Source organism: Elephas maximus, chromosome 6, assembly GCF_024166365.1.
Source record: "Elephas maximus indicus isolate mEleMax1 chromosome 6, mEleMax1 primary haplotype, whole genome shotgun sequence".
Lineage (NCBI taxonomy): Eukaryota > Metazoa > Chordata > Mammalia > Proboscidea > Elephantidae > Elephas > Elephas maximus.
In genome coordinates this window covers 122,457,619-122,567,264 of record NC_064824.1, presented here as the reverse complement: position 1 = coordinate 122,567,264, position 109,646 = coordinate 122,457,619, and the positions used below count along the sequence as shown (strand labels likewise).

General features: G+C 41.4%; 1 protein-coding gene across 2 annotated transcripts; it reads left to right on the top strand.

Annotated features, from left to right (window-relative positions):
- Positions 1-33,287: 33,287 nt before the first annotated feature.
- Positions 33,288-103,806, top strand: AP1S3 (adaptor related protein complex 1 subunit sigma 3). 2 transcript variants are annotated; one of them, XM_049888314.1, is made up of 5 exons: positions 33,288-33,369; positions 84,492-84,670; positions 87,085-87,193; positions 96,780-96,917; positions 101,652-103,806. In XM_049888314.1, the coding sequence occupies exons 2-5, from the start codon at positions 84,492-84,494 to the stop codon at positions 101,685-101,687; spliced, it is 462 nt and encodes a 153-aa protein (XP_049744271.1). In that variant the 5' UTR covers positions 33,288-33,369; the 3' UTR covers positions 101,688-103,806. The 2 variants fall into 2 exon arrangements, with proteins under 2 accessions (XP_049744271.1, XP_049744270.1); XM_049888313.1 differs by lacking the exon at positions 33,288-33,369 and adding an exon at positions 33,817-33,939.
- Positions 103,807-109,646: the final 5,840 nt, after the last annotated feature.

Here is a 109,646-nt window from a genome sequence, read left to right as displayed (position 1 = left end):
CTGACAGGGAACACAGCAGAGAATCCCTGAAGGAGTAGGAGAGCAGTGGGATGCAGACCTCAAATTCCCATAAAAAGACCAGACTTAATGGTCTGACTGAGACTAGAAGGACCCTGGAGGTTATGGTCCCCAGACCTTCTGTTAGCCCAAGACAGGAACCATTCCCAAAGCCAACTCTTCAGACAAGGATTGAACAGGACTATAAGATAGGAAATGATACTGGTGAGGAGTGAACTTCTTGGCTCAAGTAGACACATGAGACTATGTGGGCAGCTCCTGTCTGGAGGGGAGATGAGAAGGCAGAGAGGGACAGAAGCTGGCCAAATGGAAACAGAAATAGAGGGTGGGGAGATGGAGCGTGCTGTCTCATTAGGGGGAGAGCGATTAGGAGTATATAGCAAGGTGTATATAAATTTTTATATGAGAGACTGACTGGATTTGTAAACTTTCACTGTAAGCACAATAAAATTTTTTTTAAAAAGACTAGTTAGATTGGTTGGCTCTAAGGGTTGTGTCAGTAGTTGCAAGAGTTATTTAAGAGAACCAGGCAGAATGGTGGAATTAGTTGTCAACTATTGACATAGGGTCTATATGGTACGTGGAAGGGGATAAAGGTTTGGAGAGGAGAGAAAAGGGTTTTCTCTGCTTCTTTCTCCATGTTCTTAATATAACTATATGGATAAATCAATAATGAGTATTTACGCTATTATGTTATTTTTACTTGATTATATTATCCTTCTTGTACTTTTGGTTTTCCCTGAGTTTATAATCACCTTGTTTTTTTTTTTTTTTCTCCATCTTCTTTCATCAATCAGGAAACCCTGGTGGCTTAGTGGTTAAGAGCTATGGCTGCTAACCAAAAGGTCAGCAGTTTGAATCCACCAGGCCCTCCTTGGAAACTCTATGGGGCAGTTCTACTCTGTCCTATAGGGTCGCTATGAGTCAGAATCGACTTGACGGCAGTGGGCTTGGGGCTTGGGGCTTGGGCTTCATCAATCACAGTATATATAGAAAATGGTAGTATTTGTAGGGAGCATTGTGGTAAATGAAAGAGGTTATTTATGCCAGAGGAAACTGGCTGTGTCACTTCAGTTAACCCGCAGGCCTTGACAAAGATGAGCGGATCAATATCTTGCCATAACTGTAACCCATTCATGGCACATCAGCATGCTGAGAATGTTAGTGTACCTATTGCTTATCCATCCCCAAACTCTTCACTGAATAATAATAATTCTATTATTCAGGTATGTAAGACTTCTCTCAGTACATTCAAACTTATCTTGTAATTGTGCAGTTTCATCTTTCTTAAGAAATGTCTTGCTGGGACTCTGTTCTCCTATACTAATCTGGATTATTTGTCTTCTGGGGCTACTGTACTTCTGTCTTCCTGGCTTCTCCCTTTACTGTCACCTAATGGATTCCTGTATCATATTTCTTTCCTATTCTTTGTTACGTCCTCATTTTGATAGAACACCTAGTTTAAGCTTCTTAAGGAAGAATGCATGGGAGGTGATTACTTTTTTAGTCTTTGTGTATCAGGAATATTTCCAGTTGTGTATAACAGAATACATGACTAATGGCAACTTAAATAGAGATGCATTTTTCTCACGTGACAGGAAGCCTTGAGGTAAGTAGTTCATCAGCTCAACAGTGGAATCAAGGACCCAGCTCTTTCTATCCTCATCCTCACCATCCTCAGCATGTGCACTTTTTTTTTTGTCTTGCTGCTTCTCAGGTCATGGTTGCCAGAGGGCTGCTGTAGTGCCAGGCATGACATTCTTACACTGGCATTATTTCGGTGTGGGAGAAAAGGGATGTGTACAACAAACTGCCCCTTCATATGCCTCTGATCTCTTTTTCCAGAAAGAAAATGCCTTCCCAGAAATGCCCAGGCAGATTTCCGCTCCTGGCTTATTGGCCGGAACTGGGTTACCTGCCTGTCCATCCCTACCTGTAAGAAGGCTGGGAGGGCCTCCTTTCCTTGAAATCAAGGCATCTTCACCCACTTCTGAACAGAAAACTGGAGGCATATTAACAGAAAGAAAGTAGTGAAATGGTTATTGAGGAGGCAAAGGATAGCATCCGTCCTACTTTGAACATCTCAGATGGTTTTATTTTATCCTAATACTTGAATGACAGTTGGGCTGAGTATATAATTTTAGGTTGGAATTTTTATTTTTCAGAATGCTGAAGGTATTGCTGCATTGTCTTCTAGGTTCTAGTGTTGTAATAATGCTATTGGGATTCCCAACTCTTTGTAGAGGGACTTTTTTTTTTTTTTCTCTGAAAGATTTCAGAATTTTTCTTTATCCTCGATACCCCGAATTTTCCAGGTGATGTGCCTTAATGTGAGTCTTCCTTTGTTCATTATGTGGGACACTCAGTGGAGCTCTAAAATCTGAAAACTTACATCAATTTTGGGAAATTTTCCTGAGTTATTTTCCTCATAATTTGCTCCCAGCCACTTGCTCTGTTTTTTTCTTTCTGGCAATTCTATTATTCTCTATTCTTTCTTTCTGGAAATTCTGGTATTCAGATGTACGATGTCTTGGACTGGTCCTTTAATTTTCTCTTCCCTTCTCTCCTGTTTTCCATTTGTTTGTCGTTTTCTACTTTCTGACTTTCTTAATTTTATCTCCCAAACTTTATATTGAATATTTCATTTTTGCTTTTAGATTTATAATTTTCAAGAGCTCTATTTTATTTTCTAAAACTTTGAAAAACTGAATGCCCATCTAAGATACATCTACTGGTCCCACCCCATCTTGAGCAGGGGAAAATGAAGAAACAAAGACACAAGAGAAAAATTAGTCCAAAAGACTAATGGACCACAACTACCACAGCCTCCACTAGACTGAGTCCAGCACAACTAGATGGTTCCCGGCTACTACCATCAACTGCTCTGGCAGGGATCACAATAGAGGGTACCAGATAGAGCTAGAGAAAAATGTAGAGCAAAACTCAAACCCACAAAAAAAAGACCACACTTACTGGCCTAACAGAGACTGAAGAAACCCTGAGATTATGGCCCCCAGACACCCTTTTAACTCAGTAATGAAGTCACTCTTGAGGTTCACGCATCAGCCCAAGATTAGACAGGGCTAGAAAACAAACAATAACACATGCAGTTCAACCATGTATATGAGACTAAATGAGCACACCAGCCCAGGGGCAAGGACGAGAAGGCAGGAGGAGACAGGAAAGCTGGACGGATGGAAATGGGGAACCCGAGGTTAAGAAGGGAAGAGTATTGACATGTTGTAGAGTTGGCAACCAATGTCACGAAACAATATGTGTATTACTTGCTTCATTAGAAACTAATTTGCTCTGTAAACTTTCACCTAAAGCACAATAAAAAAAAAAAAACTTAAAAAAGCATTTTCTTTCAATTTAATGAATGCAAAATCTTTTATCTTTCTACAGAAATTAACAGTTTTCTTGCTGCATTTTCTCTGCTTCTCTTCAGCCTCCTCTGTTCTCCATTTTTCCTGTATGTTTCAGTCTCTCTTTCATGTTAGAAGTTGTTTTGTGTGTGTGTGTGCGCGTGTATGCGTGGCGGCGGTTGGGGGTGGGTGTCCCTGGTTGTCTCCTCATATTTAAGAACAAAGCTGAAGAAGTTGACTTCCCTTCTCCAAGTGCATGGGTGGGTGCACCTCTCTGTGGAAAGATCTGGTTGGGTTGATTCCCTGGGAAACCTCCAGTATGATCTGTGGGTCTTTACTGTTGGGTTCACCAGTTTCCAGAGAGTAAAATTCTCTAGTTTCTGGGGTTATGAGACTCAGCTTGAATATAATGTGGACTGCCAGAAGAAGGAACAAATCAGTCTTGTAGGAAATACAGCCAAAATGCTCCTTGGAAGTGGGGCTGGTGAGACTTTGTCTCGTTTACTTTGGAAACGTCACCAGGAGAGGCCAGTCGCTGGAGAAGGACATCATGCTTGGTAAAGCAGAGGATCAGTGAAAATGAGGGAAACCCTCAATGAGACAGACTGACAAAATAGCCTCCCCAATGGGCTAAACCATACCAATGATCATGAAGATGACACAGAACCGGGCAACATTTAGTTCTGTTATACACAAAGTCACTATGAGTTGGAGCTGACTCCATGGCTCCTGACAACAGCAAAGTTGGTGAAGAGACTGGAGAAGTGGTCTCACATTCCAGGACCTTAGAATTTCAGTGAATCCCCCTGTGTCCAGTGTCCCCATGCTCCCACTCTCCCTTACCCCACCTAGACCTCCACCTGGCCCGCAGAGCAGTCTGGTGCTTCCGTGTCCAGAGTCCCTCTGGGGCAATCTCTCCTGAGAGAGAACCTCCTGCCTTCTTCTAGGGGAGGGGAGGGAGTTGGGCAGGGCCAACAGGTTCTCATCAGACTCTCAGTTAACCCAGTAGGGTTTTTGGTCTTGCCTGTCCTCCCACCTTCAGAGGTACCTGTGCCTTTAATTTGGGACCCTTTCTGGTTCTGTGGTGCAAATCAAGTTGGCTCTTGGCTTCCTCTCCTGCCTAAGAGCTTAGGTTGCAGCTTTCTCTGGTCTGCTAAGTCAGTTATCCTTCGCCATCTGTTTTTCAGCTTCCAAAATTTTGTTGCTGACATCAGCTCTCCTTTTCTTTTCATACTTGTGCACTTCAGGCTTAGTTTTACAAAATTGCCTTTCTGAAATTTTAGAAAAAAATTCCAGGAGGACTGAAGGGAAATGAACGATTACTTCGCCATATTCAACTCACCATTTATATGTATATGTACATATTATATATATGTACGTATTTTGGGGGGGTTTATAAAAAAAATTTTTTTATATATGTATATATATACACTTTGTTAAAGATATATAGGTAAAAGAGTGTGAATAGGATGTTATTGTGCACAAGACACTGCAAACTAAAGATGTCCAAAAATGTATTGGTAAATATAGTTTCATTCCTTTATCTTTTATAACTTTCCCCACGGTGCTTCCCTCTAACTGTAATCTTAAAAATCTTTAATAAGAATGTTCCTTTCCAGTTTACAATCTTTTTATAAAATAATTTGAGAATATATGCTGTCAAATAATTGCCTATTAAAAAAATAATAAATTTTTTTAATAGGCAATTACATACTGCAAAAAAAAACCCCACAGAATATGTATTTTATTGTCTTTTGTTTTCATCTCACGTATACATTTAAGCATGTACTCATTGCTCCGTGTATACTTATTTATTGATTTCTCTTTGCATTTGTGTAATTTCTCTATTTGATTTAAGAAGTTTATTTAAAAATCTGTATCAGGGCTTAACTAATCTCCCTATTCAATAAATACTTGCTGGCAGCATATGATTTTTCTTTTTTCTTGATTGTAATCTTAACGGAAGCAGATCACCAGGACTTTTTCGCATGGAACCACTGGGTGGATTCGAACCAACAACCTTTAGTAGTTGAGTGCATCACCTTAGGTGATTTTAATTGTATTCATTTGAGACCAAATCTGTCTGTATACAAAGCTAGACACCTTTAGGAACCATCGTGCTTCTTTGGCTTCATTTCCAAATGGTATGGCATTTCTGCTTCCTTTGTGTCACTCTGAGGCCCGGTGTGGGATCACCTGCAGCACAGAGGTGAAGGCTGAGGTGGAGAGGAAAGAGGAGGATGAAGATGAGGAGAAGGAGGAGGCGGAGGGGCAAGAGGAGGGAGCGGTGGAAAAAGAGGAAGAGAAGGAGATGGAGAAGAAAAAGGTGGTAAGGAGGAATTAGATTTGAGGTCCTTCTAGTTTGAAAGGCCTTCGTAGCTCCACTGAAAAAAAAATATATATATATATTTTTTTCCTTACTTATTAAATTTTTTTTGGAAAGGTGGCCACTAAATACACTCCTAGGATAAATAAAGTCCTCAAGAATGGCTCTGGTGCATAAAGAACATTTTCCCACTTAAGGCCCAGTTTTTTTTTAGATAGGAGAAAGAAAGGTCCTTTCTGGTCGCTTTACTCAAAATGAACACATGGGGTCTCCACTGTCATGTCTTGGCCTAAAATTATCTCGGTCTTCCTTGAAATCTGAGCTACAGGTAACTCACATAACACTGTAAGAATCTACAAAATCCGTGAGGGGGTTAGAAATGCTTAGTTACTGCTCTGGAAACTTTATTTTATCAGAAGTGACAGTCTGAGCTAATGATTCAGACTCTCAGTTTGCCTGGAATTAGAGGTTTGATACAAGAGAATTAACTAAGCAAATAAATATTCAATGATTTCTGAATGAGAGTAATGGAAACTGTGGGAGGACACTCCCAAGAACCACCTTCCAAGGTAGATGATGTCCTGTGCAGCAAACCGAGGCTCTGGTAAGTGAATATCTGGCAGCCAAGGCTTGAGATAGGTGGCGCCGTTTTAAAAAGGATCCAAAGGGAAGTGGAGGATGGCGGGACAGTGCAGAATAAGGGTTCTGTTCATGAATTCTTAAATCATGGAAACTAATGGGATTTAGAGTTCCTGGGTGGTGCAAACCGTTAATGCACTCAACTGCTGACCAACAGCTTGGAGGTTCGAGTCCACCTAGAGGTGCCTTGGAAGAAAGGCCTGGTGATCTACTTCCAAAAATTCAGACATTGAAAACCCTATGGAGTTTTAGTCTGCAATACTTGGGGTCACCATGAGTCTTAATCAACTTGACAGTTACCGGTTTTAATGAGATTTGGACACTGTTTTGCAAAGAAAACCGAAGAACAGGCTCTTTTCCTAATAAAATCTCGACTGTTTACCGCAGCGCACTAGGCCTGACTCACCTGGAAACTTTGTCTCTGAGATCCTCCTCCTTGCCCTCTGCTGTGCTCCAGCCACACCTGCCTTCCTCCAGTTTCCTGAAGCACTTCTCTGCCCTCCCTCCATCACAGAGCTCACAATTTCCAATGACAGGTAGTCCCCGACTTATGACGAGATTCCATTCCAGTGACGACTCTGTCGTTAGTCGGTTCTGACGTAAGTCAAATACCTTTTATTTATTTATTTTTTTCATTAATTGCTTTTATTATCTGATCTTTGTCTTTGGGGTTGGAAACATTACATATAAACTTACAGATATATTTCAATAACACATACATAAAAAATACACAAATTATAAAAATTACTCCAACAATGAAGAGTTGGATGACGCTGGCATTTTGTCAGTTGTGGTAATAACTCCACTTGTGGACGGTTCTGGATCTGGATTATCCCTGGGAATGGAGATGGCATTTCTAGACAGAAAATTAGTGACAGTTGTATGTATGGTTCTTTTCTTTTTTTCTTCATAGATTTTACAGTAACATCTCACTGCTTCCCAAATCTGCCTATCGACTTTAGCAAAGGGATCAGCGTTCGGTTCCGCGTTTTCAAGCAACCGGTGCCCCGATTTAGTTTAGAAAACTAAATCTGTATGGCCGTGTTTTGAACAGTAAACGATAAAATTGAATATCTGCAAGTGAGCATCTGAGAATGATAACATCAGTAAATTAAGGACTGCAACATTGTGTGTGGTACATATTACTAATGATAAGATGTACGAAAAAAAGAAAAAACCCCAGACATGGACGGGTCATAAGTGCGGTTCATTGTAGCTTGAATATGTCCTAAGTAGAGGACTAGTTACATTATTTTTGTTTGTATTCTGTTTTTTTTTATCCACCTACGCCATAGATTATAAACTCACCTAGAGCAGGGTACTGTCTTTTTCATTCACCCACACATATGAGCCTAGCACAGTGCCTGGCACGTTAAGTTAAAAAAAACAAATCCGTTGCCATGAAGCCGATTCTGACTCATGGCGACCCCATGTGTTACAGTTATAGAACTGCTCCATGGGGTTTTCTTGGTTGTGATCTTTACAGAAGCAGATCGTCAGGTCTTTCTTTCATGGGACCACTGGGTGCGTTAAGTCAGTAGTTGAGGGTAAATTATTTGCACCGCCTTCCCCATTGCTGTAGAGCCGATTCTGACTCACAGAGACCCTATAGGACAAGGTCAGAACTGCCCCATAAGGTTTCCAAGGCTGTAATCTTTTAATCTTTATGGAAGCTGATGGCCACATCTTTCTTCTACTGCATAGTGGCTGATGGGTTAAAACCACCGACCTTTCAGTTAGCAGCCAAGCGCTTAACCACTGTGCCACTAGGGCTCCTTTGCACCACCTTTCCTTTGTCATGGAGTCCATTCTGACTCATAGTGACCCTATAGGACAGAGTAGAACTGCCCCACAGGGTTTCTAAGGATCAGTTGATGGATTCAAACTGCCAACCTTTTGCTTAGCAGCTGAAGGCTTAACCACTGCGCCACCAGGGCTCTTGTACCACCTAGTAGGTACTTAACATAGAATTGTTGAATTGGACTTAATAAGGAAATAAATGATGATGAATAGATGTGACACTGTGAATAAGAAAAGCACCTCTAGAAGTCTTCATAATCTATGAGTTATCCAACAATTTTCTGTTAAAAAGTGAGGTCTATCTGCTGCCTTGAATCTGGGATTTTCTACCTTGGCAGCCCTTAGGGCTTCACTTTTTATCAGAGAACTGAATATGAAGCCAGGAAATTGAGTGTTTGGGACTGAACTGAAGTAAAGATAACTAGCTTCAGGCCCTGCAGAGTGGAGTTGCCAGGGGCAGAGATGAAGAACTGGGAACTCCAATTCCTCTGCTGGTCCTGGTGGAGACCAGTCAGTGAGATCTTTATTGCTACCTAAATAGTGGTTCATAAACTTTGGTATCAACAAGAAGACCAAGTAACTTTTATTAAGCAGATACCAGGCTCCATGCTAAATACTTTTCAGGTATTATTATCATAGTTAATTTTCATAACAAAGCTATGAGTTGGGTACTAACGTCATCTCTATTTGCCAATGAGAAAATGGAGGCACGGTGAGGTTAGATAATTACTCAAATGTTGCAGAGCTAATGAGTGGGAGACCAGGACTAAACCAAAGCCTTATCTTAGGGCCTGACCTCACAACCACCTCACCATACACCTTGAAAAAGTTCTCCTGAATTTCCCCCCAGTGACTCTGTGCACATCAAAGATTGAGTCCACTGGCTTTGGTGAGAGGTACCAGACTTCTCATGGTGCTTCAACGGTGTCAGCAGAAACTTCCCACTGGTGTTTGAGCTCTGTCTTCCACTCAGGGGACCCCGAATCATGTTCAAAATGGTAAACTACATGCTTCAGGCTGTGGACGCTGTGTGCAGGGCAGGGAACCCTCTTCAGAATCATGCCCGCAAATTTTGAAAAGTTTGACTAGAATGGACATGGGCAAATGAGTCTGGAATGAAAGGGACAAAAATAAGCACAAGTGGCTTGTATGTTGCTGTGATGCTAGAAGCTATGCTGCTAGTATTTCAGATACCAGCAGGGTCGCCCATGGTGGACAGCTTTTAGTGGAGCTCCCAGAATAAGGCAGACTAAGAAGAAAGGCCTGGCAACTTCTGAAAATTAGTCAGTGAAAACCCTATGGATCACAAAAAATATAATGTCCCATATAGTGCTGGAAGATGAGCCTTCTAATTTAGAAGGTACTCAAAATATACCGTGGCCTCAACAATGTACTCAAGCATATCAACAATCATGAACGTGGTGCAGGACCGGGTAGCATTTTGTTCTGTTGTACTCGCGGTCACCGTGAGTCGGCGCTGACTCCATGGCACCTAACAGCAGCAAAGAAGTCTGGATGAAACGCATGCTGAAGGTGGCAGATAACAGCAGTGGGAAGATAATGGGCGTTGCGGCTTGGGTGAGCCTAATTTAAATCCCAGCTCTGCATGTTACTAGTGAGATGGTTTTAACAAGTTGTTTAACCATTCTGAGTCTCAGTTTCCTCATCTATAAATTGGGATAGTAACTTATGCAGGACATCTAGAACAATCCCAGTACTTATTAAAATGTGTGACTAGAGAGGAAACGGTTTCAAAAGAAAAGAATGCAGCTTAACAAGTGTGAAGGAAATTAATGTGGTTTAAGAAAATGGAGACAGGGCAGGATGCGTCTACACAGAAATCCCTAACCTGCTCAGTAAATTCCTGACAACGTTCACCCAAGTCTTAGAATAATAAATTAATAGAGCAGAGTGTTTGTTTTAAAGACAAGATTAACAGCCGGTACTTATTACCTGTTAACAGTGTTTTCAGAATTCTGGCTCTTGCCAGAAAAAGCCAACATGTGTCTAGATATATATGATGGTGTCGTATATAAGAGCAGCAATTAGAAGACAAAGTACTGGATCTCTTTAAGCAGGAAAAAAAGTATTCTCTCACGTAAATTTCTGAGTGTGGAAGACACTGGAGTGGCTTTTTTTTAGGTAACAATCTTTGCTTTTGGAGATCCACCAAACACCAATATACACTCATATTACTTACCCTAAAGAACCTTGAGATTCCCTAAAAAATGAGATTCCCTAGATGGCACAAATGGTTAACCGCTTGACTGCTAGCCGAAAAGCTGGCGGTTTAAACCCACCTGGGAGCCTGGGAGGACAAGCCTGGTGATCTACTGCTGAAAGGTCACATTCATTGAAAACCCTACAGAGCAGTTCTACTCTGAAACACATGGGGTCAGCAGGAGCTGGAACTGATTCAAAGGCAACTAACAACAACAACAAAGAACCCTTGAGACTATCTGGTTGCCCAGTTTCTGCTTGTCTGTGCAGATTGTTATTCTGCTTATTTCTTTTCTCTTTTTCTTCTTCTTTTTTTTTTTAAGAAGAAAGGGATTTATTAAGGGTATTAGAAAGAGCACAGATTCATGGAGGCTGGAAGAAACAGACTCGAGAATGACCTAGGAATGATGACCTGCATCACACTGTAGAGCTGCCTCTTACCTTTGCCGTCATCTGCCGTGGAAGCTGGGCGCTTTGGCTCGTCGCCCACAGAATTCAGAATCTGGGTGTCGTGTGGGTGTATGTAATTAGTAGAACATAACTTCCATGTCCGCACTCTAACAACAAAGGAAACTTGGAAATATAGTCCCCTAAAACCAAAAACAAACAAAACAAAACAAACCCGTAGCCATCGAGTCGATTCTGACTCATAGTGACCCTATAGAACAGGGTAGAAGCCCCATAGGGTTTCCAAGAAGAGCCTGGTGGATTTGAACTGCCAACCTTTTGGTTAGCAGCTATAGCTTTTAACCACTGCACCACCAGGGTTTCCATAGGCCCCTAAACAAAAACCAAACCCAGTACTGTCAAGTCGATTCTGACTCATAGCGACCCTATAGGACAGAGTAGAACCGCCCCATAGAGTTTCCAAGGAGTGCCTGGTGGATTCGAACTGCCAACCCTTTGGTTAGCAGCTGTAGCACTGAACCACTACACCACCAGTGTTTCCACCATAGGCCCCTAGGAAGGTAATATTTACACTATGGAGAGGTGTTCAAAAACTTCCGGGCAGCCATGAGTTACAGATGCCCATTATAAATGCTTTTCTAAGATTTTCCCTTCTGATGGGATTAAAGTATTCTGTCACGGTAATTTTAACATATCTAATTATTAGCATGCTTGAGCAACTCTGCATATTCTGCTTATTTCTTGAGTTTCATGTGAAATTCAAGTATGGCTTGCACTGCTGGAAACCATCTTGGTGGAGCGACAAAGCCCCTATGTCATTCCACTGTGTTCTCCATTTCTTCTGCTTTTAAGAAGGCACATTACGATATGCTTTAGAAAAGGTATTTTGGTCAGTGAGTATGCAAGGCAACCTTGTCATAAGCTGATACTAATTAATATTTACCATTAATCGTTGTTGTTAGCTGCCATCGAGTTGATTCTGACTTGTAGCGACCCTAGGCACATAGAACACTGCCCGGTCCTGCACCATCCTCACAATTGTTGCTGTGCTTAATAGTAGTAGCTATAATTTATTGAATTCTGACTAATCCTTTTGGTGTCTTTATGAGGCCTGAGAATTATCTCCATTTTACAGATGAGAAAATTGAGGCACAATGAGGTTAAGCATCTTGCCCAAAGTCACATGGCTGGTAAGGGAAGAGGCTGGACCAGAACTCAGTGTCTACAGAGCCCACACGCTTCCACACAATACTCCTATCCTCCCAAGAGCATGACAATCCCAGTACTCAGCACAGGTCTATGAAACCACGTTACTCATGGCAGGCCTAGTTCTCAACCTTTTCCCTGCCCCAACTCACTTGAGGGCTAGGTGATTCTGATTGTTCTCTATCCCCTTCTCCATCCCCTACCTGAAGCTTTGAGTCACTGACCGTGAGGTTCAGTCTCAATATACACATTTATTTATTTAGTGAGTCTACACTTTGCTCAACCTACACAAGGCCACAGCATTACATGGGCAAGACCAAAAATCCAAACCTGTTGCTGTTGAATTGATTCTGACTCATGAGCAGTTCATCTAAAAACTACAAAACCAATGATCTTTGCTCATTGGAGCACCTGGGCTAATGATTCCCTGGTTGGAGTTGAAATTGGACATAAACTAAAGAGTGCAGTGTATTTGGTAGGGGGCTAGCAATGTATACCAGTGGGGTAGCAAGCTGCAGACCAAACAGAAGTCCTTTCAAGTCATGTAGCTCTCTCCTTTGTTGTTAACTGCTGTGAAGTTGTCCCAGACCGATGGCCACCCAATGTACAAGGGAACAAAACATTGCCTGGTCCTGCACCATGCCCATGATCAGTTGTGGATCAGACCATTGTGATCCATAGAATTTTCACTGACTGATTTTCAGAAGTAAACATCCAGGCCTTTCTTCCTAGTCTGTCTTACTCTCGAAGCTCTGCTGAAACCTGTTCAGCATCATAGCAACACTCAAGCCTCCACTGACAGACAGGAGGTGGCTGCTATAAGGTGCATTGACCAGGAATCAAACCTGGGTCTCCTGCATGAAATGAGAATTCTACCACTGAGCGACCGTCTCTCCTCCTACACAGCTATAAACTTGGCCCCAAACATGACATCCATGTCTTGGGCAATTCACCAGCCTCACCTACAATTCCTGCTGGAGTTGGAGGCCACTGAGAAGCATGGGTCTTCCTGGCCTGTGGCAATTATTGTGGCCACACCGAATTTCAAAGCAGGGTAGATGTGAGTAATGAGGAAATGGTAGCAAAAGTCTGACAAAAAGGGGTGCACCAGTCAGGAATGATGCTAAACCCAAACCCAGTGCCGTCGAGTCGATTCCGACTCATAGCGACCCTATATGCTAGTCTTTTTAAACCAAAGTCCTTTTAATGGGCTTCGGAGCCAGTGCGACCTTAATTTAAAGTAGAGAAGGCAAGTCTAGAAACACTACCTGTAGGAGTGAACGAAAGGTTGATCCTTACATGTGAACAGGATCTGAGTGCTTCCAACACCCTAAATCTCACTCAGCACCCATTATTCTGACATAAGCTACATTTTTAGCTGTGACTAGAACTGCCAGTGACTATCTAAGGTACATCTGCATTCCTCGTTCTTTCTTCTTCTTGCTGTAGCAGTGATAGCCATCAGCACGCTTTGTTGAGGTAGTTTACAGGCAACATTTGACAAGACTAACAAGACGAGAAACCCAGGAGCTCCTCCTGTTCCACTTATCAGTTTAGCCTTTAACCAGATTACCATTATGGCTGGGCTCTCTTCTGAAAGAATGACCTTGCTCACTTCCTGACACATCTTGTCATGTCTATTTACAGATGTCAAACATTATCACAAAGAATTCAGTAGTCGTCAGGAAGGGTTTTGGATATTCACGCACAAAAAATGGACTCTTTGTCTTTGAACGTACTTTTTCTTTTCCACATACAATCTAGCATTTAAAGTGAGATAAAATAACATTTGAATAGTATTACTTAGTAATGCTGGGTAAAGTAATACTGGATAAATGAGGATAAAAAGGCCATTAAACTTCTAAGGGAGAGATAAAGGGAATTGTAGGGAGATTTTTCTCATTTTTTAATAATTTCACATTCTCAGGAGTCTGCTATGTCCTTCAGTATGTCAGAAAGAAAAACAGAGACCTGACCACTCTTGTGATATGGTATGTAGCTATGTTTGTTAAGTCAATTTGTAGTCTGTAGAGAATGGACAAGTTGATTCCAACTCATGACAATCCCCGAGTGGTGCAAATAGTTAACATGCTTGGCTGCTAACAGAAAGGTTGGAGATTCCAGTCCACTCAGAGGTACCTAGGAAGAAAAGCCTGGTGATCTACTTCTGAAAAATCAGCCACTGAAAACCCGATAGAGCACAATTCTACTCTGGCACACATGGGGTCACCGTGATAGCAACTGGTTTTAGAGAATGGACATAATTAATCATGGATGGACCAATGGGGCATGGGGGTCCAAGACTTTCTCTGAAGAGGGAGGGACCTACTCAAGGAATCCACCACTAAGAACATGTAAACCTATTGTGCCTGACTTGCTGGCTTTCCCACTTTCTCAAGGATTCATTCAGCAACTACCATGGCTTGGCTCTGGGGCTCACACCCCTCTCTCCATAAATCCCTTTAAAAGAGAAACCAGTTGTTGTCAAGTAGACTCGAACTCATGGCAAACTTACGTGTGTCAGAGTAGAACTGTGCTCCATAGGGTTTTCAACAGCTGATTTTTCAGAAGTAGATCCTCAAGGCTTCATTCTGAGGTGTCTTCTGGTGGATTCAAACCTCCAACCTTTTATTAGCAGCCTAGAGTGTTAACCATTTGTACCACCCAGGGTCTTCATAAATGCCTACTGTGTGAAAAGCAAAGTTTAAACACATTTGTAAAGAAACAGAAATGACCTGAGAGTTTGCATACTGACCTCCCTGGTGATTAATTTCACCAAGGGATAAAAGCCAAAACCTAAAAGAACTGTATCTTTATTGAATCTTTGCTGCCTCTACTGAGAGTGTGTGTGTGTGTGCATATATGCATACGTGTACCTGTGTGAATTAAGTTATCCCAACACACTATGAATTTCTTGGCCAGATTACTAATTTCTTCTCAAATCTCAAAAACACATTTGAAGTCCCACCTGACTGGTATCCAGTAGTTTGAATAATTCCTTCCGGCGTTATGTCCTTGTGCCCTGCAGCCAGATGCCTTCTCAAGTAATTCTCCTTCAGGCCACACACTAACTCTTTGCCGTGCACCTCCTCCCCACACTTCCACCCTTGCTCAAAAGCCTTCGATAGATACTCACTGTCCACAAACTAAAACATGAATTATTTGACTGGCATTAGTGTTCTCCAAAATGTTGGCCCAAGCCACACCACTGTTGTTGTTGTGTGCCATCGACTCAATTCTGACTCACAATGACCCTATATGACAGAGTAGATCTGCCTCATAGAGTTTTCTAGTCTGTAATCTTTACAGAAGTAGATTCCCAGGTCTTTTTGCTGTGGAGCTGCTGGGTAAGTTTGAACAGGCAACCTTTTGGTTAGCAGCTGAGTGCTTAACCATTGTGCCAGCAGGGCTCCTTCAAACCACATTAAAAAACCAAAAACCAAACCCATTGCTATACAGTCAATTCTGACTCATAGTGACCCTATAGGACAGAGTAGAACTGCCCCATAGGATTTCCAACGAGCTACTCATGGATTTGAACTGCTGACCTTTTGGATAGCAACCGAACTCTTAACCACTACGCCACCAGGGTTTCCTCAAACCACACTAGCAGCCCGAAAACACCCACAGCTATCTTACTCCACATTCCAGCTAAACTAAGGAGCAAGTGTGAAGACAAGAAAGGTCCAAGGTACGAACCTAGATGTGAGCATGTTTGGAGGTTTAGAAAGTGAGGGGGATTCAGCAAAGAAAAAAAGGACACAGCCAATGAAGTAGGAGAACTGAGAGAGTTGTGACCTGAGGTCAAGAAAGCAAAGCGTTTCCTGGAGGAGGTGGTGAGCAGCTTGGTCAAACATGACGGGTGGAGTGAGATAAGGACTGAGTGTTACCCATTGGACTCGGTAATAGGAGCTCCTTGGTGATCTTGATAAAGGTGGCTGGGTGGAGTGGGTTCAAGAGAAAATGGGATGAGACAATAAAAAGATAGTGAGTATAGGTAACTGTTTGAGACATTACTATAAAGGGGAGCAGAGAAATAGGGTGGCGGCTAAAAGGGAATACGAAGCCAAATGAATTTTTTTTTTTTGAACTTTTTGTTGAGCTTTAGGTGAAAGTTTATGTCTTAGGCTGGACTCTCTAGAGAAGCAAAACCAGTGAAGCATAAAAATACATATACAAAATTTTTTTTTTTTTTTTTTTAGAGAGAGAGATTTGTATCAAGGAAAAGGCTCATGCAGTTGTAGAGGCTGGGAAGTCCAAAGCCTATGGGTCGGGCTGGAGGTTTCTCCTGACTCACATAGCTGGTGGGACTGGCAAACCCATAATTGGCAGTTCAGACAGCAGGCCTCTGGCTCACAGGCTGCAGAGGCTGATAAATCCCGAGATCGGCAGGTAAGGCGGCAGGTAAGCTGCTAGCTCAAGTCACAAGAATCAGGGGCCAGATGAACAGGAGCCAGCTGCAGGATCCAGAACCAGCAAAAGCCAGCGAGCTTTGCAGAAAGCCCACCTTTCAACTGACTGGCTACTCGTAACAAATCTCATCATGGAGGTGATTTCATTACATCAGATCTCATTAAGGAGATGATTATATCATTAGTTAGCTGCCAAACTACATCATAATTGCCAAACCACCAAGAATCACGGCCCAACCAAGTTGACACACAATCTTAACCATCACAGTTTACATATAAAATTAGTTTTCCAGTCAGTGATTATTCCACAAATTGTTCCATGACATTGGTTGCAATTCCCTCAACGTATCAACACTCTCCTCATTTCTTCCCTGGGTTCGTCGTTTCCATTAATCTGGTTTCCCTTTCCCTCCCTGCCTTCTCATCTTTGGTTTTGGGCAAATGTTACCCTTTTGGTCTCGTATAGTTGATTGTTCTAAGGAGCACATTCTTCACCGGTGTTACTGTTTATTTTATAGCCCTGTTTATTATTTGGGGATACTTTGTGGCTTAAAGTCGGGAAAGGTGTGCATCAAGAGTTGTATACTTTCACCATACTTATTCAATCTGTATGCTGAGCGAAGAATCTGAGAAGCTGGTCTATATGAAGAAGAACGTGGCATCAGGATTGGAGATATGAAGATGACACAACCTTGCTTGCTGAATATGAAGAGGACTTGAAACACTGATGAAGATCAAAGACTACAGCCTTCTTTAGGGTTTACGCCTCAGCATAAAGAAAACAAAAATCCTAACAACTGGGCCAATAAGCAACATTTTAATAAATGGAGAAAAGATTGAAGTTGTCAAGGATTTCATTTCACTGGGATCCACAATCAATGGCCATGGAAGGAGTAGTCAAGAAATTGAATCTGGTGCAAAAGACCTCTTTAAAGTGTTAGAAAGCAAAGATGTCACTTTGAGGACTTGGTGCACCTGACCCAACTTATGGTATGTTCAATTGCCTGATATGCATGTGAAAGCTGGACAATGAAAAAGGAAGATCAAAGAAGAATTGACACCTTTGAACTATGGTTTTGGCAAAGAATATTTACTAAACCATGAACTACAAGAAAAACAAACAAATCTGTCTTGGAAGAAGCATAGCCAGAATGCTCCTTAGAGGTTAGGATGGTAAGACTTTGTCTTATGTACTTTGGACATGTTTTTAGGAGGGACCAGTCCCGGAGAAGGAGATCATGCTTGGTGAAGTAGAGGGCCAGAGAAAAAGAGGAAGACCCTCAGGAGTTGGATTGCCATAGTGGCTGCAACAATGGGCTCCAGCATAACAACAGTTGTGAAGATATTGCAGGACTGGGCAGTATTTTGTTCAGTTGTAGATAGGGTCGCTATGAGTTGGAACTGACTCAATGGCACCTAACAACAGCAACAATTATTTGGTTGAAATGTGACCTCCAGGAGTGTCTTCAGTTTCAAGTTAGAAGGTTTTCTTAGGGCAATAGTCTCATGAATTCCTCCAGTCTCTTTCAGACCAGCAAGTCTAGTCTTTTTTTTTTTAATTAGAATTTTGTTCTGCATTTTTATCCATTCTAACCAGGAACTTCTATTGTGATCCTGGTCAGAGTGTTGGTGGTAACTGGACACTGTCTACTTCTTCTGGTCTCAGGTTAGAGGAGGCTGTGGTTCATGTGGGCCATTAGTCCTTTGGTCTAATTGCTTCCTTGAGTCTTCAGTTTTCTTTGTTCTCCTTTGCTCCAGGCAGGAAGAGACAAATTGTTGCTTCTTAGATGGCTGCTCACAAGCTTTTAATACCCCAGACACTACACACCAGACTATGACGTAGAACATTACGAACTGTGTTTTGCCAATTGACCTAGATGTTCCCCAAGACTTTGGTCCTTAACCTTCAAGTTCAGTAGTTCATTCCTAATGTCTAAGTAGTTTCTATAACTGTGCCCCCTAAATGGTGGCATAGTGGTTAAGAGTTATGGCTGCTAACCAAAAGGTAGGCAGTTTGAATCCACCAGGTGCTCCTTGGAGACCCTGTGGGGCAGCTCTACTCTGTCCTATAGGGTGGCTATGAGTCAAAATTGACTCAACGGCAATGGGTGGTGTGTTATATGCTCTATTCTATATTAAAAAAAAAAATTTTTTTTATAGATGGGTATGCAGCATTTACCAATATGCATGTAGAAATATCCATAACCATACCTATATATATATACGTACATGGGTGTGGTCCTATACAGCCTCCTTCGTGTCTTTAGCATACATATTAGCATCTACTCACAAATTATTGTTTGTTATTACTGTTATTGCAGGATTACATATGTTATAGCATTTACTGTAGTTGCCCTTTATTCTTGCCTACCTCTCAGCATCTTCCTTTGCCTTGGTCACATTGTGCTGACTTCCTCCATGTTGTATATTGCCTTTCCCTTCTCAAGAATTAACACTTGTCCACTGTCTATGAAGTGTTTCTCCCTGTCTCATCGATGGTAACCATCAAAGAATGTTTCTTTCTATGTGTAAACCTATTCTTGACTTTTGATAATGGTGGTCTTATACAATATTTGTCCTTTTGTGACTGACTTATTTCACTCAGCATAATGTCCTCCAGATTCATCCATGTTGTGAGATGTTTCAGGGATTCATCATTCTTTTTTTTTTCTTCTTTCTTTCACATTTTAGGGCACAAATTTATTCAAGCTCTTAAAGGAATTTTTTTTTTGTAATTTCATCGTGCTTTAGGTGAAAGTTTACAGCTCAAGTTAATTTCTCATTCAAAGATTTATACACATATTGTTTTGTGACATTGGTTGCAGTCCACTCAATGTGACAGCATGCTCCCCCATCCCTTCCCAGCTTTTCTGTGTCAATTCGTCCAGTTCTTGTCCCTTTCTGCCTTCTTGGTTTTGAGCAGGAGTTGCCCATTTGGTCTCATATATTTGACTGAACTAAGAAGCACGTTCCTTACATGTTTTATTGTTTGTTTTATAGGCCTGTCTAATATTTGTCTGAAAAGTGGGCTTCAGGAGTGGTTTCAGTTCCGAGTTACCAGAGTGTCCAGGGACCATCGTTTCAGGGGTTCCTCCATTCTCTGTTAGACCAGTTAGTCTGGTCTTTTTTTGTGAATTTGAATTCTGTTTTACATTTTTCTCCTATTCTGTCCAGGACTATCTGTTGTGATCCCTGTCAGAGCAGTTGGTGGTGGTAACCGGACACCATCTAGTTCTGGGCTCTGGATGTTGGAGTCTCTGGTTCATATAGTCCTTTAGTCCTTTGGGGTAATATTTTCCTTGTGTTTTTGGTTTTCCGTATTCTCCTTTACTCCAGATAGGATGAGACCAATAGATGTATCTTAGACAGCCACTCCCAAGTTATTAAGACCCCAGAAGCTACTCACCTAAGTGGGGTGTAGAACATATTCTTTATGAACTATGTTATGCCAATTGATCTAAATGGCCGCCAGACTATGGTCCCTAGCCCCTAGCCCCAGCAACTCAGTCCCTCAAGGTGTTTGAATGTGTCTAGGAAACTTCTGTGCTTTTGCTTTGATCTAAGTTGTGCTGACTTCCCCAGTACTGTGTGTTGTCTTTCCCTTCACCAAATTTGACACTTGTCTGCTATCTAGTTAATGGTTTCCCCTTCTGTCTCCTCCCCACCCTTGTAACCATCAAAGAATGCTTTTTTCTATGTGTAAACCTTTTCTTGAGTTTTATAATAGTGGTCTCATACAATATTTGCCCTTTTATGACTGACTTATTTTATTCAGCATAATGCCCTCCAGATTCATCCATGTTGTGAGATGCTTCACAGATTCATCGTTGTTCTTTATCTTTGTGTAGTATTCCATTGTGTGTTTGTACCATAATTCATTTATCCATTCATCTGCTGATGAAAATGTAGGTTGTTTCCATCGTTTTGCTATTGTGAATAGTGCTGTGATGAACATGGGTGTGCATATGTCTATTTGTGTAATGGCTCTTATTTTTCTAGGATATATTTTTAGGAGTGGGGTTGCTGGATTGTATGGTATTCCTATTTCTAGCTTTTTAAGGAAGCATCACATTGTTTTCCAAAGTGGTTGTACCATTTTTGCATTCCCACCAGCAATTCATAAGAGTTCCAATTTCCCCACAACCTCTCCAACATCTGTTATTTTGTGTTTTTTGGATTAATGCCAGTATTGTAAGGGTGAGATAGTATCTCATTGTAGTTTTCATTTGCATTTCTTTTTTTTTTTTTTAATGGCTAATTATCACAAGCATTTTCTCATGTGTCTGTTAGCCACCTGGCTGTCATCTTTGGTGAAGTGTCTGTTTATATCCTTTGCCCATTTTTTAATTGGATTGGCTTTTTGTTACTGAAGTGTTGAAAAGTATGTTGTAGATTTTAGAGATTAGACCCCTGTCAGATATGTTGTATTTTCCCAGTTCGTAGGTTCTCTTTTTACTCTTTTGGTGATGTCTTTTGATGAGGGTAAATGTTTAATTTTCAGGAGATCCCAGCTATCTAGTTTCTCTTCTGGTGTTTGTGCATTGTTAGTTATGGTTTGTATACTATTAATGCCATGCATTAGGGCCCCTAGTATTGCCCCTATTTTTCCTTCCATGATCTTTATCGTTTTAGATTTTATATTTAGGTCTCGATCGATTTTGAGTTAGTTTTTGTGTATGGTGTGAGGTATGATCTTGTTTCATTTTTTTACAGATGGACATCCAGTTATGCCAGCACCAGTTATTAAAGAGACTGTCTTCTCCTCATACCACAGACTTTGACCTTTTGTCAAATATCAACTGTTCATAGATGGATGGATTTACATCTGGGCTCTCAATTCTGTTCCATTGGTCTATGTGTCTATTGTTATACCAGTACCAGGCTCTTTTGACTATTGTGGCTGTATAACAGGTTCTAAAATCAGGTAGTGTGAAACCTCCCACTTTGTTCTTTTTCAGTAATGATTTATTTGGCTGGGGCTTCTTCCCTTTCCATATAAAGTTGGTGATTTGTTTCTCCATCTCATTAAAGAATGCTGTTGGAGTTTAGATTGGAATTGCATTGTATCTATAGATTGTTTTGGGTAGTATTAACATTTTCACAACGTTGAGTCTTCCTATCCATGAGCATGGTTGTTTTCCACTTATGTAGGTCTCTTGTGGTTTCTTGCAGTAGTGTTTTGTAGTTTTCTTTGTATAGCTCTTAGGTTTAGGTTTATTGCTAAGTACTTTATCTTCTTGGGGGCTATGGTAAATGGTATTGATTCGCTGTTTTCCTTTTCAAAGTTCTCTTTGTTGGTGTAGAAGAATCCTACTGATTTTTGTATGTTAATCTTGTATCCTGCTACTTTGCTGAAATCATCTATTAGTTCCAGTAGCTTTCTTGTGGATTTTTTTGGGTTTTCTGTGTATAAGATCATATCATCTTCAAATAGCGATAGTTTTATCTCATCCTTACCAATTTGGATGCACTAGGACTTCCAGCATTATGCTGAATAAGAGCGGTGATAAAGGGTATCCTTTTTTGGTTCTCATTCTCAAAGAGAATGCTTTCAATCTCTCTCAGTTTAGAAGGATACTGGCTGTTGGTTTTACATAAATATCCTTTATTATGTTGAGAAATTTCCTTTCCTGTATGCCTTTTCTGCATTGATTGATATGATTATGTGATTGCATTGATTTGATTTTCCTAATGTTGAACCATCCCTGCATAACTAGTATGAATCCCACTTGATCAAGTTATATTATTTTTTTGGTATATTGTTGAATTCTATTGACTAGAGTTTTGTTGAGAATTTTTGCATCTATGTTCATGAGGCATATTGATCTGTAGTTTTCTTTTTTTGTGGTGTTTTTGGTATCAGGGTTATACTGGCTTCATAGAATGAGTTCAGGAATATTCCTTCCTTTTCAATTTTTTTCTTTTTCAATGCCCTGAAATAGTTTTTTTTTTTTTTTTTTGCAGGGTATTGTAAATGGTATTGTTTTCCTGATTTCCTTTTTGGAGTTCTCTTTGTTAGGTAGAGGAATCCAACTGATTTTTGTATGTTGATTTCATACCCTGCCACTTTGATGAATCTCTCTGTTAGTTCCAGTAGATTTCTTGTGGAGAGTCTGTGATTTTCTGTGTATATGATAATGTCATCTGTGAACAGGGACAGTTTTACTTCTTACCAGTTTGTATGCCCTTTATTTCCCTATCTTGCCTTATTGCTGTAGCTAGAACTTCCAATACAATATTGAATAAGAGTGGTGATAAACAGCATCCTTGTCTGGTTCCCATTCTCAAGGGGAATGCCTTCAGTCTCTCTCCATTGAGATAATGTTGGCTGTTGATTACGTATATATACCCTTAGTTATGCTGAGGAATTTCCTTTCTATTCCTACTTTGCTGGGAGTTTTTATCCAGAATTGGTGTTGGGCTTTATCAAATGCCTTTTCTGCATTAATTGTGATAATCATGTGACTCTTGTCCTTTGTTTTATTTATGTGGTGGATTATGTTGATTGATTTTCTAATGTTGAACCATCCTTGCATACCTGATATGAAGCCCACTTGCCCATGATGTATTATTTTTTTGATATGATGTCAAATTCTGTTGGCCAGAATTCTGTTGAGAATTTTTGTATCTGTATTCATGAGGAATATTGGTCTGTAATTTTCTTTTTTAGTGGTGTCTTTGTCTGGCTTTGTATCAGGGTTATGCTGGCTTCTTAGAATGAATTTGGGAGTGTTCCTTCCTTTTCTATGTTCTGGAATAATTTGAGTAGTATTGGCATCAAATCTTTTCTGAATACTTGGTAGAATTCTCCAGTGAAGCATCTGGGCCAGGGCTATTTTTTTGACAGTTTTTTTTTCTTAATGACCTCTTCAATTTCTTCGTTATGGCTCTGTTCAGATTTTTTACTTCAGTTTGTCTTAGTTTGGGTAGGTAGTGTTTTTCTAGAACTTTGTCCATTTCTTCTATGTTTTCAAATTTGTTCATATATAATTTTTCATACTATTATGCTATGTTCCCTTTTATTTCAGTTGGTTCTGTTGTAATGTCATCCATCTCATTTCATATGTGGATTGTTTGCATCTTCTCCATTTCTTTTGTCGGTTTGGCCAGTGGTTTGTCGATTTTGTGAATCTTTTCAAAGAACCAACTTCTAGTCTTATTCTTTCAATTATTTTTTTTGACTTCTCATTCATTTATTTCTGCTCTGGTCTTTATTATTTCATTTCTTCCAGCAGCTGTGGGCCTTTTTTTTGCTGATCCCCCCCCCTTTTTTTTTTTGAGTTCTGGGATTAAGGTATTGATTTTGGCTCTTCTTTTTTGATGTGTGCATTTACTGCTATAAATTGACCTCTGAGTACTGTTTTTGCCTTGTCCCAAAGGTTTTGGTATGTTGTGTTTTCATTCTCATTTGATTCTAGGAATTTTTTATTTCATTTTTAATTTTATCTATTACCCAGTGGAATTTAAGCAGTGTTATTCAATTTACATGTATTTTTTTTCTTATTCTTCCTGTTATCGATTTCTAATTTTATAGCATTGTAACCAGAGAAGTTTTTTTTTTTTTAATTATTGAGTATTGCTTTGTTGCCTCAATGATGGTCTATTCTGGAGAACGATTCATGTATGTTGGAGAAGAATGTATCCTGTGCTGCTGCTGGGTGGAATGTTCTTCATATATGAGGTCAAGTTGATTGACCGTGTTTAGATCTTTTGTATCTTTGTTAAATTTCTTTCTAGTTGTTCTGTCCTTCATCGAAAGTGGTATGTTAAAGTCTCCTAGAATTATTGTGGAATTGTCTATTTCTCCTTTCAATGCTGTTAGAGTTTGTTTTACGTATTTTGGAGGTCCATCATTAGGTGCATGTTATTATGGTTATGCTGTCTTGGTGAATTAAGCTTTTAATCGTTATATAATGCCTTTCCTTGTCTTTTATGGTGGATTTCACCTTTAAGTGTATTTTATCAGAGATTAATATTGCCACTTCTGCTCTTTTTTGATGTTTTGTTTTTTAAAGATGGAGGATGTTTAAACATTGATATGAATGATCTCATAGAAATGGAGGGAATGAAGAAGAGAGCAGCAACCACAGGAACGAAACCCTTGCCTATATAAGAGAGGATGAGGGCTTGTGTCCAAGTGGTGGGGTTGGCACGGACAGTCCATCTATTCTAGCAATGGAATGGCTAAGCAGTGGAAGAGATGTACAGAGGCTGGAACACCTGGTGTTTCCAGGACGAAGTTGTTTTCTTCCGATTACTCCTATTTTCTCAGTGACAAAAGAAGGTGAGAGTGTGGAAAAGGGAGGATATGTTGAAATTTGAAGAAAGAAGAGGAAGTGGAAAACAGTTCTGTGGATAGGGAAGGTCCCTTGGTTTGCACTTCACTACTAACCACAAGATTGGCAGTTAAAACCCACCCAGCTGTGCCATGTAAGACAGACCTGGTGATCTGCTTCCATAAAGATTACAGCCAAGAAAACCCTATTGAGCAGTTCTACTTTATAACACATGGGTCGCCAAGAGTCAGAATTGACTTGCTGGCAAAGAGTTTTCTGCCAGTTAGTCCTAAGAGCCATTTAAATTTGTAGGCAGGAATTTAACAATGTCATGGATTGAATTATGTCTCCCCCCGCCCCCGCTCCCCCCCACCCCCGCCACCGAATGTGTGTATTAACTTGGTTAGGCCATGATTCCCAGAATTCTGTGGTTGTCCTCTATTTTGTGATTATAATTTTATGTTAAAGAGGATTCATTCGGGTGGCATTGTAACACACTTACCAGGTCACATCCCTGATCCAATGTAAAAGGAGTTTCCCTGAGGTGTGCTCTGCACCACCTTTTATCTCTCAAGAGATAAAAGGAAAAGGAAGCTAGCAGAAAGGGGGGACCTCATACCACCAGGAAAGCAGTGCCAGGAGCAGAATGTGTCCTTTGGACCTGGATTCCCTTAGTGAAGAAGTTTCTAGTCTAGGGAAGATTGATAAGAAGGCCAACAGAGAGAGAAAGCCTTCCTCCAGAGCTGATGCCCTGAATTTGGACTTAGCCTGCTTTACTGTGAAGAAAAGAATTTCTCTTTGTTAAAGCCATCCACTGTGGTATTTCTGTTATAGCAGCACTAGCTAAGACTGACTAAGACAGTTACCAAGAGTCGAAATTGACTTGTTGGCAAAGGGCTTTCTGCCAGTTAGCCTAAGAGCCATTTAAATTTGTAGGCAGGAATTTAAAGTGAGACCAGCCAGTACAATTCTAGCTTTTCTCCAGCCACCATCAGCTGCTCCCTTTTTATGCTGAAATTTATTCTTAACTCAAGAATTACATGGGTTGTTCATTACAGGTGAGAACGTGGTGAAACACAGACTCTCTTATACCAGTGTAACTTAATACTACGTTTCTTAATAGATATATGGATACCTTACAAAAATTTACTCTTTAAATTGGTTATTTGAATTTTATGAATTTATCCTGATGTAACCAGAAGCTTGGGCACGAATATTATGTACAGGATTTCTGTTGTAGTATTTGTAAAATAACTACTGGAAGCAACCTCAGTGCTTAGTTATAGGGACATAGGTCCAGGAATTTCATTCCTTATTCATTTATAGAGGAGCCATGGCAGTGCAGTGGTTAAGCACTCAGCTGCTAACCACAATGTTGGTTGTTCAAACCCAGAAAGATGGGACGATCTGCTTCTGTAAATATTACAGCCTTGGAAACCATGTGGGGCAGTTCTGCTCTGTCTTATAGAGTCGCTATGAGTCAGAATCGACTCAATGGCAAAGGATTTATCCCATATCACATGTCTTGTACCAGTTGCCTTAGAGTTGATACTGACTCATGGTGACCCTATGTATGTCACAGTGGAACTGTGTTCCATAGGGTTTTCAATGGTTGTGATCTTTCAGAAGTGGATTGCCAGGCCTTTCTCTTGAGGTGCCTCTCGGTGGACTTGAGCCAAATGTGTTAACCCTTTGCACCACCCAGGGACCCTAAACAACGTCCAGGACCTGCTTATCTCTCCATCTCTTGGCCCCATTTCCTTGGCATTGGCTCCATCCTCAGAGAAGCTCATCCTTCGTCATGGCAAGATGGCCGCAGTAGCTTCAGCTTCATCTTTCACATTCAAATCTAGTAGGAAGAGTGGATTTACGTCTCCAAGAGGATTCCAAACAGAGTCCCAGAATTTGGTCTTACTGGCTTGGATTACTTGACTCAAGGCATATGTCTATTTCAAGGCATATGTCTAGTTTAGAAACAATCACTGTGGCTCTGGGAAAGCAATATTCTGATTAGGCAGAACAGGGTAGTGTGCCACTCCTGAAGGTGAGAGTTTATGTGCAAGTTGTGTCTCCAAACCCAAATGAGGGATTAGAGGAAATAGGGAATTGGATCCTGGAGAGGCAAACAGTAAATGTCCACCAGAAATTTCTTTACTATGTTTGCCTAAGACGATATACTTTCCTTTTGTAGCATTTGTGATAATCATGCATTTATGTGTTATTATTTCTTCAAAGGAGCACTGGTGGTGTTGGTTAAGCCCTCAGCTGCTAACCAAAAGGTTGGGGGTTTGAACCAGTCAGCAGCTCCGTGGAAGAAAAACCTGGTCATCCGCTCCTATAGAGATTACTGCCTGGGAAACCCAACAGGGGCAGTTCTACTCTGACCTATAGGGTTGCTATGAGTTGGAATTGACTCAACAGCACACAACAACATTACTTGTTTAATACATGTCTGCCCCATATACTATACATTCATCTTGAGTGGGTCCACGTCTCCTTGTTTCACTGTTCTATGCCCAGGGCTTAGCAGAGATCTTGGCACAGAGTAGATGCTCAGTAAATATTTATTCAATAGCTATGTTAGTGAGCAAAAAAAGCAAGCTACAGGACACCATGCATAACGAGATTTTCTTGTACTTACTTAACCAAACAAAAACCTTAAAAAGCAGGATATAAAAGAGTACATATGAAGTTATTGTTAGTTGTCTCTGAGTCAGTTCTGACTCATGGTGACCCTATGTGTGCTGAGTAGAACTGCGTTGTATAGGGTTTTCACGGCTATGATCTTTTGGAAGAAGGTTGCCAGGCCTGTCTTCCAAAGCTGCTCTGAGTGGGTTTGAACTACCAACATTTTGGCTAGTAGTCGAGTGCATAACCATTTGCTCCACCCAGGGACTCCTATGTATCTATGACAGGATTCTAATTTTTGTTATAAAAAAGAAATCTTTCTCTCCCTTCTTCTATCTCTATACAATAAAATCTGAAAGGAAATATACCAAATATAACAGTGGTTATTTCTTGGTGATAAAATTATGAGTGGGTTTTTAATATAATACTTTTCTGTCTTTTCCATAACTGCAATGAACCTATTTAATAATCTAAAATCTGAGAATATTCTTTAAAAATATATTGGATAGGGTTTTTCCATGTGGAATTAAAAATGTCCTGTTTTGAAAAGAAAATGAGTTTTATAAAAATTATCAGGCCTCAATCTAAAAGTTGCACCATGACAAGAGAAATTCCTGAACTACAGAAGGGATTACTGGAGATGCGGATTACTTAGACATTAACAGACAGGCATTGAAAAGCAGCAAACCCAGGTTTCAATCAAATGTGTGTCTTGCTGGGAAGGCATCCCATAGCTGACATGTGAGGGTAGCCTGTTTTGCTACTTTTCTTTTTTTAAACTCATAACTCCTCCACTGATTTCTAGAAAGTTATTATTTTGGTTTAATAATAAAATTAAATAATTTTCTCTTTTTCCCTATGTAGATTTGATGGCAGCCTTTACTGTGCTCTCTGTCTTCTGTTGTTGTGGTGGTTAGTTGCCACTGAGTTGGCTCTGACTCATGGCAGCCTTATGTACAACAAATGAAACATTGCCAGGCCTTGTGCCATCCTTATAATCACTGGTATATTTGAGTCCATTGTTGCAGCCACCATGTCAATTCATCTCAACAAGGGTTTTTCTCATTTTTGCTGACCCTCTACCAAACATGGTGTCCTTTTCTAGTGAGTGGTCTTTCCTGATGATGTGTTTAATGTAAGCAAGACAATTTCTTGATTCTGTTACTATGGATTTAGGACATGTTTTAAGAAATGAAACTCATAAATCAAGTTGATCAACTGCCAGGGCAATATATTGTGAGTAAATGTAAACACATAGAACAGCAACTCAGAGATGGCCTAATCCGAAATACATAATACACAATGTGCATCCTGGCTTCTGCCTGTTACAGCAGATTTTGAACCTAAAGGCCCTTTCAGGATCTGATCAAAGAACCCCTCTTTGCTGTGGAACATCCTGAGCTATAGGGGCTCTGAGTCCTCCTGGGGTTGGCCTGAATATTAGTGGAGCCAAGAGTTTGAAAGAGAGCAAACATGGTGTCTTAGTTATCTAGTGCTGCTATAACAGAAATACCATAAGGGGATAGTTTTAACAAACAAAATTTTATTCTCTCACAGTTTAGGAGGCTAGAAGTCCAAATTCAGGGCACCAACTCTAGGGAGAGGCTTTCTCTATCTGTCGACCCTGGGGGAAGGTCCTTGTCATCAATCTTCCCCTGGTCTAGGAGCTTCTCAGTGCAGGGAACCCAGGTCCAAAGGACACGCTCCGCTCTTGGCTCTTCTTGCTTGGTGGTAATGAGGTCCCTCTCCTCTCTGCTCACTTCTCTTTTTTGTATCTTAAAAGAGATTGACTCAAGGTACAACCTAACCCTTTAGATTGAGTCCTGACTCATTAAGATAACTGCCTCTAATCCCACCTCATTAACATCATAGAGGTTAGAATTTACAACACAAGGGAAAATTAAATCAGATCACAGAATGAAGGACGACCACATAATACGGGCAATCGTGGCCTGGCCAAGTTGACACACATTTTTAGGGGACACAATTCAATCCATAACAGATGGGAATGGGGAAGTCGATACATAAAGATGCAAGTTATTCCACTGAGACAAATATACCCACTTTCGTGTCCTGAGTGGGTCTGCCAGGTATGGGGCTTCAGGAAGGATCAGTTTGAGCCTTGGTGTTTTGCAACCTCTATATCTCCAACTCACATCTGTATAATGGGGATAAAAAATGACACGACAGTTGCTGTTGCGTCGATTCCAGTTCTCATGGCAGGCTCATGTGTGTCACAGTAGACCTGTGCTCCATGGGATTTTCAACAGCTGATATTTGGAAAGTAAATCTCCAGGGCTTTCTTCTGACGCACCTCTGGGTGGACCTGAACCACCAATCTTCTAGTTAGCAGTGAGGGTATTAACTGTTTGCCGCACCCAGATAAAGTGGGCAAACAGATTGTCTTGAGGTCCAGATAAAATAACCTATGTGAAGTATCCAGCCCATTGTAGGCCTCCTTGTTTTGGGTCAGGCAATTTCAAGGTGAGGTGTGAGCAGCTGGAGGGAAGAACATGGAGGTAAGACGCCCCAAGAGCTTCTCTGACCATCTCAGTAAGGCCAGGGGGAAAGCAAAGAATGCTAATAGATTTTAAGTAAACCTTCTCCTCTTCTCCACTAAAACCCTCCCATCAGGGGCCACACAGTGAGGGAACTTTCTCACGCTTTAATCCTCTTCTTAACCATCATGGTAAGAGCATTGAGATTTCTTTAGAGTTGAAACTCACCTTTAGTAATCCTCTGTCTCTTTCTCACCACGATTAGTAATAAAACCCTCAAAGCACAAAGTTGTGGTGCTTTTCAGAAGATCAGCAAGGTGGGTGGGACAAGGCTGGGCCCTGGTCTGAGGGAGCGGAGGCACTAAGTTAGGAAAACCCACCCGGGGGAGAATTCTGGAGTTCAGAAAGCCACTCTCCTATATTCACAATAATCTGTGGATCATCTTTCAGTAGGTGAAATCACCTCTCAGCCTGGGGCTTAACTGTCAGGTATTCTTTTTCCAACTCCCTCAGCGGATGCCACACCTCCAGGGGTGAAAGCTAAAAGGATTAAAATCGAGGACACGTGGAGGCAGTTGGGCTTTTGCAGAACTTTGAGGTTGAAAGATTTCACTTTCTTGGGGGCTTTTAGTGTACCTGCCAGCTTAACACAGGTGAGCCCCATTGCTTCTGGCTCCTGCCCTTCTCCTCACACACAACTCCAGCCACAGAGGCCTTCTTTGGGGTCCTTGGAGAAGGAACACTCTCCTTTTATGCTTCAGAGCACTGGTTTCTCACCTTAGGTGTCAAGTCGCCTCCTTAGGGAGCAACCTTCCCTGACCACCCAGCTACATATATGGAGCTTTCCGGTGTCTATTCCAGCAAGCTATGCTTCTTGGTACTCAATGGTACTTTGTAATTACTTATTTACTTGTTTATTAGTTATTGTCCCACAAAATACTATAAGCTCCAGGAGTAGGGCTGTTCCCAGATGTCTCCCCAACGTGCCTCCTGTAGTGCCTGGCACAGAGTTGCTGCTGTTGTGCCCGTCAAGTTTATTCAGACTCATAGTGACCCCACAGGACAGAGTAGAACTGCCCCATAGTGTGTCCAAGGCTGTAATCTTTATGGAAGCAGATTGCCTCATCTTTCTCGTGCTGAGTGGCTAGTGGGTTCAAACCTCTGACCTTTTGGTTAGCAGCTGGGTGTGTAAACCCTTTGCTACCACGGCTCCTCTTCTGACTCATAGAGACCCTATAGGACAGGGTAGAACTGCCCGTAGGGGTTCCTAGGATGAAATCTTGACCGGAGCAGATGGCCAGGATTTTCTGCCATGGAGCCGCTGGTGGTTTCAGACTGATCTTTGGGTTGCCAGCCAAGCATTTAACCATTGTGACACCAGGGCTCCTTTGGCACAGAGTAAGGGCTGATAAATATTTGTGGAACAGATGTGGGGTGGATCCACAGTCACCTGAGCTAGCCCGCAGTGCAGGTTAAGGAGCTTCAACAGACCCTTTGGGCAGGACTTTACAGATATTGGCCTCCAGGGACCAACCAGGCAGGGACTACCCAGCCTAACATTTTTAGGGTGGCGGATCTCTTCTGGTATTCGATAAAACTGACAGACTCTCTTGCCCCAAACAACATAACATTACTCCAAAACTCTGTTTACAGCTTGGGAGTTCGGAGACTCCTAGAGCCCCAGGTAAAAACCCCATGACTTAAGAAAAATCTAGAGGACAAGCAGAAGAGTTGCAGAAGCAAGCCTCCATTCCAAAACATCTTAGGTGGGACCTCTTAAAGTGTTGTTGTTGTTGTTAGGTGCCGTTGTGTCAGTTCCGACTCACAGCGACTCTACGTACCACAGAACCAAACACTGCCTGGTTCTGCACCATGCCCACAGTCGTTGCTAAGCCTGAGCCCATTGTTGCAGCCACTGTGTCAATCCATCTCGTTGAGGGTCTTCCTCTTTTCCCCTGACTCTCTACTTTACCAAGCATGATGTCCTTCTCCTGGGACTGATCCCTCTGGACAACATGTCCAAAGTATGTAAGATGCAGCCTCGCCATTCTTGCATCTAAGGAGCATTCTGGTTGTACTTCTTCCAAGACAGATTTGTTCGTTCTTTTGGCAGTCCACTGTATATTCAATATTCTTCGCCAGCACAATTCAAAGGTGTCAATTCTTCTTTGGTCTTCCTTACTCATCGCCCAGCTTTTGCGTGCATATGATGCGATTGAAGATACCATGGCTTGGGTCAGGTGCACCTTAGTCTTTAAGGTGACAGCTTTGCTTTTCAACACTTTAAAGAGGTCCTTTGCAGATTCACCCAATGCAGTGCGTCTTTTGATTTCTTGACTGCTGCTTCCCTGGGTGTTGATTGTGGATCCAAGTAAAACGAAATCCTTGACAACCTCAATCTTTTCTTTGTTTATCATGATGTTGCTAGTTGTGTCCAGTTGTGAGGATTTTCATTTTCTTTATGCTGAGGTGTAATCCATACTGAAGACTGTGGTTTTGATCTTCATCAGTAAATGCTTCAAGTCCTCTTCACTTTCAGCAAGTAAGGCTGTGTTATTTGCATAATGCAGGTTGTTAATGAGTCTTCTTCCAATTCTGATTCTCCATTCTTCTTCATATAGTCCAGCTTCTCGGATTATTTGCGCAGTATACAGGTTGAATAGGTATGGTGAAAGGATACAACCCTGACACACACCTTTCCTGAGTTTAAACCACTCAATATACTCTTATTCTGTTCAAACAACTGCCTCCTGATCTATGTAAAGATTCCTCATGAGCACAATTAAATGTTCTGGAATTCCCGTTCTTCTCAATCTTATTCATAATTTCTATATCGAAACCCTGGTGATGTAGTGTTTTTGTTTAAGAGCTATGTCTGCTAACCAAAAGGTCAGCAGTTTGAATCCACCAGGTGCTCCTTGGAAGCTCTATGGGGCAGTTCTTGAAATGGGCCCTGTTTAAAATGACCTATGTCCTTGGATTGCAAATTTTATTAAAAAGAAAAGAAAAAAAAAAGATGAAATGAGGGTGGGGTAGAAATTGTTTCTAGTTCACTCTGACAGTTGCTCCCTCCCTCCCTCCTTCCCTCTGCTTTTTTTTTTTTCTTTTTTTTTTTTAGTGTTAGGCAGCCTCTGATACTTTCTTAAGAGTAAGAGAAATGTCTTGGTAAATCTTTGTGGAATGAATGAATGACACTCGCGGTGTAGAATGAGAAAAGCAGCCGCCTAGGGCGCTTCCCCTTAGGGGCTTCCTAGTTCTCTCGCTTGTCTGGGCCTCCAGAGTGGCTGCAGAGGAGGCCTGGCTGCAGAAGCAGGGAACAGGTGCATCCTCACCTGCTGCAGCCGGTGCAGGGCTGGGCAGAGAGAGCTGGGGGGGGAGAGGGGGGAGGGGGAGAGGTGGGGGGTGAGGACGGAGAAGGGAGGAGGACGGGAAGAGGAGGACTCTGGCAGGCGGGAGAGGAGGAAGAGGCAGGGAGGAGGGAAAGGGGAGGTGGGAGGGAGGCCAGGAAAAAAAGAAGGGACCGAGGAGTTCTACAGAGGCTTTTGACAGGGACAGATTACCCACTAAAACAAGGTAAGCATGGGATAATTAGTGCTTACTTACTAATCTGTAGTGACCGATTTCACATGGGTTTCACCACACCTTTGTATTTATTTTCTAATTTGTAGTGAATTTCACATAGGTTTCATCACATCAAAGATGAAACCGGCGGTGAAATCGGTCACTCCCAGTACCCCGTGCCGTCGAGTCGATTCCGACTCACAGCGACCCTATAGGACACTACCCAGGACACTACCGATTAGTAAATAAGCACAGGCAGACCCGTGCTTACCTTGCTCCCTGGGTAATTCGCCAGGGGGAGAGAGGGAGGAGGCAGGAGAAGAGAGAGAGGAGGGGGAGAAGGGAAAAGAAGAAGCGGGGAGGAAGAGGAAGGGAGGAGGGGGGAGGAAGAGAAATGGGAGGGGCGGGAGGGCGGGAGCCGCGGGGAGGAGCCGGCGAACTTTCCGTCCGAGGGCATTGTGGGAAGCGGCCATGGTCTGAGGCCGGCGCTCACCTGCCTGCCGCGCCGCCTCCCGCGCTCCGCTTTCGCGCTCGCGTCCCAGCGCTCGCCGCTCGCCGGGTGGGCGCGGCCCGGCCACCATGGTGAGTGCGGCGAGCGGGCTGGCGGGCAGCTGCAGCCCGGGCCGGGGAGTGGGCGCCCACGGGAGGCACCTGCGGCGCGCGGCGGGGTGGGGCGCGGAGGGCGCCCCGCCCCGGCTCGGCACCCCGGGACGCGCGCACCCCCTAAGGTGCCGGCGCGCGGGAGCACGAGGGGCGCCTGCCCGGGTCCCGGGGACACCCGGCGCCGCGGCTTCATTCATTCAGTCAGTGGTCGCTGAGCGCACAGTCTGTGCCAGGCAGTTTCAGGCGCTGGGATGTTGCGGTGGCCCCGGTGGAACCCTTGCTGCCCTGGACCTTACACCTTAGGAGGAAGGTGTGGAGGGAGGGAGACCTGTAAACATGAAAGTGAAATAAAGATAACTTTCGAAAGTTAAGAGTGCCCTGAAGTCTCAGATACCTCGGGGTGATGGGATGGAGGAGTAGAGAGGCAACTCTTAGAGATTGGAAATTCAGGAAGGGCTTCTTTGAGGAGGTGACATTTGAGCTGTCGGAGGGAAGTCGGAGAGGGGTGCTGCAGGTCGAGGGAAGGGCTAGCCTGAGAGAGAGGAGCATGCAGGGGCAGAGGTAGGCAGGGACCGGATTATGAAGGACCTCCTCAGTGTGGATAAACAATTGGGTTTTATTCCAACTGGGTGGGGAGCCTTGGGAGGATTTTAGCCTGAGAACTGACCTTATTTGTTCTATACCCTAAAAAGATCCCTTTGGTTGCTGGTGAGGTGTGTTGTGTGGGGGGTGGTGGGAATCAAGGTGGAAGCTGGAAGAATGGTCCCACTTCCCTCAGGTGAGCTCACTTCCTAAATGCCAGGAACAGAAGTGACTTGCACTCTGTGGCCCACAACATGCAGAGGCAGGTGGACCATATGAGTTATGAGTGGATGGGCAGGGAAAATGGTGACGTGCTGGACACCTGGACAAGAAGACCACAGGAGGTGGCTTCTAGGTGAGCCTTGGCTAGGCACCACTGTTTGCTGAGGGTTCCTTGTAAATGCAGCATGAGGCAAAAAGGAGGCTGTAAATAATGGAGCAGCTCTCTTGGCTTGCTCACGTTTCCCAGGGAACAAGATGATGGTGTGCCCAGGTGTGCCCAGCTCTCCAGTGTCATTTGCAGAGTGGAAGGTGGAAAAAGGCCATGAGTTTCTGAGTTGGCAGAAGGCTGCTTTCATTCTGTGGGCACCAAGCTTGAAACAGCAGCTGGTGTGGAGTCTTTTTTTTCTCACTGGTGTCATGAATCAGTTGATCAGAAATGTGCGAAGTTTCTTTTGCTTTTCCGTTCGGCCTAGCTGAACGGGAGGTTTTAATGTTATCGAGCGCTTGTGGTAAATCAAAAGGATGCTCAGCTCTTTCATGTTCATTACTTCATTCAACCCTTGCAACATCTAGATGAGGTCGGGTATTGTTCTCCCTGCGTTTTGCCTGCACTGACCTGTTCTAGCAGGATGACCTTGGACAGTTCCTGGAACTGTCCATACCTCAGTTTGCCCATTTGTAAAATGGAGATGAGAATTGTTCCTGACTCGTAAGGCAGCGGTTCTCAAAGTGTGGGCTGGGGACTCCTAGGAATCCTTGAGACCATTCAGGAAGTCCCCAATATTAAAACTATTTTCATAGTAGTGCCAAGACGTTATTGCCTCTTTGACTTTTATTTTCACCTCAGTGTACTGAGTGCACTGAGTTTTCATGAGGCCGGGAGACCTGGGATAGCACAACAGATTGAATGCAGAAGCCAATAGGACAATCCGTCTTCTACCTAGCCAGACATTGAAGAGATATGCAACAATGTCAGTGCCCTGCTTGTCGCTATTATTTTGTGTGTGTGTGTTTGCTTTGGAAACGTAGTGTTCATAAAAATGTTATTTATGTTCATGTGTAGTAGATTATTTAGAAATAGTGCATATTTTTTAAATTTTGTCCATTTTAATTTTTAGTACACTAAATATCAATGACTATAACCCACATAAACAAAAGGACTTTGGTGTCCTCAGTTTTGAAGAGTGTAAAGGAGTCCAGAGGAGCCCTGGTGGTGCAATGGTCAAAGCTCTCAGCTGCTAACCAAAAAGTCTGTGGTTCAAACCCACCAGCTGCTCTGTGGGAGAAAGATGTGGTAGTCTGCTTCTGTAAAGATTATTGTCTTGGAAACCCTATGGGGCAGTTCTACCTTGCCCTATAGAGGCACCCTGAGCTGGAATTGACTAGATGGCACACAACAACACAGGAGCCCAGAATGTTTGAGAATCACTGTTATGGAGTTCTAACAGGTTGTGTGAGCTAATACATGTGAGAGTGCTTAGAGCAGCTTTGCCTCTTTTAAGTGCCCAGTTTTACCACCTGTCCTCTTTATTTCTGTCATGGGGTAGAAGGAATATGAGGCCTACCTGCTTGCCCGGCAACTCAAGGATCTTTGGTGAGGGCTGGTTAGTGACTCCCCGTCTTTTCTTCGCTGTGTTCCTGACTCTTGCCAACTCTTACCCTAGAAAACTGGAAACATGGGTACGACGTTTCACATGGTGCTCTGCATACAGGGTGGAGTTCGTGATTTCCTTGTGTCCCTGATCCAGGTGTCTAGCCCGATTTCATACCTGGTATATCTCGGGGCAGTGCTTGTATCTGCATGGTAGTTTGAATGAGCTGTGTACGTCTCCGTCCTGCCTTTGTTTTAGAAATCTCTGTCTTGGAAAGCAACTCTTCGGGTTGTTGTGCTTCAGGGATGCCCACTGCTCTGAGCCCAGTGTGCTTAAATGCTTACTGGAAGAATTTACTATTAAGTGGTTGACAATGTTGATGGAAGATGGAGGGTGGGCTTCCTCCCCCCTCCCCAGAAGATACCTCTGAGGACTTACAGGATGAATTTTGAAAGGCTTTGGGGACACTTACAATAAAAATGCAAGTGGACTTTGCTTTATGCAGTCCATGTGCTTCTGAAAATTTGAAGTGACTTTTAAAACTGTATTGTTAACAAAATAGGGAAGTAACCCATGGAAAGAAATGGTGACTCCTTTTGAAACAGGAATAGTCATCTTTTTGTGTCACAAACCCACTTCTCATGATATACATTCCTATCTAAGGTGGGAGCCCCACAAAGTGGGATAGATTTATGCTAAAAAAAGAAACTTTTTTTTTTTTTGGTGTCATTTTAAATCTCATGAGAGAGGGGAGAAAGAGAGAGAGAATTTACCAGACTGAACTATGAAGGCATTTGTTTATCAGAATTCATATTAACTTGAAATGGCCTGAGTGCATTTGTCTCCTAAATCAGGTAATTCAAAGCTTTCCATGTTAATTGTAACCTCATTATAGTAAATCTAAATAGAAAAGGTACAAAAGTGTCTCCTTTAAATAATTTAAAGTTGTGGAGAGTGAGGGTGGGATCCTGCCTCCATGTACCCTCCCCCCCAACTGTGTGAAATATCAATCCTGTTGCCTGAGGCTTAAAAGAATTTTAATAAGTATGTGGTAATTGTTGGCAGTTTATATTCCAGTTGGAAAGTGAACTAGCTCTTTCCTCCTCTGAGGCCTGAGTGCTGCTTGCTAGCACTTAGGGTAGGTACAGGAGGTTGGGAATGGGGGTTGGAAATAGCCAGACCCTTTTTGGTGTTCCATTGTCTGAGAGAATTCACCTGCAGCAGGCACTCCCCATAGGACTTGAAATAACACCAGAGTGACTGGTATTTGCTCCCTGCTAGGATGCTTAAAGAGCCTTGGTGGCACAGAAGTGCTCAGCTGCTAACTGAAAGGTTGGCGGTTTGAACCTACCCATCAGCTCTGCAGGAGGAAGACCTGGTGATCTGCTTCCATAAACGATTACAGCCTAGAAAACCCTATGGGGCAGTTCTGCTCTCTTACACAGGGTCACTGTAAGTTGAAATTGACTCGAGGGCAACAAGATTGAGTTGTTCCCATTACTCATTTTCCTGGACAGTGCTGTCACCTGCTTACAATTTTTATATGGTATCTTATTAACAGCAGTTGGACGGAAACAGTGGACTGCATATTTGTCACAGTATATTTTCAATGTCTATTCTGTCAGTTCCATGAATTACTTCACTATGGACTAAGATCTAGTTGATAAAACTATCCCCCCGCCCTTGCACACACACATAAAGAAAACCGCTTTAATAGTTCCCAAAGTTAGCATGTCTTGACATCTCCATGAATCAGTCCTTAAATTTTATTTTGTTAGTATAACCAGAAGTTCACCCAGTGATCCTGTGACGTCACTGCACTTTACTTGTTCCCCTGGGGCCTGTCTTTGTTGCTTCTCTCCTAGACCCCCTATCTGGCTCTCGTTCTTCCCTGACACCTCTTTCTGAGGGGATTCTGTTTTTCCTGAAGTAGCCTAGGAGAAATTCCCTTTAAGCCACTTGAAACTCCCAGATCCTTTGAGGTGAAAGAAGGTACACAGGTACCAGAGACAAGTATCCCTAAAATTCTCTCAGTGGTATACTAAACCGTCTTAGCATTGTACTTCATTCTGTGGCTGCTAATAATAGGGTGAATTGATCTTTTTTTTTTTTTTAACAAAGAGAAGTTTATTCTCTCACAGTTTAGGAGGCTAGAAGTCCGAACTCAGGGTGCCAGCTCCAGGGGAAGTTTTCTGTCTCTGTCAGCTCTGGGGAAAGGTCCTTGTCATAAATCTTTCCTTGTGGAGGAGATTCTTAGTGCAGGGAGCCCAGGTCCAAAGGATGCACTATTCTTCTGGCTCTTGTTTCTTAGTGGTAGGAGGTCCCATGTCTCTGCTCACTTCTCTCTTTTATTTCTCAAAAGAGATTGGCTAAAGACACAATCTAAACTTATAGATTGAGTTCTGCCTCATTAACATCGTAGAGGATTTACAACACATAGGATAATCCCATCAGATGACAAAATGATGGACAGTAACACAATACTGGAAATCATGGACTAGCCAAGTTGACACATGTTTTTAGGGTACACATGAATTGATCATTTATTAGTGGAAAGGGAATCCCGAAAGTCGTTTGAGTTAGAAGTGGAGTGCCACTGACTGTTATGAGGAAGCGGCCCTTTGAAAAATAATTTCTCTTTGTCAAAGTTTTCAAGTCTGAAAATTTTCTGAGAGGTAGAGATGGTTTTTTCAATAGCTCTCTCTAAAGAATTTCAGAAAACTGTGTGGGAGAAAACTCCTATGATCATTCATTAGAGTCTCAATGGGATGGAGTTGTAGGCCTAAGGTACATTCAGTGAAGAATAAGGGCAATAGGTTTTAATGGCCTCATTGGATCTTCTGTAGCAGAATTTCTGGCCTGGTAGGAAATATTAAGGACGCAGTGGTGGTTCAATGGCAAAATTCTTGTCTTCCGGGTGGGAGGCCAAGTTTGATTCCCAGCCAGTGTACCTCACGCATCGGCATCAGCTGTCTTTTAGTGGAGGCTTGTGTGTTGTTACGATGATGAACAGGTTTCAGCAGAGTTTCTGGACTAAGACAACTAGGAAGAAAGGCCTGGGGATCTATTTGCAAAACTCAGCCAATGAAAAAACCCTGTGGACCACAGCAGTCTGTCTCATTGTGTGTGGGGCCACCATAGTTGGGGGAAGGGGCTGACTTGACAGGGGGCTGATTGATGGCAGCTGACTACAACAAAAATAAATGGTTGGTGTGTGTTGAGGTTCAGCAGAAATTTAAATGCTGCAGGAGGCTTGCTTCCAAACTGGGCATATTAAAGAGAGAGTGTTGAACAAGCCACAGCTTCCCTGCTCTTACAGAGCTCGTGTTCTTGGTGGGAGGTTCTCTAAGCTTTCCCCATATTTTATATCGATCACAGAAGAGGATTTTACTCTTAACCGTTGGTAAGTCCAAATACCAAAATCCAAACTTAAAATTGCTAAATCCGAATATCATCTCACTTTTACTTCCCGGCAAGTTGCGTAATTTCTGAGGTGGGCAGTATGGGGACCCAGTGAGGACACCTGGAGTAGGGAGCAGAGCTGGCTGGCCATGGTTGGCTACTTTAGGCTCTGCCACCCCAGCTCTTGCTCACCTGAGAAGGGGAGGCCATTCATCCAGCCAGCTCCACCAGCCCTTGGCCTTCTCCTGAGCCAGTTCTGATGGGAACAGAGAGATTTCAGGTGTCTCATTCAGTGTTTGGTTTCAGATTGGTGCTTCTGCTGAAGGCAGTGCCCGGGTCCCTATTCCTGAGCTGAGCCCTGGCTGTGGGATGCCATGAATTTCCCTAGGGCCCCCCCGCCCCATATAATTTGTCAGTTTAGAGTCTGCACACTATTTTCCCATTTGTGTGAAATAAGGAAACATACGCCTGCATACAAACTGAAAGCCTCCAGAAGGATATCCAAGGAACAGTGATTGTTTCTGGGAAAGGGACATCTGCTCTGGTAAAAAAAAGATTCACTTTTTACTGTGTATTCTTTTATATTCTTCAGTTTTTCCTATTTGCATTGTGATATATTTTAAATGACAGGAAAAATGACTTTAAAAAATACAGTCACATATGACTTCTCCAGCAAACAGTGTTTTGTTTTACCCTTATGCTTTGTGGCTTCCCTGTTCTCAGTTCTTAGGCTTGGGTGTGTCTGGAATTGGAATGGAAACAAAAAAGGTTCTCTTAAAATACACACCCACATACACCCCTGTGCATTCTCTCTCTCACTCATTAACTTGCTCCCTCACTCAGGTTGTTGGCCAGACGTGAGGACTTTATTTCTGTTTGAGAATTGAGAACAGCTCAGGGGAAAAATGTGAACTATCTTTCTCACTTTAGTGACTATGGAAGGACTTGTGGTAATGAGGTAAAATAGTATTTCTGATAGATTCACAGGAATGAACTGTTAAAAACAGAGATGTTGGTCAGGTTGTCCAGGTTTGGCCTCTGTGCGTGAGTCAGTTAACAGCTGAAGTCTTCAGCAAGGCTGAGTAAGAAGTCCTGTTCCTGAAAAAGCCAGGAAGGACTGTCAAATCTGATACCAGATTCAGATGATTGCTGAATTGTTCTCCAGATTTCAGAGTCTGCTGCATAGTTCCTGGTTTTCCCAACAGCCCCAGTCCTTACCCTCTCCCTATCTCTCCCCTTCCTCCCCACCCAAAATCACTATAACCCATTGCCATCGAGTCAATTCTGAGTCAATTCTGACTCATAGCGACCCTATAGGACAGAGTAGAGCTGCCCCATAGAGTTTCCAAGGAGCGCCTGGCAGATTCAAACTGCCAACCTTTTGGTTAGCAGCTGTAGCACTTAACCACTACGCCACCAGGGTTTCCAAAAATCACTATACAAAAGCCAAACCAAACCCAGTGCTGTCGAGTCAATTCCGGCTCAGCGACCCTGTGAAAAATCACTATAGGGCCTTTTCATTATGCAGGTGAAAGACTCGAATAAAATTAGTATTTTTTTTTTTTAAGTGTCAGAATTCCATCTGGTCACAGAAACTGTTGGACATCTTTATCGTGTAAACATTTAGCTACAGGTTCCACATGGAAAGGACACTTTGCAGAGCCCTGGTGGTGCAGTAGTTAAGTGCTCGGCTGCTACCTGAAAGATTGATGGTTTGAACCTACCATCTGCTCCTCAGGAGAAAGATGTGGCCAGTCTGCTTCCATAAAGATTACAGCCTTGGAGACCCTACGGGGCAAATGGGAATCCTCTAGGGTCGCTATGGGTCGGAATCAACTCGACGGCATTGGGTTTATCCCATGTCACATGTTCACTTCCAAAGGGCGGACGTCAGGGCACTGTGGTGGGCAATGCCAGCCCCTGTGTGTAGCTCTGTGCTCTCTTACAACTTCATCAGGTTACCCGAGGACTGAGTGAGATAATCCAGTTCTAGACGGCACTTAGCCTGGAACCTGGCACCAGAATGCAGTCCGTAAGTGCTAGCAAGGGTTATTTTTAAGAGAAACAGGAAAAGAGCTAATGAAAAAAACTTCAACACAGTCTGTACCTTTTTTCCCCAAGAAATTTATTAAACAGACGATATAAAGAAATTATAGATGGCAAATATTGGAGAGGTGGGGAGTGTTAAAAAAAAAAAAATACCCCGTTGCCTTGAGTTGACTCTGACTCATGGTGACCCCATGTGTGTCGGAGTAGAACTGTGCTCCATCGGGTTTTCAGTGGCTGACTTTTCAGGAGCAGATTGCCAGGCTTTTCTTCACAGATGCTTCTTGTTGGACTCAAACTTTGGGTTAGCAGCTGAGGGTTTAGGGCGAGGCAGAGGATTATGATATATATGTGTATATATATATTTATATATATTTTCGACATGTGATTCCAAAGTCAGTGTATGTACAGACACTTTTATTTCTTAAGTCCTTCAGTTTCTTTACTATGAAGTCAACACTGCTTTTTCTCCTGATTCTGAGTGCATTGAATATAAAAGTCCTACCTTTGAAAATGCGCTTGGCTTCATGATTTTGATTACCTTAGGAATTTTTTTTTTAGTCTGTATCAGCCATCTTCGCAAGATATAAGGGAGAAAAAAGAGGCTTCAATATATATAACAAGACATCTCAGATAGGTGAACTTTGATGGTGAACTTTGAACAGCATGCCTGACATGTTATGTCTTCCCTCTTAACACATTTCCTTTGCAAGTGCAGGCATCTTTGTCATGGCGTAGTGGCTCTGGGGACAGATTTTCAGGGAGTGGGCTGCAGTAGAAAGAAAATGACAGGTCTTAATATACATTTAAGTGGCCGTTAATCATTCAGGGTGTTGAGTTTAGCATGTTAAGTACACCTTCTTGAGCAAAGTTGCTCCTGACTGCCAAAAAATTCACATTGAGAAAGATCAAATAAGCACCACCATGAAATATGAACAGGGTCCCAAATTATTAATGCCTTCTTCAACTTCAAAGTGAAAATTGCCGGAATCTTCCCCTGTTTGCACTATGCTTTTTTCTCCTTGAATGATTTGAAACAGAATAAAAGACCAGTCTGTCACCTCTCAAAGTACCACAGGAGAAAACCTAATTAGAGGCATATTTACTATAGGAAAAAACTAACAGGCATCACTGAATATTCAAATTTGATTACTCTGTGTGGGGGAAATGATAAATGGAAAAATAGTACATGACTCACTTTTCAGGGTATTGTCCACTTGTTAAACGTTGTGTTTCTAACTGTGGAAGTTATTAGGAAACACAAACGCACAAGTATAAGATGTGTTTCTTGATCACAAAAACTTGTCATATTGGGAGGAAATTTCTTACAACGTGGCAAATGTCGAGAAGTATGGGAGTGTGTAATTAAATTTTGACTATGTTGTTGAGGGAGCTCTGGTGGTGCGGTGGTTAAAAGCTCAGCTGCTAACCAAGGTCGCAGTTCGAAACAGCCAGCTGCTCCTTGGGAACTCTATGGGGCAGGTCTACGGTGTCTTATAGGGTTGCTAAGAGTCGCAGTCGACTCGACAGCGACCAGTTTGGTTTGGTTATGTTGTTCAGGGAGCCCTCGTGGTACAGTGTTTAAAAGCTCAGCTGCTAACTAAAAGGTCTGCAGTTCGAAACCAACAGCCGTTCCTTGGAAACCCTATGGGGCAGTTCTGCTGTGTCTTAAAGGGTCACTATAAGTTGGACTCGATGGCACTGGGTTTTTTTTTTATAAGTTGGAATTGACTTGACAGCAAAGGGTTTGGTTCTCTTTTTGTTTTTTTGTTGTTCGGATTATGTAATTGCTGAAGGACTTCAGTGGGGAGGAGATGGGAAGGACTCATGGAAGAGACAGGCATACAGCTGAGCCCGGAACATGGGGTGGCTTTGCCTCAGCAACTCAGAAAAAACTGTATGTGTGTGTGTGAGGGGGAGGGATAGTAAAAACATAAGGAAAGGAAGTAATTATTAAAGAAATGCAAATCCTGGGGAAAAGCTGGGTGAACGATCAAGACAAGGAACCCTTTTCTTACTGACTCTCCCATCTCTCTAGCCCATGCCCCTCGTCATGTCTTCTAACTCCACCCTCCAGTCAGTAACACTAAGAAATTATTTATCCAGTATTATAGGGAATGAGATTTCTCCCAAGCAAATTTTCTAGATAACTAAAGGCACAAACCTTTTTTTCCTATAGTTTTAGAATAAAAAAAATTAATATCCTCCTTAAGCACTTTATAGTCCCCAGGTGGTGCAAGCAGTTTGCGATTGGCTACTAACCCAGAGGTTGTTGGTTCGAGCCCACCCAGTGGCTCCGTGAAAAGACCTGGCGATCTGCTCTTCTAAAGGTTACGGCCAAGAAAACTCTATGGAGTAGTTCTACTCTGTAACACATGGGGTCACTGTGTGTGAGCGGCAATGGGTTTAGAGTTTTAAAAAAATTTTTTTTTTATTTTTAAGCATTTGGGAAAATAGTTCAAAATATAGCCTGAGGCTTGTCCAAAGTTAGGAGGCTTACTTCTCTCAACTGCTTTCTTACCAGACAAGGTAAGGTGTTAACTGAAATTACAGGTGCACTTAGAGGTGTGTGTGTGTGTGTGTGTGTGTGTGTGTGTATTTTGTCTCTGAGTAGATTAGTTCCTTTCTGTATCTCTAAGAAGCTCTCTTCTGTTATCTCACTCCAAGACCCTATGTGTCAACCCCCAGGCTTTCTTTCTCTACCACTTTAATGTGTGTTTTGAGAAGAGGAGTTTATTTTAATAGCAGCTTAAGACAAACATCCCTAGAAAGGCAGAAGTGCACAGTGCTTGGAGAGATTGCTGGACTGGAAGATAAGGGCCCTCAAGTCCTGTACCCAGCTCTGCCAGTTGCTGCGACCTTCTCCAGGTCACCTAACTTCCTTGGGCCTGTCCTGAGCTGTCATATGAGAGATTGGGCCCAAGATAGGATCTTAACAGTATTTTCTGGTTCTAACAGTCTGTTGCTAGCTAAAGGAAAATAATGTGCCTCTCTAAGCCTAATATAAGGAGCCCTGTTGGCACCATGGTTAAGCAGTTGGCTGCTAACCAAAAGGTCAGTGGTTCAAACACACCAGTGGCTCTATGGGAAAGAGACCTGGCGATCTGCTCCTGTAAAGATTTCAACCTAGGAAGCCCGATGGGACAGTTGCACTCTGTCCTATAGGGTCGCTATGGGTTGGAATTGAGGGTATACAACAACAAACCTAATGTGCGTTTTCTGAACGTGTTGGAATCAGAAGCTAGGACGGCCTGATGCTAAATTGTTGATCCGTGTGCATTTGCTTTGCCATTGCTCAGGAGCTAGGCTCTTCCTTAATGTAGCTTACAGGTGGGGTTTTATGAGTTGAATTTATGTCCCTCAAAATACGTATTGCCATCCTGGCCGTCTGTACTTGAGAATGTGAGGCTGTTTGGAAATAAATTTTTCTTTTGTTATATAAATGAGGTGTCATAACCAGAGTAGGGGGGGGTCATAAACCTAATCACTTCTGAGTTATAAAAGGACCAGAATAGACATAGGTACGCACAGGGCGAGGAGGAAGATAGACAATGGAGAAAGATTCATTTATAAATCCAGGAACACCAAAGATTGCTGGCAGCTACTAGAAGCTGAAATAGACAAGGAAGGACCTCGCCCTAGAGCCACACCTTGAGTTGGGACTTCTAGCCTCCTGAACTGTGAGAAAATAAATCCCTTTTTTAGGTATGATAGGAACAGTATGTGAAGTTGATATCAAAGGGTCTTTTAAATCATGTTAGAAAGTGGTTTTTGGAATAGGGTAGCAAATATGAAAATAAAGTTTGCAGTGTTGCAATCTCTTCACGTAAATCAGTTTCAGAGTCAAAACGTTGATATCTTAAAGACCACACTAAATCTTTGTAACAGGAGTCACTGCTTAACAAAACCAAGTTGTAAATCCCATTTTCCTGAGCTCATTTTTATAACCACTGAATATAATTGAAGGTGCCCTATTGGCACAGTGGCTAAGTGCTCCGCTGCTAACCAGAAGGTCAGTGGTTCCAACCCACCAGCCACTCCTTAGGAAAAAGATATGGCAGTCTACTTCAATAAAGATTACAGCCTTGGAAACCGTATGGGGGAGTTCTACTCTGTGCTATAGGGTCATATTTTTCAGAAAGAGTTCAAAGCAGAGTATGTAAGGTAACTAACTTTGCAGTAATCATCGTGTTTGTAGCACGTATTTACAAGATGAATGATCCTATACTATTATGCTTAAGCAATATAGAGTATTCTATACTGGAGTGTTGGCTATGGAAGCTAAAAATTTGAGACCTTGGACAAAAGTGACTCCCGCAAAAAAAAAATAGACACAACTTTTTTGTCAACTGAAATAATCAAAATGAGATTAGGGCCTCCTTTTCTTTTTTTTTTTTAAGCATTTTGAGATGCTGTTTTTTTTTAACAGTCTTAGAAGATTTATAATTAAATGCCAGTTTTACTGCCAACTGCTATAATTATTTATGGGTGCCATGACTTCATAGTTTTTATCCTGTAGCTACACATTGCTAAAATTAGGTTCCATTTCTGAATTTTAAAATAACGATTAAAAATGTTTGGCAAGGGAAAGTCATAAGAAAATAGATCATGCTTTTCTTATACTGCCTATTTCTCTATTGGGTGACATAAAGAATGGGTGAGTTCCTACCCAAGTGACCGAAAAATATTTGTCACATCCTCCTTCTGAAAGACTTCATGCACTTTGACTAGTTGGCAGGGCTAACTAAAAAAGACATAAGTATGAAAAATTGAAGCTGTTAAGTCCATCCGCATGTGGCTGACTTGTATTTATATATTGACCCAAAACGGGCCGGTGGGGGTATGGTTCTGGTGCTCGCTGTGGTGCCTTTGCTGTGGCCACCGCACTGAGAATGGGCATGCTCTGGAAAACGGCCTGGAACCTTATGTCACATTGCTGTTTGTTGTTAGGTGCCATCGAGTTGGTTCCCAACTCATGGCAACTCTGTGCACAACAGAGCAAAACCCTGCCCAGTCGCAAGCCATTCCCATGATTGGTTGCTGATCAGACTGTTGTGAACCATAGGGTTTTCATTGGCTGATCTTTTGGAAGTAGATTGCCAGGCCTTTGTTCCTAGTCTTTCTTAGCCTGGAAACTCTGCATCAGAGTTTACGCAGCAACATGTAATCTACCACTGGTGGGTGATGGCTGAGCAGAAGGTGCACTGTTCAGGGATTGAACTCAGGTCTCCTGCATGGAAGGTGAGAATTCTACCACTGAACCACCAATGACCTCTTATGTTACATTTCAAAAATAGAAAAAGGCCCTGAAAGAAATCACGTAATGGAATTTGAGCAAGAGAACTGGTTCACTATCAGTTGATTAGCCCTGGATGTAATCTTAACAATATTTTCTGGTTCTAACAGTCTTTTGCTAGCTGAAGGAAAATAATATGCCTCCCTAATCCTAATATTACTTAAATGGTTTGGGAGGAAAAATAATGGGAACATATTCAACTGTTCTGCATAACTGAGCTTAATTCTAAGGCAATTAAATAATGTCATCTTCAAAGCAGAGTGGTTCTTAAAGTTTCTTGGAATATGAAGTCCTGTGAAAACCTGCTTAGATTTCTGAAACTTTCCCTAGAGCAATGCTTGTAAATCTAAAATTTTGTATTTTGTAGTTTCAAGAAATCTGTGTGTATCCCATTTTCTTTCAAATTATCCTTGGACCTTTGGCGTTTTATGTAAAACTTTAGAATCCAACCTGGATTCAATTTCAATAACCTACTCGAGGGCACTGGGTTTGTTTTGGGTTAGCCTGTCTCCTATATCTTGATAACTCCAGGCAGGTCTTTTAAGTGTCAACAGCTTCATTTTTTAAATCAGTATGATGCATTGTCTAGACATGTGAAGTAAGCAGTATAATGCATGTGAAAGTACCCATCACTGTGCCTTCTGTGCAGGGCCTTTTTTTTTTGTGTAAGATAAAAATAATGGTTTATTTTTTATGTTATTACTGAAAATATACATGGCAGAACATATACCAGTTCAGCAATTTCTACACGTACCATTCAGTGACATCGGTTATATTCTTCAAGTTGTGCAACCATTCTCACCTTCCTTTTCTGAATTGTTCCTCGCCGTTAACATGAACTCACAGACCCTTAAGGTTCCTACATAACCTTGCAAGTTATTGTTGTCAGTTTGATCCCATATAGATAGTTCTTTAAAAGAGCACAGGGCTCAAGGCAGACATTCTTTACTAAATAAGTTAAACAATTATTTGGCTTAAAGAAGACTTCAGGGGGTTTAAGGTTTAACGATTGTTGCAGGACAATAATTTTTTGGGTTCATTCAGTTTCAGTGGGTCCAGAAAGTCTGGATTCCATGAGAATTTTAAGTTCTGTTTTATATTTTTCCGCTTTTGATCGAAGATTCTTCTATAGAATCTTCGATCAAAATCTTCAGTAGTGGTAGCTGGGCACCATCCATTTTTTCCAGTCTCATGGCAAAGGAGGTGGTTGTTCATGGAGGCAATTAGCCTCACATTCCATTGCCTCCTCCTCTTCTTGCCTCTCCTCTTTCTTTGTTGCTGTAGGCAAAAAGAGACCAATTATTGTGCCTTGGATGGCCTCTTGTAAGCATTTAAGACTTGAAGTGGGTCATTTTTGTTTTTATTGATGTTAAAGGGACCCATATGGTGTAACCAGCAGTCCCATCTATACTTGTTTACATATGAAGACTGTCTTTGATTGGCAGACAGCATGGCCCAGTAGGAAGACCATAGCCTTTAGAATTAGATCTGTGTTGGAACCCCTCCCTGCCACTTACTAGCCTTCGAACTTAGCCCTTGACATAGGTATTACAGTTACCTCTCCATGACCTCCTGTGAATCCTCACTGTCTGTTCCCTGCTAGTGGTTGTTATGGCTTGTGGCTGCTCACAGTTCCTACTTCTCTTAGAAATGTTGCATGTTCAAGGCCTGGAACCTTGGCTTTGCTCAAAGAGGGCCATGTGATGTCTCGGTTTTTTTCTGACCAGTGACCAGTTGAAGTAGTTTTTATCAAATGCATGGGGATCGAAAGAACAGTCATCCACTGTCTGTCACAGAGGTGTATCATCTAACAGATTACATTACATTGCTTATGTAGCCCATTTACCCAACTGGTGGTAAAATTCCTTCTGGTACTGTTGTGTTCTTTGGAATGCAGAGTAATGCATGCCTAAGCACGGCTGTGGTTCTTAGATTATTTACTGTAGAATTAAAAAAATTTAGATTTCTTAAGAAACTAGCAACCACTGCTTTGGTTTTTCTTAAAAGGTTCATATATTAGGTTGGTTTTACAGATCTATGGATCATTCATTTTAGGTTAGTTAGTACCCCAGACCTCAGGAATCTTCAAGATGGTTCATAAATTTAGGAGGGATCGTGATTGTTATCTTGAGAGTAGGTCAGACCCTAAAGAATCATCGCTTAAGTATGTCTGGAATTAATTAACTCAGTTCCTCTGCTTTTCTTGGATGGCATCCAAAATCATAACCCTGGGTGGTTTCTCTTGGAAATTTTTTTTTAAAGAAAATGTGTCATAGAGTGGGGGCCGTGGCTAAAATTTACCAGCAAGGAGAGCTGATGACTCTGCCTTTAGCGTCATAGCAAATGATACTTTTAAGGTTTTCCTGCAAATTTATGTAAAATTCATATTAATTTTCAGAATCACTGGAATTGTTTTTATCAATTGTTAAGTATGTGTGGGAATCCTAATCCCAGTACCTGTGGATGTAGTCCTGTCTGGAAATAGGATTTTGTTTATTATGGTAATGAGGCCATATCAGTGTAGGGTGTGTCCTAAATCTGGCCACTTCTGAGTGATAGAAGGGACAGCATGACCCAGAGCAAGCACGGACAAACTGAGGGAGATAGATGCCATGTGAGGAGCACCAAGGAATGCCCAGGGCTACCAACAGGGAAGGAATCCACAGGGCTGAGGCCCTGATTTGGACCTTTAGCCCCCTAAACTGTGAGAAAAGAAATTTCTGTTCTCTAAAGCTACCTACTTGTGTTATTTGTGTTACAGTGGCGCTAGGAAACTAAGACACTGACTTTATCAGCCCTCTAGAAAAACCAAGCCAAACCCATTGCCGTGGTCACTGACTCACAGCGACCCCGCAGGTAAAATGAAATAAAAGCCCACGTTGAAAACTAACATTTAAGGTAAAGATTGGACCTTTGTTGTTATTGTCAGCCTGGAATCATCTGCACAGCCATAGAACATTGGTCATGTTTTTTAATGTGTGAACCTCATCTTGATTGAAGTACAACGCAGAGTTTCTACATTTTAAACATGAGACTGCTTTGCACAAGGTGGATGTTCACGTAATCAGTGAGACTATTGTCTGTGAAGTTTGTTAGGGTTGTCAGAAAATTACCCCTGTGCACAACATGCCTCTGATCATTTTGTCCTGGGAGGTGGCCAGGGGTGGTTTGAATGTTATCTTTCTAATACAGTTGGTTTCAGACTCAGGTGATATTTGGGGAGGAGAATGGCCAGCCCTTTGTCCTTTTTGCCTCTTCGTGAACAATACTGGGGCATGGCCTCTGCCCTGGGGCTGCAGGCTGTGAGCTAGACAGGGCAGAACAGAAAATTAAAGATGGAGAAAATGATGGAGTGAACAAAGCACAGAGTGAGAGGGACAACATGATGCCTGCCAGCGGCCACTTCCAGTGACTTTTGTGTAACTTGCTTAGTGTGATGGTCCTACACTGTGTCACAGAGGAACCAGACCTCTCAGAGGAGAGGGAAGCCCAGGCCACTTCCATTTCTCAAAGCCACTAGTCTATGAAAAAATGAGAAATGTCAAAACAAGTATATAAATATTGTGACACCTTTTAAAGCTTTATGCTTAACAAGTTCATGCCTGTATCGCATATACAATACTGTGCACTTCAATTGTGCCTTTTGCAAACTATTTTAAGGATTTATAAAAATGTATTGATTCGCCCCGCTTGCCAGCAGTGGGCTGGTAATGGGGCACACACTTATCGTGGCACAAAGTATGTCTTTGTCTTTTGGCCTAGGCAGAGTTTCTCTATGACAGCCTTAATAATGCTGGAATTCTAAATTTGAGACCCTTTGTGGATGTGAGGCCTGACCCTTTCTTCTCATCCGTGTCCAGGTGATTGATGAGTCCAGTACTATTTGCTCTTTTTGGCTGTCTCACACATTGGCAGTCACAGTGCCCATATTTTAGAAAATGGCTTATACAAGGGATGCAAAGACTGTATTGGAATGTGTTACAGATTGAATTGCGTCCCCCAAAATATGTGTTGTAAATCCTGACCCCTGTATTTGTGATTATGATCCCATCTGGGAATGGGGGTTCTTTGTTGTGTTAATAAGGCAGTATTAGTGTAGGGTGTGTTTTAAGTCAATCTCTTTTGAGATGTAAAAGCAGATTAAGCAAGCAGAGATGGGGAAGATAGATGCCACACCACATGATATCCCTAAGGAACAAAGGAACAGAAGCTGAAAAGAGAAAAGGACCTTCCCCCAGAGCCAACAGAGAAAGAAAGCCTTCTGCTTGAGCTGGTGCCCTGAATTTAGACTTCTATCCTTTTAAACTATGAAAAAAAAAAACTGTTTTTGTTATAGCCAGCCACTTGTGGTATTTCTGTTATAGCAGCACTAAAGAACTAAGACTGTTTAGCCAGGTTGTAACCATCCTTTGAGTCCCTGAGTTTTGTGATCACTTGCTAATCTAAAGTTTGGTGGTTTGAACCCACCCAGCATCACTGAAAAATAAAGGCCTCATGGTCTACTTCTGTAAAGATTACAGCCAGGACGACCCTATGGAGCAGTCCTACTCTGTAACGCATGGGGTTTCCAAGAGTCAGCATCGACTCAGTGGTAACAGGTTTGTTTTTTTGTTATCCATTCTGCAAACAGGGCCCCATTTGGTTAAAATGTTCAAGGCATGGGATCTGGTGCCAGTCCACCTGGCTGGCTTCTAAGCCCAGCTCTCCCACTTATAGCTGGATCACCTTGGGCAAGTGATTTAACTTCTCTGTCCTTCGGTTATCTCATCTTAAAAGAGGGAGTATAGTTGTTACTTAACCTCATGTGGTTGCTGTGGGGATTAAATGATACAAAGCACTTAGCCCAGAGCCTGATGTGTGGTAAATGATATTCCAGATAAGGTACCAGGGTTTCCAAATAAGGTATAATAGTCATAAATTATTACAGTTCATTGTTTTACTCACTGCTTTCCCAAGATCTTGAACTATTGACTCTGTTGTTGGGCTCCTCCAGGCAACTAAGACCCATGGTATAATGTAGGGAGATACTGTACTCCATCTCCAGGTCTACTCCATCTCTAGGCATAAATTCCAAAGTAAAGGCTTGGAGAGTCATAGAAAAATTACTTGTGAGGTCAAAATGGTGCATATGAAGCAACAAGAGAAGAAAAGTGAATTTTTTCATTGTTTTTAATCACTAGTTTTGAGTTATATTTATCTGTATATTCCTGCTTTTCCTCCCCCTCACCTCTCTCTCTATTTGAGCATTGAGATGTTACCGGCGGAGGGGGAGTGGTTTTCAGGCCAGGCTCCATGGAGGTCCCTGGGCATCCTCTAATGTCTCCTGAATCTTCCTGATTAACTTTTAGATCCAGAGTTTCCATGTTAAATAACAACAAAAGCAAAAAACTGAACATGAAAACCAGTTTTCTAGGACAAGAGGTTGGAAAGGGAACTGAAATTTATTGCCCCTACCTTGCATTTGGGTGGTGTAAACAGTTAAGGGCTGGGGTACTCACCAAAACATTAGTGGGTTGAATCCACTCAGATGCACCTCAGAGGAAAGGCCTGGTGATCTGCTTCTGAAAAATCAGTCATTGAAAACCCCGTGGCGCGCAGTTCTCTGACACACATGGAACAGCTGTGAGTTAGAACTGACTCAGTGGCAACTATTTTTTTTTTAATTGTGTTTTAGGTGAAAGTTTATAGAGCAGATTAGTTTCTCATTAAACAATTAATTTGCTTGCTGTTTTGTGACATTGGTTGCCAACCCCGTGACATGTCAGCACTCTCCGCTTGTCAGCCTTGGGTTCCCCCTTTCCGTTCATCCAGCTTTCCTGTCCCCTCCTGTTTTCTTGTCCTTGCCCCCAGGCTGGTGTACACGCATGGTTGAATTATGTGTGTTACTGTTTGTTTTATAGGCCTGTTTGATCTTTGGCTGAAGGGTGAACCTTGGGAGTGACTTTAGTACTGAGTTAAAAGGGTGCTTGGGTTTCTCCAGTCTCTGTCAGACCAGTAAGTCTGGTCTTTTTTTGTGAGTTAGAATTTTGTTCTATATTTTTCTCCAGCTCTCTCCGGGACCCTCTATTTGTGATTCCTGTCAGAGCAGTTGGTGGTGGTAGCCAGGTACCATCTAGTTGTGCTGGGCTCAGTCGGGTGAAGGCTGTGATAGTTGTGGTCCATTAGTCCTTTGGACTAATTTTCCCTTGTGTCTTTGGTTTTCTTCATTTTCCCTTGCTTCAGACAGGCGACCAGCCAGTAGATATATCTCAGATGGCTGCTTACAAACTTTTAAGACCCCAGGTGCTACTCACCAAAGTAGGATGTAGAACATTTTCTTTATAAACTATGTTATACCCTTTGAGCTAGTTGTCCCCTAGGACCATGGTCCCCAGCCTTCAACCCAGTAACTTGATCCCTCAGGGAGTTTGGATGTGTCTATGAAGCTTCGATGACTTTGCCTCAGTCAAGTCGTGCTGACTTCCCCAGTATTGTGTACTGTCTTATCCTTCACCAAAGTTACCGTTTATCTATTGTCTAGTGTTTTTCTCCCCATCCCTTCCTTCCTTTGTAACCATCAAAGATTGTTCCTTTCTGTATGTAAACCTCTTCGTGAGTTTTTATAATAGTGGTCTCATACAGTATTTGTCTTTTTACGATTGACTTATTTCACTCAGCATAATGCCGTCCAGATTCATCCATGTTGTGAGATGTTTCGCAGATTCATCATCTGTTCTTTATGGTTGCTCAGTGTTCCATTGTGGGTATGTACCCTAGTTGGTTTATCCATTCATCTTTTGATGGGCACTTAGGTTGTTTCCATATTTTTGCTATTGTGAATAATGCCGTAATGAACAAGGGTTTGCATGTGTCTATTCATGTGGTGGCTCTTATTTCTCTAGAATATATTCCTAGGAGTGGGATTGCTAGATCTTAGGATATTTCTATTTCTAGCTTTTTAAGGAGGCATCGTATCGTATTCCATAGTGGTTGTACCATATTGAATTCCCACCAGCAGTGCCTAAGTTCCAATCTCCCTGTGTCCTCTCCAACATTTATTTTTATTTTATTATTTTTTTTTGATTCATGCCAGTAATAATGTCAAGGTGAGATGGTATCTCACTGTGGTTTTTATTTGCATTTCTCTAATGATAGTGATCTTGAGCATTTCCTCACGTGTCTGTTAGCCACCTGAATGTCTTCTTTGGTGAAGTGTCTGTTCATATTCTTTAATAGCAACTGTTTTCCTTTCTTTCTTTCCTTTTTTTTAAACCTTGCACCAGGTGAACAAAGGCTCATACTTCTTCGTGAATAAATGGGAAAGACTTTGATCAATAAATGTGATATTTGTGTAATTCGGTAATATTTGGCTTCTGAAAAGTATGTAGAAATGCTGTATGACTACTGACCTGAGAATTACTCTCTGTATTATATTATTTTAAGAAATGTTTGGTATCCATTGCTTTATGCAATAGATATCTCAGTGTCAGGCTGTTAAAGCCAAAAGGAACCTTGGAAATCATCTCAGGGCCAGCCCCCGAGAGATGCTGGCTGACATGCATAACCACATGTAAGTGGTTCTTGGCAAAATCAGCATTTGTACCTATATTTGAGGCTACTCTGCCCTATTGTGTCCTAAGGCTACTATTTTTTTTTAATAGTTTTTATTGTGCTTTAAGTGAAAGTTTACAAATCAAGTCAGTCTGTCACATATAAGCTTATATACACCTTACTCCATACTCCCACTTACTCTCCCCCTAATGAGTTAGCCCCCTCCCTCCTTCTAGTCTTTACTTTTGTGACGATTTTGCCTGTTTCTAACCCTCTCTACCCTCCTATCTCCCCTCCAGACAGGAGATGCCAACACAGTCTCAAGTGTCCACCTGATACAAGTAGCTCACTCTTCGTCAGCATCTCCAACCCATTGTCCAGTCCCTTCCATGTCTGATGAGTTGTCTTCAGGAATGGTTCCTGTCCTGGGCCAACAGAAGGTTTGGGGACCATGACCACTGGGATTCCTCTAGTCTCAGTCAGACCATTAAGTCTGGTCTTTTTATGAGAATTTGGGGTCTGCATCCCACTGTTCTCCTGCTCCCTCAGGGGTTCTCTGTTGTGCTCCGTGTCAGGGCAGTCATTGGTTGTGGCCGGGCACCAACTAGTTCTTCTGGTCTCAGGATGATGTAGGTCTCTAGTTCATGTGGCCCTTTCTGTCTCTTGGGCTCATAGTTATCGTGTGACCTTGGTGTTCTTCATTCTCCTTTGATCCAGGTGGGTGGAGACCAACTGATGCATCTTAGATGGCCACTCGTTAGCGTTTAAGACCCCAGACGCCACATTTCAAAGTGGGATGCAGAATGTTTTCATACTGGAATTATTTTGCCAGTTGACTTAGAAGTCCCCTTACGCCATAGTCCCCAAACCCCCGCCCTTGCTCTGCTGACCTTTGAAGCATTCAGTTTATCCCGGAAACTTCTTTGCTTTTGGTCCAGTCCAGTTGAGCTGACCTTCCCTATATTGAGTATTGTCCTTCCCTTCACCTAAAGTATTTCTTATCTACTAACTAATCAGTAAATAACCCTCTCCGCCCCACCCCTCGTAACCACAAAAGTATGTGTTCTTCTCAGTTTATACTATTTCTCAAGATCTTATAATAGTGGTCTTATACAATATTTGTCCTTTTGTTAAGGGTACTATTTTATTGGTTCAATAGTCAACAGGCAGAGAATAAGCAGGCCTTAAAACACAGTCCTTTCAGGACAACTTAAAAGCTACCAACTTGCATATTCTAGTTTTCTACGGCTTATGTCCACTCCACAGAGGCCCCAAGACAAAACACAATGAGACCACCTCAGTCCCAAATCCAACAAGAACGCCCTCAGCAGTTACAGTTGTATAGAGATGGAAGTGTTCAAAATGGAACCATAGTTTAAACCATAATAAAAAGAGAAGAAACTTCTTAAATGAGTAAGTAGTGAACAAAGAAATCTTGGTGGCGTAGTGGTTAAGTGTTGCAGCTGCTAACCAAAAGGTTGGCAGTTCGAATCCACGAGGTGCTCTGTGGAAACTGTATGGGGCAGTTCTACTCTGTCCTATAGGGTCATTACTATGAGTTGGAATTGACTAAGTGGCAACAGGGTTTTTTTTTTTGGTTTAATTAATGAAGAAAAGGAACCCTTTAATACTATAAATGGTCTGTTATAGTGTAGATAGTGACTGCCTACTTTATTAAGGAGTTTTCTATCAATCACATAGTATTGGCTGAATATTTTTATCATTTATTTTTTTTAAAGTGAGAGCACATCTTTGCATTTGGCTAAGCAGACATTCCTTCATGTGCCGTTTCAAAAAAAGAAAGGATTTTTTTTAGACCAGCTATAAACTTAACAGTTTAAGTTCAGTAGCATATTTAGAAAGTACAAAAGAAAGACAGGATTGAGGTTGGGTGAGGTATCATTTATTTTTCCCCTGTTCTGTCATGCATAAATTAATAATAATTAGTCTAGATTTTTACTGGCCTGGCTTGATTTTGCTTTGGTCAAAAGGTAACTGTCTGTGAGATCAGCATCCGCAGGTTCCAGTCCTGACTCAGCAGCTTCCAAGCCATGCCACCTTGGGCAGGAGCTTTTCCTCTGGAACTGCACTAGCACGGGATTAGCTCCAAGATCGTATTCAGGTTTGGCATTTTATGAACTTTCTGGTATATCACGTTGACATTTTTAGTGCATAAGCAATTTTAAGAGCATATTCCTTCCCACCTAATTGTTGCTGAACTGGCTCTGACTCATGGTGACCCCAAGTAGAACAGAGCACATTGTTGCCAAGTCTTGTACCATCTTCATGATCGTTGATATGCTAGATAGTCCATAGAGTTCTACTGTGATTTCTCAACCCAAAACACCAAAAACCAGAACTAAACTCCTTGAGAATTCATTTTAAATGAAATATGGAAAACCTAGTGGAATCAGTTACTCTCCCTGACTCATTTTAGGGTCTGCCTGAAGATCCATGGTGAAAGATTTAAAGACATTTTGATGTTAGGAGGTGTTTTATTACATCATTGTCAGTATTATTTATAGAAGCATTATTATGAAAACTGCTGTCAAGCCCTGATGCCAGTGCTGATGGCATGAGTTAGGAACTTACTCTAGAATTCTGTAGCTGGTAGATGCACTGTCATTCTGCTGTTTGAACAGCCCCTGGAAAAATCACAAGGAAAATTTCTTGTTGCTGTGTACTGTCAGGTCAATTCCAAGTCGTGGGGACCCTATGGGACAGAGGAGAACTGCTTCATAGGATTTCCTAGGCTGAAATCTTTACGGCAATAGATTGCCAAGTCTTTTCTTCCGTGGAGGAACTTGTGGGTTCAAACCACCAGCCTTTCAGTTAGCAGCCGAGCACTTAGCCATTGTGCCACCAGGATATTGACAAGACTTGGATCTCTATTCTGAACCTATTGGCTTGGAAATTATAACAAGTTTTTCCAGGAAAACAAAGAAGTGAAATGGCTGTTCATACCACCTTTGCAAATGAAATGGTTTTTTAAAAACTCTTAAATTTCACAGCTATCCAGATTTTGAACTGGCCCTCAAGGCCTTATTTTCTGCTTCTTGTACCCAGGTAATTCTCATAATTTGGGTGCATACTAGACATGCAGCCTGGTCTGATTTTGTGTTTTCTCAAGATATTTCCTTTGCTCATTGTTTCCTGGTAGTTTATTATCTCTGTCTTATTTCGTGGGAGGCTGGCGATATTGAGCGTGTTGGGGAACAGATATTTGGTAGCAAGTTGAAAAGTTAAATGTTGATTTCTTGACTTTGAGTTCACCTAAAGTCTCCATAGCAGTTATTTCATGGTTGTCAGTCTTACCAATAAATGGGCTAAGGGAGATTTTCTTTGTGATATGTATGGATGTAGCATTAAAAAAAAAAAAAAAAAGCTCTAACATTTATGGAGTCCCTGGGTGGCGCAAATGGTTAAGTGCTTGGTTACTAACGGAAAGATTGGCAGATCAAATCTGCACAGAAGCATCTTGGAAGAAAGGCCCTGGTGATCCATATACTTTTTAAAGATAGATCTTTGCGTGTGTGTTTTATAGTCTAGTCTAATCTTTGTCTGAAGAGTGGGCTTCAAGAGTGGTTTTAGCTCTGGGTTAACAGAGCGTCCAGGGGCCATGGCGGTCCAGAGGCAGGATGAGAAGGCAACGGACAGGGATTGGTCGAATGGACATAAGAAACTCAGGGTGGAAAGGGGAGTATGCTGGCACATTTTAAGGGTTGTAGCCAATGTCACATAATGATATGTGTATAAATTTTTATATGAGAAATTAACTTGAGCTGTAAACTTTCACCTAAAGCACAATTAAAAAAGTTACAGCAGTACTGAAAGTAATGAAGTATCAAGAAAGAAAAAAAAAAAAGGTAGAGCTACTTCTGCTCTTTGAAAACCCCGTGGAACAGTTCCACTCTGAAACATATGGAGGTGCCATGATTTGGGATGGCAACTATTTGCTTTTTTTTTTTTAACGTTTATAGGAAGAAATTGGAGCTTAGGTGGCACAGTGGTTAAGTGCTTAGCTGCTAACTGAAAGGTCAGTGGTTCAAACCCACCAGTTGCTCCATAGGAGAAAGATGTGGCAGTCTGCTTCTATAAAGACTACAGCCTTGGGAACCCTATGGGGCAGTTCTGCCCTATCCTGTAGGGTTGCTGTGAGTTGGTATTGACTCGATGCAACAGGCTAATAGGAAGAAAAATTCATAATGTTCTCATGTTCTTTTTAGTGTATTGTCCAAGAGTTATATACCAAAGATTGATGCTGAATAGATTTGTATGCTGATATTATATTGACGGTTCTCTTCTCCCCCACAGGCAAAATTCTGTCATTAATATGTGAGGGAATGGTGTATTTAGATGTAATTTGAAAATGATTTCATATTATCCTATAAATTAATCTGCATTCTCATAATCCTGTTGTAAGTTAACCAAATAATTACATTTTACAAGTTACATCTACTTTGTGTTGCTGAACTATCAGTAAATCACTTCCTCATCATCTTAATGCAGGAACTGGTCTACCATAGTAATTTATTCATTGAAAAAGTATTTATTGAGGGCCTACTGTGTGCAGGAAGGAGCCTTGATGGTGCAACAGTTAAGTGCTAGGCTGTTAACTGAAAGGTTGGTGGTTCGAACTTACCCAGTGGCTCTGTGGGAGAAAGACCAGGCAGTCTGCTTCTGTAATGATTATAGCCTAGAAAACCACATGGGACAGCTCTGCTCTATCACATGGGGTTGCCGTGAGTTGAAAACGACTTGATGGGACCTAACAACAATAAAAACACTGTGTGCCCAGCACTGTTCTGTGAACTTGGAATAAATACATCAGTGAATGAAAGACAAAAGTCGTGCCTCATGGAGTTTACATTATAGAGTGTGGAAGAATGACTGTAATATAGTAATATAATAGGTCATAAATACCGTGGAGAAAATGCAGTAGGGAGAGGATTAAGAGTGTCAGGGTAGGGGAGTGATGGTGGCGTATTTTATATAGGGTGGTCAGGTGTCTTAGGCTGGGTTCTCTAGAGAAATAAAACCAGTAAAGCGTGTAAATATACAGAGAGAGATTTATATCAAGGAAACAGCTCATGCGATTATAGGGTTGGAACATCCCAAGTCCTTGGATCAGGATAGAGGCCTTTCCCAGTTGATGAAGCTGCAGAAGCTGGTGAACCCAAGATGAGCAAGTTGGAGAGCACGGCTCCTGCTCACAGGCTGTGAAGGTTGAGGAATCCCCAAGGTCAACAGGCAAGACCACAGGTTTCTCCTGATTCATGTAGCTGCAGGGGCTGGTGAACCCAAGATAGGCAGGTCGGGAAACAGGGCTCTTGCTTGCAGGCTATGAAGACGTGCAAATCCCAGGATGGACAGGTAAGCTGCTAGCTCAAGTTCTGAGAACCAGAGGTCAGACAAGAGACAGCTGCTGGATTCAGAACAAGCCAACAACCTTTGCAAGGCAAGCAGGAAGGAAGTAGGCGGCGGAAGAAGAAGAGATGAAGGCTGAGGGGGTGGTGAGCTGCCAGAGGCCCCATCCCCGCTTGTACCACTCAGCCGATTCCATCATGGGGGTGATCACATATCACATTTCAACAGGGAAATGATCACAACATTATACAGCTGCCAAAACACTGAGAATCATGGCCCAGCCAAGTTGACACACAATCTTAACCATCACTTCAGGGCAGGCCTTACTGAGAAGTGAATTTTGAAAACAGGCTTGATGGAGGTGACCCATGCAGATTTCTGGCAAAGAGGGTTCCAAGAAGAGGGTATGGCTTGTGCAGGGCCCTGAGGTGGGGTGTGCCAGTGTGGTTGGGATGGAGTAGTGAGGGACACAAGGATTAGGGCCTTACAGGTCACAGTAAGAGAGAAATGGGAGCCATTGGGAGGTTTTTTAGCAGGGGAGTAACCTGCTGTAGGAGCCCTGGTGGTGCAGTGGTTATGCGCTTAGCTGGTAACTGAAAGGTCGGCGTTTTGAACCCACCAGCCACTCCACAGGAGAAACGTGTGGCAGTTTGCTTCTGTATAGACTACAGCCTTGGAAACCTTATGAAGCCATTCTGGTCTGTCCTGTAGAGTCGCTATGAGTTGGAATCAACTCAGTGGCAACAAGACCTGCTCTGATCTAAAAAGAGAACCCTGTAGCCATGTTGAGAACTAATTGTACGGGTGCAGTGGTCGAAGTAATTGTTGTATCTTTCTAATACGGTCTCCTAAAATGTCACTATTTCAGCCTATAAACTCACTGAAAATAAACTGTAGAGTATTTCTAAGTCACATTGTTCCCTTGTGCATGACTCTAACGCGTTCCAGTCAATTCGCCATCAGAGTGTCAAAGATTAGAGGCCTTGCTTAAAAAAAAAACTAGTCGCTGTCGAGTGATTCTGGCTCATGGTGACTCATGTGACAGAACTGTGCTCCATAAGCCAAAACCAAACTAAACCCAGTGCTGTCAAGTCGATTCCGACTCACAGCTACCCGATAGGACGGAGTAGAACTGCCCCATAGAGTTTCCAGGGAGCACCTGGCAGATTTGAACAGCCGACTACACCACCAGGGTTTCCTGTGCTACATAGCGGCCGATATTTTAGAAGTAGATCACAAGGACTTTTCTTCTGCTTGATATGATTTCTGGGAGGACTGGAACCTCTGTCGTTTTGGTTAGCAGCTGAGTGTGTTAACCGTTGGCGCCATCCAGGACTCCCTGGGGCCTTGCTTAGGCCTTCCTTAATGAAAAGATGAATCATTTAAAATTGGAAATGATACAGCATACAACTTTCTAATGTAAAAATGATTAAAAAGCATCTGTCCTTCTGTGGCATATGTGGTGGCCTGTGTATTGACAAAAATATTTCCTATCTCTTGTAGCATTAAATTCTCAGTAATTAGCTAGGATTTAAGAACATACCGGAAGGGAGAGGGCTGCCCAGGTAGGAGCAGAGGCAGCACTCTGGCTTCCCTGGGCCTTAGAGAGGATGTTGGCTTGCAGCTCAAATCTAGCTGTTATCTCTGCCCTTGTGTACTGGGGTTTGACTTTGCCATTTGGGAAGAATTTATGTTAATCTGTTCACTTCTATTTAAGGGAATGCTTATAACTACTGAGCTCTTCCTTGAACTAAACCCAACATCAGCAAATCACGTTTCATTAGGTGGGCTGTATGGGGGCATGGGGTAGAAGGTGGGGGGAGAGTCCTTGCCACAGTGTCTCTGAGTAATAGTAATGTCTCTGCCTCTAGCTGTCCTGCATTCCAGAAAACCCAGTTCTCCGTTTCTTGTGTTAGAGTAGCTACTGTATCACCTTAGCAACCTTTATTAGAATTTTTCCAATTATGACAGTAATATATAGAACAGGTTTCAGCATAGCTTCCAGACTAAGACTAGGAAGAAAGGCCTGGTGCTCTCCTGAAAATCAGCCAGTGAAAACGTTATGATCATAACCGTCTGATTCTGTGGTGCATGGGGTCATCGTGAGTCTAGGGCTGACTTGACAGCAGCTAACAACAATAAGAGGAAAATAAAAACCACCTGAAATTCTGCCTTGAGAAAACCATCGCGGTGTTTATACTATTACTTTTTCATATGTTTTAAAAAGTAAACGTGAACAGTGTCCCAAATTACTGGGGCCCCCAAAAGAAAGCTTATAATCTTAACCACAGAGCTGTAAGAATTCACATATATTCCAAAAGCTGAATGTACAAGGGCATCTTACAAAAGCACCTAAGATAGTCAGAAAGTAAAAGGGAGACTTGGTTTTATATGTAAATGAAATTATATAAAAATAATTCTTTGTTTATATTGAAAACTAAACTGTGACCATCAGTCTCACGTGGCATCATTTTGCATTTACGGGTGTGATTACTAGGCGGTGTTACTTGGGCTTGGTTCTCTCAGGTAGTGAGGGTTATGTTGTCAGCCATCCAGTTGGAACCTGGCTGGTTTCTTTTTAGTTTGGCAAGCGTGCCTGCCAGAGTTATGCCATTCTCCTGGTGTTCATACTTGGCTGCGTTTTTACTTTTGTATAGTTAAACCTTTGATATTCTTTGCTTTTTGATGCTCTTTCTAATTTAGTAAAACATCTAGTTAGCACAATGCCAGTTCTCCTCTAACACTTTTGATTTTGTATTTGGACAATCAGCATTAGAAATGGAAGTTTCTGATATATTCTGACTAGGGAGGGATCAGAAAGTATTCAAATTTGACCTCTGAATCATTATTATTTGCAAGTGTTCTGGTAAATTATAACTTAATTATATACAGTAAAACCTGCAAAAGCCAGAAACTGTATAAGGCGGAAACCTGTCGGAGAAGGAAAACTCAAATATTTGCCACTAAAAAGAGCAATAGAAAAAAGACTGCACCATGTCAAAGGTGGAAAACTTGCAACACCCAGAAAAACAAATCAGTCCTTTCGAGTTCTGGCTCTCACAGGTTTTACTGTATAATGCATGGGTAAAAAAAAAAAAAATAATAACCAAAGGGGAAAAAAACAAAAACCCAACTCACTGCAACTTCAAAGGAATAAAGGCTGAGAATCTGCACCTGAAAAATGCCAGCTATTTTCAAAGTACATTCTTTCAGAAGTGTAAGAAGTTAGATGTACTTCTCGAGCACAATGAGACATTAGCAAATCTTTGTTGAAGTAATGTAGAATGGTATCTAAAGTATCGGGTGGAGAATTTTACCTAACAGAATAAACTTTGAGACTAAAACAAATTGTCTTGACATCAGAAGTATCAGACAACATTACAGTGTAATGTTGTAAACGTAAAGGCAGAAAACACATGCTTCAGAAGCAGTTCAGGAAATTGTCCACAAACTTGTTTTAAAGTGACAAGTCACCGATTCATTCTTCCTAAGCCCACTGACAACTCTCAAAGCTTTTGCCCAATGATGGCCTTTTCTTTGCTGGTCCATTTAGAGGCAAGTTCATTGCTGCTGTTGTTTCACCAGGAATGTTTTGTTTTCTTGCAGGTTCTTTTCACCTGGTGCATAGTTGTACGCACCTGAGTTTCAAGCCTGCATAATTTCAGCTATTACTTTAAGGTGGTTTTCAACAAATTAGAGTCAGCTGCCCACACAACCCTATTACATAGTTAAGTTTTCTCCCGCATACTGATATTTAAGGTGGATATACAAATATCAGATTATACTAATAAACATCCTTACTTAAAACAAAAAACTCCCCTTCCTTTCACTTAATCCAGAGGATCCTAGTCTTTTCTATCCTTCTGTAGCTTAGAATCAGTGCCTTGGAAAACTGGAAGAAAATGAACGATGGGATCAGCAAAGCACGCCTGTTCACTTGAGTGTGTCTTGTGAAGTTAATTGGTAGTTAAGCTTCCATGTTGGCAGTGTAGATCCGCAGCCACTAATTTGGAGGACTGGAGCCTTGTGCTCAGCCCCTGCCTTATGGCTGTTCTGTCACGCCAGAGCCAGCGTGTGACCTAAGTTTAGGAGCATGACTGTAGGTGTCAACTGAGAGGTTTACCATGTTCTACCATTACTGGCTCTGATCACACCATTTTTTAAAAAAGGATCGTTGTTCAGTCTATGGGAAAGGGAGATGCGGGGTGGGGTGGGTCACAACTCAGCATTCTACTTAAGTTTGAATGAAGACAGACATCTGTGCGCCCCACTTTGGTGCTGTCTGTTACGCCTTTCAAAGGTCAGGGAAATGTGCTTATTATCCCATTTTTTTGAGCCAATGTTTCCATCTTAATGATGGCATAATGGTTAAGAGATCAGGCTGCTAACCAAAAGGTCAGTAGTTCGAATCCATCAGCTGCTCCTTGGGAACCCTGTGGGATAGTTCTACTCTGTCCTACAGGGTCGCTATGAGTCAAAATCGACTCGGTGGCAGCGGGTTTGGTTATGTTGGTTTGTTGTTTTCACCACTCGCTTGCTTTGGAATTGACTCCGACTCAAGGTGACTGCACATATGTCAGAGTAGAACTGTGCTGCATGGTGGGGTTTTCAGTGGCTGCTTTTTCAAAAGGAGATGGCCAGGCTTTTCCTCTGAGGTGCACCTGGGCGGATTTGAACCTCCAACCTTTTGGTTAGCAGCTGAGAGTATGAACTATTTGCACTACCCAGGGACTCTTCTTGTTTCAGTTACCTCTAATTTCCCACATTGTTTTCTAAACTCAGGCATACAGTTAATCACCCCAAAGGTAATAAGCAGTTGCTGTCGAGTCGCATGTGACTCATGGTGACCCCTTGGGTATCAGGGTTGAACTCTGCTCCACAGGGTTTTCAGTGGCTGAGTTTTTGGAAGTAGATCGCCAGATCTTTATTCAGAGACGCTGCTGGGTGGACTTAAACCTCAAACTTTGCGGTTAGCAGCCGAGTGCAGTGACTGTTTCTACCACCCAGGGACTCCCCAAAGGTACTAAGTGACCGACTTCCCTGGGATTTTCTTTGCGAACACGACATGGCTCCACCAGTTACCTCTACTGACATGCCTAGTGGCCCTTGTGTTACGATAAACCCAGTTAGTTACTGCACAAAGTGGAAGGCAATTGCGTATGGAATTCTGAGTGGCAACGTTTAGTAACGCTGACATTGCATTATGAAATTGGGACATTTTAAAACCTTAGTGACAGCATCTGATTTTTGCATGCCACTTGGATCCCCTTGACTTATATTGGATATGAATAAAAAATTAATTTGTGGCACTGGCTTTTGAGTAAAGCTTTAACTTTCTGAAAGAGGAAGACCTCAGAGTGAATTTATGACCTGGTTGAGGAGAGACGATCTTGGAGTCGTGGTGGACGGTTTTCTTTGAGGACCAGTGGTTTACAAGCAGAAACACTTCTTACTTAGCTGCTGGTAGATGTGTTTGTTGGCATTTGATAACATTACAGTTTAAAGTTGCTATAAACTGGGTTCCGTTAATCATAGAATAAGGTTGGTCTGCATTGTCAACCAGTACAGAAATTGCGATTGATGGGAATTTTGATTGTTGGGAAAACCATCTCATTTTGCTTTCTGGTTATACAGTCAAGGAATATAGATATTTACTGATTGCAGTTTCATCCATAAAAAAAAATGCTTTGTTGTTCAAAATATTCCTAGACTATATGGTTTCCAGAAATATATCACTTTTAAGAACTAAGGTGTAGAATAAAAGCTCAGAAAAGGTGCCCCCTTGCCAAACCATTGATGAAATTCTAGCAATCTGCTTCACACTGAGATGGAACATGTCTCAAAGCGAATGAAGAGAAAGCACACTAGAAAAATAGTTTACCCTTTCCGCATGTGGGATTTGTGTGGGTATTCGCTAACATTGTTTAAGAGCTACTGTGTCTTTCGTGCAACTCCACATATTACATAAGAATATAATTTATAATTATAGAAATTATATTTAAAAGATAGGACTTATTAGTAGAGATCAGAAAAGCAAAAGACCATTAATAATTTTTAAGTTGTGTTTATAAGAAAACACTTTTATAGGTTCTTATATTGAAAAAACTTTGAGGTGTTTAAAACAACCTCACAAACATACTATAATTTTTCCAACCTTGTTAAAATAACATTAATTAGTACCCTTGCATATTTTAAGCATTTATGGTTATGTGGTTCATAATTGGAAAATGCTGAGACACCCCCAAACTACACAATCTTACCTGCTTTTTTCCCCAAGAGGTTTTGAAATGTTCATTTTTAGTGAATTCAAAATTTACAAGGAAGAGACAAACAGAGCAGGACGTTACCAATGCCGTCCTTACTGAGTTGAGCAGATTTGCTCTAGTGAAGTGGGACGGGTAACAAGTTTGACTCTTGCTCCATGAGAAATGATGTAAGATGGGGACCATGGGCCTTTATTCTACACCTGATTTTACCCACCCCCTTTGCAGTTTTGGTAAGTCATTGCCCTTGTCCGTGCCTCAGTTTCCTCATTTATAGAACAGAGAGAATGCAGCAGATGATTTAGGAGGTTTCTTGGACACTGTTGGAGGGCAATCTCCACATTTCAGAGCGTCTTGAAACATAACCTTATAGAATCCAAGCCAGTTGTCACTGCCATGACTGCTCCCTCCCCTTGGGCTTTTCTCCTACTCCTTCAGGGTTCCCTGGTTGAAAAAATTTGCCACCATACTTGGGAATTATCCTTAACTTTTCTTTCCCTCTCATATCCACAGCTAACCAAGCCCCATTGGTTCTACTACTTAAATACCTCTAGAATCCTTCTACTTCTCTTAATCCTTACTGTTGCATGACGATAGGAACCACTGTTATTTCTTGCATGCATTACTCCATTCTTGTGCTTCCTCATCCAAACTCTTAGTCTGAAGTCCAGATTCTTTACTGTAGCTTGTAAGACCCTCCATATACTTGCCTTGGCCCATCTCTCCTATATCATCTCTCCCCACTTTTCCTCTGTAGTCAGCCAGGCCCATGTGCTTTTCTTGGTTCTTGAAGACACCAACCATATCCCTTCTTACCTTATGGCTTTCATATCCACAGTTCCTTCTGCTTGATCATTCTTACTTAACCCCACTGTCTCCGTCCTCTCCTCTTTTCCACTTGGCTAATCATTTTCATCTTTCAGGTCTTATCTTGAAAGCCACTTCCTCAAGGGTTGTCTGGCCCCTTAGATAAGGGCCAGACAAACTTATTTTCCAATAGTTCCTTGTGCTACTTCTGCTTTAACACACCATGCTGTGATACAATCTGTGCTGTTTAATTGTCCATCTCCCTCCTCTAGAATGTATGTTCCACTGGGTAGGAACTTGTATGTCCTGTTCTTGGTGGAAGCCTCATCTCTTGGCACAGTACCTGGCATACTAGGCGTTCAGTAAATACTTGCTGAGTGAATACAGAAAAGAAAGGAAGAAAGGTTAGACTGCATTTTTAGTGAGAAAGAAAGCCCCCCGCCCCCGCAACAGCAGCACCTCCTTGCCATCCGCCACCACCTGCCTCCCACCTTGTTTCTGTTAGAAGTAGAGACTTCCCTACCAGTACAGGGTTATTTATCTTATAATCACAAGGAAACAGTAACTCTTCCTTATGATAACGTTATGGACCCTTAGTAGAGATATCTGAGCAATTTTTTAAAAATTCAGGTTCCCTTATTGATGCAATTTGTATGAGAAGAGATAAGGGCCTACTCTGAGCTAGCTAAACTACTTAGATGATCTCAGATATCGTTCTTCTGCTAGGAAAAAGTTGCCAGTCCAGTAAACTTAGAGCTTTTTCTTCCATTTTATTGTCATTACTGTGATAAATGGAGCCCTGATGGCACAGTGGTTAAGAGCTATGGCTGCTAACCAAAAGATCAGCAGTTCGAATCCACCAGCCACTCCTTTAAAACCCTGTGGGGCAATTCTACTCTGTCCTGTAGGGTTGCTATGAGTAGGAATTGACTTGACGGCAGCAGGTTTACTGTGATATATTCACCACTCGTCTGTCAATTTGTCATACTGTGGTGGTTTGCTTGTTTGTTTTGCTGTGATGCTGGAAGCTGTGCCACCCCGGTATTGCACATACCACCGGGGTCAACCATGGTGGATGGATTTCAGTGGAGCTTCCAGACTAAGACAAACTAGGAAGAAGGACCTGGCGATCTACTTCTGAAAAAAAAAATCAGCAGTAAAAACTTATGGATAGCAGTGGAACATAGTCTGATACAGTGCTGGAAGATGAGCCCCTCAGGTTGGAAGGTACTCAGAATATGACTGGGGAAGAGTTGCTTCCTCAGAGTACAGGTGACCTTAATGACGTGGCTGGAGTGAAGTTTTCAGTACTTTCATTTGCTGATGTGGCATGATTCAAAATGAGAAGAAACAGCTGCAAACATCCATTAATAATTGGAACCTGGAATATGTGAAGTACAAATGAAGGAAGTTGGAAGTTGTCAAAAATTTACTTGGATCCACAATCAACACCCATGGAAGCAGCAGTCAAGAAATAAAGGTTGTATTGCATTGGGCAAATCTGCTGCAAAAGACCTCGTTAAAGTGTTAAAAATAAAGATGTCACCTTGAGGCCTAAGGTGCACCTTAGTATTTTCAGTCGCCTCATATGCATGCAAAAGCTGGACAATGAATAAAGAAGACTGAAGAAGAATTGATGCCTTCGGACTACAGTGTTGTACAGAAATATTGAGTATACCATGGACTGCCAGAAGAATGAACACATTTGTCTTGAAAGAAGTATAGCCTGAATGCACCTTAGATGCGAGGATGGTGAGACTTTACCTCAAGGACTTTGGACTTGTTATCTGGAGAGACCAGTCCCTTGGAAAGAATATCATGTTTGGTAAAGTAGAAGGTCAACAAAAAAGAGGAAGACCCTCAACGAGATGGATTAACACAGTAGCTGCAACAGTGGGGTGCAACAAAGCAAAGATTGTGAGGATAGTGCAGGACTGGGCAGTGTTTCATTCTGCTGTACGCAGGGTCACTATGAGTTGGAGTCAGCTTGATGGCACGTAACAACAACAGCAACCTCGATGTATATCTGTATCAATCATAGTAGTTATGCAGAGAGCAACATGGTGGTGTAATGAATTAAATACTCAGCTGCTAACTGAAAGGTTGGTGGTTTGAACCTACCCAGTATCTCTGCAAGAGAAAAGACCTGGTGATCTGCTTTTGTGAAGATTATAACCTAGAAAACCCTATAAGCCAGCTCTGCTCTATCATATGGGGTCAGTATGAACTGAAACTGACTCAGCGGCACCTAACAACAACAGCAGTGTGACCCAGAGGGCTTCAGTGCTAATGTCATTCTTATTTTATTCGAATGTTTACTTTTTCTCTCTTAATCTACATGAGCATAGGTCTTTTGCCCCCTCCTGCTTGTTTTTATGATTGACACAGAAACCCTTGGTTATTGGATAGGGCAGGGGGAGCTTCATATGCTGCCTTCTAGTTACAAAGATGATTTAGTATCATTTTTAACTTCAAAAGTGGGAGAGGCTACCCTATTGGTGCCACTGTATATCTTTCTCCATGAGGAGGCAACATTCCATAGCCACCTCAGTGGTTCAAAAGGTTAATTTGCTCAGCTGCTAACAGAAATGTTGGACCCAGAGATGCCTTAGAAGAAAGGCCTGGTGATCTGCTTTTAAAAAATCAGCCATCGAAAACTTTATGGAGCACAGTTTACTCGGATACACATGGTGCCACCGAGTCTAAATCAACTTGATGGCAACTGGTTTTAGAAAGGGGTGTTTGGAATCAAAGTTAGCTCTAGAAACTTCTAGCTAATTGGCCTGGACCCAGTTAACAAAATTAACATTTTCCAAAACACTTAGGTTTTTAGTCCCTGCATTACCCCTATGATTCAAACCACAAAGGTTTTCAGGTTTAGATCACTCCCCTGCACATTCAGTTCCTACTCCAGAAGGTTCATAATTGACTTGAGAGCTACCATCTCTCTCCTTGCCACAAATCCACCTGTGTTACAGTTTGAGGAATTTTGAGGCAAAGTGGGCTCCAGTTTCCTTATCAATCAAATAGGGCTAGTAATAGTGAAGATTTGATAAGATTATGTGAAGTGCTGCAAGTGGTGTGCTTAACGGAGGGTCTGGCACATGCTCAACATCTATATTTCAACCATTGTAAGTAGGCCTCTGGTGTTGAGAGAAGACTTGCCTGGTTATAATTATTTCAACTATTGTAAGTAGGCCTCTGGTGTTGGCAGAAGACTTGCATGGTTATAATTACTTCCAAAGATGGAAACACAGAGAGCAGCAAGCAGTTTTATCTTCACTGGACAAGAAGAAGTGGTCCATGGTGCAGAATGCCAAGGGCCTTGGGCGGGGAGCCAGGAGATGGTTTAACTGCCAGTTACTAGCTACTTGACCCAGTGCCTGCATCACCAGCATTCTGGGCCTTGATTTTCTCAGTTTGAGGATGTTTGCCCCAAATCAGCTCTGTCATCCTTTCTAATGCTAATATTTTGCCAGCCTAGAGATGAGTGATTATTTGATTTTAAATACCTCACCAGGGTAGATACTGAATAAATATTTGCTAAATTGAATGGAATCTGCTGCCTTTATCTCTGGAATGTAGATGATTTGGTTTTATGATACTGAATTTTAATGACATAGAAAACAACCATGATGGTGTTTAATATTAAAAAAAAAAAAGATAAATTTCAAAGCGAGAGATAGGCTGCTTATCCTATCCTTTTGGTATAACTATCCATCCATCCCCCATCCCCCATCCCCCGATCCATCCATTCTCCCATCTATTCCCCCCCATGCATGTATCCATCCATCCATCTACCCATCCATCCGTCCACCTGTCCATCTGTCCACCCTCCCTCCCTTCCTCCCTCCCCACTTCCGGTAAATGTTATTGTGCAATAACAGGTGGATGAATAACAGACAATTTTTAGGAGGGATTCTCTTCTCAGAGAAAGCTTATAGCTTTACAGAGAAAATGAGCCAGTAGCTAATTCTCAGCACTTAATCTTTGAATTTGAGGGTTAGCCATAGCATTTGTTTCTATCTCATTCCCATTTTTCTCACTGTCCCTCTTACCCTGCTCTTCTTACCTTCTTCCTCCTCCCCAAATTCACTTCAGTTGCTTTCTTGACTGAGCATTTCATTTTTTATAGGTAGATGTTCTGCCACCAGATGGTGTGTGAGGCTTAGGAAAAGCACGGAAATACATGGGCCGAAGTGGCCGCTTTTCAACATTTGATTTCAGGAAAAAGGCTGACCTAACAGGCCAGAAATGAGATTCTGAGATTGCATGGATTTTAATTACCTATGTAACGTTTCTCTGTCTTTGTCATGGAAGCATAAGCCTTAGCTGGAAATCTTGAGGGGAAAAAACCCTGTAAAATTCGATGAATAAATGTTAACGGGAGACTTAATTTCAGAAGAGATTTGACAATACTTTCTTCTGCCGAGATGTGGAAGTAAGGTTCTTGGGTCAGAAGGCTACTTTCTCAAGCAAGTAGTTTCAGAAACTACAAAAAAGAGAAATCTGAGCCCAATAAAGCTGTAGAATGAGTGAGGCAAGGGACTTCAGCGGCCATCAGATTCAGCAGCCTCCACCCCAAGTGCAGCTCACAGGCAGTGATGATGAGGATGATAATTGCTAACATTTAAAAGGAGTTCCTGGGTGGTGCAAATGGTTAATGTGCTTGGCTGCTATCCAAAAGTTAGAGGTTCGAATTCACCCAGAGGTGCCTTGGAAGAAAGGCCTGGTGACTGACTTCCCAAAAATAAGCATCGAAACCCCTACAGAGTGTAGTTCTGCTTTGACACACATGGGGTTGCCATGAGTTGGAACCTCCTCGACTGAAACAGAAACATTTTAAAAAATCCTGCAATTTCACATAATCATCCAGATTTCAGACTTCTTTTGGAAAAAAAAAAAATCCGATGGTCTGGCAATGTCAGCTGATTTTTGTTTTTGACAACACCTTGCTGTGGCTGAGTTGTGGCTGCTGTTGCATTTAGAATGTGTGATTTATAGTTTGTCACTGTCTCTTTTAAGGAGCCCTGGTGGCACAGTGGTTAAGTACTTGGCTAGCTGGAAGGTCAGTGGTTTGAACCCACCAGCCACTCCAGAGAAGAAAGATGTTGCAGTTTTGCTTCCATAAAGATTACAGCCTTAGAAACCCCCTGGGGCAGTTCTACTTTGTCGTGTAGGGTCACTGTGAGTCAGAATCATCTCCAGGGCAATGGGTTTGGTTTGTTTACTATCAATGTTTTTTTTTTTTTTTTTTGTCTCTTCCATCTCATATTATATTACATGGAATCTTCACTGTCATTTAAATGTAACTTGTTCTGAGTGGCTCCTCCTCTGAATTTGAATCTGTGAACCTGATCACCCATTTCACAGTTGGAGACATGAGACCCAGAGAGAGGTGTGACAGTTGATCCAGGACCACACCCATCTTCCATTCCCATGACCCCATGCTGCCTCTGTGAATAGAAACCAGGTTGGAGGTGGATGGGTAATGAGAGGGATCTACCAGAGAGGAGTTGTGCAGTTCAATTAAGGAATAAGGATGAAAGTAAAAACAAAATATTAAAAAAATAATGGACATTACTCAATTATAGAAAAAGACACTTGAAAAATAACACACACAAAAGTGGAAAAAGTAGGGAACCCTAAAGTAAACACAAAGAGCCTTGGTGGGCAGCAGTTAAATGCTCTTTTGGTGACCCCACTCAGTGGCTTCCTGGAAGATAGACCTGCTGATCTGCTCCTGTAAAAGTTAAAAAAAAAAAAAAAAGTTACAGCCTAGGAAATGCTGCTCTGTCACACGGGGTCTTTATGAGTCTAAATCGACTGGATGACACCTAACAGTAACAACAACAAAGTAAGCACCTTCCAGGGAATCTGAAAAGAATGAATAAATATGTGATCAGAAGACCATGTCAATAGTCAAAAGGAAGAAAGTAACCCAGAGTGACTTAATGACAAGGCTGGGCTGTCCTTGGAGTAAAGTCATCATTTAAGCACTGGAAAGATGTTTGAGAAGACAAGGTGATTGATGAGATAGTTAGAAATTGGATGGTTTATTATTACCCGAAGAACCAGCAGAAGGCCTTGCTGGTTACCTGTAAAATGACTGTCAATTCCATCAGAACATTGGATCCAGTTAGTGAGAAAGTAATGGGGTGATAATGGAGTGAATTGAAAGGGAGAAGTAGAGAATGCTTTGCTTGCCTCAATGAAGATAATTGGGAAGATAAATGACAGAGGGCGACTCCTGATAGTTTATTAGTGATAGCAAGCATTTATTGAGAGCTTGCTCTGTGCTGGACTCGGCAATTAGAGGTTTGCATGCCTGATCTAATTTCATCTTCCCAACATTATGGAGGTAATTGTTATTGTCAACTGTATTTTACAGATAAGGGAAGTGAGGCCCAGAAAGATGAGGTCACTTCTCCAAGTCCATGTAGCTCATAAATGATAGAGCCAGGATTCAAAGGCAAGCTCCCAAGTTACCAAGATGTTTACGCTTAGCAGCGAAGCTACTCCACCGCCCATACTTCCTCCTCCCGGAAGGATGTGGGTTGTCCTAGTGATTAATGCACAGCCTGCCCTGGACCCAATCTGAAACGGTGGTTGAACTGCGCCGTTTCGGCTGGGTGACATATAACAAGTTTGGAAGAGCTGAAAGTTTAAATTCTGGCAAGTAGCAAGTTTCTTTCAATGAGTCACTAAGAGGATTGGCAGTGTGAGTGAACTTTCATCTTAAGGACATGTGTAAATTACACCCAGGAAACTTCAATCTGACAAATCTTACTTGCACAAGGTAAATCTATACACTGGTAAAATCTATAATAAAGGTTGATCATTGAAGACTTAAGCTTAGGGAGAAGGAAGCTTAGCTTGTGGAAGAAGGAATTGTATGTGGCTGGAGCTCTTTGATAAGCAAATACATGATGATGGAGAAGAAACAGTGGATGTCCATTCTCTCAATTTTTTGGAAACCAGTTGCCATTGCGACACCTCCAACTCATGGTGACCCCATGTGTGTCAGAGTAGAACTGTGCTCCATAGGGTTTTTTTAAATTTTTTAAATTTTGTTGTTGGGAATATACGCAGCAAAACAGACACCAATTCAGCAGCTTCTACATACACAACTCAGTGACATTGATTACATTCTTTGAGTTGTACAACCATTCTCACCCTCCTTATCTGAGTTGTTCCTCTCCCATTCACATAAACTCACTACCCTCTAAGTTTTCTATCTAATTTTCTGAGTTGCTGTTGTCAGTTTGATCCCATCTAGATAAATCTTCAAAGAGACAGTGTTCAAGGCAGGCATTCTTTACTAGCTAAGCTAAACTATTGTTTGGGTTTAAGAAGATTTCAGGGGATATTTTTGGTCTAAAGTTTAAAGATTATCTCAGGGCAACAGTTTCAGGGGTTCATCCAGCCTTCATGGCTCCAGAAAGTCTGGAGTCCATAAGAATTTGAAATTCTGTTTTGCCTTTTCCCTTTTTTGATCAGGAGTCTTCTACAGAATCTCTGATTGAAACGGTCACCTCCTAGCCTCACGGCAAAGGAGACAGTTGTCATAGAGGCAATTAGCCTCACATTCTGTTTCCTCCTCACATTCCTGACTTTCCTTCTTCCTCTCTTGCTCCAGGCAAATAGAGACCAGTTGTTGTGCTTTGGATGACTGCTTGCAAGCTTTGAAGATCCCAGATACTATGCAAAGAACTAAGGGGGTAGAACAGAAGCACTAAACACATTATTAGGCCAGTTAACTGGGATGTCCCATGAAACCAAGATTCTAAACCTCCAAACCAAGGAGCCAAATCCCATGAGGTGTTTGATTATACGTGGATAGCCTCAGCAGCTATTCTTTTTTGTTGTTGTTGTCTGTCATTGTTTTATCTATCAGACAGCTTTTGTCAATTCAACTTTTTACGTGTGTGTAACTTATGGACAGCAGTTGCAATAATCAGTTGTGTGACCCTGCGTTTAATCAATGCGATTTCTCCATCACCATAAACCAAAACTCACTATTCCATACACGGTAACCTGACCTTTCTCCTCCCTTCCACCTCTGTAACCACCAATAAACTTGAGCCTCTATACCTTTGCCTTTGCTTGTCTTTTTACGTAAGTGAGGTCATATAATATGTGTTCTTCTGTGAGTGACTTATTTCACTCGGCTTACTGTCTTCAGGCTCTATCCATATTTTAGCATGTATCAAGACTTCATTTCTCCTACTGGCCGAGTAGTATTCCATTGTATGTATGTACCACATTTTGTTTATCCATTCACCTGCTGGTGGGCATTTAGGTTGTTTCCATCTTTTTGGCTGTTGTGAATAGTGCTGCAGTGAACATTGTGTACATCACTCTGAGTCTGTGCTTCAATTGATGATATTTTCGAAGGAGATCACCAGGGCTTTCTTCCAAGGTGCCTCTGGATAGACGCGAACCTCCAACCTTTTGGTTAGCAGTGGAACACGTTAACCATTTGCACCGCCCAGGTACTCCTCAACTTTTAGAAAGCCCCTCTGATGGGAGCCAAGAACAAAGGGAGAAGCTTGAGAGGCAGCAGCACTGGAAGGATGGCCTTGGGCTTTTCAGAGAAGCTTAGAGGAAGAAAATTACAGCAGTTATTAAAGGCTCATCCCTGCATTCAGATGTGAGCCACGGAGCCCTGAAATGAGTGCTGAGACCAGTTGTGTGTAACCCTTTTATAACTGATCTAGCAGATAGAATATAGCAGCTTGCTCTCAGTTGGTGGTGCCATTAAGTCTTTGACCAGGAAACTGTAAAACCAGTCAGGATAAGCTGCCAGAAGACCTGGCAAATGGAACAAGTGCTAGTTGAGTTTATTGCATCTGGAGAAAAGTAATTCTATTTGTGAGCTTATGATGCCAAATAAAATCCTGGGTTTTATTAGGAAGGCTATAGCCAGAAAACCATAGTGCCCTCTTACCCTTATAGAAAACCCAAGGCAATTCCCTACCTAGAATATTGCCGTTTCTCAAAATTTTATGGTTCCATCGTTACTTACCGAGTCCTTATTATGAGCAAGGAATGGATTTAGCTATGATCCAGGAAGAAAGCCATGGTATGAAAAGAAACTAAAGAGCTGAGACTCCTTGATTCCAAAGGTGAAGGTGGCTTGTTTTCCTTAAGTGACTCTGAGTGACCAATGAAAGTTGTGCAAAGAGGTGCTCCAACCTGGTGACTTGCTCTGAGTGGCCACCTTGCCTCAGCTCAGTCTCTGTATCCTTGGGTAAAGCAATTGGGAACTTACGTGGGTGTGTGTGTGTCTGTGTGTGTGTGTGTGTGTGTGTGTGTGTGGTGTGGTATGCATGTATATCCTCCGGAAACGCTGTAGGTGGTAGGTAGGTAGACTTTCAGCCAGCCTTGCTACTTTTAGAACTTTGCCTTATCACTAGTTTTCTGGGGACATGGTAGCCCCGGCTGCTGCTCTCAGGCATTCTCTGGGGAGAACTGGCTGAGTCCTCTTTGGAATCCACGTTTTAAGTCACAGCTTTCCCTGTTTTGTTAAGTTGGTTATCATTCTTTTGTCTCCTTCCCACCTCCCAAAGATTATTGAAATTTTTCGCCTTTTATTTATTGTCTCCCCTCCCATTTTCTTTGTCTTTGTGGGTTAATAACCTTTTGAAAATTCTGCTCTTGTCATTTTAGTGGTGGGGGGGGGGAGGAGACAAAGGCTTATGGTCAATTCAGTATGTTTACCTTGAAATCTCTGTTGATGCCTTATCACATCTGTAAGCTTCTCAAGGTAAAGGACTGTCTTATTTTTGTATGCCTTATAATGAATGATACAATGCCTTACATACAGTACGACTCAGTAAATTCTGGTTGAATGAATAAATTGATTTACTTTTTAAGATCTCTCTGAAATACAGTTATTTTGACTGCTGATGTAATAATTTGCCCTGAGATGGTCTCAGGTTTGGAAACCCTGGTGGCGTAATGGTTAAGAGCTACGGCTACCAACGGAAAGGTTGACAGTTCAGATCCACCAGGCACTCCTTGGAAACTCAATGGGGCAGTTCTACTCTGTCCTATAGGGCCCCTATGAGTTGGAATCGACTCAACGGTTAATCTTGAAATGAGGGGAGGGTATTGAATGCCGGTATTGACACTTGTGACTGAGTGAAGTATTTCTTTCTTTTTTATCATTTTACTTGTCTATTTAATTTGTCAGCATTAAAAAAATGTTTGAATTCATTTCTGCATCAAAGGGCTATATTTCTGTTTTTTTCTAACAGACTTCGTGAGTTAGTCTTATACTACCTTTCCTGGAGGTTGGCATTCTGACTGGAATACAGTGGTTTGACACACCCAGAGTCCCATTCCAAATAGTTGCTTCTCATACATTGAAAAAGTATATATGAGTGTTCTTCCTGGTACCCAGCATTCTCTGAGTTTAAATATTAACACTGTTAAATAAAAAGCCATTTTTCTGGTCCTAGAGATACTGTTAACATTTCCTTACTGACTAGACTTGTGTTTAAACATTTTTTCCCCCAGGCTTTTTTTTTTTTTTTAACCTCATTTTGGACAACCTCTTTGCTAGCTCATTGTCAAGGTCTTCATCGTCATCTTCCTTTTTTTTTTTTAAAAGCCACAACCAGTAGTAAAAAATGTGTTTTATGCCACTGTTACTGTCGTATGCCCTCGAGTCGATTCTGTCTCATAGCAACCCTATATTTTAGGGTAAAATTGCCTCATAGGGTTTCCAAGGCTGTAATCTTTTATGGGAGCAGATAGCCAGGTCTTCTCTCCTGCCAAGCCACTGGTGGGTTTGAACCTCCGACCTTTCAGCTAGTAGCTGAGCGCTTAACCATTGTGCTACCGAGGCTCCTTTTACACCACTACCTAGATTAAATATATGCAATCAGAACACACATTTTTTTGAAATAATATTGCCATTGTCCTGTTCTACTCTATTTCATTAAAAGTTTGCTGGCTGTGATCCACTAAATTGGTTTTACAACCCACTGGATAACAGTCTGCTGTTGCAAAAACAAGTTAAATAAAACCTGGACTATAGGTTCATGCCTCCCTGCACCCTTGCTTTCTTTATTTCATTGCTAGAATTAAATAGCGTTGTTTTGAAGTTAGAGAAAAAAAATTTACTAGGGCTTCTCCATCTTAACATAGCAATGATGATCATATTTATATGTTCCGTAACTACTGCCTTTGTCGTTATGCACACATAGCTGGCATTATAGGAGTGGTTCCCTTCATAGGCTGTGAACCCCATTTTGTCTGATTACAAAGTCCATACTACAGGGTCTCCTGGGTAGAGTGCAGTCTCCATGAGGTATAGTTTTATTTGTTGAAAGAACTTTGACATTTACTTAATATTAGGCCTTCAGATAGAAAGTTGGCTGATTTTTATTAAGCATGCTAATATTCTTTTTATTAAACATTTTTTTTCTGATTATAAAATCACGCATGTGAATTTTGGAAAATCCAGACAAGTACAAAGAAGAAAAGAACATTTATAATTTTACTGTTTCAAGATAACCACCATTAACAACTTCGTGTATTTCCTTCATGTAATTTTTCTGCAAGTGTACTTTTACATGGTTGATACAATTCTACCGGCACAATTTTATATTTTATTGTTATTATACATAGGCTCCTCACCCCATTAAAATCATTTAACAAATATTAAAGTTTATTATTGAATATTTATTTTCCAGTTTTATTCATTTGTGTGCTTCAATAAAGAAATTTAGTAAATATCTAATGCTTTAATGTCTATCTGCATTATAAGGCACAGCTTTAAGATAAATTAAAAAAATAGACTTACTGGGTCAAAGGATATGGATACTTTAAGATACTTGATGCCTAGCACTGGGACATTTTTCGGGAAGATTAGGATTCTAGAGCAGATCGTTGATTTTTTAAAGCTGAGACAAACTTGAGTTTATTCAGCAGCTACATGTAAGTAGCCCCAGAGAAGGGTCTAGATTGACAGTGTAGGAATGATGAAGCTACACCCCTGAAGAGGTAGGTGAGGGTAGAAAACAGAGGGTGAGAAGATGCTGTGTTCCCTGATGGAGAAAGAAAATAATTTGGGTTGGGCATGGGAGTGACCAAGTGTGTGTACATCTGTGTGTGCGGGTGTGAGAGGAGGTGAGGAAATCCCAGAGAATGGATTTTATCCTCTGCTTACAGTCAGGAAGTAAGGATGGAGATAGGAAATATGAGGGGCATGGTAGTGACTTAGAATAACCCGTGGTGGGGATAGAAAGGAGAGCTCTTGCCCCTTTACATGAGGAGGGACATGGAAAGAGTTTCCAGGTAACACTGGAGATTCCGCTGAGTTGGGACATCATGCATTTAGTACCAATCTCTGAAGACTTCTGTGAATTTTCTCAGGAGTTCCTGAAGCCCTGGTAAAGAAGCAGGCGTGAGAATAGCTGAACTAATCTTGTTTGGAAATTTGTGAGTTGAGTGCAGAGGTTGGAAAAGGGGCTAAAGAGGTGAGGATCTTAGCAGTAACATTGTTCAAGTGATACATGCTGTGATCCAGGTTGTCAGGGGAAGGCCTAACAGGCTGATGGAGTTGGAGGAAAGGAACATGTTCTGTATATTTATATTCGTGTCCAGATCCTGAAAGACAAGCTAGTCCTGAAAAGGTGGTATTCGTGGTGTGACGTCAGGAAAAAGTTCCTGAGTCCCTCTCTTCTTGGAAGCTGGTTGTGGGTCCATTTCATGGGTTTAGATCAGGAGCAGGGAGATTTGCAAACATTAAGAACCAAAGCTGCTATTGGAAGCCTTTACTGTTCATCTTCGACTAGAAGGAAGATCCCACCAGTGGTTCAGTGCAGCAAAGCAAATAGATCGGTACTACGCTGCTGCAGGCTTTACTTCAAAGACCTAACAGGGCTTATAGAGTAGCCATCCTGGATGTGCTTCAGAAAACACCCCAGAGTAGTTTGTGTTCTGGGTCAAAGTGAGAATTTTGGGCTGGGACCAATTAGGTTAAGGGTTATTCTACTGGACACTCTGAGGACAAGGAATGTTTGGACTAACCTGACATGTTTGCAAGGACCACCTGCGATAGAGCTAGAGCCCTCAAGAAGGCTGCTGACGTAAGCAGCTCCTTCTGGGTAGGGGTAAGGGGGCTGTGGAACCAAGTGTCCACACGAAGATAAAGGTTTAGGCCCAATGTAAGAAGTCAGCTCTGCTCAACACACTTCATTGGGTTTTATGGTTATTTCTGGAGTTGGTTTCCCCTGGGACAGTATTCTCAGTCTCTCCATTGCTCTTTTCTTCTCAGCGACATTATTGAGAGGAATGTCCAGATGTTGTTTTCTAAAATCAGATGAAGTTTGTTTATGATATCAACTTGAATTTAAGTTGGCTCTTAGTAAATATTGAAAAAGCCTTCTGATTGCCCCCTTCTTTTTTTTTTTTCGCTACTCTCAGGCTAATGCTAGTCAAAAATGGTATTTGACTAACCTCTTGAAATCCATCATTGAGATGTGCCTTGAATGATTAAATCAATAAATTGGATAAAATTAATTGCTGGAAGTGATGAACTCCTGTGAATCACTACTGTTCATTCTGCCAGTTCTCTCAGGCGACACCGCCAAATCTACAGAGGTGACAGTCACCGCAACACAAGCTGCAGTTCTTGCCACAGCAGGTCCCAGAACACGAGAGGACCAGTCTTGCAACATTGTCATATGTGCTGGTATTATTAGATAAACTTGAGTCTATTTGTTCCTCCTTCTGTATTTGGACACACTTTTATATCTTAAATGGGCTTTATGGATGTGTGTATCATGTTCTGATCATCCTCTCTCTGAATTCGTTGTTAGAGTGAAAAATTGCTCTTTGTTCATTGTTCTACATTACTAATCCATGCTGAGAGGGCAGGCACCTGATCCTGAAATGAGGTGGCAACGTAAAAGAGCTAGAAAGTAATCCGCCATTAAACTCGGCTGTAGTTCCAGCCTTTCGTGGGAGCTTTGGGAATGATCTGGATGTGTTCCAATGTAAAAGTAATGTTTAGCCTATGGAGAAATCCCAAAGGACTTCAACAACAATGATTATTAGGTCACAAAATAGAACCAATAAGAGAGGACATAAAACGGGGGTTATTTCTTCTGGAAGGAAAAGACTAAGAGTAGACGTAAATGCTGTTCTCAAATATGTAAGGCTGCTGGGTAGCACAGTTGGTTAAGTGCTTGACTACTTACTGAAAGGTTGATGGTTCAAGTCCACCCAGAGATAGCTCAGAAGAAAGGCCTGGTCAGTCTGCTTCTGAAAAGTCACAGCCATTGAAAACTCTATGGCATACGGTTCTACTCTGACACACCTGGGGTCACCATGACTTGGAATCGATTCCACAATGAGTTTGGTTTTATTTTTGGTTTTAAGTGTGTGAAACTGAGAATAGGGATACATTCCCACTCTTTGTATACTCTGTGAATAAAATAAGGGAAAAGTGGCTTAAATTGCAGCAGAGGAGATTTTAGGTTAGATGGGACGAAACCTAAACCTAAAATCTCCTCTGTTGCAATTTAAGCCAATTTTCCCTTGTAGGGGAAATTCCCTTTAGGGTCGCTAGGAGTCGGAATCGACTCGATGGCACTGGGTATGGGAAGAAAACATTTTCTGACAGGAAAGGCAAAGTGAACTACCAAGCAAGTGTGCGGATTTCATTTCTTTAATGAAATTCTAACTAGTCACTAGACATTGGATTGAATAGGCTTCATCCATTGGTGATCAAAAGCTAAGTCGTATCCGCAAGATCCTGAGATGTTATGATCTGATAATCGTACAATTTCTTACTTTTAGAATGTTAGCCACTTTTATGGTTATTATCTTTGGAAGCAAAAATACCTTTCTCAGTATGATTCTAAGACAATAGTTACTATGTTTCTTTATTGAATTATTTATACCTGCGCTGACAGTGAAATGAGTGTTTAAGAAAATGCTGTGTTCTAAACAGATACTTAAAATTCCTGACTGAGGGCCATTTTTTCCTAAAGCTTCTGGATGAACAAGGCTTTTAACTTGGTTTCACTTCATTGGTTGCTGTCTTAGCCCTCAAAGACAAAACAGAAACTATTCAAAAACCAAAAATTAAAACCATTGCCTTCAAGTTGATTCCCACTCATAGTGACTCTATAGGACAGGGGAGAACTGCCCCATAGGGTTTCCAAGGAATGGCTGGTGGATTCGAATTGCTGACCTTGTGGTTAGCAGCCAAGCTGTTAACCGCTGTGCCAACAGGACTCCCTAAGAAGACCTTAAATTCTGTAGGTTGGGAGTAAAGGAAGCTCTGAGACAAGAACCTGGTTCCATTTGGCCTCAGATATCGCCACCTAGTGGGTTGTTATGGTTTATGCCATGGCTTTTGAATTAAACCTCTTCAAGAAAATGAGTTATATCTAAAATGATTTTTTTTTTTTAATAATTAGGTTTGGTTTCCAGTATATGTTGTTTCTTACATGACATAATTAACCCAAACAATGAGTTAAAAAAAACTACCCTAAAACAACAAAAAAATTATGATTCTAAACCTGATCTTCGCATATATGGATTGAGAAAACTTGATCTCTCATAAAATTGACAATTTCTGAAAATCAAATTCACCTAACCTCCAAGGAACCAAAGTAAATTTCTAATAACTGTCACAAAGTCTTCCACTCATATAAAGCTTATGAAGTTTCATTGAACCTTTACTTACAAATACATATTCCGAGACTTACTTGAAAATTAAGTCAGAGTGCTTTCTCGTGTTGAAAACACATACCAGCTTGGCAGGGGTCTGGGGACCATGGTTTCAGGGGACATCTAAGTCTCCATTGGCATAATAAAATCTGTTAACAAAACATTCTGCATCCCACTTTGAAGAGTGGCGTCTGGGGTCTTAAATGCTAGCAAGCAGCCATCTAAGATGCATCAATTGGTCTCATCCCACCTGGATCAAAGGAGAATGAAGAACACCAAGGACACAAGGCGATTACGAGCCCAAGAGACAGAAAGGGCCACATGAACCAGTGACTACATCATCCTGAGACCAGAAGAACTAGATGGTGCCCGGCTACAACTGATGACTGCTCTGACAGGGAACACAACAGAGAACCCCTGAGGGAGCAGGAGAGCAGTGGGATGCAGACCCCAAATTCTCATAAGACCAGACTTAATGGTCTGACTGAGACTAGAAGGACCCTGGTGGTGATGGCCCCCAGACCTTCAGTTGGTCCGGGACAGGAACCATTCCCGAAGCCAACTCTTCAGACATGGATTGGACTGGACAATGGGTTGGAGAGGGATGCTGGTGAGGAGTGAGCTTCTTGGATCAGGTGGACACTTGAGACTATGTTGGCATCTCCTGCCTGGAGGGGAGATGAGAGAGTGGAGGGGGTTAGAAGCTGGCGAAATGGACACGAAAAGAGAGAGTAGAGGGAGAGAGCGGGCTGTCTCATTAGGGGGAGAGTAATTGGGAGTGTGTAGCAAGGTGTATATGGGTTTTTGTGTGAGAGACTGACCTGATTTGTAAACTTTCACTTAAAGCACAATAAAAATTATTAAAAAACAAAACGCATACCATTTAAATTGCTTAAAAATCTATTCTGATGCCAAAGACAATTTTAACTTGAGATGAGTGATTCTAAAACTCTGAGCCAAGTATGCCACCGCCAAAAAAAAAAAAAAAAAATTCACTGCCTTTGAATTGATTCTGACTCATGGCTACACTCTCTCCAGGATGTAGTAGAACTGCCCCATAGAGTTTCCAAGGCTGTGATCTTTACAGAAGCAGACTGCCACATCTTCCTCCCACAGAATGGCTGGTGGGTTTGAACCACCCACCTTTTGGTTAGCAGCCAATCGCTTTACCCACTGCGCCAGCAGGGCTCCGAAGTATCCCACAAGATTTATGAAAAAGCTGACGTTTGAAACTTGAGTTCTCACTCTTTGCCCTTGCTTCATCCTTTCTTTTCTTTACTTCTTTATATTATCATTATGTTTCTGTGATTGTGATATGGAACTGGTATGTAATTTTTATTTAAGTAAACCCCTCAACTGTTCTTAATGGTTTTTTTGGCTTGTGAAAAAGAAATTTTATGTTTTCTCAAAGAAGTTATACACTTTCTTGATATTTTTTATTCCTTCTAATGGCTCTGTGGTTCTTAAAAGATGTTTTAAAAAAAACAAACAACTGACGTGACTTACCTTCCCCTCACATAAGGGTACTATATTTGTGATGTACACATTTCTTTTTCCTCTGAGCGGCTAATAGTAATAACTTGTCAGATGGGCTAGTTTTCATGCTGGTATTTTTAAATCTGTTTAGGGTTATGTACCTTTGTACCTCTTGCTGCTGAAGTTGAGGGTCTGCTCAGAATGACTTGGTTGACCAGGCTCTGGTTTTGCCCCCTGCTTTGTTTGCTCTAGATGCATTTCATGTTGCTCTTCAGTCGACAAGGGAAATTACGGCTGCAGAAATGGTACACCAGCCTCCCGGACAAAGAAAGGAAAAAGATCATCCGGGAGATCATGCAGATTGTTCTCTCTCGTGGTCAGCGGACAAGCAGCTTTATTGACTGGAAGGAGCTAAAACTTGTTTATAAAAGGTGTGAGTAACTTTGTGAGAACTGAACTTCTAATTTTTGCTTTGGTTTGTTCTAATCCTGAAGATTTTAGATGGCAACACCAATCCCATCATTTCCTCACATCTTTGAAGGCAGAGGCGCAAATATCTGTACCAACAGACTAATTAGAAAAGAACTCTTATTCACTGAAAGGCCTTTGATGTGCCAGGATGGAGTCTAGGTACTTAACCTATACCTTGATAGTACACACACGCATTCGACAATTATTTTATGAGCACCTATTATATTCCTGGTGCTGTTTTAAAGGCTGGGGATTCTGCACTTCACAAGACACGATATTCCTGCTCTCGTAAGCTTCATTTACTTGTTAAATAAACAATTTTCATTAGTAACAAATGCTGTGGAAAAAAAAATGCAGGTTCACGTCATAGAGAGATGGGGAATATGTTCGATTAACAACAACAACAAAAACCAAACCCGTTGCCATCGAGTTGATTCCAACTCATAGCAACTCTGTAGGACAGAATAGATCTGCCCCATAGGATTTCCATGGAGTGGCTGGTGGATTCGAACTGCTGACCTTCTGGTTAGCAGCTGAGCTCTTTAACCACTCCGCCACCAGGGTTCCAGGTTTGATTAGGCAGCTCCTGTTATAGTTATTGTTCATATTTGCAGATGAATAAACTGAGGCCACAGAGAGTGTAAGTAATTAGTCCCAAACCCAAAACCACTGCCGTTGAGTCAATTCTGACTCATAGCGGCCCTATAGGACAGAGTAGAACTGCCCCATAGAGTTTCCAGGGAGCGCCTGTAGTGGATTTGAACTGCTGACCTCTTGGTTAGCAGCCATAGCACTTAATCACTACACCACCAGGGTCCCAGGTCACTGTAAATGAGCAGTAATTGGCAGAGCCAAGATTCATATCCAGATCTTTTCTGGCTTCAAAGCTGAATATTCTCTTTTTACTGTACATCCTCGCCATGGAGAGAGAAACCTCAACTTAGCCATGAGGGAACTGTTGCCTTGAGAGTTAAAGTCCTTTTGTCAGTGACGAGCCAGATAACTGATGCTTAAGCCAGAACCAAGAGTCCCTGTGTGGTGTAAATGGTTGACATACTCAGCTGCTAACTGAAGGGTTGGAGGTTTAAGTTCACACAGAGGATCCTTGGAAGAAAGGCCTGGCAATCTTTTTTTCATGAAAAATCAGCCATTGACAACCCTATGGAGCACAGTTCTACCCTGACACATATGGGGTCGCTGTGAGTCAGAATGGACTCCACGACAACAGTTGTTTTTAAGCCAGAACCAGGACACAGCTGACCTGACCCTGCATCTGGCATTGTACCTTAACTTCTAGAAGGAACATTCATGTTAAAAATGCTCTTACAAAGGGGGTTTATAAAACCCAATGAGGAAGAACAGAGGTGACCTCCACAGACTGATATTGAATGGAGTAAATTACCAGCAATTACCTGGGCAAAGCCCTTCTTCTGGTCCAGGTCAGAGCTTTTCACACTAGCATCCTGCAAGATGTCAGCAAAGGCTGTTTATAATTAGCCTCCCAGGGGTGGTGGCAAGGCAGAGTCCCAGGAAGTAATTGCCGACAGAAGCTTGTCCTCTCTCTCTGCCTGCTGGTTTTAAAACTTGAGGTTCATTTATAAGTTAAATAAGTGTGTAAAGAATACACTTTGGTGTTTCTCTCAACAGATATATACAGGCACTGAGTATCCCAAGAGGGAACCCCTTGGTTGGGTCCCTATCTTTATGAAACCAGTTATCTAGATGGGGGAACAGGCTTTGCAACTGACAGGAAGAAACGAGATGTTCTGATGGGGGAGGCATGGGAATGCATAGCAGGTACATCCAGTTCGAGAGGATAGAAATTTCCTGGAGGAAATGGTGCCCAAGCTAAGACCTAAGGAGAAATAGGAGTCAACCAGATGAACAGGGGACAAGAAGAGTATTTTAGGGAGAAGAAACACATGACTGAAAGCAGAGGAGGGGAGACCTGACAGGCTGGTGATAGGGGACAAGGACAAAATGATGGGGGAGTAACGTGTGGAATGAGAGGGAATGAGGCCCCCAGAGCCTTGGTCAGGGGTTTGCACTTCAGAAAGAACAATTCACAAGCAGTGGAAGGGCTTGAGCTGACCCCAGTTACTGGGCGACAGAGGACTCTGTCCCACTGGTTATGTCTCTACACTGTAAAATTTTGTTGAGACCCTTTCACCTCATTAACAGAAATAATCCAGTCACGACACTTTTTACACAATCTTACGTGTTGGGAGGATATTGGACGTGATGAATAAGTAAAATTCTTCTTGGAGGGGGTGCATCTCTGGAGAGGAGATTTTGCATGGTTGTTAGGAACAAAGCTGTCTTCAGGTTGTTTCATGTGACTTTGTATCTTACTTGATATTTTTCTCTCTTCAAGGTATGCTAGTTTATATTTTTGCTGCGCGGTAGAAAATCAGGACAATGAGCTCCTGACCCTAGAGATTGTGCACCGTTATGTGGAGTTACTGGACAAATACTTTGGAAATGTAAGTGTTGTTCTGGTCTGGTAGAAAATGTCACAGTCTCCGTCTTTGCTCGTACTCCAGTTCTGTCTTGCATCAGATTCTCTTCTCCCTCAAGTCAAAAATACAAATTGCATTTGTATCAAGGTTCACACTGCTACCTCAAATGAGAATACAAGGCTTTCCCTTGTCCTATAATTCTTAACAAACGAAAGATCCAAAGCCTTCAAGAAGCTGTCGGTATCTCTCTCTTCAGACCACAAATGCATTAGAAGTCTTATTAATTCACTGCCCAGTTCACTGAACTAGAATTTAATTGTAAAGAATTCCTTGATATTCTGTCCCTTTGTCCTCTTTGACTTTGCCATCTCTTTTCTATGTTGACTTCTTGTCCCTTCTCTGGCTTTTTTCTTTAATCTTACTTAAGAAAAAAAAAAAAGCCCAAATCCTTTTTTGTTCACATTGCTATTCAATCTTCTTTTGTTTACTGCCAAGTAACATACTATACCAGAGCCCTGTTGGCGCAGTGGTTAAGAGCTCAGGCTGTTAACCAAAAGGTTGGCAGTTCGAATCTACCAGCCACTCCTTGGAAACCCTGTGGGGCAGTTCTCCTCTGTCCTGTAGGGTTGCTATGAGTTGGAATCAACTAGAGGGCAACAGGTTTGGTTTAATATACCGTACCAGGTGCCCAATCCTCAGAACTCATTCACTCCTCAGCAGCTTACAGCTTGGGTTTCATCTTTATCGCTCCAGGAAAATCATAAAGCTACCGCTGGTGTAAGTCTTCTCCTTCTTTGTCCTCTACTGCACTCCATCATTGCTCATCATACCTCTGCCTTTAACTTTTCTTCTCTTTGTTTTTTCCGTGACACTGAGTTCTGTTGATTCTCAGCCTGTATTTCTAAAGGTCCCACCTTGGTTTCCTCCACTGGCCTCCCCTCCTCTTCCTGCTCTCTGCGTGCCCACTTCTCTTCCTACTTGCCTTGTGTGTCTACCTGACTTTGTCCCCTGGAAACCCAGTCCTGCATTGCCAGGTGACTGGTTGTCACTTTGTTGGTGACGATCTTCACTGGCTTCTCACAGTCATCTCAGCCTAAATATGACAAGAATCAAAACTCATCAACTTCTGAAAACTGTTTCTGTCTGGTTGATTGAATTTATCATGCTCTGGGTTCCCTCATTGCAAAGGCCGGCGTTTCTTTCTTTGTTCTCTCTTCTTTGCTATGAGTCTGCCTCTGTCTATTCAAACTGGACTAAAGTTCACCTCCTTCTTTCCACTCTCACTAGTATAGTTTTACCTGGGATTTCAGTTTTGCTTTTTCTCTATCAACTTTGTATCTGGCCCTTTCTGCTTCCCCTCCTGGCCTGTTATCTATAATGAATAAAATTCAAACTTCGAAACATTGGTCCCAGACCATGTCTCTGATCTTCTAGCTTTTCTTCCTTATATCCCTGACATATTCAATGCTCCAGTAGCACGGACCAGCCTTGTGTTATCCTTAACTTGTATAAGATTTGCCTGACCACCAAATTGCAAGTCCCACTAGATCATAACCTGGGTCCTGTCTGTGTTTTTTTAATCACTGTAACCACTTGGGCCAGATTGTGGTAAATGTTCCAGAAACATTTAGGAGTTCACAGTCTTCAGGAACAAATCATTGGATTTGAGAAATGTTTTCTCCCCATTTCTTTGCTCGCTGAAGATCAGGTTTTCTTTAGTATTAGGAGAATTTGCTCCCAGAAGAGTGTTCTATTTTCTGTTTAATGGAATGAGCATTTGCAGTTTGGGTTGGGATTTTGTCAGATTTATTGCAGCACGTCTTCGTCTTTTCCCAAGGATGAACGTTTGACAAGTTTCCTGAATGTCCTTCTCCCTTCATCTCTCCCTCTGTCCTCTCCCTCTGTCTCCCTCTTTCCCTTCCTTCTCCCTTCTTCTTTCTCTCCCTCCTCCTTCTTGTCCTCCTCCTCCCCGTCTCCTTTGTCTTCTTTTTGTAAATGAAGTTATAAGGCCTTAAATGTTACTTCAGGGATTTCAGGCTGTTGGTCAATATACAGCTCAAATAGGACTGCTAGACCACCTTTTCTTTCTCCTTCTGGATCACTAGGTTAATTTTAATCATCATGAGAGTTTAAGATTGTTAAAAGATGTTAAGTAGCATGCTTTCAAATTTGAAATTATTTAATTTTATGCTACCTACTATTTTAATAAGGAGCCCTGAGGGCACATTGGTTAAGCACCTGGCTTCTAACAGAAAGGTTGATGGTTCGAACCCACCAGTGGCGCCACCAGAGAAAGGACCTGGGGATCCGCTTCCATAAAGGTGACCGTCTTGGAAACCCTATGGGACAGTTCTACTCTGTCCTGTAGGGTCACCATGAGTGGAATCGACTTGATGGCACACACAAGACCAACATTATTTTAATGAATTCTGACATTTTGGCACCTTTGTTGGAAATAAACTACTGAAGTGACCTTTTGAAAAGGCCTGACGGAGTTTTCTAGAGGCCCGGGTTTTCCCTGACCTGTCTTCTCCCCCTCATTTCTGTGCTCTGCTTTCACCTGTTGTTTTTTCCTAGGTTAAACCAATGGTGGTCATGTGAATTGGGGCTGAACTTGATCTCAGCCTGACTGAATTACAACCAGAGGTTTCAGAACGTGTTGTGATTCTCAGAAGAACCTGAATCACCTTCACCAATGTTAAGCCCAGTTAAAAGTATAAGGAAAATCGGAATGAATTCCTATTTCTCTAACATTAATTTTCTATCCTATTCTGGCATACCTTTAGAAACTCTGTCTTTATCAAGAACCTAAATGTATTCACTAAAAAATTCAATGCATCTTTCATTAAACTAAGAGCAGCTAAGAGCAATTCAAGGCAATATGCCCAGTAGGTGTTCAATTCTTATTAATTAACAGCGATGAGCAAGGCCTCCCAGTACTGATTCTCATTGACATAGTCTCAGGAGTAATATATTTCTCTTTGGCTTTCTTTTCCTCTTGCGTTAATACTAAAGGTTTCCTTGACTTCCGCCTTTGTGTTATCCACGGGGAGACTTTGTACTTGACTTTTCCTGTGACACTGGAAACTATTACCCTCTTATGAGAGGTAACCCCAAATCCCTGGCTACTAATTTAAGTTATGTACTGTTTTCTTTCTTTTTCTTTTAGCAGTTTTCAATTCCAAGGAGATTTATAAGGATTAACTAGTTCATCTTTCGATCTTTAGTAAGTAGCATTAACCCCAATTTACAGAGGCTAAGAGAAAATGCCCCAGCATCTCACAGTAGATAAGGATCCTTTGAGGATTTAGATGCTTGCCACATTTTTCCATTACAGATGGTAGCACTGATGTTGACTGATGCCCTCAGGGTGTGTGGATGTTGCTGTCCCACAGAGGATTTGACCTTGATGTAGGGAGTTTTCTTGTTCTAAGAAGGGCACTGTGAGTCCTGGAGCCTGGTGTCAGCTCACTCATCGACCAGGTCTATGATTTATCTCATTTTACAGGTGAGAAAAATGAGACTCAAACACCAAAAAAAAAAGCCAACCCAAATTCACTGCTCTCCATCGAGTTGATTCTAACTCATAGAGACCCTATAGGACAGAGTAGAACTGCCCTATAGGGTTTCCAAGGCTATAATTTTTATGAAGCAGACTGCCACATCTTTCTCCCCGGAGTGGCTGGTGGGATCGAACCGCCAACCTTTTGGTTCACAGCCAAGCTCTTTAACTACTGTGCCACGAGGGGTCCTTTGAGAGCCTAATAGAAAAGGTTAGTAGAGATATTTATGTTGCTGACCGCATGGGGCTGCCATGAAGATCAAATTGACAGTGTAAATAACAAGACTTTATAAACCGTCAGTTCCTATGTAGCTGTATTATAATGTATAGCTTTGTTATAGTGATTTCTATTATTTAGTGTTGTAGTGTTTGTATAATTTCTTATTCTTTGCTGTATGTAGCTTGAAACTTTTTGTATTTACTTTGGAACAGAATTCAGTAAGGGCAGGTGGTAGTTAGACTCTTTTGAAATTACTAAGGTCCCTGGGCAGCACAAATGGTTTGCGCTCAACTGCTCACCTAAAGGTTGGCAGTTCAAACCCACCCGGGGTACTGTGGAAGAAAGGCCCGGCAGTGTGCTTCTATAAAGATTACAGCCAAGAATACCCTAGGGAGCTCATTTCTACTCTGTATCACATGGGGTTTCCATGAATTGGAATCAACTCGATGGTGGCAAGTTTTTTTTTGTTTGTTTTGAAGTTATTGAAATGCCGGGAATAATCTCATCACACGTGTGTTCTATAAAAGAAGACCCTCAAGCCAAATGATATAGTAAAGCACAAGACTAGAAAATCAAAGATGAAGTTAAATTAACACTCTGTCTGTTTTCTTTGAGCTTTAATTCAGAATATAGAAACAAGAAAATGAGAAAAATGTAAATAAAGAAGCTCATGCATTTATGAATTAACAGGGTGAGTGGGTGAGTGAGGAGGAAGCCATGTGTATTTGCCTAATTAGATGGATTGGAGTCAGCCAGCATGAAGGGCTCATTTCCGGTGTTACTGAGAAAGATTTCTTAAGGTGGAATTTACTAGTCTTTGGGTAATTAGGCAGTAGCTGATGAAACCTGGCTTCCTGTAAGGTTGTCTTGAAATATTTTCCCTTCTTACCGTCAGATACAAAACCTTCTCAGGGTTAGAACCAGCGGAGCTACCGTATCTGAAATAGTTTCTCGCTTATAGCGTTCTATGTAACGCCAGTGGTACTTGTGCCTCCGTTTTCCTCATGATCTACAGATACTAGTCATATACCCTCGTTGCTGTTGTGTGTGTATGTGTGTGTGTATATCTGCTTTTGGGTACCACCTTCCACCACTGGTTGCCATTCGGTCCATTCTGACTCATGGCGACCCCCTGTGTGTCAGACTAGAACTGCACTCCATAAAATTTTCAGTGGCTGATTTTTTTCAAAGTAGAGAGCCAGGCCTTTTCTTCTGAGGTGCCTCTGGGTGGATGGACTCCAATCTCCAACCTTTCATTTAGCAGCTGAGTGCATTAACTGTGCCACGCAGGGACTTTAGCACTTGCAACTAAAAAAAAATAGGTGCAGTAAATTCTGCTGGAGGGCCCTACAAGCCTGGGGATGAATTGCTGCCCTGAGAGTGGGGCAGGAGAAATTTCTAGAGAACTTGCATTAGTCTCTGTTAGGTTCATTTTGTAGGATTCTGATCGCCGGTTTCTCCTAATGAGGCTCCTGTCTGCCTTAGACTGCCGGTCTGCGCCTGTCCTGAACTCTGAGATGCCTCAGCTCTCACCTTGCTGCTATAACTCCTGACTCGGAGTCTCTTCTGACCTCTGGTAACTGCTTACTTCTCATACCTTCTTTCCTGTGCATGGATGTCTGATCTACTGTGCTTTCTTTTTGTTTATGTTGTTTAAAATTGCAAAACGATGCATATGTGTAACATATCCTTCTAGCATACACATTTAAAAAAAGCAAATGGGATTGTGTTATGCATGTTATTCTGCAGCTTTCTTTTTTCCCTTTGAAATTTATCTTGGAGCTCTTTTTCATGTTTTTCCATGTAAGTCTCCCTCATTCTTTCCAACTTCTGTATAGAATTTCCATACCATAGTAGAGTATGCCACGTATAAACCAGTTCCCTATTGATAGACTTTGAATAGTGTCCTAATTTTTATGATAAATTATGCTGTAGTAATCTTTGTTGTTGATATATATCTTTGCACACTAGTGCGAGTATAGCATGGGCATAAATTACTTGTAGAATTCTTAGGTCAAAGGATTTACACATTTAAAATTGATAGATTAAAAAAAAAAGATACCACAATTTGGCCCTCCACAACAGCCTGTAAAAATTTACAGATTCCTCCAGCAGTGAGTATGAGTACCTGTTTGTCCATGCTGACACCAGCAGTAGATATTGTATCTTCTGTTTTCAGATGAACATGGTTTTAATTTGCATTTCCCTGATTTCTAGTGAGGCTGCACATCTTATTAGATGTTTGTTGGCCTTTTCTATTTCTTGCCTTGTCTATCAATTGCTTCTTTATAGCCTTTATTTATTTATTTTTATTATGTTGTTTACCTTAGGAATTTTCAAGAATTGTTTTTGTATTGTGGATGCTCTCTCCTTTCCCCGCCTGTTATTGATATATTGCAAATGTTTACCTCTGTTTCTGTAATTTTAACCTTGTTTATGGTACTTGGCCCACATTCTGATCTGATCATTCCAGATTTTTGTCTTGGGACCTCTTTTCCACTGTCCTTCGAATTCCTGAAATGAGAATATTCTGGAAGTAAATGAAAGGGCTCATAAGCTGAGAACATGTGATTTTATGATGACATACTCTCCCTGGTGGCTGTTCTTAAAGGAAGCCTTAAGAGTCTAAGGAACCCTTGAACTATATAGTGTTGTGTCTCAGTGAATAGACACATGTTAAAAAACTTGGTCATACATGTATCTGTGCATGTATATACATATTATGTTTATACGTATGTACGTGCATATATACAGTAAAATCTGCTAAAGCCGGAGCCTGGATAACACAGAAACCTGTCAGAGAAGGAAAACTTAAATATTTTCCACTAATAGAGAACAATAGAAAAGTGGTAAGACTGTACCCTGTCAAAGACGTAAAGCTTGCAAGACCCAGAAAAACAAGGCAGCCCCGTCAAGTTCCGGCTTTCACAGGTTTCACTGTGTGTGTGTGTGTGTGTGTGTGTGTGTGTGTACACACATACATATACGTACACATATATAGAGAGAGAGAGTGCCCAGAGAGAGGTTGAGAGAGAGTAGAGAGTGAGAGAGAAAGCGAAAGTGGGAAAGGAGAGAGAGCTATCGGTGTGTACACACACATGTTGTTAGTTTGATGCTGTTTTCCAGGGAATGAAGAGACTGTAACTTTTGCCTGTGTGTCAGATGAAGTTTTCCGAGCTGGCCATTTATTATAGTGGTGTTTTGTTAACTTGTTCATGCTTCTAGATTCAATTGGATCTGTCAGCATAAACTATTTTCCTTTTGGAGTCTGCAGGGTTGTTGACTGAAATCCTAAACATACGGAGCAATTTTCTAAAATACTGATACCCACTGTAGGTAGAGTCATAGCATTTAATGAATCAGAAAATTGTTTTTAGCTAGGAAGCCACTAATCTCCAGTATAATAGAAACAGGCCTACATGGTGATGGACTCATTCATTTCTCCTACAAGCATTTGTTGTGCCCTACTATGTTCCAGATATGAGAGATATAAAGTTGACTAAGACAAGGACTCTGCCCTGTCTTAGTGCCTGTCTTAGCATGCTAAGACAGTTAAGCACTCAGCTGCTAACTGAAAGGTCGGTGGCTTTCCAACCTACCAGCAGGTCCGCTGGAGAAAAGACCAGGTGATCTGCTCCCGTAAAGATTACAGCCCAGGAAACCCTATGAGGCAGTTCTGCTGTGTCCTATAGGGTTGCTGTGAGCTGGAATCAATTTGAAGGCAAACAATGATGAGAGGGGGAGTGGTTAATAAGTGAGCATATACTAGAGTGCACACGAGACGTGAGAACACAGAGAAAGTGATGCTAAACCGAATGGAGGAAAAGAGGATTTGGGGAATCACCGTGCAGTTGACCTTTGAATTTGGCCTTGAAAAATGAGCTGGATTTTGCCAGCGGGAGAATAAAGGAAAGGACATTTGGGATAACACCCCAGTAATTGCTGGCATGTGCGAAGGGCCAAGGCATGAAAGACTACGGTGAGTTTGTAGAATGTGTGGCTGTTGTATGGGGTGTGTGTTGACACTGGAAGCCAGAGAGCAGAGTGAGTGGGCTGGGTTGTAAAGATTCCTGTGTGCCAGGCTGAGGAATTCAAACTTTATCCCGGACATAGGCCTTAGAGGCCTTGCACAAGAGAGAGAATCACCATTTTGGTAAAGTGTTAGTGGTTGGTGGCCTTGAGTAGACACAGACCCCAATGGCCCAAGTCAGAGATGTTGCCGGCCTGAGAAGCGGCAGTGAAAACATGGAGAGAGGAAGGTTAGGGATTCATTTAGAAAACAGAATCAGTAGGAATTGCTGAGCAAATTGAGAGGGATGAGACCGATGGGGGGAGAGGAGTGAGGGAGAAAGGAAAATACATAGAACTCTAGAAGGAATCAGATTGAGCCATCAGATAGAGGTTGAAGCTCTTAACCAAAATAAGAACTAAGGATGAAGAATAAGCTTGACTTCAATTTGGGACAAGGTGACTTGAATGGAGGAATGACCAGGTCATGGTGCCCAGTTAATAAGTGAAAATATGAAGCTAGAGCTCCAAGAAAAGGTCAGGGCTAGATATCTACATATTTTAAGCCAACTGTATGCTAGAGACAGCTGTAGAGAGAAAGTGAGATTGACGAGGAGAATATATGTATTGAAAAGAGGAGCGGACCTCTTGAGCAGCACCAATAATTAAGAAGATGGGTCCCTAGAATGTAAATAATACAAAGCAGAGTAGTTTGCTTGTTGATTGATATGTCCCAAGCAGTCTGTGAATACTTCTTAAATGAGTTCAGGGTATGGGAGATGTCATCAATGGGATCAGAGAAGGAATTATCAGAGACAGAGGAGGAGAACTGGCATTAAACAGTGTGGCCAGTCAAGGAGATATTTTTAAGAGAGAGAGCTTGATAAAGGATGTCAGGTGCTGCTGAGAGGTAAACTTGAGGGAGGACTGAAAACTCAATTACCAGGGCATCAACCTTTAAGACAGCTTTTCAGCTGGATGAGGAGGGTATGGAAGGGGGAAACGAGTTTTCAGGGAAGTGAGGAATGCGTGGAAAGGAAGACAGCAAGGATAGTACCTGAGTGGCCATCTGGTTGAAGAATTGGAAATGAGCCTTGTTTGGATTATAGAGAGGGATCTTGCTACTTGCTACGCTTAAAACAACAACATCTGTCAGGCTTTTCTTTGATCCATGACAGTGGTTCTCAAAGTGTGGTTGTCAGACTACCAACTTCAGTATCACCTGGGAATCTGTTAGAAATGCCAGCTCTCAGGTTTTCCCCAGACCTTCCCAATCAGAAACTCTGTGGGTGGTAAGGTGCATTCTGGGTGATTGTGATATGTGCTACAATTTGAGAACCATTGGTTTAAGATAGAATTTTGAGAAAAATCAGCACAATGGAGCTAGTTTACATCTGATGAATGAGCTTCTGAGAGAATTCCCAAACTAGGAGCCAACATTTACAGGAGAAACCTCTCAGAGAAGAAAGGAAGCTCTTGGCCCTTGTGCCTGAAATGGACCCGAGGCCTGGCTTTCGTTTGCGCTGAAAGCAATAGGAGCTGAGCCGCCTTGCTTCTCTCCTGCTCTGAGCCTCTAATTTCTTTTTGCAGCATAAAACAATATTATCTGAGGACATAATTCTGCTTTAATAGAAGGTGGTTTCACTTTTATTTAAGGCTTGGAATTCCCTGGCTTGCTTTTTCTGTCTTACAATTTCTTCTTATATTTTTATCTGTGATTTGCTACCAGGATGCAGTTGTTGAAAGAGCTTGAGACTTTGTCAGGTGTTTCCCTTGATACTACTGCAAGTTTATCAAAACATTTGTTTTTGTCCTACCAGGTCTGTGAGCTAGATATTATCTTTAATTTTGAAAAGGCATATTTTATCCTGGATGAGTTTATCATAGGCGGAGAAGTTCAGGAAACATCCAAGAAATCTGCTGTGACAGCCATTGAAGACTCCGATATGTTGCAAGAGGTTAGTACAAAGTTTAGCATCTCACGGGTGGGAGAGGGAGATGATGATGGTGGTGGTGATGATAACGCAGTGAGGTCTGTGAGAGCCAGAACTCGGCAGGACTACCTGGTTTTTCTGGGTCTCCTAAGTTTTCTGCCTTTGATGGTGTGCAGTCTTACTGCTTTTCTGTCTCTCATTTTAAGGGAAAATAAAATAGCTCCCCTTCTCGGACAGGTTTCCACCTTTCACAGGTTCTAGCTTTCACAGGTTTTACTGTATCAGCCAACATTATTGAGTACTTAAACCCCCTGGATGGTGCAAGCAGTTAACACCCTCGGCTACTAACTGAAAGGTTGGAAGTTCAAGTCCATTCAGCGGTGCCTTGGAAGAAAGGCCTGATGATCTATTCTGGAAAAAATCAGCTACTGAAAACCCTGTGGAGCACAGTCCTGCTCTGACACACATAGCGTCAGCGTCAGTTGTAATTGACTAGACAGCAACCGGTGTCGCGTACTTACTGTATTTTTACTCAAACGACGCGCACCTTCTGTGTTTGCCAACTGCTCCCTCCCCTGCAACGTATTTTCATAAGCGCTGCTATGCCATTTTTTTGTTTTTACATGTTGCTGTAAAAAAATTTAACGTTAGTACGCTTATAAAAATAGCTTGCAGGGCGAGTGCATGGTTGGCAAACAGACGTAGAAGGTGCACATTATTTGTGTAAGAATATGGTACTCTGTCTCAGGCACAGTTCTAAACAAAGTATTGACTTACTTAATTCTAGTGACAGCTCCTAAGAGGTTGACAGTATCATTACCCTTGTTTTACAGATGAGCAAACCAAGTCACAGAGAGGTTAAATGACCTGCCCAATGTCACAAAGCTAGTAAGTGTGTTACAGGGATTTGAACCTAGGCAACCGGATTCCAGAATCTTTGCTCTTCGTTTTTGGTTGAGCTTGTTAGTCAGGACACCTCACTGTAAAAGAAGATATCAAAAGCTTGGGGCTGTTACTTTCAAGAATAATTTTATGAGATGTATAAAAAGACTTTCATTAAAGGACCTGTGCTTCCCTGACAAAGAAGAATAACAGCACTTTGTTATTTCATTGGCTGGGGATGTTAGAGCTTTATTATTGAAGATAGCATTCATCATTTTAATTAAAATTTCTTTCGCTTCCTGGGGAGGCTGTATGCATTCTCCTGTTTGCGTAAATAAATTGGGAACACTGTGGCTATCTTGCCAAGGTATGAATGGGCCCTGAAGCATTGGTTTGGACCTGTTCTTGACTTCCCATGATTCCGATATGGAATACAATGGGACTTTCTTTTAAAGCAGCCAGATTTGCACCAGACCTAATAAAAGAACTTAAGGGCTCCTTAGAGTGGATAGAAGCAAGTAATATAATTGCCTAAAGAAAAAAAATTACTATATTCTTTCATTTCTGTCTTCTGTACTTAAACACGTATTTATAGCTGCTAAAGGTTAAGGGAGGCCTTTATGACGTTGGTTTCATTTGCAGAACAACTTTAAACCTTGAGGTATCTCCCGGGACTCTGCCCTTATCCCTTCCTAATAAAAGTTTCTTAAAATAAAGACTCTGTCATTTAGTAGGAAGAAACACAGTGTCAAATCTCCAGATGCTCAAAGATGATATGAACGTACATGGGCTCCAAAAACCTGCTGCCACTGAGTCAGTTCTGACTCATAGCAACCCTATAGGACTGGGCAGAACTGCCCCATAGAGTTTGCCAGGAGCGCCTGGTGGATTCGAACTGCTGACCTGTTGGTGATCAGCTGTAATGCTTAACCACTACACCACCAGGTTTTCTTTACATGGGCTAAAAAAAAAAAAAAAAGATGTTAATATGGAAAGAAAGGAACGCTTTAACAAGTTGGAGCTGACTTTAGGAGGTACATTGTTTTGTTTGGAGCTGTCTTTAGGAGGTGCGTTGTTTTGGGGGTAATAACTAAGATAGGTGGATAATGGTATAAAGTTATTGTTAGAAGGAAGAATAAACTTGAAAAGGAGAAGAGTGTGATCATTAACTACAGAGGTTGCAATTCCTGGGATCACCAGTGGGGGCAGCAAACAGAACTTTTGACCACAAAGTAAGAAAGCACCTTAAGAAGGGAGGGCCAAGCAAAAGGATACCTCCTGTGTATACGTATGGATGCTTGTGAAGCTGCGAGGTGTACCCCAACACTGTCATCCTTAAAAGCATAGACTGTGTCAACAGCTAAACCAAACCATAATGTAGTAAAAAGTCATAGCATATTCAGTTCCGAATGCAGAGGGAACAGCACTGGTAGAGGTATCACAGAAGGTGTCCTAGGATACAGACTAGTCTTGGGAAAGGCAAGGACAGATCTCTTCAGACTGTGCCAGCCCCCAAAGTCTGTTCCAGCCTTTAAAATAGTAAGCTCATTACTGGTATGTGTAACTGCTCATTACTGGTATGTGCACTGCAGTTACAGTCCAGCTTGGGAAGGGCAGCCAGTGTAGTGTTCAGCAGACTGAATCATCAGTGGTCTGAGGCAGTGGAAGTAACTAGGGGTCAATGAACCGTGAAGCCAGTAAAGTATTACCTTCAAGGCCTTTTACTGGCCCAGGTCCCTTCTAAGACTGCAGGGAGGACCTAGCAGTGGCCTCACGTGGTCATGCATTTTTGTAAAATTTGCACAAGCAAGGTATTTTAACTGCACAGAACACATAGCCATAATGTGTAAATGAAATATTATAGAAGTGTGCCAGATACTTAATTAAAATAATATGCTATTGTTTTGAAGTTTATTGTATGTGTGATATTGGCCATCTTTTTAAAATTTGTAACCTGTGGTGATTTATTTTCTCATTCTAAATAAAGTTTATGCCTAATTTCCATTTGTAACTTTGTATTCTTTTAAAAATGCTACTAACTCCAGGCTCCATAAACCTGGATGGGCCAATATGCTACCTTTGCTGAATTAAAAGCCACGGGCAGCATCTGCAGGTGGAGTTGCAGGGCAGAGATCTTAGGGTGTGGGCCTCCCTTGGCCAGTGCTCGTCAAGGAGACCTAAGGGCTTGATAAGAAAGTTATGGGTGACTAAGCACAAGTATTTTCAGGAGAGGAGCACAGGAATTCTAAAGAGAGTTGGTGAAAAACCATGAGAAAACCCAGTATCTAACCTGAGTTAGATAATGCATGGAAGAGCCAAACAATGAAAAAGGAAGACAGAAGAATTGATGTACTTGAACTGTGGTGTTGGCGAAGAATATTGAATATACCATGGACTGCCAAGAGAACAGACAAACGAGTCTGAGAGGAAATACAACTGGAATGCTCCTTAGATGCTAAGATGGCGAGACTTTGGCTCCCTTACTTTGAACACGTCATCAGGAAAGACCAATTGCTAGACAAGGACATCATACTTGGTAAGGTATAAAAAAAAAAGGTATATGGTCAGCAAAAATGAGGGAAACCTCAATGAGATAGATTGGCACAATAGCCACAAGAATGGGCTCAGTCATGCCAATGATTGAAAAGATGACACAGGACCGGGCAACCTTTTGTTCTGTTATGTATAAGATTGCCATGAGTCAGAGACAATTTAATGACAGTGAATCCCAGTATCACTTGAACAGTCTTGGTTGGCCAGTGGCTTTGGTCTGTTTGGTCCATATGGCCTATGTGGCTGGTCAGTGTCTTTCCTGGCAGGTACAAGTGAATCATTGACCCTGGGGTTTAAGCTTAAGAACAAGTTGAGCATTGCTGAATGTGCTGACTGTGACTGACAGGGCAGAGGCAGGGGTATTACCAAAATACTTTTTGCCCCCTTGGGCACCCTTTTTTATTCAACTCAAGGACCAAGGTGTTATACGGAATATATGTGTTTATAAAAGCAGAGAGTGCAAGAAAAAGTCCTTCCATCTTGTGTGGTGTGATTTGCGTGGGTAGGGGTTCCACAACATTGTTGTCACTTTTAACTTTGCATGTAACTGTGAGTTTGTTCAAATATTAAAACAAACAAACAAAAAATGCGGGAAAAAATTATGGCCTATGGCCTGTTAGCAAGCTTGGTATCATCCTCTGATGAGGAGGAAAATAAAACGTAGTTTGTACACTTTGTAAGAAATCTTTCTCAGAACATATGACTGGAAATTCTCAATTATGGTTTGTTTATCCTTTAGATCTTGGCAATAAGTGTAATAAAATGTTGCACAGTGTATGTAACATTGCATGTGTTGTAGACATACAGTTCACACTTCCCTAATGCATGGTCCTGAATGTGGTCCTCATGAGCATTTTAGCAGACACATGTATTTTAAGTCAATGGTGCTCTCTTGGCAGTTGTTACTTTACCCGTTAACCTTTGCCATCAAGTCAGTTCCGAGTCATAGCGACCCTGTAGGACAGAGTAAAACTGCCTCATAGAGCTTCCAGTGAGCGCCTGGTGGATTCGAACTGCCACCCTTTGGTTAGCAGCTGCAGCACTTAACCACTATCCCACCAGGGTTTCCTGTTAACTTTAGCATCCCTCTAATCATTCATTCATTTAATGATCAAACTCAGCTTTTTCTCGGTTGAAAGTTATTAGTTCCAGCCATTTATATGTATGTGTACATAAATTATACCCACCCTAGAACGCAAAGATTATGTTCATAAGTATTTTTGAAGACCTCTTTTCTATAATGGCAAAAAAAAGAAAAAAATTTCAACCTGCTAACAGATGTGCTTTAAGGCAAAACTGTTCTGATGTATTGTTCTCTTTCAGACAATGGAAGAATACAGGAGCAAGCCTACGTTTTAACTGCATCTACTTGAAGGCTCAGAGTACTACCCGTTGTGAACCTGTAAATAAACGTCTTGCATGGAACTAATCTGACAGCGCCTCTGGCACCCTGCCAAAAATAACTTAAAGGGATTGTTTGTTAACTAGCAAAATTGAAGTTGTTTAACATATTTATAATTATTACATGTCTGTATTATACTGTATATGAACACTTAGTGTAGCTCTAGATATTGAAATAACTGCCACAAAGCTCAATAGACTGAATATTTGTTTGCAGTGATTTTAACTCCATGTAATATTTTTAAGCTAATTTTGATAAATTAGTTGCAGTGTATTTTTGTTAGCTTTGATCTTCTCCTGACAGGTTGAAACCTATGCTGTAATGATCCATGATTTTGAATGTAAAGTATATTTTGCATCAATAATACCTTTGACGCCCACTTTTTTAATTTTATGGATAATTCAAAATTATCTTAATAGTTCACCATTCTTACATGATGCTAGATATTTTTAATGCACTGAGTGGTACTGTAATTTTAGTCCAGATACAGAGTATCTGGTTTTGATATTATGAATTCATTTATTTTTTTTAAGGATTGATTGATGGAAAATAACCAAAGATAGTATGGGATTTAATACGTGCTTTTGCTGCCTTAGAAGCCGCTATCTCGGCTGAGGTTGTTAATTTACCTTTTAATTGAATAAAGGGACATTCCAATCAGGTGGTGTTTTCCACACACCTATATATTTGTTAAAGTTTCAAGAGATCTGGAGATAGTGCCTATGACTTTTCTTATTATAAAAATAGTAGAATAAGGAGTAGTAACAATAACGATTATCATTATTGCTAGTACTACTTAAAAAATCTCATATTCCATGTCCTCTTAGTTGCTTGACAGATTTTGCTTCAGATGTTTTAATGTATGTCTGACATATTTGAAGGCTTATTGTTCATTAGGCTTACTTAGAACGTTTAATATTAATGCAGCCTGTCTGGTAGATCCCCTCCCTACCTTTTTCTTTCCCTGACCCCCAAAGAAAATATTTGCTGCTGACCATTATTACTGTGAATATGTTGCACCCATGCCTCCTGGAATGAGAGTTGTCCATACCAGCTAGTAATGGGATCAGACCTACATGTGGAAATAGCTCACAGTAGTCTGTCTTGGTGTCCTCTTTTTTTGTTCTTGTGCATTTTCAACGTTAGTCTTGAAGTTTTGATATTATTCGTATTTGAGTAGTTAGGAACCCTCTTGCGCTTTTCCTAAGGGAAGTGTGCTTGCTATTGGATTACATAGGAGACCCTATATGGGAGACCTTTAGAGAACATGATGGGAAAATGTCCTCATTGTTTCTATTGGCAGACATAACCCATAACAAAAAGCGTGTTGCCATTGAATCAATTCCAACTCATAGTGCCTCTATAGGATGGAGTAGAGCTGCCCTATAGGGCTTCCAAGGTGTGGCTAGTGGATTCGAACTGCCAGCCTTTTGATTAGCTGCTGAGCTCTTAACCACATATTCAGGGAAAATTGACAGAACTAGAGCAGAGGGGAAATTGATCAATTCCTCAATATGACCGTTATTACAAGGAAATAATTCATTAGCATGTAAAGTAATTGTTAGGCTTTTAGCATCTAATATCTTCTGAAATTGATATAATTATGACATCAGATTGAAGTTTAACTATCATTTTTGATTACTTTGTTTACTTTAGGTCTTCAGTTTTGTGGTTTAACTTTTTTAATATGGTGGAACTCTATTTTAAGGAAACAACTTTGTAAGGATAGACTTCATGTAAATCCATCAGAGTTTTTCTGGTTCTTCTGGAGTTTGCCACCATTTTTGGGTGAAGGTATTTATTGAACCTTATTCAAATGTACTACACATATTCTGGATAAATAATTCCATGTTAGACACTGTCTGTATGTACATAGGCTTCTCAGACTTCATGTCATGCCACACATAGAAAATGAGCATTACTGTATCACACAATGGGGTAAATTAAGGGGCTTTGTGGACATTTTACGTGGACATTGGTGAAAATAGTCATTATGTTTTGTTTGTATTAATTGCAATAAAACTACCAAGTGATAGGAAAAATATTCAATTTATATAAAACTTTGAAATAAAATATTTTTTAAATTTTTCAATCAGGCATTTAAGTGTGCTTTCATGAATATCGGGTTTTATGCTTGTAATTGCTACCCACAATTCCTGGTGAAGTCTTTTAATGTGATCTTTTTGCTTTCTTGGTACTTACCATCAAGGAGAAACTTCACAAGTAGATGAATGGGATAAGAGTATGTATTACCTTTTCCTCTTACTGACTTCTTTCTCACAATTTGGTAATATGATTTCTTAACGTTTGTAGTTTACAGTGCAGTCATTCTTGAAATCTAGTAGCTCTTCCTTTTCTTTCGTTAAAAAACCAATACCCAGTGCTGTCAAGCAGGTTCTGACTCGTAGCCACCCTTTAGGACAGAGTTAGAACTGCCACATAGGGTTTCCAAGGCTGTAAATCTTTACGGAAGCAGACTGCCACATCTTTCTCGGGCAGAGTGGCTGGTGGGTTTGAACTGATGACCTTTTGGTTAGCAGGTGACTGCTTTAACTGGTGCTCCATCAGGTCTCCTTTTCTTTTATCGGCAAATTCCTTGTGATAAAGCAAATGATTTTTAACCCATTCAGACTTCTTTTTCATACCAAGTATCCTAAAATAATGAGAAAACTTTTCATCAAACATCTGTAGATGTTGTTTTCCTAAACTTATTAATTCTTCAGGATTTAAATTATAATGCCCGTTACACATCACTGGTGAGCTGCTTTTAAATCTACTTTTCTAAGGTTTAATTGATAAACTTTACTGGTAGAATGTTAATTTTTTTTATTCACATGGTCTCTGCGATTTTTGATTAAGTTTATTCAGATGCTCCAGAATGTGAGTGAAGCAAGCCAGTGACTAATTTTCAACAATTTGCAGAGAGAAGGCTACTAATTCAGTAGACGTATGAGGACATGTTAAATGACCTGAAGACAGTCCTAACTCAGAAGATGATGAGATCATATGTGTATCAGTTTAGCTGTGATGGTTAAAGTTGTGTGTCAAGTTGCTGGTCCATGAGTCTCAGTGGTTTGGCGGTTATGATGTAATCTGGCAGTTATGTAATGATGTAACCGTCTCCACAATGAGATCTGATATAATGTCATCACCTCCATGATGAGATCTGCTATGAGCAGCCAATCAGTTAAAAGGGAGATTTCTTAGGGGTGTGTGTCTACTGATAGTATTATTCAAAAGTGGCACCTTCCCTCTTTTCTTTGGAGAATGTTGAGAATTTCCATGCAGGCTGGTAAAATGAACAGTTCTGCAGTTGTGTGAGGTGTGTGGGATTTTGCTGGTGGCATAGTGGTTAATTGCTACGGCTGCTAACCAATAGGGCAGCGGTTCAAATCTGCCAGGTGCTCCTTGGAAACTATGGGGCAGTTCCACTCTGTTCTATAGGGTCGCTATGAGTCGGAATCGACTCGAAAGCAGTGGGTTTTTTTTTTTTTTTTTTGGTTTTAGTATGAGCTTATAGCTACCTTTATGAGCTACACCTGGTATTGTTGTAATTTGTACAGTAACTTTCTGATTTTGTTGAAAATGTTTGTGGTTAAAATGATAATCTTGTGCGTAAGTGTACGTTTAGTAGACCGACGCCCACATAATTTAATTGACACCATTGGTTCACTTGATAGCGTTTTGAAGTAAATAAGACATTTAGGCCAGAAAGGAAGAATGAGGACACTTAGTTCCAAATCTGGATAGTTTTCTTACTGCTTCAAGACTTAAAAAAAAAAAATTTAAACTATGTTAATTGTGATGGGGTGGTCTGGTGAATCCGTGAAGCTTCCAGTTTTAATAACATTTTTCTATTATGGTAGAAAAATACCTGTAAAATTTAAGACTATATAAATGTAAATAAGGGACTGCAGAACTTTGTGGTCAGAAAACTGATTTTCAAAAAATAATTCAGCTCATTTTCATTCCTTAGAATGCTACAAAAAGAAATTGAAAAATTTAAATACAATAAAAATGAATATATTTAAAGTTAATAATGCAGTTAAAATGGAAAGTACTGAAATATTAATTTAATAAAATAAACTTCCTGAAATTTTTAAAAAGTTAAGTGCTGTTAGAAAAATTGAATGTATAAAATACTAATTTTCATTTAATAAAATAAACTTCAAAAAAAGCCTTAAAATATAAATATTACTTTTACTTACATAAAGTTAACAATATTTTGGAGAATCTGTATCCTTTAGTTGATTTAATTATGTTTTTTCTGTTTTTGTAAATAAGTATCTTTATTTCTGGAAATATATTTTTTATTTGTTCTAAGGAGACTGGTAGCATTACTGTTAATTATAAACCAAACCAAACCAAACCCTTTGCCTTCGAGTCAATTCTGACTCATAGCAGCCCTACAGGACAGAGTAGGACTGCCCCATAGAGTTTCCAAGCAGCAGCCAGTGGATTCGAGCTGTTGACCTTTTGGTTGGCAGCCAAATACTTAACCACTGGGCCATCGGGTCTCCACTGCTGATTATACTGCTAATTAGCTAGGCTCACATCTTTAAAGGAAAGCAGGTCAATGAAATGTGGATTCTGAAAATAATGTTTTGGTGAAATTGTATTGAGTCGGACTTTGGCTAATTATAATATTAAAAGCCAAAGCCAAATCAATGGACAGATGAATAAATAAATATAGGTATATAGCTGAGAAAAATGACTAAAATCAATGTCTTCCACCTAGGAACATCTACTCCCAGTGTGATAATAGCAGTAGTCATAAAACAACTGTACGTACTTTCTCTATTACTCGAAAAAGTTATTTAAAGTATAAGATCACAGAGCAAATTAAGTTGGAAGAAAATCTTTGTCTTTTACATGCAATCTCAGGAGTGATAAATCACAAAGTAAAAATTAAGAGTACCTAGTTTAGGAAGTGCTACATATATTTTTTATATATGTAGACACTTTTATTCAGTTCCTCCCTGCTCTCTGGCAGTGTATTCTACGCTTAAAATCTTATGAGCCAAAATATGTAATTACATAATTTAAGAATTTTAAGATGGCAGAGGCAGCCATCCAAATACTATTCAAATGTAATTTCAGCTCTTGTGAACTTTTGAATCAGTGGGAAATATGGCTTGATTTTTTTTTTTAATTTCTCTGTATAATTTACTGTCAGTCTCCTAGAGCAAACAAGTGGACCAGTACCACTCTGGCTGGGATATTTTGAGCCATAAGAATGAGTATCAAAATGAACTAAGAATTGGGGTTCTTCTTTTGGTCTTGGCTATGCCAAGTCCCAGTCCTGGCTCAGGCATTTCCTCTTTGGAATGGATGAAATGTGAAAGTCATATGGGATGCGAATGAAAGAACTGGATGGTGCCTGGCTACCATTAATGGACATTTTGATCAAAGATTATATAGAAGAATTCTTTTCAAAAGGAGTAAAATGCAAATTCTCATGGAATCCAGACTTTCTGGAGCTGTGGAGGCTGGATGAACCCCTAAAACTGTTGCCCTGAGATAATCTTTAAGCCTTAAACCAAAAAGTATCTCCTGAAGTCTTCTTAACACCAAACAATAGTTTAGCTTAACTAGTAAAAAATGCCTGCCTTAACCATTATGCTTTTTTAAGAACTATCTATATGGGATCAAATTGACAACAGCAACTTGAAAGATTAGATAGGAACCTTAGGGGGCACTGAGTTTATGTAAATGGCAGAGGAACAACTCAGGAAAGGAAGGTGAGAATGGTTATCCAATTTGAAGAATGTAATGTGACTAAGTTGTTCGTGTAGAAACTGTTGAATTGATGTGTTTTGCTGTGTATATTCTCAACAACAACAACAGCAACAAATAAGTAGCAAAAAAGTCATGTGGGAACTTGGAGGTGAGCTAGTCTAAGCCATTCAGACAGATGAGGAAGAATCATCAGCATATTAACATTTATGCTTTGATCAGGTCCCAGTGCTAATCCTTTGTTTAATTAAACCTTGCCTCGATCAAAGGTGCTACCTCATGAAAGCATTTGATGAGCCTGTCTTCCTGGTTTGAAATACAAGACTAATGACATTCAGGCATGTTTTTCATTCTTTTGAATGATACAAGTGAAGTATATTGAGTGCATTTTAAATGAAGGATGCTGTTACAGGAGTGGAAAGGAGAGCTGCTTCTGGAAGGAGGACTGATGGTACAATATGAGTCGCCAAGTTTGGGTTGTTGAATTTTGGAGGCGAAGAATATATTTTTTGCTGGTGTTAAATAAAATGAAATCATAATCTGGAGCAGACATTGAACTCTGACCATTTCCTGCATTTAAAAAAAAAATTATTTCAACCTTGGTTGCACCTAACCGTGAAATAAGCCTTTTATAGCTGCTGGCACATATATGTTCCTGCTACATTTTTTGCCCCTGGAGGTTTATCGGGAGGCATTTGACCACTTTAGTCATGTTCTGACATCATGGTGGATAACGGTGCAACTATCTAAAAAACAAAGAAGTTCGTCTGGGATGCATTCGAGTGTTGAAAGCCATTCGTATGAGGGGATGCTTCCCAGAGGAGTGATTGTGTGAAACTTTTGTGTCTTTTGGCTTCCGTATGGTGAGATATGGCTTGCAAGTGTGTTTACTATTTCCTTTGTGTTATTGGGAAGGTATGGTTACCAGCATTCAGAAATATTCAAGTCAATGAGTTATTTTGGGGGTGAAACAGTTAGTGATGCACTTCCTGAGCCATGGGACTGATAAGTACTGTGTGTGTCATGTGCTTTATGGAACATGGGGCTGATATGGCCTGCTCACATTAGTTACCTCTGTGATGACATCTTTTATAAAGTGTTCCCCTCCCTGATGTTTTATGGCTCAAGTGAAACCAGGAAGTGTGATGCACTTCCTGGGCCACAGGACTGATACGTACAGTGTTTGTGATGTGCTTCATGGAAAGTGGGACCGCTATGGCCTGCTTGCAGCTGACACCCCATTTTTTCAAATAATGGAAAAGTACCAACAATGATTCAGCATCTATTCCATTAGTGAAAAAATTCAGCATCCCCCAAAAATTTAGTCTTTAAAGGGAAAAGGTCTTCATGTTTGGTTCTGAGCTGAGGAGCCAGGGTTAGATTAAACCAAACACCGAACAATGAGGCAGAGGCCAGCTGTTCATTTCCACAAATCATTTCCTGTTTCCTCCTGGGCATACAGCTAGACTGTATTTCCCAATGTCTCTTGCAGTTTGGTTTATCCAAGGTGGAATTATAGCCGGTGGAGTGTAGGTCGAAGTAGCATACGCCCCACAGCAGGTCTGGCTCATCAGACTCTCCCACACGGCATCTTCCATTCGCTGTCTTGTCTTGTTCACCCCTGGAGGAGAAGATGCAAGGATTCAGAGAAGGCAGAGCCACAAGATGGAAGGAGATTGATAATGGCTTCAGGAGAGCAGCCAACTAAGAATAGCCACACCAGACTGCTGTATGTGACAGAAATAAATCTCTATCGGGTTAAGCCACTGAACTCCTGTTTTTGATTTTTTTTTTAAATAGCAGTGAGTCTACCCTAATACATGAAACAGTTGTGCCCTGCCATCATCAGAATCAGGGTATGTGTAATCAGGTTTATTTCAGAGAACAGAAAATTATAGCACTTTTTATAACTAATCCAAGTAGCTAATTATCTGGAAGAGGGTGGACGGTAAATCTGATGGGAGAGTAGAGGGCTGAAAAGTAGGTGCCAAAATGTAGAAGGAGAAAGATGATGATGTTGCCATCCACGGACTGGTTGTGTAGTGGTAGACCTTGGGTCCCCCATGCAACCCTAAGCCTGCATACAATTTTGTTTGGGTGTACAAAAATGAGTCAATCATATGATTTCATATAAAAATTAGATTTTCATTTTGTTGTGTTTGTTTTTGCTTCTCTTGGAA

Coding starts and splice junctions, on each gene's coding strand:
- AP1S3 (XM_049888313.1), top strand. Junction 87,194..96,779: donor TGGACAAATACTTTGGAAAT/GTAAGTGTTGTT, acceptor TTGTCCTACCAG/GTCTGTGAGCTAGATATTAT. Junction 96,918..101,651: donor ACTCCGATATGTTGCAAGAG/GTTAGTACAAAG, acceptor GTTCTCTTTCAG/ACAATGGAAGAATACAGGAG.